General features: G+C 29.6%; 21 protein-coding genes across 29 annotated transcripts; 6 read left to right on the forward strand and 15 right to left on the reverse strand.

Annotated features, from left to right (window-relative positions):
- Positions 1–3,151: 3,151 nt before the first annotated feature.
- On the reverse strand, positions 3,152–9,203 carry LOC113857950. Of its 6 annotated transcripts, XM_027490295.1 has the most exons (5): positions 9,078–9,193; positions 8,857–8,988; positions 7,871–8,033; positions 4,083–7,749; positions 3,594–3,857 (listed from the first exon to the last, which is right to left on the reverse strand). In XM_027490295.1, exons 2-4 carry the CDS (start codon positions 8,968–8,970, stop codon positions 4,121–4,123), a joined length of 3,906 nt encoding a protein of 1,301 aa, XP_027346096.1. In that variant the 5' UTR covers positions 8,971–8,988; positions 9,078–9,193; the 3' UTR covers positions 3,594–3,857; positions 4,083–4,120. The 6 variants fall into 6 exon arrangements, with proteins under 6 accessions (XP_027346097.1, XP_027346095.1, XP_027346098.1 ...); XM_027490296.1 differs by having other exon boundaries at positions 3,152–7,749; positions 9,068–9,198; XM_027490294.1 differs by having other exon boundaries at positions 3,152–7,749.
- Positions 9,204–10,997: 1,794 nt separating this feature from the next.
- LOC113857896 lies at positions 10,998–16,223 on the reverse strand. Of its 2 annotated transcripts, none has more exons than XM_027490170.1 (6): positions 15,840–16,223; positions 14,561–15,551; positions 14,233–14,420; positions 12,272–12,308; positions 11,936–12,003; positions 10,998–11,839 (listed from the first exon to the last, which is right to left on the reverse strand). In XM_027490170.1, the coding sequence occupies exons 1-6, from the start codon at positions 15,935–15,937 to the stop codon at positions 11,365–11,367; spliced, it is 1,857 nt and encodes a 618-aa protein (XP_027345971.1). In that variant the 5' UTR covers positions 15,938–16,223; the 3' UTR covers positions 10,998–11,364. The 2 variants fall into 2 exon arrangements, with proteins under 2 accessions (XP_027345971.1, XP_027345972.1); XM_027490171.1 differs by having other exon boundaries at positions 11,132–11,839; positions 14,233–14,372.
- A 5,946-nt stretch (positions 16,224–22,169) lies between these two features.
- LOC113859149 (calcium/calmodulin-regulated receptor-like kinase 1) lies at positions 22,170–26,129 on the forward strand. The gene is made up of 7 exons (XM_027491965.1): positions 22,170–22,474; positions 23,018–23,171; positions 23,995–24,121; positions 24,630–24,715; positions 24,833–24,904; positions 25,300–25,503; positions 25,650–26,129. The coding sequence occupies exons 1-7, from the start codon at positions 22,170–22,172 to the stop codon at positions 25,968–25,970; spliced, it is 1,269 nt and encodes a 422-aa protein (XP_027347766.1). The 3' UTR covers positions 25,971–26,129.
- A 574-nt stretch (positions 26,130–26,703) lies between these two features.
- LOC113859920 (anthocyanidin reductase ((2S)-flavan-3-ol-forming)-like) lies at positions 26,704–30,393 on the reverse strand. Its single transcript, XM_027492579.1, has 6 exons — positions 30,219–30,393; positions 28,366–28,532; positions 28,041–28,241; positions 27,516–27,675; positions 27,189–27,402; positions 26,704–26,848 (listed from the first exon to the last, which is right to left on the reverse strand). Exons 1-6 carry the CDS (start codon positions 30,391–30,393, stop codon positions 26,704–26,706), a joined length of 1,062 nt encoding a protein of 353 aa, XP_027348380.1.
- A 966-nt stretch (positions 30,394–31,359) lies between these two features.
- On the reverse strand, positions 31,360–34,120 carry LOC113858180 (anthocyanidin reductase ((2S)-flavan-3-ol-forming)-like). The gene is made up of 6 exons (XM_027490691.1): positions 33,994–34,120; positions 33,070–33,236; positions 32,772–32,972; positions 32,155–32,314; positions 31,849–32,062; positions 31,360–31,504 (listed from the first exon to the last, which is right to left on the reverse strand). Exons 1-6 carry the CDS (start codon positions 34,118–34,120, stop codon positions 31,360–31,362), a joined length of 1,014 nt encoding a protein of 337 aa, XP_027346492.1.
- Positions 34,121–38,352: 4,232 nt separating this feature from the next.
- Positions 38,353–40,106, reverse strand: LOC113859225. Its single transcript, XM_027492037.1, has 3 exons — positions 39,949–40,106; positions 39,739–39,857; positions 38,353–38,635 (listed from the first exon to the last, which is right to left on the reverse strand). Exons 1-3 carry the CDS (start codon positions 40,034–40,036, stop codon positions 38,519–38,521), a joined length of 324 nt encoding a protein of 107 aa, XP_027347838.1. The 5' UTR covers positions 40,037–40,106; the 3' UTR covers positions 38,353–38,518.
- A 1,240-nt stretch (positions 40,107–41,346) lies between these two features.
- On the reverse strand, positions 41,347–43,032 carry LOC113859192. 2 transcript variants are annotated; one of them, XM_027492007.1, is made up of 2 exons: positions 42,921–43,032; positions 41,347–41,801 (listed from the first exon to the last, which is right to left on the reverse strand). In XM_027492007.1, exon 2 carries the CDS (start codon positions 41,766–41,768, stop codon positions 41,475–41,477), a length of 294 nt encoding a protein of 97 aa, XP_027347808.1. In that variant the 5' UTR covers positions 41,769–41,801; positions 42,921–43,032; the 3' UTR covers positions 41,347–41,474. The 2 variants fall into 2 exon arrangements, with proteins under 2 accessions (XP_027347808.1, XP_027347807.1); XM_027492006.1 differs by lacking the exon at positions 42,921–43,032 and adding an exon at positions 42,758–42,912.
- Positions 43,033–45,328: 2,296 nt separating this feature from the next.
- LOC113859258 (protein HEAT-STRESS-ASSOCIATED 32) lies at positions 45,329–48,141 on the reverse strand. The gene is made up of 5 exons (XM_027492070.1): positions 47,921–48,141; positions 47,623–47,814; positions 47,326–47,536; positions 45,557–45,780; positions 45,329–45,439 (listed from the first exon to the last, which is right to left on the reverse strand). Exons 1-5 carry the CDS (start codon positions 48,041–48,043, stop codon positions 45,329–45,331), a joined length of 861 nt encoding a protein of 286 aa, XP_027347871.1. The 5' UTR covers positions 48,044–48,141.
- A 2,946-nt stretch (positions 48,142–51,087) lies between these two features.
- LOC113859921 lies at positions 51,088–52,423 on the forward strand. Its single transcript, XM_027492580.1, has 3 exons — positions 51,088–51,186; positions 51,298–51,503; positions 52,219–52,423. Exons 1-3 carry the CDS (start codon positions 51,088–51,090, stop codon positions 52,421–52,423), a joined length of 510 nt encoding a protein of 169 aa, XP_027348381.1.
- A 2,013-nt stretch (positions 52,424–54,436) lies between these two features.
- On the reverse strand, positions 54,437–57,740 carry LOC113859922 (receptor-like protein EIX2). The gene is made up of 2 exons (XM_027492581.1): positions 57,606–57,740; positions 54,437–55,435 (listed from the first exon to the last, which is right to left on the reverse strand). The coding sequence occupies exons 1-2, from the start codon at positions 57,738–57,740 to the stop codon at positions 54,437–54,439; spliced, it is 1,134 nt and encodes a 377-aa protein (XP_027348382.1).
- A 5,852-nt stretch (positions 57,741–63,592) lies between these two features.
- On the forward strand, positions 63,593–69,914 carry LOC113858187 (kinesin-like protein KIN-14C). The gene is made up of 17 exons (XM_027490700.1): positions 63,593–63,746; positions 63,875–64,117; positions 64,221–64,365; positions 64,802–64,911; positions 65,000–65,119; positions 65,309–65,512; positions 65,949–66,158; positions 66,256–66,330; positions 66,484–66,630; positions 66,740–66,872; positions 66,985–67,097; positions 67,543–67,704; positions 67,789–68,009; positions 68,399–68,480; positions 68,573–68,677; positions 68,764–68,868; positions 69,729–69,914. The coding sequence occupies exons 1-17, from the start codon at positions 63,702–63,704 to the stop codon at positions 69,912–69,914; spliced, it is 2,406 nt and encodes an 801-aa protein (XP_027346501.1). The 5' UTR covers positions 63,593–63,701.
- Positions 69,915–71,421: 1,507 nt separating this feature from the next.
- On the reverse strand, positions 71,422–73,910 carry LOC113858188 (sulfite exporter TauE/SafE family protein 2-like). Of its 2 annotated transcripts, none has more exons than XM_027490701.1 (4): positions 72,913–73,910; positions 72,253–72,387; positions 72,031–72,177; positions 71,422–71,730 (listed from the first exon to the last, which is right to left on the reverse strand). In XM_027490701.1, exons 1-4 carry the CDS (start codon positions 73,738–73,740, stop codon positions 71,422–71,424), a joined length of 1,419 nt encoding a protein of 472 aa, XP_027346502.1. In that variant the 5' UTR covers positions 73,741–73,910. The 2 variants fall into 2 exon arrangements, with proteins under 2 accessions (XP_027346502.1, XP_027346503.1); XM_027490702.1 differs by having other exon boundaries at positions 72,031–72,163; positions 72,248–72,387.
- An 11,685-nt stretch (positions 73,911–85,595) lies between these two features.
- LOC113859924 (probably inactive leucine-rich repeat receptor-like protein kinase At5g48380) lies at positions 85,596–87,276 on the reverse strand. The gene is made up of 2 exons (XM_027492582.1): positions 86,992–87,276; positions 85,596–86,390 (listed from the first exon to the last, which is right to left on the reverse strand). The coding sequence occupies exons 1-2, from the start codon at positions 87,274–87,276 to the stop codon at positions 85,596–85,598; spliced, it is 1,080 nt and encodes a 359-aa protein (XP_027348383.1).
- Positions 87,277–90,164: 2,888 nt separating this feature from the next.
- LOC113859925 (probably inactive leucine-rich repeat receptor-like protein kinase At5g48380) lies at positions 90,165–92,054 on the reverse strand. The gene is made up of 2 exons (XM_027492583.1): positions 91,684–92,054; positions 90,165–91,100 (listed from the first exon to the last, which is right to left on the reverse strand). The coding sequence occupies exons 1-2, from the start codon at positions 91,822–91,824 to the stop codon at positions 90,165–90,167; spliced, it is 1,077 nt and encodes a 358-aa protein (XP_027348384.1). The 5' UTR covers positions 91,825–92,054.
- A 4,172-nt stretch (positions 92,055–96,226) lies between these two features.
- Positions 96,227–99,949, reverse strand: LOC113858585 (ribulose-phosphate 3-epimerase, cytoplasmic isoform-like). The gene is made up of 8 exons (XM_027491285.1): positions 99,686–99,949; positions 99,588–99,592; positions 98,064–98,126; positions 97,850–97,956; positions 97,640–97,737; positions 97,371–97,463; positions 97,221–97,262; positions 96,227–96,914 (listed from the first exon to the last, which is right to left on the reverse strand). Exons 1-8 carry the CDS (start codon positions 99,800–99,802, stop codon positions 96,759–96,761), a joined length of 681 nt encoding a protein of 226 aa, XP_027347086.1. The 5' UTR covers positions 99,803–99,949; the 3' UTR covers positions 96,227–96,758.
- A 1,571-nt stretch (positions 99,950–101,520) lies between these two features.
- LOC113858615 (pentatricopeptide repeat-containing protein At3g04130, mitochondrial) lies at positions 101,521–103,988 on the forward strand. The gene has a single exon (XM_027491327.1). It carries the CDS (start codon positions 101,972–101,974, stop codon positions 103,472–103,474), a length of 1,503 nt encoding a protein of 500 aa, XP_027347128.1. The 5' UTR covers positions 101,521–101,971; the 3' UTR covers positions 103,475–103,988.
- Positions 103,989–105,663: 1,675 nt separating this feature from the next.
- LOC113859926 (basic form of pathogenesis-related protein 1-like) lies at positions 105,664–106,137 on the reverse strand. Its single transcript, XM_027492584.1, has one exon. It carries the CDS (start codon positions 106,135–106,137, stop codon positions 105,664–105,666), a length of 474 nt encoding a protein of 157 aa, XP_027348385.1.
- Positions 106,138–109,951: 3,814 nt separating this feature from the next.
- Positions 109,952–110,440, reverse strand: LOC113858511 (pathogenesis-related protein 1-like). Its single transcript, XM_027491193.1, has one exon. It carries the CDS (start codon positions 110,438–110,440, stop codon positions 109,952–109,954), a length of 489 nt encoding a protein of 162 aa, XP_027346994.1.
- A 6,603-nt stretch (positions 110,441–117,043) lies between these two features.
- LOC113859927 (branched-chain amino acid aminotransferase 1, mitochondrial-like) lies at positions 117,044–119,552 on the forward strand. Its single transcript, XM_027492585.1, has 9 exons — positions 117,044–117,048; positions 117,147–117,336; positions 117,720–117,896; positions 117,985–118,116; positions 118,350–118,448; positions 118,588–118,704; positions 118,815–118,910; positions 119,236–119,348; positions 119,438–119,552. The coding sequence occupies exons 1-9, from the start codon at positions 117,044–117,046 to the stop codon at positions 119,550–119,552; spliced, it is 1,044 nt and encodes a 347-aa protein (XP_027348386.1).
- A 5,411-nt stretch (positions 119,553–124,963) lies between these two features.
- On the forward strand, positions 124,964–127,328 carry LOC113858581 (branched-chain-amino-acid aminotransferase 6-like). Its single transcript, XM_027491280.1, has 9 exons — positions 124,964–125,096; positions 125,207–125,384; positions 125,509–125,685; positions 125,775–125,906; positions 126,014–126,109; positions 126,415–126,531; positions 126,662–126,757; positions 126,947–127,059; positions 127,199–127,328. The coding sequence occupies exons 1-9, from the start codon at positions 125,005–125,007 to the stop codon at positions 127,311–127,313; spliced, it is 1,116 nt and encodes a 371-aa protein (XP_027347081.1). The 5' UTR covers positions 124,964–125,004; the 3' UTR covers positions 127,314–127,328.
- Positions 127,329–129,905: 2,577 nt separating this feature from the next.
- Positions 129,906–133,398, reverse strand: LOC113859156 (protein trichome birefringence-like 13). Its single transcript, XM_027491971.1, has 6 exons — positions 132,979–133,398; positions 132,717–132,897; positions 132,308–132,448; positions 131,652–131,772; positions 130,494–130,628; positions 129,906–130,320 (listed from the first exon to the last, which is right to left on the reverse strand). The coding sequence occupies exons 1-6, from the start codon at positions 133,370–133,372 to the stop codon at positions 130,057–130,059; spliced, it is 1,236 nt and encodes a 411-aa protein (XP_027347772.1). The 5' UTR covers positions 133,373–133,398; the 3' UTR covers positions 129,906–130,056.
- Between the last annotated feature and the right edge of the window lie 7,981 nt (positions 133,399–141,379).

Genomic DNA, 141,379 nt, shown 5'->3' on the forward strand with positions numbered 1-141,379 from the left:
AGAATGCAATAAACATGATAAACATATGTGGGTTAAAGACTACACCTTTTATACTTTGATGTTGATCTGAGATCAAACAAAGTCCTACCTTATTTGTCACATTTATACGAATCATGGCTAAGAACTATTCTCATGCAGATAAAGTTTCTCCTTCCACAATGGCAAACACAATGGAAAGCACACAGTTGTTTCCATCTTGAGTTGTAGCAATTAGCAAAGTTTGTCGGTACTTACCGTACAAAAATGTTCCATCAACCTGTATTATAGACTTACAAAAGTTGAAAGTTTCATGACATTGCTTGAACGACCAATACAACCGATGAAAAACTTGATATCTATTATCCACGATGTGACTTTCAACATAATCATTTGTTTCAATTTTGTATACAGATCCAGGAGTATGTAATTGCATGTACTCTAACCACCTTGGCAATGCAACATAAAATTCGTCCCAATCACCAAATACATTAACTATTGCTTTTTGTTTTGCTTTCCATGCCTTCTTGTACGAAATTGAATATCCAAATTGACCACTAATTCTCTCTTGAAGTAACGAAATAGGCACTGATGGTTTTTCTTTCACCATACCTACATGTACGATAATAATAAAGGAGTTTTTCAATTTGTTGAAATGTAATAGGATGAAAATTAGTATTTTTTTTCTATTTCAAAATATTAAAATTTAATATAAGATTTGACATACCAAGAATGCATGAGCAAATACATTTGGAATCCAACTTTTGGTGCTCTTGAGAGATTGAAGGATGTACACACGTACGGGCACCACCCCACTTTATAATTTTCCACTTGTCTGCATTTTTTGGCAACGATGCTCGAACTCTCCAAGGACATCCACTATTGTGATTGACACACTTCACAACATATGTTGTTGCTTTTGACTCCACCACAAAAAAAAGTTTGATGTTTCCTCATGGTATAATGTTTTATAGCCATTATTATATCTTCTTTAGTGTTGAATAGTTGTCCAACATATAATGCATCTCCTTCCTTCCATGATTGCACGTCATTCATACCAAGAAAATCTAATTCTTGATCAGGGTGTTCCTAATTAATATGACTGTAATGTGAGGTTATATTCCAAGAGGGCAATGTAGTTTCTACATTACAACAATTCATTCGTCAAATTTATACACTCATTAACAATTTATATATTACTACATATGTAAGTTATGAAAATCTATCTTTTAAATCACTATCTAAAATCATATCTCTATGTTGTTGTTGCTTTGAGCTAACTCTTACAATACCCTCCATATTGATCATTGAATCACAATCATCATCTGTCTTAGTGTCAAAAAAATTATTTAATAAAATATCTTCTTCATCTTCATATTCATCTGTAAATCGTACATTGTAAACTTATATTATTAATAGTATTTGCAGCATCAATTTTAAAAATTTTAAATTATCAACTTCATATTACCTTCTGTTGTTGCATAATCATCATTATCATCACTTCCATGATTGAGTGAGAGTGATAAATTCACTTCTACCGGACGTGCCACAACAAAATATGTTTCACCGACCGCAACATCCACATATATCTCAACTACATTCCTATGATGTGGTTGTTGACACGCACTTATCATGCAATCTATGTCTTCATCGTCACATACATCCAGAGTTGTATGATATTAACCATTTGTCCTAACTAAAATTCGTGAAATTAATCTAGAAATTAAGCGACAACTAGACAATTTCAATTTTGTGTGGATCTTCCTTTTAAACATCTCAAGTGTGATCTCTCTTCTATTTTAATCATCTTTTTCTTCCCTTAAAAAATTATACCCTCATTCCCTTCATATATTCTACCATTTGAATATAATATAACAACAATTTCATTCATCCTGCATTAAAAATAAGCCAAGCTTATTTAAAAATTATTTTATAATATAATAAAATTATATTTAAAAATTCATTTGTAATTACAAATATTTAAATATTTATTTTTTTAACATTATATTTTATCTGTTTTATTTTCAAACATAAAAAAAAATTAAATTACAACATTAACACTTAAAATATTATCTAAATATAAAATAAATATTATTATTCAAAATATAAATTTTTAATAGCCAATAAAAAAATTATATATTTATAATGCTTAAAATCTAACCTTATTACTCTGGTTGCTATTTCTTCTCCAGCTCCATTTGATTCCCACCTCCACAGTTATTGTGTGAAGGTTTAGTTGGACGACATTGGAGTCGTCTTTGTTGTGGACGCCACTAAAATCGTCCCAAAATGGACGACACAAGTTCCTGAAGTAACATGTATCGACATTTCATGAGCATCGGCTACTAATAGGACGACACTCTCACAGTTGGCCACGTTATCACATGTGTCGTCCCTGTTCCAGAAGATTTTGCTGCCACGTCACCCGTCCACCCCAAACCAAAAATTTGTTTGCATGCAACTCTATTTTGATAATTTATTTTCAGAATAACCCCAAAAGGGCAAAAAAACCTCCAACATTTATGGTGCAAAATCAAAGATACCAAACATTTGAGAAAAAGTTTGTTGTTTGCAATGAGTAAAAGGAAAGAACAAAATAGGAAGGTGATGGTCACCGTTGGGTTTTCGTTGGACGTCTAGCAAGGTGGGGTGATATATATGGAAATAAAAGGGAGATGTGATTTGGGAGATGTGTCAGTTGAGTCATTAGAACTCCATAGTGAAGCTTGATTAATGAAGGCCATGGCTTCACAACGGAGGTAAAGTGAAGATTACTATTTAGAGCTTATTTTTTATCACTTCTCCTGTTTCCTCTTTTTTTTTAATGTGCATTAAGTGCCTTACACATTGCATTGTATTTTACATTATGGGACTTTAAAATTTTGTGTTTGACATGCATTATGTTTTCATATTTTCAATCTATGTTAAAAAATGGTAAGAATATTCGAAACAAAATCCAAGCAATCTCAAACATTAACAAAAAAAAAAAATTAAACTCAATTTATACAACTCATAATAATAAACGAAAGAAATTACTTAATTTTTGTGTTTGATTCTTCCTTTCAAATTTTTCCTAGCCTTGCTTTCCCTATCTAAACTTTTTTCTTCTTTGATTATTAGTTCTTGTTGATTTTTTCCTTCTTTCAAAAATTCGTTATTTTTTTCTGTTCTATCTCTTAATTTTCTTTGGTACTCCCTCTCTCTCTCTCTTTTTCCTTTTCAACCAACCTCCCCCTAATGCACTTGCTCCCCTTTTTATATCTCTCTTACTTTACGCTTGGTTGCTTCTTTTTCTGATTCTTGCAATTTTATTTTTGATAGAATTTTTGCAAGTGACAGGAGCCATTTTTACAGGCAGCAAGAGCAGGTTGCTTGTTCCTCATTTCACGAAATCTCCTTTTCTTTTTTACATTATTTAATTAAAATAAAGAAAAAAATGTGTACTCAGTACAAATTAAAAAACAGTTTATACCCAAGTGTTAAAATAGCATTGTTGAAGTTGTAAATGTTTGAAGGAGGAAACTCCTTGTTAAGGAAACACCCCAAGTTTGGTGCAGAGACTAGATTATTTTCATGGTTGAATAGGAGTTCAATGTGTTTATTTCTTCAACTTAATAAAAGCATACGGTGCCACAGTGGGCATAGGGGATATAAATTGTATTAAACCTTTTGTTATAGAACAATAAACATAATACAACATTTTTTATCATTGTTCATTAAAACAAGAAATGAAATCAGAAAACGTTTCTCAAAACAAACTGGCCCATATTTCTCGATCCTGCATCGAACTCTTAGACGATGTTGTGAATCAGTTAATAGATCTTCAGACCTTATCTTGTTATCGAATGGAAGATGGCTAAAACACTGCCTATAACTTAGATCTGCGGCAAAGCAACGTGTCCAATTTTAAAACACTAAATGTAAACAAATTATATAAACTGATTCTATTAATCTTTAGAATCACATCTGAAAATTGTTAACTTTCGAATGATCATGTATATATTTATGAACACAAAGCAAACATGCATGTAATGGTAGCAAAAGTTCACAAATTAAAATAACATAAAAGTAACTAACAATTTGAACAAGGGTCGAGGACTTGCTACCTTGAAGTTGCAGTATTTACTTCATCATCACGCAGATGTTACTGAACTGAATTCAGCTTCTTTTCATACAGTTTGGCACGTCGAAGGGCATCTAAGGCTTCAGCTTGTTTTCCGGCACGTTTCAAACTAACTGCCTTCAATTTTTCTTCTTTGATTCTTTCTTCTAGCTGAATTTTCTCTTGGTTAGGGTTTTCAACTTTAGCACTGGATTTCACAGTCTCTTGTCTTTCTGTGCCTTTTGATACAGCACTTACATCTTCAAGTCCAACAGCTTTCAGTGCAGATAAGAGTTGAGGATCGAGAAAATCCTCAACAGTCACATCATCTACGGCATCTAACTTAGAATCATGATTAGCCAGCTCCTCCAACTGGGTTTCAATTGCCTTTGCTCGTTCAAACTCGGCTTCTGCTTCCTCTATCCGTCCATCCCTCCGTAGCTTTAGGGCCTGACGTTTGTGCCCCAGAGACTCCTGTTGCAATTTGAAACGATCGCGACTAGACAATGGTTTTGCACCAACATTTGGTGATTCTTGTTTCTTTTGCACAACATTTGATGCATGGGAAACATTGTTGGTAGGGGCAGGGTCTGGCTGCATACTTCCATCTTTCAAGTCCTTCTCCAACAGCTTCGCTCGTCGGAGTTCCTCCTTGGCTTCTGCTAGTTTCCCTTCTCTTTTCAAAGTAACTGCCTTCCTTTTGTGAGCCAAAATTTCTTGACGCAAGGAAAGGTGGCTCTGAGAAGCATAATTCTGAACAGCATTTGACTCGCTTATGTTTGACTTTTCAATTGTATCAGTCGCTGCTCTTCTCTTTTGAGTTGTATCTTCGCTGAAATTGACTGAAGGGTCCAAATGAAGAGCAGGACGAGCTAGAGATGAATTAGCCGAACCAAGTTTTTCTTCCTTTTGTTTTTGAGTCAATATTTCAGAACTGTTACAACCATCACCAGTTAGTAAATCTAGCGTGTGCATGTAGTGGCCACCTGAGGAGCTGTAACCCGTGGTCTTTTCAGCTTTTAGCTTTTTTGAAAGATGTTCACTTGAATCACTCACCTCAGCAGATAATGTATGTTTATCATCTGCAGATTGAGAGGTTGCACGCATTAAATTATCTGACTTCCTTAAGAAAGGAATATTTGTGTCGTTCATTCTTTCTAAATCAAATGTTGTTACGGTACTATTCTTACTTGACCCAACCACAGATGAGACTGAAGCATTATCAACTTCAATAGCAACACCCAAACTTCCATGCCTTTCCTGGAAGTCACAGGATTCAGACAGAACAGATTGTTCATCCTTGGAAACATTTAGTGGTGTGTCCTTTTTCTGGCTTCCAAAATCTTCTATATGGGCTTCCAAAATCTTGGCCTTTCTTAAAATTTCCTCAGCCTCTTCTCCTTCTCCCTTGCGCCTACAAGCAAGTGCCTTCCTTTTCAATGCTAAAAGTTCTCTTTGAATCTCTCCCTTACTCCTTGAAGCTGTAGCAGGAATGACTAGAGAGGAATCATGTACAGATAGGTCCATAGTATGTGTAAACCTATTAGTAGCTTCCCTAACTGGCGCTTCTTTTATGGTCACAGGTTCAGATTCATCATCCTTCCACCCTAGACTAGTCAGCATTGAATTCAATGCTGGGTCATGCATATCCTCTTCTGAAACAACCACGTCCTTTTCTTCATCAACTGGAGGATTGATGAGTTTGTCTTTCATCATAGGAGCCACAACCTGTGCTGTATTCTTTGCAGCTTCCATCTCTGTAATCTGGGTTTCCAATGCTTTGGCCATTTTAAGAATGTCATCTGCATCCTCGGCTTTCCCTTCACGCCTGAGAGCAAGGGCCTTTCTCTTTAAACCCAAGAGTTCCCTCTGAATTTCAACTTTACTTTTTCTTGGAGCTTCAACCAAGATATTTGTAGATTGTTTAGTTGGAGGAGTACCATTGACTGGAACAAAATGCTTATCATCTTCCCTCAAAGATTTGCTAGCAGAATTAGCAAGTTCATTATTTTCATCATTCCAACCCAAGTCCCTAAGGAGTGAAAGATATGTTGGATCAGACATATCTTGATCCGTTACATCATTATCACTTCCATCCTCAAGTGGTAGATTGCTATTGATATCAGTATGCTTGAGTGCTGTATGTGCGACATTATCAGTGGTATTCATCCGAGATGTTTTAGGATTTGAAGCCTTATCCATTTCCATCAGCTGACGTTCAAGAGCTTCACCCTTCCGCATTTCTTCTTCTGCTGCATTAATTTTCCCTTCTCTTCTCAATGTGAGAGCCTTCTTTTTCAAACTCAAAAGCTCTCTTTGAATCGTCAATCTGCTTTTAGGTGCCACTGTGGAAGCAACATTTTTAGTGGCATTAATGTTTCCCATATTTCTCTCATCCAATTGAATGGAGTTGGATCCATCACTAGCAATTTCAGAATTCAAACTTTTCCTTACAGCAGTTGATTTTTTTGAGATGGTATTATCGTCTTCAGGCCCAGAGCTGTTTAAGTGCCTTTCCAATAATTTTGCCTTTTTCAATAATGACATTGCTTCTTCAGTATTACCTGCCCGCTTTTGATTAAGAGCCTCTCTTTTAAGAGACTGAATTTCACCAACTAATGTTTCATTGTCAAAGGTTTGAGACATGGAAGATGTATTTTGAGGTTCAGTCCAACCTAATGATTCCAAAGCAACAGCTAATTCAGGGTCCATCATATCCTCATCTGTCACTTCAAAATTACCATCAAGATCATCAGAAATGGCCAATAGACGATTAAAATCAAAACCATTCTCATGATCATACACATTTGAAATTTCTTTATCATCATCCATGCCACGAATTAATGCTGATAGCTCATCATCAGAATCTTCAGCTTCAGCAAGGAGTTCCTGTTCTTCCAGTTCCTTTTCTAAAATTTTAGCTCTTTTCAGTTCCTCTTTGGCTTCTGCAAGTTTACCCTCACGCTTCAACATTAGAGCATTTTTTTTCAGAGCAACAACTTGGGTCTTGTCAATTCTACTTCCCTTTTTTTCACCTGTTTTTGCAAAGAGTTCTCCAATTATTGATGAGAGTTCACCCTCCAAACTCAAGTTTACTGACTTTCTATCTTCATTATTTAGATCCATATCAGACCATCCCAGCTCTCTAAGTTCAGAAGTAATATCATGCTTTTCTTTATCCTCATGAGGAAGTGACTTTGTTTTCCTGTCAGACTCCACAGGAATACCTCTATTGTGCATGTCTGACGAGTTTCCAGATGGCAAAGACTTCTTACGAGACTTCCTTAATTGAACTTCCAAAGCATCAGCCTGCCTCTCAAGCTCCTTCCCTCTTTTAAAAGCTCTCAATGCCTCCTCAGATTTCCCATCTCCTTTCAGAATTTTATACTTCTTTTTTTCCTCCAAAGCTTGCTGACGTAACTCATCAGGAGTGGTGGATCCCAAATCAATACCCAAAATATTGGGCTTTTCATTTGAGAGAATTTTTTGTATGTCTCCTCCATCATCAAAACTGGAAGTACTTGAAGAAGATGCCATGCCACCTGATCTCTGTCGGCTTGGAACTTTGTCACTAGTTGACTGCTTTCCTGATGAAAAGAGTTCCTCTTTATTTTGACCAAGAATCTGGCTCAAAACCTCATCTTCATCTTTAGGTGTTGATTTCAAGCTCCCTGAAGAAATTGAAACAAATATTCAAGAGAATGGAACTGTGTAGTAATAAAGAGAGTAAAATAAAGGAGTGCTATTCTAACATAAAATTGCACAGCTTGAAAGCCACGGGGGAAAGCATACCTCTCCCAGTTCTGCGTCCATGTCGCATCTCAAACCGTGCTGCCTCTTCTAGCTTCTTACAAGGCTCACAAATACGCACAGGTGAACCACCTTGTCCACGTAAAACCATTTTTTGTTGGGTACAACTGTTGCAAAACAAGCCCCCACACCTTCTACAGTGATGCTGAAACATAAAAGAAAATTGTCAAAATTTAAATTTTGGACAAAAAATCCAGTTTGAGTTCAATCAGATACGAATAAGCAAACATAGAAGATCATCTTCCAGTACTCAGCATCTCATTTTCCACTCAAAATTATGGAAATTAACAAGCATAACCAAGTACAAGTTTGATAAAAGACTACAACTGGATAACATACACATATAGTGAGTCATCCAATCTTAGGAAGTTACAGATGCACTGCACAATTAAACGAGAACCAACGCGCTGCCACATGATTTGACAACTTTACATGAATGAATAGCAGGCAAAAACATACATATATGCTCCTACGAGGAAAATGAGCAACAAATGAACTACCCTTAAACAAAGCTTTACAGAGCAAAAAGCCCAAGTAATATTTAGCAACAATCTATTCATCATTATACACAATATATCTCATAATCAACGCAATTACATACAATTAACTAATCTGATTAAACCAATCAACTACCATAACATGATTATCCCAAACAGACCCGCCACATACTGAACTGACTTTTAACCACTCTTCATCCAGAAAATAAATAAAATTGCAAAATTCATATGAAATTAATTATCCATGCCACACTAAAAAAAAATCATAAATACACACAAACTTCAAAATAGGGAAGCCAAAAACTAACTAGCAAAATGACATCAAACACAAAGTTTTTACCGTGCACGAATATTAAAAGAGAAAGGTTAACGACTTAAAGTTTTTTTGAAATACCCACATCAAACCTAACATTCTGGAGAGAATATAAATCATGGATTTTCTCTCAAATTGCAAAAGGTTTTTATATTTACCTTGCGATTGATGAAGGTGAACTGAGCGGAACATCCCTGGCAGTGTGAGGCATCGACCACCCAATTATTCTCTCTCAACGAAGGCTTCGGTGGCAACCCGATCTTCTCCAACATGTTGCTCCTTTTCGTCCTCTTTTTAAGATCAAAATACCCACAAATCAAAAAAAGCTACAAAAATCGTGTTTTTCACAGTGAGACTCTGAGGAATTACTTAGGATTACCGAAGAAGAAAAGCAATGATGGTCGTTGGTTATGGTGATGATGACGATGATCACAAAACCAGTTCACGACGCCGTTTCCGTTGGCCCATAACGTGTCAATTGTCTGGGGATATATACACCCCCCCCCCCCTCCCTTAGTAATATTAAATATATTAATATTTACATATTGCTTTAACAATTATATTTAATTTCTTTTCATTTAATAAAATGACTTCAATAACAGAAATAGTTGTAATTTACTCTTTTTTTTTCTTTATTATCGTAAGAAAAAATTAATTAAATTCATTTAAGTAAAACCTTTTTACATAGAAAATAATGTTAATCATAGTTGTAAAAAAATCTTATAAAAAAGACTAATAGATAATCTTTTTAGAAGGCTCTATAAAAAAAAAAAAAAGGACAGTATATAGAGCAATACAAGTATCTCGCTTTAGCTTTACTTTTGAATAATAAAAAGTTTTTATTATTCAAAATATTTTCTTAAAGAAATTTGTTGTTGTTGTTTATTTTTTTCAATAGGAAGAAGATTGTGGTTGGATGAACCCAAAATGATCAGGCCTCAAGTAAGAGGCTAAAGTTTATAGATTTTTGTTTTGAGCCAAACAATTCTTTTGGGTGTATCCAAAACTATCCCCTTACGATCTTGTTGACCAAAAGTATAACTGGTTTACGATCCTAAAAAGGGTATTATATACTTTTTTTTTAAATTAATGGTTGTAATTTTTTAATATTTAGAAATAAAAAAATATTTAAAATAAATCACTAATTTCACTATTTATTAATATAAAATTAATGATAATAATTTATAAAGTACTCGTAAAAATTATATATATAAACACCTGAACGATTGGCTTTTGTCTAACCTTATCATTGATAATAAGCAACTAGTATTTCCTGAATTCGAACCTTTATCCTTTACATGAGAGTATTTCACTTAAAAACATGCAGATAAATCGAATTATTTTTAGGCTAGAAATCTTTTATTTTACTTCATTTATGTACTTTCAATCTCCTTTTATTTGCATCACGAATTTGAAGCATTTTTTTTTACATATATTGTGTGTTTAAATTAGTTTATTTTAAATTTTGAAAAAAAATTATCAACTTTTGAATTAAAAATTTATTTTTGCTCATAGTTAAGTGTTTCGATATATGTAATTAAATTCAATGCTACAACCTTTTTCATAATTGAAATAGTTTGAACTAGTCAAAACCTAGGTTATAACACGAATTTTGTTGTGTGACGTTGATTAATGGATAAAAATTTCATATTTGACTGCGGTTATCTAAAGTAAAAATGGGATTAAACAATAACCTCTTAAGTGAATCGATAAAATTTAGACAAGTATACTCATATTATCATATATCTTAATCAACATCGGTATCCTAAGTATTAAGTTATTGAAGATGAGTAAATAAATAAATCCAAAATTGATTATACTAGTCTACTTAGAATGGATTGATTAACCTCATTTTTATTTCAGGTTTGGTAGACATCCCCTTAAATTTTTCAACGAGGAGTGTTCTATTCAACAAAATTAGATAGCACCATTTTTGTTTTTTAATTTTCTGAGTTGCGATGATTGGAAATCACATCCACCCATCAGTTACGTAAGAACACCTGTCAAGCAAATCAGTCCTCACAACTTATAGAGTCTTAACTAAAAACAGAAGCTGAAACTAACGACATCAGACAAATGCTAATTACACTCTTTAATTCTCTTCTTATAATTGATTTTAAAAGCATTAAAGCCCTTTCTTTAAAAATTGATCATTTTTTAAATATTATTTTAACTCTTCAAAAATTAGACCAGTCAAAAAAGTATATTAAAAAATTGTCTTCAAAAGAGTATTTTATTAACATTCTTAGTTGATTTATTGACAAAAATTACTGCTTGTGTTGATGCTTTACTCCAATGCAGATAGAACAGCAGTATGCTGAGTACTAAATAATTGTTTAGAAATTAGAAATCCTTAATCATGATCCATAAATTGTCCAAGATGGCTGCATGATGAGGAAACTAAATCGAACAATTATACGATGTTTTGGCAGTAAAAGGGGGAAGGAAAAAAAATAAAACATGGTGATTGTAAATTGGTATAGTCATAACTAATGCTATGTAAATCGTAACCGTTTTAATTTCTCACTCATGGTTATGAATGAGGAGAAAATAATGAAAGCTACATCCACTCCATGAGGTGCTCCGCAATGCCACAACTTGTATGAATCAAATGCTGTCTCCTAGAAATAGGTCTCTCTAATGAGTCCCAATTATCCACCAAAGATTTAATAACCATTGATTTGAGGCCTTGGTGTAGGACCAACAAGCCGTGAAAAAGGCATTTGTGTCCTGTTGCCAGTGTTCAGACCCCTTTGACCTGAAAACCTATCATTTACTTTTGGATCTGATACAGATCTTGAAAATGCTTGTGCAAGTTCAACTGCTGAAGCTGCTCTGCCATAGCGTATGCCAACAGCACCTGAAGATGATTTTGGCTGCTCCACAGGCTTACGCCATGTCTCGGGTGAAGGTGGCCTCTCAGAGGCCTGCTGCCTATCAGTTTCCCTCCCGTTTCTACGATTATCACCACGCCAATTCCTCCTCTGTGTATGAGCTCTTTCACCATCTACCCTTTGCTCCTTCCTTTCAGGCTTTCTGCCTGTTCTTGGATCAAGATGAGAGTCCTCAGTTTTTTCACCAAGTCGAGTCTGGATTGAATGTTCAGCGAGTTTCTCGGCCCTCAAAATATTGTTTTCAACCCTTCAAACAGCACAATTTATTGGCAAGCATTGAATCAGACTTGGATCGCCGTTTGAGTCAAATGGTAGTACACAGACAAACAAAACAAGTCTTTACCTATTTGAATGCTCTACCACATCATAGTTGTTGATTGCAACATCGTCAACCCCTCGTTCCTTCAATACCTGGGGGGAAATATTATCAACATTATTATCATGAAAAGAAGCCAAGCACAACAAAAAGGAAAGAAAGTGATGCCAGTTGCTGCAGTTGGCATTACATGACACATTTTAAGGCACATAAATTAGGAAATTAGAATATTCCACCCAAATTGGGAAGGGGGACACTTTAACAGGATATCCATACCATAATACCAAAGAAACAAAAAATAATAGTAAAAAATAAGCATAATTTAACTGGCATTCAGGACAATAGATAAAATGAAAAACTTACTAGTTCTCTTGGGCGTGCTCCACCAAATAAAGCATTCCTGAAACATTTGCATCATCAATTCCATTACTAAACACGAAGCATTGAATAATAATTCACCAAATGAACTTGCTGAAAGTAGCCCATGCTAGCTATATCATATTAAGCATGGACCAAAGACACAAGATGGAATTAAGATATTACAAAGTTCAACATAATATTTCATATGCACTTTGCTTTTAAGCAAAAGCAGAAATAAGAAACCTTAGTATAGGTAGGTGAAGAACATAACATGATTCAAGAATTCTAAGAGATACTATTTCGTTAAAGTAGGCCACGATTGAGAAACGGGAGTATTCAATGTCTGTATAATGCTTGGTAACAGTCCCAAAATATCACAAGTGCCACGAACACTGGGTGAAATTCTCTATGTTATGACACTCACTAACAACCATATCAATAATGACAATTCACAACAGCAGTCAAAAAGCATTCCTTATATGACAAGAATAAGTGCAAACATAAATAAAAAAATAATGAATTTGAAATTAAAAAGCAAACATAATAATCAATAATGACACTATTTAGTTGTTTTTGAATTCCTTGGTTTGTATTGTTGCTACTAATTATACTTCTAAAGGGCCCAGTTCCAAGCCCTATGTCTAATCTTCCAAAATGGTTCCAAAAGTTTACAATATAGTAAATACTAAATTTGAAAATGAGCCAAGAATACAAACACAGAGAAAGAAAACAATTATTACCCACAAAACGTTTCCATATGTGAGATGTATTAATGTAATTCCACAGTTTCTTTTTCAAATTTTGTTTAATAAAATAAAATATTTTATAAAAATGAAAAATAAGTGTATAAGCAAGGAGCAGAGTGGAGGCGACACAGAGGAAACTGGATGAGATGAGATCCATCAAGAAGGAGTTAATTAATGAGCAGCTAAATTTGAAAAATGCAGGGATAATGATTTTTTTCAGTATATACTGGGTAATGCAAACTAAACTTCCTCTTGAGTATATGCAAAACCTTCCATCATTTTAATTGGATAAAAATACCACTCTACTATTCCTTAAAGCAAATAAATCTTGTGGACATACAAGAAGTTTGCTAGGATCAAGTGCCAAATCTAATTGTCTTTTGAGACTTAAAACTGTTTTCCTCCCTTGCCTCACCTCCCTACTTCTCTCCATCACCTTTGGAATGTAGTAAGCACATAGTTGTTTCTCCAAATTATAGCCATTGGAAATTAACACAGTTACACTGAAACTTCTAAGATTTTCCAAATTTCCAATTAATAGACAACAAAAATGAAGGCATTAAGATTCCACATACACATGCATGCACAAGAGGCCTGAAATGCACACAATCCCCCTTTTGTTATTTTCATTAAAATTTTAAAACTGACTAGAAATTATAACAATTTTTTGCTTGTGTAATTTAGGACTAGCGTATTTGTACTGTGTTGTACGTGGGGAAATCACATCTTTTTCCTTTCTTCTTAATCATTCTAAACAGAAAATATTGGAGTTGTGGCTTGTAGGGAAGGACAATCTCTTTTCTCATAAAGAACACATGCAACTTATTACTAAAAAAAAAGTTAAAAAACATGAGTATTACTTTACTCTGCCAAAGACAACATATATCTCTAAAATATCTGATATAGGTAATGTAGTTAGTTTTGAACTTGAATTGACCTGATAAAAAATTTAGTTAGATTAAAACAAAATATTTTTCACCTTTCACAGTGCATGTTGGGAGTATTATAGTATTAGGATTAGAGTTTAGGTAATGAGCAGCCACTATTGTGATCTTCAAGCAACTACTGTGGAAGTGGGCCTCCGACTACAGTTTACTATAGGTTCAATCAAGTGGCAACGTTTCACCAAATAACAGATAAACACAACTGCCACAAAATAGATATATAATTATATACCATAGATAAAAACTCCCAAACTCACTGTCTCTTGAAACTAACCTGTCTCTTTCAGTGTTTCCGTCCAACTGTTCAAGTGGCTGCGACCGAGGCTTTAAATTCAGCTTCGGACGCTGTCCTACCTCCTTCCCAATTTCATTTTCAGTTGATAGAGGCTTCACAACATTGGCATGTCCATGCGCCTGGTAAACAGTTCCAACGTGGCCAGAATCATTAACCTGCCGATAACCCTATCATGGAGCAATTAAGAGAGCATCCATAAAGCACATATAGGAATAAATAAATACTAAAAACTGAAAGCTCCACCCTGTCTGCCAGAAGAAAAAAATCACTTGAGGAAGGGAATCTCAAAAGGTAAACATGTGAATACCTGTGCATATCCCATAACAGAAGGTTCTGAACTTTCCTGTGGCTTTGCCCTTGGTAGCAACTTCAGTTTAGGTCGCTCAGTTGGTTCAGAAGGCACAGGGTGTTGCAAATCAGACCCAACCATTACCCCGTCAGAATGATAAACACTTCTTGGCTGTGCTTCTGAATACTTGGAAACCCCAGACCTTTCATAATCCAGTAAGTCATTCCTACCATCTTGCATCTGATTATCAATACCTAAACCCCTTTCAGCATGTCTTGCTAGCATTGCATCATAATACTCCTTTTCACCTACCGCATCCATCCTATTGTAAGAACTATTGCCGTAAACATTGGCACGTGGTCTACTACTCTCAACCTCAGAAGATCTAACCACCTCAGCATCTGTCTGATAAGGGACTGCCTTTGACTGCCATCTACCAGAAGACACCTTCTCAAGAGCACTTGCATGAGCCAACTTTGAAGCAGCATTAGCACTAGACCAAGCAGATTGCTCTTGCTCAACAACACTTGCCACTTCTTTCCTCGTTGACCATACATTTGGATAATTACCACCACCACTACCGGAACTTCCCTGCTCCTTACTACCTCCTAAACTCTGAGGATTCATTGCCATGTGAACCGCTGCAGTGACCCTGGTCGAGAAAAAATTTCCAGTCCCAACAGAAATCTGAGACACTGGAGCCACTTGCCTGCCCAATGAACTCCCTCCCAGTCCATACTCAGGCTTCACCTCAACACGAGAAGGTGGAACGCGAATGCTCTCATCACTGATTGTTCTCCGCGGGGCAGAAATACCATCAAGGGGCTTCCTCTCATCCTCATCAAAATTCCTGCCAATGGGGGCAGTGTGTGACAGAAAAGGGGTTTTGTCATCATAATGCCTAGTTGCCGGTGACGTATGCGGCCGAGACCAATGATCCGAGCGGCCCATCGGGGTTCCCCATGTTGAAGGTCGATCATAACCAGAACGATCCGAAGTCCTCACAGTCCTGCGGAACACCCAAAACCGAAAAAAGTAGAACATTACTAGGGGCTGATACACAGATCCATCAATGAAAAAACCTCATCAAACCAATAGAAAACAAAAATCATGCACAATTAAAAGCCGCAGATCTAATTTCCCTATCTAATACCCTTTTTTTTTTTCAGAACCACAGCAACATTAGGGGTACCCATTTGCAAATAATCGAAGTCAAATCAAACTAAAGAAAAATATTAAAAATTTAAAATATTCGACTGAAAAAAAGAGAAAGAACAATGAAGGGGGTGGTACTTACACGCCGGGAGCAGAAGGTAGAGGGAGATCAGAGGGTATAGAACCGCCATGGAAATCCTTAAGCGTCATGGTGTTGCCACTAACTTTCTTCTTCGACATTCTCCCCCTTCTCCCTCACACCCTCTTCCTCACAAAAATTTAAAAAAAAAAATCAAGAAAAGAAAGAGAATCGTAATCCGAAAGCCAAATTCAGGGTTGTGTTGCTGGAAGCGAAGGGAGAGAGAAAGAGAGGGAAGAGTGAGGAGAGAAACCTCAACACAGAGAATAAGAGGAACAGGAACGCGATTACGATTGGTGATTGGTTTGGGGTGCGATAAATGGGAAAGAAAGTGAAGAAGATCGGTGAGTAGTAGTGTGTGAGAATGATTGTTAATGATATTTGATTGTGTGCAATTTTTTTTAATTTTTAATTTATTAGGATTGCTTTCGTGTTGTACGGTTTATTTTGATTGTCCATAGGATGTTGCCACGTAAAGGGACAAAATTTTCTCATCGTAGGATATAGAATCGAAAACCCTTTGATGAATGACGATGCATGAATTCATAACCCAACTCTTTAATCTTTGTTGGGAAGGGAAAGATTCGTGACTGCCAAGTATTGTCTTTGCCGTAGTTGTCACTTGTCAGCACGGACTTGGATCCATTTAAGGATTGGCCCAACCTACTCTTAGAGCACAAATCTTCAAAAAATAAAAAATATTACTAAATCCTTAACGTTGTTATATCAAAGGATATATAAACCTAAGAATTTGAAATCTATATCATCAAAATTTAGGCTGGTTGTTTGATGTATAGTTTGAATGGCTTAATTGGACTATTCCATGAACAAATTTACCAATCAAATAGATTGGTTCCATCCAGTTTTTTAAAATAGTAATTTCAATTTTAATTTATGATTGGTTCCTCAATTGTAACATTAAAACAAAAAGAAAATTGATATCTAAAAATAACAAAATAGCTAATTAAACAATTCATATTATAGTTTATTTACTTATTTCATGTTTTTCTTAAATAATTTATTTATTTTATTTTTCTATCAAATCAAATCAAGCTTAGTGATTCTTGCAACAGTAATACGTCTTATACTTACAGAAGTCATGTCAATGATAAAAATATTCTTTCGGAGGGTTTCTCTATTTATATCCGTAACATGTAGGAATACTTCAATTTATTACAGAAATTGGTCATTTGGTATGTTTGAAAAAACTTAAGAAAAATAGTTTGAGTTTTATAAGTTATTTTTAATTTATTTTAATAAAAAAATTAATTTATCTTAATAAATTTTATTGTTAAGTTTAAGATATAAGTCATAATTTAAAAATAATTTATTAAATAAAAAATTACATAAATTATGTATCTAAACGTCATGTTTATCTTATTTCAAATAAAGTGGATTAGGTTCATAGAAAAATTTTAGTAACGCATTTTTTAACATCCTTTCTATTATTAACTCAAATTTATTGAAATTATAATTATAAAAATATAAAAGAGAAATGTTAATTTATGAGTATAAAAGAGTGAAATTCGTATTATTTTTATAGTTTAAAATAAATTTTAGCTAATAATAAAAAAATATATGATAAAAAAAAGTATGTTACTAACTTTCTTCATATCTATATATTTTAGAATAAACTTTGCTTAAAAGGATATTATATGAGAAAATTTACAAAAGTTAATTAATTTGACCACATCCCTCCCTAGATCACAAGAGAGTTGAAATCCACTTCTAATATCTTGGCTCCTACTATGGATGAATTGTTGGATCTGGGATGAAAGTATAAATAGTATATCATGCCTCTTCAGGCTATGAGTATCTCCTCTCTAGTGATTATAATAGATCTTGGAAATGGTTGGGGAAGGTGAGAGTTGTAGAAAAAATTAGAGTACCTTTATTTTTGTTTTTAAAAACAGTTTATTTAAAAGTAAATAAAATAAAAGTTGTTTATAAATATAAGTTTTATTTTCATTTTATTTTTAAAACAGTTTTTAAATTAATTTTAAAATATAATTTTTAAAAATTAAAAATTAAAATAGAAACAAGCATACCTATTCTCTTACTTTGGCTTTTGCTCCATGATTCTCTCCCAACAAATTCACTTTGCTATTATTGCAATATGGCCATGATTCCAACTTGGGGAGATGCTCTCATGGACTAGATCAATATACTTTACACTGCCTTCATGGTTGTTTACATGTTAGAGAGGTGATTGGATGAAGAAGTTGAACACATCAATGATCAGATTCCTCTTCCTTTCTTTGGAGGTGGAGGAATAATTACATTTTTTATGAGCATAAATGGGAGGTTAAGAAGGTTATCAATAATATTATATATCTACTTCATGATGGTATTATACTTTCTCTAAGGAAAGATAAGAAGCATGTGGATATCCATTTGTTTTTGGGGAATCCTAGACCATGGTATCTTTAAACTATATGTGTTCATGAGACCTATTTGCCTAAAACTAATTAGATTGGTGCTGGCATGGTTATCGAAGACCATATGAAAAACTGGGTGCTTGATTTTTCCTCTCAAGATGGTGAAGGAGATCCTACGAAAGTTGAACTAATGACTATTTTTCATGGGTTAAACATTCTTTGGCAGCCAAGTTTTGGGATTGTTGTTGCCCCTACAATAATTATCGACATGTTGAATGAGGGTTCAGTTCATCAGGTGCATAAATATGCATCATTGTGAAGTCAATTTTATTTGTCAACCAAAAGCTATGCATATTTCTACTACTCCTTTTCTCTTCTTTAGAAACGTTATTTGTATAAGGACAACTTAGGCTAGTTTAGTTGTTTCCTTTCTTTTCCTTTTGTCTCTTTATCATATGTATGCAAAAAAATTATTTATTTAGAATTTTAAAACTATTTCATATTGATTTAATATTCAAAGGGATATAAAATATCTAAGAATAAGAAAAAAATTGAAAAATGAAAATGTAGAAGATTAAAAAATGTATAGATGAACTAAATAAAAATATTAAAATAATAAATTTTAAAAATATCATGTGACACTTTTAGTGAAAAGATCTTGAATGATACTTATAAATCATTCTACATTATTAATCATTTATATATTATTAGTAATATAAAATTTACTTAAAGATAGAAATATTAAATTATTTATTCCTTACCTATAAAGTCACTTGGTATTAATTTAATTATGAAAATATAATAATAATAAGAGAAAAACAAAAAAGGTTGAGAAACATAAAGATTAAAATAAATAAAAATTTAACAAAATTAAATGAATTAATAAATAAAAATATATTTAGAAAACAAAAATAAGAAGAAATATAATGTGACATTTTTAGTAAAAGTGATAAAAATAAGAAAAAATACTTTTAGTCGCAGAAGTTTAGTAATATATATAGATTATAATTATTCAATAATTTAGTGAAAATCGATTGATTTGATCATATTTATATTGATGATCATCGTTCCAAGCAAAAAAGAAATCTTATTGGTAATACTAGGAATTTTAAAAGTATTCGACTGTTTACTTAAATTCCACAATTTGTTTTATGGATGTACCAAAAAGGATACTACAATGTTTCAATAATAATAAATATTTTGTCATATACCAAAAGGCCGATTTAAAATTAAAGTTACATACTTCAATAAAGTTAAGTATATAAAATTAATTTTTTATAACAAAAAATTCTATATTCATTATTTAAATATTAATTAGAAAAACAAAATTTACACTCTTGTTTTGATGAAAAATCTATTTATTTAAAATTTTATCCCCTGTAACTTATACTTATCTTTGAGTTACTTGTTTTATATATATATAGACACATTTGTTCTTGAATAATACTAATCTAAGGTAGGTTTTCATTAAAAATAATATAAAATCTAAGAAAGTTTAAATTTTAATATATTAATAAAAATATATATAGCTTCTTTATAGATTTTATATTGTCATTTATTTCCAACTATGCACAATAAATATTTTTTTTAAATGATCTTAATTAAAATTTTGTATGATTTTTAAATTTTTTATATCCTTAACATAGTTTATTTAATATAATATAATATTTCTTGTTATTAAAATATACTTACTCCTTTTTATATTATAAAATTTATTAAATTTTAAAAATAATGAAATACATTTTTATTTTCTATTAATGAAATTATGAAATAGAGATCCTTTCAGCGGTATTTTATCTCAACTATTGTCTTCTTATAAGCCTATGAATTTGCGCAATTCTTATTTCAATTAAAGTTGTTAAAATGAGTTATTCGATCATATGAGGTAATTTGATTCAAACTTTCTTAGTAAAAAAAGCATATATTGTATTTTAATCTCAAAATAAACGTTTAAATTCAGTCCAAATTTGATTTAAAAAAAAAAGATCAATTGAATAAAAAAAAAATAAGAATTGATTAGTCCGACCTTTTTATCAGTTTTATTCTCAATGTATTCCTTCCATTAGTATATTTAAAATAATTTAAAATTCTTCTAATTGTATCCTTATAATTTTTTAAATTATTAAATGAAAAATTAATAAAATACTTTGTATATTTTAAAATAATAAATGTACATACTTTTTTTTATTTAATACTTATTCACTTTATTTAATGTGTGTTAAGTTCTCATAGTTGGAACCTATGCATTGCAATCTTTTATTAAAAATAACATAGTATTACAATATTGAATGTATGGATATTATTAAGTGTTATAATTTTTAACAAAAATTTATTATTTATTAATTTTTTAATCCTATAAGAAATAAATAACTAATTTATTAAAACTAACAAAAAGTAGTCACATGTATATTTTAAAAATTTGCTAATTGTTTGGCTAAATTAAGTTTTAAGTTTAGATTGTCTTTCACTGTTTTATAAAGTTTCCTTTTCTTTGGGCTGGACTCTTTTGGATTTTTAAAACCTATGTTCATAGCCTAGTTTTGTTTTGTTGGGCTTTCTGCTCCGTTTAATATAAAAAAATGTTTATAATATTAAATATATAAATAAATATATTCATTAATATATATATCATTAATTTTCTGCTGTGACTACACTACTGCATGAGATTTTCAGTTAAATAAAATGATTAAATGAATGAATGGTGAGATTTTAAAAAGTGAGATGATCGAGATGAGAGGATCCAGATCCTATGTCGAGATAGTTTTATTTTTGTTAACTATTTTCACTATATCAATAAAAATTGTTTAGCGAGATTCCATGGTGAAAAAACGGAGATTGATTTTGTCTTCAGGAGTAGCGTAGGGAATGCAAATTTTTACTTTGAAGGAAGAAAATCTAAACAAAAAAGGTAATTATTTGATGAAGCAATGGGAAAGACACGCGTCAAAGTTAAGTAATATTAAGAATAAAAAAGATGGCAGAGAATTCCAAAATTTGTAGCTTAGCTTCGAATGCGAAACGGCGCGTGACTTGGATCCGATTATTCATTCATACGTAAAAGCCAACGCCTTTTAACTTCGTTTTCCGTACAGTGTGCAATCGATGCTCTATCGCCACGCTTAAACAATGGAAGAATCTGCATTCCCTCATCATTACTCTCTCTCTCTTAAGAGATTCTGATGTAACGGTGTTGTTCCAGGGAATGTCTTGTTTACTGTGTACTGTTATTTCTGTTGGACGTTCTGTTTGTGTCACTGTTTCATTCACATCATCATGATCGTCGAGACCTAAAGGTAAAATGTTCCTTTTCTCCTTTCTAAGGAAACTCTATTTGTTTTTGTTTCTTCTTATTCTTTCTTTCTCTGTTTTTCTTTTTTCTCACTACTTGTTTCAATGATTGGTGCCAGATGTGTCAATTTTTTTGTCCTTTTGAGCTCAATTTGCTTGTTGTAAGTGTCAATTGGAGTATTTTTATTAAGTGGATCGTTCATTATTTTGAAATTCAACTTTCTTAAAGTCTTTTGCATTTTCAGGTTTTCTATGCTTCTTCCACTTTTGTTTTTAGAATAAGTTTATTGCTTGCAAAATCTTCGTTGATAGAAATCTGTTGGGAGCTGGGAAGCACATGATACATGTTGATGGCATTTTCTTTCTCCCGGAGAAATAATAAATCTGTTTAAAATTTGAAATAACTTAATCCAGAAATGCTAATTAAGAAAACTGATTTGTATAACTACCCTTAACCATGCCTGTTGATACAATTCTAATTAGCAGTGCCAAATAGTGTTCCATTGTTCTCTAATGATGGAAACTCAGTGTGCTGCGGATGATGTTTTCTCTGTTATTTATCATGCAACGTAGTTGGGTAGCTCTAATAAGTTTTGTGAAGATTTTGTCTGTTCATTTTTCAGGTACAAGTGCAGACATTGAGTAGCTAGAGTATAGTTTGCTTGAAATGAGCTGGACTACCTTGGTTTTGATAATAGGAATTTGCATAGGCTTTGTGGTTGGGGTGGGTTTTGCGTTTTCTCTGTTATTCTGCATCAGGTGTGGAAAGAAGCATAAAAATGTGAAGAGGGTCAGTTCTAAGAGAGGAGCGAGCATTCCTGTTCATGTCAATGGGGCTGAGTCCAGCTCAGCATTATCAGAAGGTCTGGAATCTCCCAGAACATCTGAGTGGAGTAATACGCCTTTCTGGTTGGAAGGACTTAGGAGGAAGAATGAAGCTTCAATATGTGGAATTCCCAAGTATTCTTACAAGTATGTTAACTTCTATTGCGCAGTTGTTTCAATGCTTTTCTGATCATAGCCTGTGTGTACGCTGTGCTGCAAGAAGCAAACAAGTCCAACAATTGCGTATGATATCTGGTAACCAAAACAGAGGAGGGAAAATAAATAGAAATGTCAGTTAAAATGCTGTGTTGGCGTTAATTGAGAGTAAGAGAGAGCATAGGAAAATTCTCTGTATACTAGAAGCAATGAGAATGTAACAATGCAAGTTCTCTGGCACAGGAGAGAGAAAATCTAACCAGAAAAAAGGACTAGGATATATGACATGACTGATAAGAAAATATTTAATTCGGTGGGGGATTGTGAAAGAATAGAACTGTGGGGGGTTGAAACCGACGCCTTCAGAATATTTTTTAGTTTGGCTTTTTGGATTGTATATACTTTTATCTTTGGCTTGGAGGCAGAGGTTGGGAAGGATCTCTCTATTTTCCTTTGGTTGTTGTTATTCGTGTTCTGTACTTGCTCATGTTTTATATCTCTCTTTCTTTGACCTTGTAACTCATCCTTTTTCAGGGATATACAAAAGGCTTCTTCAAATTTCACAATTATCATAGGCAATGGAGCATTTGGTCCTGTTTATAAAGCACAGATATCTACAGGTGAGGCAGTTGCAGTTAAAGTTCTTGGTGCTAATTCAAAACAAGGAGAACAGGAATTTTTAACCGAGGTAATAGTTGATGATATGCTTAGATTTCCTATTAACTTTTATGGAAGTATTGATTAAGTATATAGCCTTCCAATAGGATCCTCTTCAGGGTGAATGTTATTCTTTGCTCTAGAAAATATATTGGAGAAAAGAAAACTAAATATTACATTAAATATACACTCGTGATGTTACTGTATCTTTCTTTTCCCGTTCAAAGGAGGATCCTATTTTATTAATCTTTCACTCGTTATCCATATAATCCTATTTTACTAATCTTTCACTCATTATCCATAAATCATATATATGTACTGCATAATCCCAAACTATTTGATCCTTGAAGTTTCTAGGAATTTTACTTCAAATCTGTTGTAAAATGTGTGGGAGAATAACGAGTTTGTGCGGAGTATCTTAATCTTTTACAGTAAGGAGGTTACTGTACCTTTAAAAAAATGTCTCGACATAAATTTCTATGGTATTTCTTAGTATGTAGTTGTATTTATACTGTTATCTTCATTTTCTCTCCCTTTTATATCTTCTGAATTTTAAACTGGCAAAAGACATTCAAATCATTTCTGAGCTGCCATGAGATCTGTGTTAATGTAGGGGCTATGTACAGGACTACAATTTTTCACACATTAATGCAATACTATGTCCTGTATTAGTTCTTGTACTTATTTTCTTCTTGTACTAATGGTGGAAGCACACTTACTCTACCGATAACACCCTTTAATTTGGAAATAGATACTCTTAAACTGTTCTTTACACCTTCATAGATTTAAAATGATCTGACGAATTTGGATGGTAATACGATTTATACTCTCAAAGTTTGCTTTCTTGTTAGCAGGTTTTATTACTTGGAAGATTACATCACAAAAACCTTGTGGAATTGGTGGGCTATGCAATAGAAAGAGGACAGCATATGCTTCTTTACATTTACATGAGCAACGGCAGTCTAGCTTCCCATTTATATGGTTAGAAGGAGATCAACTCTTTTCTTGTCATTTTATAGTAGGCAAAATTAGTTAGAAACTGAAGAATGCAGCAGATGTTCTCCATGTCAATTTCTTCATTCTTTCTTCCATGAAAAAAAGTTTGACCTGAATATTTGTCAAAGTTCAGTGAAGCATATCAGTGAACTTACCTATCTCAATAACTTAAAAATCTGACTTGCTTTGATTTTTCTCTTTCAAAAAATTTAACATTTGAGTACCCTCTGACAGGAGTTTATTTTTACTTTCTTGAAAATACAATAGCATGCTATGTAGTACGTGATGTACTGCATATGCGAGGTGAAAAGATTAATCTGGTTATATATGGGCTTGTTTTCTGTCAACCTCATACAGTCAACTTACCATTATGTTTATTGAACCAAAGTTAATCCAAGGAAAAACAGTTTTCATATTTTCTTTTAGAGCTTATAAGAATTTTTGCTTGAACTCTTCTATTCTCAATTTACCTTTACTTGTGCTGATGATATAGGCAAAAATCACGTGCCATTGAACTGGGATTTGAGGCTTAGCATAGCACTAGATGTTGCAAGGGGACTGGAATATCTACATTATGGGGTATATAGTTTACTCAAATATTACTAATTTAGTAAGCTTACACGTGGAGAACATGGAATGGAACAGGAACAGGTTTACTTTTGGTTTCTTCTTATTTTTAAAAACAACTCATTGCAGGCTTCTCCACCTGTTGTGCACCGTGACATAAAATCTTCCAATATACTGCTGGACCAGTTTATGAGAGCAAAGGTAATCTTTGCACATTTAGTTCACACAAAGATGAAGAGGAATGCTGATGATACTTTAAAGCATTCATGGGTGCATTATTAGTACTTGTAAATCTTGGGGTGTTTTTTCTCGTTTTGTTTATGTATTGCATTCCCTACAGTCTCTTTTCTATACGTTTCGTCAAAATCATGTCATCTTACCTCTAATTTCTTGAAAATGTTGTCAGGGAGAACTAAACTGTCATAGTTTTCTTGACTCAGAGGAACCTTTTCTGAAATGATACCTTATATTTTTTGTAAAGATGCTCCTGCAGTTCTCCTTTTTAATATATCCCTTCAGTTGTTCTTTTTCCCCCAGATTGAAGCTTAAAACCTTTCTTTTCAATATACATATAACATTTATATTTTACTGAGCAGGTCACTGACTTTGGGCTTTCCAGACCAGATATAGCCAAACCTCGCATGTCAAACGTCAGAGGAACTTTCGGATATCTTGATCCTGAGTATTTGTCTACAAAAACCTTCACTAAGAAAAGTGATGTTTTTAGTTTTGGTGTGCTACTGTTTGAACTTATCACTGGCAGGAATCCACAGCTAGGGCTCATGGAATATGTAAAACTAGTAAGAACAGTATCTGCATGTGGGCTTCTATGAGTATGCTTGTGCTGCGTTGCATGCATACATTTTAATGCATTAGAAAATACATCTTGAGTATATAACCTTTTAATACTAAAGATTCACACAGTATTCTTTCTGGTTATGATTAGGCAGCCATGGAAGGTGAAAAAAATAAGGTTGGATGGGAAGAAATTGTGGATTCGCGACTGAATGGAAAATATGATGTGCATAAGCTTAATGACATGGCTTCACTTGCATTCAAATGTGTCAATGAAGTCTCCAAAAGCCGACCTCCAATGAAAGATGTTGTTCAAGCATTATCTCAGCTTTGTAAGAGGCGTAAGAAAAATCTTAGACGAAAATCTCCTGCTGCATTAAGGGAATTGTCCATTGAAGTGGGCCAACTAGAAACTCGTGACTTTTCATCAATAGAAAGTTCAAAGGTGCTGCGCAGATTGCATAGTCGTTAAGTTTTAGCAGAGTGCTAGTGTTTCTGGATGTATAAATATTTTGTTTACTTAGTTAACGATTTAACTTCTTCACCATGCTGGAAATATGAAATAGAAGGGGAATAACATCGTGACCGCATTAGGGCGATCCTACGCACAAGTTTAATGAATTAGGAGTATAGGAGGAGAGTGTAAGGATAAAAAAGGTATGCTCAGTAAACTTCATTGTCTTTGAAGATGAAAAGAAAATGCGACATAAATTGCACGGTTGATAATTTTTTTACCCCATTTCGTGTCTATCCCTGTGACAGACGGTATAGTCATTTGTAAGAAAGTTAATTGCTTAGAATGATTGCCAATATGGTAGTTATTATCAGATATAAAAACAGGCTTTAATTAAAACAATGACTAGTATTTTGTTTAACTTACCCTGCAAGTTTCCAGTTCAGATTAAAAGATCCCATGGTTTGACCTAGTTGGTGTCATGATTAGCAGGTTTGATTATTCAAGTACATATCTGTGCTTGTATTTAAAACATGGACAGAAATTTTGAACGGCAAACATAATAAAATCAAAACAATAAAGTGATTGAGATCTTTGCACTAAGTGGTAGCGTCATAGTCTGTAATTTAATGAAGTGGTAATACAGTAGAGAATTGACAAGGATGAACCTACTATTCCCCCGATTACTTATTAGCAAACTGCTATTACCTAACAGGCGGAGATTTTACCAGGGCATCAAAATATTCAAAATTTAGTTCTTCAGGGCCCCATTGGTCTTCAAGTACTCCACAGTCTGGTCATAAATTTCTTCAATCCCATACTTGAAACTAAATCCTTCTTTGAGGAGCTTTTCAGAAGAGATTGTTATCTTTGCCTTTGAGGGACAACCATCGAATCTGCAATCAGAAAGGCACAAACATAAGTGCAATATGAAGTGTTTTCAGGTCAAAACAACACAATGCAGATTCCTTAGGAAATAGAAAATGTATGCCCATATAGTGGCCTGCATAAAAGAACAGAAATTCTTTGACAGATAGATATTGTATACCCTAAATAACCACTTCAACACAATAGAAATCCGAATGCTTGAAATAATCACTTCTTATTTCTTTGACTGTCAGAAACACACAAGAATTTCTCTATGACTAAGGAAAGGGATTTCTTGAATATAAAAAATGAAAAAGGAAAGGGCCTTCAGTTAAACATTCCACGCCAAATGTATAATTAGAAGCTTACTCAGTTGGAATTTTATACTGAGGGTATCGTTTGCTAAGAAACTTTGCAAGCTCAGGAACACTAGTATTGTGAGCACAGCAAATGTATCTACCAGAAGCTGATTCTTTCTCCGCCACAAATATATGTGCTCGGCAAATATCTTCCACATGAGCGATGGATATTGATCCTGACAGAAACTGCATACCTTTCAAGGCGTTTATAAGGAAATCATCGCCTGCAAAGTATAAAGAAAAATGCCATTGAAACATTTATGGGTCATTCACTATGGTCCAAAAAATATAGAATTTTTTACATGTCCAAACAGTCCTTAAACCGGTATATTTAAACCTGTTATAAGGGACGTGGCCAAGCCAACGCTTGATGGGATGTCTGGAGTGAGAGAAGGACCAGTTGTGAGAGTAGGTATCACAGTAATGAGATCAATGTGATTTTCTTCAGCAAATTTCCATGCAGCCTTCTCTGCTAGTGTTTTGGAGGCAGGATACCCCTACACATTTGTATGAACTTCAGAATCTATCCAATGACTAACCATCCTATTAGGAATGGCAACAAGGCAACGCAAATCACTACTTCGACCCTTGAGATTTTGTAAGTGTTATTTATTTTAGTCCCTAACTAGAAAAAGTTTTACTTTTGTTCCAACTTCATAGAATGTTATAAATTCTTTTAACTTCTGTCTTAAATGACAGGTTGCTGACAAAAAGATACAGTAAAAAGGTTACTAAATTGAAAGAAATTTTATAATATTTTATGAAGTGAGTAAAATTTTTATAATGTGAGATACTAAAGTGAATAACGCTTACTCTCATTCCCCACTCCATCCTAAGTTCTAAATTAAGGTTGGATTTTTACCCAAGTAGGTGGCTTTGCAGTGTTGAGGTACTCAACATCAGTCCAGTTGCTTTCATCCACAACAAGACCAGTCTCCTTAAGTTGGTTTATAGTTACAGCAGCTGCTGAAGATGTTAAGATGACTCGTTTAACATCTTTTGATCGTGCACATGCTTTCAACACATTCAATACGCCTGTGATTGCAGGCTTGATCATGTCATTCTGAATAGTAATTGCAAAAGAATTTCCCATTAGTCTTTTTCTCCAACATGCACATGTACGTGTAAAAGCATTCAATTTGGTTGTAAAGTTCATAATGCAGTTTCTAGTTCAGTGTCCAATCTACCTCAGGATCTTCAGAAGCAAAGTTCACAGGTGTAGCAAGCTGGAAAACAAGTTCACAGCCTGCTATAGGGGCATCAAAATCTTTTTCAACTGTTAATTCTGCTCCAAATATATTCAATTCGCCCAAACTTCGTAGAGCCACAAGGTGAGATATTTTTTTAGGATTATCTGCACAAAACATCAATATAATAAAATCATATTTGGACTCTATTCTACAATACTACTTCTGAAGGGAGAGAGGCCAGGTACTTCTTGTTATGAGCTAACCAATAAAATTAGTGGAAACGAATTATAGTAGGTGCTTGTTTGATAAAAAAAAAAGTGTCTTTTTCTCTCCAAGATCTATATCATGATAGCCGACAACACGAAAAGATCTGAATTTATATTCAACCTTGATTAATCAAAACAATAAAATACAAGCGGAGAGAAAAAAAAGTAACTTTTCAGCCATTATATTATTTAATTTATACGATTGGAATCTTATTTATTTATATATATATATATATATATATATATATTTATTTATTTATTTATTTTTAATTTTTTTTAGGATATAGCAATTTTTTTTTAGTAGGTTTTGTTTTCTTTTCTTCGAAAGATAATATTTTTGGTGATTACAAAAAGAGCTATCCTAAAACTCAAGACTATATCAGACGTGACAAAAACAGAAGGCAATCGAAAAAAAAAACTTATGAACTTTCTTTCCCTTTTTTAAAAATGATACAAGAAAAATTTTACACTGATAAAAATATGTATTTCTTACCGATGAATTTGTAACTCATGTACTTAACTGTTAATGGACCCCAACACAAGTTTTTTATTCTTTTATCTTACAATAGGAGGAGTGAAGGAAGGAAAAAAATTTAAGTAAAATATCAAAGAAACACCTAGAGCCTATTTGAATAGGCTTTTTCAATGGAGAAACACGATTTTTGATATATTTTTCTCTAAAGCAAATTACTAGTGGTCGAAACTTTGTTTTAATGGGTTGCAATAGCAAATTAGTGCCTATTTGAAAATTTGTTTTCTCCAACCCTAAACTATAATTGATTTTCAATTAGGGTTGGCATTATGGTTTAACATATTGGGTTGACTCACTAAACCCAACAAAATTTACGAACCTGCTTAATCCCAATCTGCTTGATTCACATTTTAAAACAGGTTAAGTAGAGTGGATTACCCATTGAATAAATAAATAGATAAAATAAAATAATTTTTTTTATATATATTTATTTTTTACATATATAAATTTAATAAATATTAAAAGTTAAATCTTAATATTAATAAAATTATTTATTTATATTAGTTAAAATTTAATTATATTTTTATTTTTATTTTTAAAATTCATATAATTTTAATATTTAATATTTATATGGGTCAACCTGCTAATTTGTTAATAAAGCGGGGTGACAGAAAAAAAATTAATTTAAAAATAATCAATCCTGTGTACTTTTTAAATAGGTTCTTAAAAGTCTTTAGAGCCTGATGAGTATTTTCAACGAAGAAACATAATTTTTTTTAATATATTTTGTTTAAAACAAAAATATTTGTTGTAGTTTAAACTCCCTTTAAATGGATTATTTGTTTTTTTTTAAATAGAAAAAAAAAAATGAAGCTCGTACACAGTACACAATTTCTTACAATTTTCAGCCATCTAATGTGAACCCCAATATTGACACGTACAAATGAGAAGAAAAAAATATATATTTGAATTTCTTGTTTTTCCCTCGTTCTTTTTTTTTCATTGTCCTTTTTTTCCACACTTGATGCCCCTAAACAAACTTTATTCTAATATAAATAAACAATTTCAATATGACACATTCCAGAGAGAGAGAGAGGGAGAGAGAGAGAGACCTGGGTCTCTAACAGTGGTGTTGACAGCATATCCATGTTGGAGCAACTGCTTGATGAGCAAAGAGGCCACGAACCCACTTCCACCAATCACACAAGCCTTCTTCATTCCCATGTTTTCACTCTCACTCCAAATTAAGGACAGTTTTGAGGAGTGAAGCTTCTTCTTAAATAACATTTTAAGTCTTTCATGAGTTACTTTATTAAACACAGCGTTTGTTTCATCTTAACTTTAAGGTGAGCACGTGATGATGTTTGGTGGTGTAGCGTTTCGTCACCAACGACTCAACATCAACAAGTCACTCGTTAAAACATGCCAAACTCAATTTCAAGTCTACCCCACTCTATATCTATCTATCTATCTAACATTCAATCGTAACATACCAAACCACACATGCTAGGAAAATTAACCCAGACCATCTCTTCACACGCGTGCAAAAACAAAACCATAATCATTTTTTCTATCATATCAAATATTAGGATATGTAATTATATTATATATTTAGGATTTGAGACTTGATGTTAATACTAATAATTTTTAGATAAACATGCATTTATTATGGTTTATAAAAGTTTGATTTTATTTAATACTATTTAATTTTTGTAATTCGAATTTAAAAAAAAAAATATAAAAATCAATCTCACAATATATGATATGCCAGTTATTAACAAATTCCAACAAAGATACTAAAATAAATGAAAATTCACATCTTTTGAGATTATTTTTAATATTTTCTTTTTTAAGAATCAAAATGAAAGAGATTTTAGTCATTTCTAATTACTTCACAGGCAAAGATGAATCTTTCTTATCATGTAACACTCTGCACTCTATTTTTTGAAGCTATTCGCTTAATGTAACACACTCAACTTGATGAAGTAGATTGCAGTTAGATACTCTACTTAATTCTTTTTACAAGAACATTTTAAAGATTTTTGTTGGTCTTTAATATAAGATTTTTTTATAAAATTTTAAAAGTATTTATTTATTTATTATATATTTATCCTCCGTTATTCAACCTCATCATGAGTAAATAAATAAATAAAAACATATATAAATTAAAATATAAAGATGAAAAGTACAAATAAGTTTGTGTGAAAACCACGAAAGAGCATTAAATATAGTTCTTCAGAGCCCGCAAGAACATTAGTTCTTCAGCGCACCATTAGACTTCAAGTACTCAATAGTCTGGTCAAAAATTTCTTCAATCCCATACTTGTAACTGAATCCTTCTTTGATAAGCTTCTCGGAAGAGATGACTGACTTAGCCTTGGAGGGGATGTCATCGAATCTGCAATTACAAAGTGGCACTTATACTTGGCTTTAATAGATGGAAAGCCATCCCTTAAAAACACTCGAATTTTGCAAATTTGCAAGGTTGATAAAATTTAAAATTTTAAAATGCAATTTCATGAGTTTCTACGTTATTAAAGTTGTAGGCCTTGGCATGTGGGCATGGCTCACCGAAGAATTTCTCAGAAGGATGAAATTCCATGAAAAAAAATATATCCAAGACCAAAAGGCAAGGCTGTTTATTTATTAAAAGGGTTTCGCTAATGAATACTCCAAAAAAAAATTGGATAAGGAATTAAAAGTGAAGAATTTTCACACAAATATGCATGATTAGAAGCTTACTCAGGTTGAATTTTATACTGAGGGTATCGTTTGCTAAGAAACTCTGCAAGCTGAGGAACACTAGTATTGTGAGCACAGCAAATATATCGACCAGAAGCTGATTCTTTCTCTGCCACAAATAAATGTGCTCGGCAAACATCCTCCACATGAGTGATGGATATTGAACCTGACAGCAATTGCATTCCCCTCAAAGCCTTAAAGAAGAAATCATTGCCTGCAAGGTGTCAACAAATCAAAGTGCCATTAAAAATTCATGTGGCACGTGTAACATTCCCTAAACCAGTGGATAAATGGTAGTTTGTGAACCTGTTAGCAAGGACGTGGCTAACCCAACACTGATTGGGATGTCTGGAGTGAGAGAAGGACCAGCTGTGAGTGTCGGTATCACAGTGATGAGATCAATGTTATTCTCTTCAGCAAATTCCCATGCAGCCTTCTCTGCTAGTGCTTTAGAGGCAGGATATCCCTACACATTAAGATGAACTTTACTTTTCACAATCTATCCATGAATCAAGTCTGTGTTTGGAAACACACTGACAATACTATAAAGGTAAATTTAATGTATAAGTTATAATTAATAGTGTTTTAATAAACATGAGTTCACACGCTTTTGAATGGTGATCTGAACATGCTATATATCTAGTAATCATAAAGTTTTTTAATAAATAGTTACAAAAGATGATATCAAATAGATTAGATAAATTAAACTTTTTCTATAAATTAAAATCAATATGAAAAACCTTCTAAAAAAGTGGATATCCATAAATTAAAATAAAAATATTTAATTTTTTTTCCGACAAGGATTTAAACTTAGCCTTAATCAATTTTAGTTAGGAATGGTACTGATGTAGGGCATTGTGAAGAACCATTGCACATTTGTTTACATCCCAATGTTATTATCTGATTAAGGTTTGATTATTTACCCAACTATGAGGCTTTGCTGTGCTCAAGTACTCAACATCAGTCCAGTTGCTTTCATCCATAACAAGACCTGTCCCATTGAGTTGGTTTATTGTTACAGCAGCTGTTGAAGATGTTAAGATGACTCGTTTCACATCTTTTGTTCGTGCACATGATTTCAACACATTCAGTGTGCCTTTGATTGCTGGCTTGATCATGTCATTCTGAATAGTAGTTTGCACAACCATTAATTTTTTAACACACTACACATGTAAAAGCATCCAATTTGGTGGAAAAGTTTACTATGCGGTTTCAATGTACCTCAGGATCTTCAGAAGCAAAGTTAACGGGTGTAGCAAATTGGAATACAAGTTCACAGTCTGATATGGGGGCATCAAAATCTCCTTCAACTGTTAAATCTGCTTCAAATATTTTGAGTTGGCCCAAACTTTGCAGTGCCACAAGGTGAGATATTTTTTTGGGATTACCTGCAGGAAGTACATACATAAAATTTTTGTTCGTACCAAACTCTTATTTGGACTCTCACAGCAAAATATTGGTTGGACTCTACTCTGAAATTTGAGCCAACTAACGGGTAACTATCTTTTTCTTTTGAATTTTGTCTTTAATCTTCAGGGGACCCAAAAATTGAAAGAAATATTTACATTAGGTGAAAATTAAAAAAAAAAAAAAACTGGAGAAGATATTTACACCATACAAAAATAAAATAAAAACTAAGGATAATATGAGTGCATCTTTAAGAATAGTCCTAACAAGAACAAAAAGTTCCACACAGAAATGTAGTAAATTAATTCAACAGGAGCCCCTTGTACATGATTATGCAAATTAATGATATCATTTTACATTAAAAAAAGGTTCATAACTTGGTCATATAAGTTCTCAAATCCTACTTCATCCTAATTAATTGAGCTAAATACTTGTTACAAATACAGTTTCAAGTTACACGGCACGTGTAAAATAAATACAAAAATTTTGTGTATGAATTTAAATAAAGAATTGTTATCGAGTATAGTGATAAAATCTATACCAAGATAGCATAGACAAAGGATAATACTTAATTTATTAATTTATGTTTATTAGGAAGTAAAATATAACTTTTTTTTTCAAATAAATAGTAAAATAAAAATTGGGTGTCAAGGATAAAACTTTTAGTTTAACAAAGAATAAATAAACACTTTCATTATGACATCCTGAGAGAGAGAGAGAGAGAGAGAGAGGGCTAACCTGGGTCTCTAACAGTAGTGTTAACAGCATAACCCTTTCCAAGCAACTGCTTGATCAGCAAAGATGCCATATACCCACTGCCACCGATCACACAAGCCTTCTTTCCGACTTGCTTGACACTCGCCATGTTTCAACACTCTCTCCAAAGGGACAAATTTATTAATATAAGTGAGGTAAGATGCAGAGTTGTTTGCTTCTTAAATAGATTGGTTCCATTACTTCAACGCACTGTTTGGTTTGAATATTTTAAACTGAGGATGAGCACTGTATTTGTCCTGTTAGTGTTTTCTTTGGCTTGACGGTTCCATTTTGTATTAAAATATTCTTCATGTCACTTACCCACCATGACATTACTCTCTATCACTTAGTCATACGCCACCATTTTGGACTGTCTTTCACACTTCAGAGTGCCTGAGTCGTTGATTATGACAAATTAAAATTGTATAGCTAAGATTAAATATTGAAAATGTTAACAAATACATATAGAAGTTATTCACTCAATCAATCTAAATACAGTTTATGTCCAACATGAAAAAGGTTGTCGTGAGCAGACATAACCATCATTTGCTCTGTTATACTCAATAGATAAGGTAGTAGTAGATCCAATCATTGCTATCAAAGCTATTAGACATCAATAGTATTGGACTTATAAGTATTTAAACTATAACAGTTAGGATGAACAATCATTCACTTTTGACAGTTATACAATTCCAGAAGATGATCTAAAATTGGGTCAATTACTTTATTAGAAGTGGACAATAGAGTGGTTGTACCAGTCAAAACTCATTTACGTATTATTGTAACACTCAGCTAATGTACCTCGTAGTTGGGCTATACCTTCCTTAGGTGTCAAATGTGATGCTATATCTAGTCATTTAAATCAGATCTCTATTTTGGTACAACGAGAAGGGGTTTACTATGGTCAGTGCAGTGAGATTTGTGGAAATAATCATGCTTTTACGCGTAGAAGTTGTTCCTAGTTAAGATTATGGTTCTCAGGTATCTAATCAATTAATTTCACAAACAACAGAGAAAGCTGCAGTAGAAATAAAAAAGTTGGGTGAGGGATAAGGGGGAAGCCACTAAATGGTTTTAGCACACAACCGATACAAATAGAGTGCATGTGCAATATGTAAAAGGTGGTTGCCTAATGACATCAGTTTTACCACACAACCGATGCAAAAAGAGCTCGTGCATAAAATGTAGAAGGTAGTTGCCTAATGATATCAGTTTTGCCACATAACCGATGCAAATAAAGTCCATGCGCAAATGTAAAAGGTAGTCGCCTAATGATATTAGTTTTATCACACAACCGATGCAAAAGTCTGTTAAACATTTGTTACACAGTAACCACAATTTAACATCTCTTAAGTAGTGAACAATTGTAGAAACTATCTATATATCATTCTTTTTAAGTTAGTGACCTACACAAAAGCCAATTTATTCCTAGACTGATTAGGTATAATGGTGAATTCCAGTGTGTAGTGAATAAATAATGCAAAGTAAAAAAAATATCAATTTTATTTTAATACAATATGAATGTAAAATAATTATATAATATAATTTTTTAAAATCAAATATATACAGATATAATTTTATATTAATTATATCAAATTCAAATTTTTAAATATAATATATCAATAATAATATAATGGATTACAATTTTATTTTCGTCATATCAAATAAAAATTGAGAATAATAAATTATAACTGATATGATTTGAACTGAATACAAAATTCATGCATATAACTAATCGGTTCTATCACACAAAATAATATAATATAATATAATATATGATTGTGAGACAATGACATCAGTGAACTGGTTGAATCAATGTAGAATACACATCTAGCGTCAACATTGCAGATTGAGGTTAATATTTCAAAATCGGCTCTATAGCCTAACTACTGTAAAAGAGCCCATCCATAAGTAACTTGTATATTGGTTGAATTGGAGGACCAAAACAATAAATCTTTACAAAGTATATTAAAAAATAATAATAACTTCTACATGGGTTCTCTCATGTAAAGAATAGAGACATAAACCAAACAATTTTCTACATTAGTTTTTTTAGAGAACTAATGTAGAAAGTATATATACTTTTTTTTAAAAAAATACAACTTCTATGTAGATTTTCCTCATATAACTAATGTAGAAAGGAGCAACGTAAAGGGGCACATCTGAAGGCGTGGGAAGAGATGGTATTGTTGTATACTTTATCATACATAATAGAGAGGAGACAATGGTTAATCAGGTCACAAAATGAAGTCAAAAAAGGTCTATCCGTTAGTCCAGGATATAAAGTTGAGAATCTCAAGTCTGCTAAGAGTTGTGACTATGTGAAAGACTATGAGTTTGTTGTAATTTTTGACATAAATTTTCGACAAAAACTTGATTTTCTTAAGTAAAATATGCAGTATTTCAAGGATAGGAAGAGAACATATACATATTCAATAAAGATTCTTGGTAAATCCATGTTTATCATATTTTAACATATGTGTCCTTTTATTACAGAACATGAATAAGGATAAGAACTTGTTGACCACCTCCAGAATATTAATTTATGTTTCCAGTTTTTTTTAGTGTTTTTTCATATTTTTCCTGAGTTTGAGCTATGTTATTGATGCTGAAGAAGAAAAAAGGGAGAAGACAAAAAAGAGAAACAGAATGAAAGGGCACCAAAATTATTAATATATCCTTTCTAAATGTAACTTGTATAACCAGTTTCTTGTCTTTTATTTTTAACCATTCGATTTTAATCAACGGGCTACGATGTTTGAAAACTTTTGAAAAAGATAATTTTATCTTACTTCTTACAAAAGAATGAAGGATATTAGAATCACCCGAAAAGTGCATCTAAGACGCACCAAAAATGTAAAATACTGATAGATAGGAGTATATAGTTTTTGTAATACCATTTAGTATTATTTTTTTTAATTTATATCATGATTTCTCAAAATAAAATGTCTACAGAATTAAATAAGAAATGCACATTAGCTACTCTTTTATATATGTTTTATTCTGTCATAAATTTTTACTAATGCCTTTTTATTCTCGGTATAATATTGCAGCTGTTCTACGCATGGGGAGATTATAGAGCAAACTATATTTGGATCAGTGTGTTATGTGAAAATAATATTTCTTTTTTAATTTTTTGAAAAAATGGATTATTTCTTCTTAAAAATTGAATTAACCATTATGTAACATAAAGAAAAATTAATATTTTTGACGTTTTAAGTAAGAAATAATTATCTGAGCTTTTTGCTTTGCGTTTTTGTTTGGAATCGTTTCATCGTTTAAAAAAGATCCAAAGCATCCCCATAAATTAATAATACATAGGACATTAAAAGAAAGGAATTGAACAAATGAATTGAATGGAGAAAATTAATTCGTCTGTCTAGTTAGTCCTCGTCAATTTTTGGATACTCTTAAAAACCATATTTCTATGTCCTATTATTCCAACTTTTCTTTCTCCCACTATTCCTCGTCAATCTGTCGTGGTGTTGTTTTCTCATATCATGCAGCATTGTTGATAAATTTATCTTCCCTATTGCTGGCTGCTAAGGAAAATCAAACCAAGTAATAAACGTAAATAAGCCAAGTAACCATTTAAGAAACACAGTCAAAACACGGTACTAGGAAAATTACGATAGCGCCGCCCTTAAAAACCTCACGAGAATGATTTATTCATACCTCTTAAACGAGGTGAGGAATGAGTCGAAGAAAAAAGAATAAAAGATGTAATAAATAAAGTAATGGAGAAAGAAAAAAGAGATGGGAAAATAAGAGATCAAAAATTTTTAAAAGAAAAAGTAAATGTAGAAATATAGTTACTCATAAGTATTGGTTAATTTAATTTTGAAAATTATAAAATATCATTTTTGTTTTAAGTATTATTAAGCGACTGCCATTTTTACTCGTTAACATTATTAAACAACGGTCATCTAAATAAGAAACGTACAAAATATTAGTATATTTACAGCTCCAACTTTAGGGTGAAAACAAAATCGAAGTCAAATAAAGAATAGAAAACTGCATTTAAGCCACAATCATGTAGTGTACAGATTATCTAAGTATGATTTTAGTATGGGTTTTAAATCCGCATTGAATTCAACTGAGTATGCATACTAAAAGATACACGGATTTTAAATCCGCATTGAAAAATCCTGCAAGTGCAGTTAGATAGATTTCATAGGACTATGACTATCATCCAATGAGATAACTTATGTGGACAGCAAATTATGACATGATAATAGGAGGGCCATAAATCAAGTGCAAAAATTTTATAAGGAGAAAAAAATCCCGAAAACAAAGTCATTATACTTTTAAAAAGATTATTAAAAACTCAATATGCCAAGTCTTCTGAATACAAAATTCAATGTGACGACTGCACAAAAAATGGAATAAAAATCTCGCTCCCTGGCATCTTCAATTTGATATAAGCCTTCTTTGGTCTCTTCTCTTCCTCTCAATCACCAGCAAAATCAGAAGGCAATATACAATGTTCATTGGCACGAATTTATTTTCATAATTCAGGCTCATCTAAATGACCATAAAGCTCTTTCCAGTGGTATGAAGCTTCTTCTGGTGTCCGAAATGTCCAAATGTGTGTCTTTGATTTCTCTTTAGTTTCTAGAGCTTCCTGCACCCGGGTTACAGCATGTTACAAAGGAAAAGCCAGATGAACTGTTTGAGCCAGATTATTTAGATCATGCAAATGTAAAACAGCAGATGGTAAAATAATGATTTTTTAAAAGAAACATTTATAATTAAAAGCTCATGGTCATCTCGCGGGGCTGTGCTGTTTTTTCAGAGCAGCAAAATGTGCATCAAAGTAGAAATGCAAAACTTGCAATGAAGAGAAATAATTTTCTTTGATGGAACATGCATTAAATTTGAAAGACAAACTTGGTTGGGCTGGTTCCTTAGCCCTCTAAGAATTTTATTATTTGTACAACAAATTCTGACCATCGTATATGACTATTTGACACTACATACATTAATCCCCATCTCTCGCTAAACTTTTACTCTCTTTTTACACACACACTTCAAAAGTACTCTACAATATTGTCGCACAAAAAACATTATCTAGTCACAAATGTGAAATAAAATACAAAAAATCAACCAAATTTGAAATACAAATATACCAGTACAGCACTCTATCTCATGCACTGCCATCAAGAGTCAGTTACCGCACAAAATTCTATATCATCTCTCTTTTATTTCCTTTAATCCTTTCTAACTATATTTTTAACTGTCGTTAAGGACTAAGTGTGTGTTTAGAAACATGTTAAAAAACTTGTAAATGTGAATCCAAACATGTTATAAAGTGGTATTTACAAAATGAAGCATTAAGGTGTCAGTTCTCGTTAGTTAGGAACTAATATTGCCCATAAAATCTCATAAACCAACTTGGAGGTTTACTCCTCCAAACATTTTCGTATAGAGTTACCCTAAAATGATATGATCTCATTTTAAAAGGAGTGTTTTTCACTTCCATAAAATTATTAGAGTTGGAAAGTGAAAATAGCGAAAAAAAACACCCACCCTCTTCAAAATCCCCAAACACAGCAAAAAATAACATGAAAATAAGATGTTCTTCAATCAAAAGTGCAGCACAAACATAATGGAGCATGGCAAAAGAATATTAACCCAACATCTACAAATGCTTTTAACATATATAAACAACATCCAAGGAAACACAACTCTTGCACATCCATTAATGAGTAGGAATAAGGAAGCAACCTGGACTTGAGAAGCGTGTTTGGTCTTGAGCAATAAGCAATCAACCATCGCTCTCCATTTATCGGAACAATTGTCGAGAACCCCAAGCCTATAATACTGCTGCATTTGATGAACCGGGGCTGCACAAAATAAAGGCACAAACTTCAACATTACTTTGATGACCCAGTTGGAAAAGACAAGCTTTTTAGGTTTTAGGGAAATGGGTATTACAGTAGCAGAACCAGAGAGCATCGAAGCAAGTGGAGCACGATAACTTGCGATTTGTTGTGGATGTTGAAGCTTCTTTCTCCGACGACATAACTATCTGAAAATCGGAGCAATTTCTCTGACGACCCCAAATCCCGTCTTGCTGAATAGGAAAACAATGGATCATCACCATGGATTATGGATCGATGCTAAAAATTATTCGGTTACTTGATCCAATTTTGATTGTGGACCGGGTCGGATCATCAATATAGAACCCGAAAATACTATTTTTCTATGAGAAGAAAGAAAATAAAAATACAAATAAGTATACATTTTTTTCATTTGGTTAAAAAATAAAAACAAATAAAAAATATATTTATAAAACAATATATTTTTAATCTTTTTTATTAATTTATAATTAATTAATTTTATAAAATATTTTTAATTTAAATAAAAAGAGTAATAAGATTTTAAGGAGCATAGGTTAAAAAAATTGAATAAAAATTTTATAAAAAAATGCAACAATACTCATCTCATAATTTCTAACCATCCTTAACATGATTTTTTTTATGCAATTTCCTACTTAATATTCTTAAAATATTAAGTTAACAATAGATTTTTTTCATTTTTTTTACACACTTGCTTATTTTAAAAGACTTAAAAGATGTTTGTCACTTTTAATTAAAAAATAATATTTCATAAAAAACAAACAATTAAAAGTAAATTTTATTTTTCAGTATGACTATACAAATTGTTTTCTCAAAAATTTTCACCAATTTCAAATTAATCATAATTTGTGTTTAAATGAAGTGTTAATTTTAATTACAGAGAAAAAACAGAAAAATACAAAAAATGCTATTTAAATCCTTACAAGCTAATGAAAAACAATGAAAGAATCAAGATTTTCTTTCCAATCTAAAAAATGTTCTAAAACACTAAGTAGTAAAAATAATTTATAATTATACAATTATTGAAAATTTATTTTTAAATGTGATTACCTTTCCAACTTATTTCCAAAATTATTCAACTTCCGGGTTCGTAACAACTAACATATCATGATAATATTAAAAAAATGTTAACCTTAAGCAATTAATGATAATAAAATTTTATTAAAAAAATATTTATTATACTTTTATAGCATTAATAAAAAATACGTACTTTTTTTTATAATTTTTTTTATTTATAAATATTTAAATTCAGCTTAAAGTACTGAAGTTAACAAAACTTTAAAAAAAAATTTACATTTAAAAATAAACCAAATTACACAAATGATAAATCTGAAGTTTTGAATTAGCCATGGTAAAAACTCAAACTTGATTTATGCTGCTAGGATGCACAGCTATACTTATATTAGCCAAGAGAAAGCAATCCCAAAATTAACAATCAAGAAATTGCTTTCTACATGCTTTGTACATTCTCACAAATGCCAAGATAAACAGTTGGTATAAATAACACATAATACTACACTGCAGCCCGAGATCATATTTTGATTTCATCACCTAAAGTGAAAAAAGAACAAGAGAAAATCTCCACCGTAACTTGTATTAAAATCAGAAATGTCTGAGACTTTTGAGATTTCCCTTGGCTACAGAAGCCTTCACATGCTTCATATGACAGGAAGCTTTCTGAGGTCCACTCAACCCAGAGCAAGAGTCATTGGCTCCAAATGTAACAGCAAAATAAAGGTAAACGGTACAGAGGACAGTCAGTAGAGCAAGCGCAGATAAGAGGAAGCGGTGCCTCCCCACGAGTGTTGACCAACTCCCCAGTTCATACTTTGTATACTGCCTCTTGAAAGATGGTGACCTCATACTAGGAGAAGACAATATGGAGTCAAGAACCATGGCTTCCACACTTACCTACTTCACTGCCTGAATCTGTGCATCATGTCGAACATTATTAGCAAGAGTATCAAGAAATGCAATTACAATCACATATAATAGAATATGAAGTTTTAATGTCAATTAGTATTCTATTGGTATTTTTTGGGGAGCTAGAAATAGCAGATATATCAAGGGAAAAAGTACATAGGAATTCAGAATATAGCCTTAAACAAAAAACAGGTCTCACCCAAATCCTTAAATTGATTAAGGAGTTGCTAAATGCTAATAGATGAAAACATCTCAGCAGTAAATAAGCCACAATTTCACATGCATTTCATCAGATACAGAATGCAGGAAGATGGCAAAATTGCATAACATAACCTAGGAATTACAAAGTTTCTCTGCTGAATTTATATGTGATCCTCAATTAACTAATAAATATCAACATGGGTCAGCTAAGTGCAACATCGTATGCACAGCCATAGCTTTTGATAATCATATAAAGAATTAGAAAAATCCCACATATTGAATAAATGGAAAACTCCAACTAAATCGCAGCATTTCACAACACAAAACAAAGATGGTGAAAGCAATCTACTCAATCCCAAGCAAGACAAAGACAAACTCTGATTTGAAGGCATAAATTACCAAAGATTAAACAGCATTAGCAAAATGAGTCTGGCTATGAATAAAAACACAACCAAAAGAGAACAACTCAACATTAAACCATTGCAACCCCCCAAAGACAACAAAAACAAGCCTTTCAATGCAATGACCAATGAAAACATACCATTCTCCCCCCAAATCCACGATGAGAATCATTACATTAAACCAATTGATCCCATCTACAGAAACCCATATCCCCAAATTAAACAAGATAATTGCCAATTATGCAAAAAGAAACAACTTGATCAGAAAATTGAACCTGGTACGAGTAAACACCTGAATCAAATACTGGTTTTAGCACAAGTAATTGCTTCAATATCATTATACCCGTAGAAGAAAAGTACCTTTTTTTAAACTCTTCTTTCGACAATTTGCACACAGCTACACAACAAGATAGAAGCAGACTTAATAATCAGAGACAGTAAACGAAAATGCGCACATAAAAAGCAAAGAATGAGAAAAGCGAAGGTGATTGGATGGAAGAAGAGAGAGAAGGGGAAGCGTTACCCTTCACTCCGAAGGAAAAAGGAAAAGTGAGAGTGAAATGGCGCGTGTTTGGTGAAGAAGAGCGTTAAGGTTGCAATGTAACGACCACAGATGAAAAAGGAAAAGGGAAAATGCTATTGTTGTGCTGTGTGAGGAACCATCCGCGTCAAATAAAGTAAACGCTCTTTCTACCTTTACACCCCTCCTTTTATTAACATTTCTTCCTTTTTCTGCCCTTTTGCCTAAATCAAGTGCTTCTTCTGGTAACCCGAGAACACAGAGAGAAATAAATTGTAAAGTAAGTTCTAATTTAAAATCAACTAATTAAAGCTGCTTATCCAATTCTTTATACATAGATTTTAGTAGTGTCAAGCCATTTATTTTAGTCTTGTTACTGTTTCTTTTTTTTACTCTAATAATATGTTTAGACGAGGGATAAAATAACATGTTTAATTCTCTCCCCTTATTACTCTCGTCCATTACCCCATCTAAGCTAACGTAAAATGATGGATATAAAAAAATAATAATTACGAAGGAACGGTTGTGTAAAAGTAACCATTTTTCACGCCAAAATTTCTTTTCAGAAAAATAGGGCAAGTAGCCCTTATTATGGGCATGTTTGTTTCCATGTTTTCTGAGTGAAACTGCAAAGCTAACGTAATATGATATGCTTTCAATTATACTGGGTTTCTCTTTGCTTTTCCTTAATCTATTCAGACATCTCCTATGTATGCTTTCGCAAGTCACATTTTACTTTAAATTGAATTAATAATAAATATAATTTATAAATAAACAATTTTATGTTCAAGAAATTTTTTTTCGTAAAAGAACTTGTTTATATAAAACTAATTTATACACTTATCAAGGTACGAAATAAAAACACATTTTACCGTCAATTTTCTTTTAAACTTTATTTCTACGAAAATTCATGTAATTTTTATCGGACATAATTATGCTTAAATCAAGTAGGATCATTATTAGTAACAATGCTTCTAAGAAATCATTTCTTTTTAAGATTAAACAATTGAGTTCATTACTTTTCAGAAATAAAGGATTAAATTTCTTGTTTTTGAACTATACTCTTCCTATTGAAATTAGTTCAACATAAGGTAAACATAAAAATCTTGTATAATTTAATGGATTTAAGTTAGTGTATCAGGACTATACCTTATATAATATTAGTGTCTAATATTTAATTGCCATGATAAATTATTAAAAGTTACTAAAAATAATAGCGTCTTAATAATTTATATGACCTAGTACACCAACTTTAACCCAAAAGTTCTCATAATACTAAAACTTGTAATTTGTTATAGAGGAAGAGAACATCCATTCTATCAAAAGATTAAGAAAAATCAGTAGTATGAATCATTCGACACATTTTTTATTGCATGAATTTTATATTAATTTCACTATATAAAGAATAAGAGTAAATTATTTAATGTCTTAAATGAATTTCGTTTAATGATAGAAAATTTATTAAAAGGAACGTGAGAAAATTGTAACAAATGATTTTTAGAAACAGTTCTTGGACTCCTAGATTTTCGTCAAAATAATTGTTATTATGATATGGACAAAATTATTGAACCATATTTTTTATATTTGAACTATAATTTGTATAACCCAAACCATAGCTTCAAAAATACAATCTGAGTTGCATTTTAAGGCAATAAATTTGAAAATAACATGATTAAATTGTATCTGAACATAATTTTAAATCCTAAAAGCACACAATTAATGCCAAAATCATTTTATTAGTTATGAATGAATTAGTAAATCAATTCTTGAAATATGAATACAGGTTAATTTAATTTTTTAAATTACCAGTATATCATTTTATTTCTTAAAACTATATAAACAAAAAAAAGCAAGGGACAAAAAAAACCCGTGTAAGCATAACGAAGGAACTATCTGCCTAGGTCTTAAAATGGAGCTAAAGCCTTGAATCACCAAGATTGACAAGAAAATTATTAATACAAGTTTTAAAATTCTTAAAGCTGATTCTAACGGAGAATGGGTTACTCATCATCTCTTTCCACTTTCCAGAATCCATCCACCTCTCTTTAACCTCAGAAGGCATACAAGGTACCTTTTCCAGTGAAGCGGTCCTATATTAAAATTTTGCGTGCATGATGAGTTTATAATATGTACGTGTTTTCTTTTGTATTCTATTTTGATATTTTCAATAAAATCTTAATAGATATTTACTATTCCTTCTGTTTGATTAGGAGCTTTTCCTCTGAATAATCCAAGACAAATTTAATAAGGGAAATTCCATTAAAGATGTTACATTTATTTCAATCTCTCCATTTAAATTTTCTCAATTTTCAATCTATAAAGGAAATATGTAACACCCAATGCAACACACAACTCAAGACTTTCCCTTAACAAACTTATCCCACAGGTGCTATACATTAAATCCCATCACTTCAGAACAGGAAATATGAAGAACCGAGGACAGAAGCATGATTTTTACCCAAGTTTCGTCCCCTGAGACATTCCACATCCACCACATGCGAATGATCAATAAAGAGGTTCACCTGAACAAAGCATTATAATGTCAACAAAGCTGTAGGAAAGGTTTCTCATTCTTACTCAGATATTCTTACTTAGTAAAAAGGGAAACTATGACTATAATTATTTAGTAGAGCATTTACCTTTGGACCATATTGTTTGATAAACCATTCGGATGTTCTTTGGTTTGATGCTTCAAACATAGTCTTCTCAAGACCAAGCCGCCCAATGATCTTAGCAATAATATCGGCGCGCATATTATCTGCATGTTTGCTGACATCATCAGCATCAATCATTATCATGTCTGCACCCGCTTCTAAACATCTCTCAGCCCTTCTGATCAAGAGATCCACATCTTCTACAAATTCTGTGGAAAAAGTTTCAAAACAAGGTCAAACCAATATGTTGTGTTGGTTCTACATTTTTCATTGCCAATCAATCTCCAGTCCAAAGATTTGATATAATTACGTAGCAGTAATTGGTGCCTTGGAATTTCTTAAGCACCATTCAAAGCAGAAAAAAGTAGCATGTAAAAATAATATGTTCAATATCAATGTCTTAAACATCAAAGTCTTAGCAGATCAACGTGAAGGAATAGAGGTGAAGTGATCCATAATAAGCATATCTTCTACATTCATCCATCTGATTAAGCAATTCACCCAAGTTGAAACCAAAACCCTATTGAACTTACCAATTTAGGTATTTTAGTTTCTTATGAACTTTCTTTTGATAAAAGATTTCTTCAGAACTTTAAAACTTTATGCTTCTGCTCAAAATCAGGAAAGAAAAGATCAAACAGCAAAAAGATAGAAAGAGAGTTGCTAGATTTTATTTTTAAATCATATTTTCACAGTCACACCAGTAGGTAAAATATTAACCAATTGCATACTGTGTATTGAATATTCTATCAAAGTGAATTTAGCAACATGTTCATTAATTTTTTGTCTATAAGATGAGAAATAAAATCAAGTATACAAAAACAGCAAAACAGTTCTCTAGACAGATATTTGTTGCTAAAAAGATGGAATATGGGAAGTTAAACATACTTCTAAACAAGTTCACAAATTTGTTTCCATTATCTTGATTTCTGTTGACATTGCATGTAATTTGCTTGGATCCAAGCATCAAAAGTTATCATTTATTAATTGATCGAAATTATGCGTATTGCCCTTCCTTTAAAAAAGGGAAAACATTTCCATATTCCATTTATAGTACGTTATTAAAGCATATATCAGCCTTATCAACAAGTTTGTCAAGATTAGTGAAACCTCTTACTGCATTCATGAAAATTAGCAGCAAGTAGTATTGTCTGAAACAAAGAACATATTCATTAAGCTTATGTCCTGTACAAAAGGACTAAATTAACCATACATGTCTGTCTATTATTCGACCATACATTGCATGTCACTTGTTATATATTAATAGCATGTTTGGTTCGATGCCTACCCACCACGGACGTGCATTACTTCTAATGCTACTAAGTGCATGTTTAGTTTCACGTTTACTAGTTATAGATCTATGTTTATTTCAACATTATTTAGTTATAGCTTTTGCATTAAATCCGCGTTTACTGACTTTTAAACGGGAATCCAAAGACAAATTCAGAGTAGCTTGTACATCTCAGACATGCATACAATATCGCATTTTTTAACTGCCATCCTAAGGGCCCAGCTTAAGAAATAAAAAATGAATAGTTTTCATTAATAACTTTCTTTAATAGAAAAAATTATATTTTTTATTCATTAATCATTGTCCTTAGAGCAGTTAAAAAATTGTTCAATTGCAGAATATCAGACTCGTTAGCACAATCCAGATTCCAGAATATAGTATCTGTCCGAAAGCCTAAATAAATGTTCAATTGCAGCTCAAAAGAGAGATGGACAGATAAGCAGAGAAAGTTAGGTATCCTTACCAAATGATCTAGGCGCTGGGGGAATATAAGCCCCATAAGCTCTATCACCCCTTTGGGGAATATCAGACTCGTTAATCTTCACTTCAAAATGAGGCTTAGCTTTCAGACCACCACTTTTGACCAACCGAACAAATCTCAAAAGGGTTTCTTCAGGAATTCCAAGCGATCCCACATTCAGCTCAATTGTGTCAAACCCCAAATCCTTACATTCCTGTATTAAGATTAAAACAAATAATGTAACCAACCAAACCATTGCTCCAGAAATAAAAAACAAAATTTCATCAAATGCTCAGAGACCTGCACATATTCTTTGAAACCAGATGGGCCTTTGCGAATCATATGCTCGGCCCAATCACCGGTGCTAACATAAACATCATGCTGATGGGCCATGTCAATCACTTGTTTCATAGAAGCCTTCGGCATCAAGCTGTGAGACCCTCCAGAAAACTTCAACCCATCAACAAATTCTCCCATAGATTCAAATATATCCTGCACAAAACACTTTTTCATTAAACGACACCGCTCCATAACAAGAATAACCACTAGTCAAAAAAGCTCAAAGCTCAATTGAAAGCAGAGAGGAAAATGAGTTAACCTGAAGAACGTTGTGAGAGAAGAGACTGTAGTGGGGGCTTCGCATCTCGGTGACGCCAAAACGGCGAGGCTTCGAGGGCCGATCCTCGTTCTCCTCGAAGCTTTTCCATCGGTATGCTGACATTATTTTGTTTTCGGAGGAGAATTGAGAAGGAATCCAACTCCGTTTTCTTTAATACGTTTTGATTTTCCCTTCCTAATCCTTTCTTCCAAACGCGGCCTTTTCTGCATGATCTATTAGTTGTCTTACATAGCTAAGAAGAGAAGAATGAAGGTCTTTCTAGAACACACTGGTGGCGGTGGCTATTCCATTGTTCATCCAAGTGTGATGCCGCTGTTTGCACTCTAGCGGATAGCGTCATTGCAACACGTGTCGTTTATTAAATATTAGGCGCACTTATGATCAAATTAAATTTGAGTTTTGTTGATGTGTTTGAGTTATATTTAGAAATTTAAATTAAAAATTTATTTACTTAAAATTTAAAGAACTGTTTAAAATATATTTTTAAGAAAATAACGGGGGTAAAAAGTATTCTGTCTTTTAATGTGTCTAACACTTGATGTAATGATATATTGGGCCACTTTGAGTAATTTGTAGAAAAAATTAATATAAAAAGTAAATAATTTTTTAAAATAATTTATCTTTCTTAATTTTTTGAATTTTTTATTTAATTTTTCTAAAATTTAAAAAATAAATTATTTTTAACTTATAAAAATTTATTTATTTTTTATACTAATTTTTTCCTACAATAACATCTCTAAAAATTTATCTAAATTAAGTCATTAGAGCAATTTTTATTTAATATGGTTATGAATTAAAATATCCATCAGTAAGTTTCGCATATATTGTATAAGAGTTTTCAATTTTAAATAAAATTTATAAATAAAAAATTAAAAAATAGATATATTATCATAACGATTTATTTTATAGTATTAAATACAAATAAGTTAAAAAAATGGAATTTTTAATATTAAAAATTTATACAGATAAAATATTTAAACTAAGATATATCATCTTGGTTGATATAATATAATGAAATTTAGAATCTAAATTATAATTAATTAAAGCTAAAATAATCTTTAAATGTAATTTATTAAAGAAGAATATGTCTTTAATTGTACATAATGTACTAAAATTTATCTTAAATTAAGACTAAAAATAATTTTAATAATAATATTTGAAAGGTATAAATTTATAAATAAAAAATAAGTTATTAACACAAAAAAAAACACATAATATAATTAAGAATAAATTGATTTTTAATTCTTTTAAAACTAAGAGTGAAAAAGCATATTTATAATGCAAAAATAGATAATTATATATCATATTTTATTTTAATTCATTAATAGTCTAAATTTGATATATCATATATTATTATTGTTTTCATACCTTAGTTAATGAGTCCCTTCGGGGACATCCTATGCCAAATTTAATAAATTTTTGACTCTGTTAATTATTATATAAGATGTTAAATAATTAAAGAATGTGACAATATATTATTAAATAATAATATAATATTTAAATACGTTGAAGGAATATTGAAATTAAAGTTATATTAGCTATATTAGCATGTACGGAATAGTATTTTTCTTTATCTATTCATAAGAGATGTATGAAATGAAAGAATAAAAACAATAAATATTAATCTATAAATTTAATATGAATGATCAAATTTAAAATATATTAGTTTTATTATGTCATAAATGTCATTATAACATAACATTTACAAAGTATTTATTTATGGTTGACCAACTTTTTCACGTTATAAAAAACTTCACCTTTCAATCTGTGTTTTTGTTAAGTTCTTCACTTTTTCAAAAGTTTTTGTTAAAGATATTACTTAAGTAATAGTATTACTTACTTTGATAGTATTATAAAGATTGGAAAGTATATACAGATAAATTTCTTAATTACTTTATGGTGCATGTTAGGAGAAATACAATTTTAAATATTGATTATTTAGCAATTTTTGTATATTTCATGCTTTTAATTGAATTGATAATATTCTTTTTTCTATTATCTCTCTTTTCGCGGCATATGTAATAGCTTTAGTCAATTTTTCATCTTAATAATATTATATATGGACTTAGTTTTTTTTTATTGGGAAAGCACATTGTCTAAACAGAATAATGACCGATTAATGATGAACACAGATTATTATTTCATTTAAACTCACCATGTCATTCATTAGACATTTGTACATTATTATTTAGTGTAGAATGGTAAAAGCAATTTGATGGGGGGAATCAGATCCCCTGCAATTCAATTTTTAACTACGAGTGTGTAATTTCAAATCTAGTCATATGTAATCTTTAAATTATTCTTCATACAAGATTTTAACATGAAAAAATATTTTGATAGGTTGAGATCCCCTTTGATCCATGTAGAAAGCTAAGATACTGTTTGCATATTTTCCAAAGCGAGAATAATTAGACGATGTTAGATCTAGAAATAACTCAATGAAGTAGGGTCAGTAACAGTTTAGGGCCTTTGTGCAATCTTATTAGTTTAATTGTAATTATGGTTGTGTTTATACTGTAACAGCCGAAATTATGGGTAAATGCTACCAGTGCAACTGTAATTATGAAATAAATACGGTTGAAAGAGCCACAATTATAATAGTAGACCACAATATGATATTCTGGGCAATACTAGGTGAAGATGGCAGAGTATGCTTTCTTGATCTATGGTTTAGTAGAGATATGAGGTGAAGAATGATTTGTATCAATTCATTGTTATGAAGCAATATTTAGGAACATGTTCAGTTGCATGACTTGCATTCATCAACTTTTGGCTACAACCAAAAGAATGCATTAAAAATTATGAAATTAAAAGAAGGCACTTAAGCAATGTGTTGGTTCCATTTCACTCACATCTGCTCCCTATAATTCCAAACCAACGGATTTGAGCTTTCCGTGTCCCTCATGGAAGGAATATTAGAAAGGGAAAGACAAAGGGAGAATAAAGTTAACTATGAAGACGAAAGCAGCTTTTAGCCAAAAATCACAGCTAAGTTCTCTCATATATGATAACACCTATCAAACCTGTCCCAAGCTTTATTCTTATTCCTTCATTAGAGATGACAATGCCTCACTATTAAAGTTATGAGTTATGAACAAGTTAGCTAACATGCTAGCTTTACTCTATTGCCTCTGAGTTTGGTGAAAATGGCCAAAAACTATGGCTTCCTCGTATGCATTTTGGTCATGTTGTTCGATATTGTTGCTGGCATACTTGGAATTCAAGCAGAAATAGCTCAAAACAAGGTACTCTAATTAAGACCAAACATATCTCAATGAAGGATTCATTATTGTTGAGAACATTGATTAATGAGTTTTTTTTTTTTTTTTTGGGTTAATGTTTTGGTATGAAAACAGGTGAAGGATTTGAAGATGTGGGTATTGGAGTGTAAGGACCCAAGCTATGAAGCTTTCAAGCTAGGATTGGCTGCTTCCATTCTCTTGGCCTTAGCTCATGCAATTGCTCACATGCTTGGTGGATGCATTTGTATGCTATCCAAAGAAGAATGCCAAAGAGCCACGGCCAATAGGAAATTAGCAGTGACTTTTCTAATTTTCTCATGGTAAGTTTTTGACTTTGCTCTTACATCTGCATGTACGGAAATGTTCAATTCCATCCGTAGCTTGCACCCAAACATAAGAAAATAAACTCACGAATGATTCCTATATTGTCTTCTTGATATGTGTTTGTGTTCATTGTTGCTTCAAATTCGCACGTCATCAATATATTACAATTTACTAGCTGCTTTCTCATTAGAGGAATGCTAAGTGTGTCATGATTTTGGTTGGGTACCTGTTGCCATTTACTTTCGCCTAATTGGTTAAATAACATAATTAAAATAGATTAATTTCGATGCAATGATAGTGTAATTTTATATTGTTAATTAATTAAAATATATCGTAAACATGTTTTTATAATTAATCATTATGAACAGAGTAGGAAATTGACGGAAAATAAACCAAGTTTGTGAGTATAGTTGTAATCTACTTTCCTTATGTACAACTTTGAATTTTCCTTTTCAAATATACTCACAGTACTTATAACATTACATTTATCCAATAAATGTATCTACCTATGTTTTAATACAGCTTTGTGTTAATTTTACATGAATAGACTTTTCAATATATTTTCAAATACAAACCTAATTATTTGGATTAAGTTGAACTTAGGTACAGTCTGGTGAACTTTAAAGAAATTTATCAGGATTATTCTTTAGCAAAGCATGAACAAATAGATTGAATTTTGATGGCGTGTTGCGGAATTTGTGTTGGTTGCAGGATAGCATTAGCAGTTTCATTCTCAATGCTAATCATAGGCACATTAGCCAATTCAAAATCAAGAGAATCGTGTGGGATATCAAACAATAGGATTCTATCCATTGGAGGCATTTTATGTTTCATTCACGGGTTGTTCACCGTTGCCTATTATGTTTCTGTAACGGCAACAGCAAGGGAAGAAAAAAGCCAAGGAAACCCATTATAGGCCAAAATAGAACTTTCAATTTCAAGGCGAAGGATTTCAACCACCATTTCAATTAATTAGATAAGAAATGTACTGCTCCCTTCATTTTATTACTTTGATTTTTGAGATTATGTACACAAATTATAGAATCTTCAGCTTTTATATATTTTACTATATCTTAAGATACTTTTTATACTCAAACGGAGCTTAACAGTAAAAAAGACTACAAAATCATCTTAGAGAAATCAATTTCATAAGTACTCTCCTAAAATAGGAATAACATCAGGAGAAAAATTCACAGGTATTTTACATCTCTTAGACTGAGTCAAGTTAGATAGTATATCAACACACCTATTGCCTTCTCTGTACACTAGACGAAGACTAATAATTCTGTAAAATTGGAGAAGACTCCTTGTGACCCGAATCATAGATTTTAATTTATAACACCTCTTACAGTTAAGTACGTATTAACTAAATGAATAGCTAATTTTGAATTTGTTTTCACATAAACATTCTCAAAATGAAGTTTCCTAATCGAATACAAGATTTCATAATTCAGCTAAAGTAGTAGAGCAAGAACCTAACTTACAAAATCAATTATAAACTCTCTTTGGTCAATTACGAATTAAGCTCCCTTAAAACATTTTCCTCTTTTGCAAGCAAACCGATACTGTTGAGGTATCAATGCAATGCGGAATACTGGATCGAATTTAGTTGGAAATAAAGAGAAGAAAGAGAATAATGGAGACAGGATTTTAACGTGGAAAAAACTCCATATCAGAGAAAAACTCAAGGACAACTACGAGCAAAATAATTTTACTATATAAAAGGGAGAGTACAAGAAATAAATCTCTCTATTTTTTTTTCTCTTAATAAATACTCTCTCAAAATGAAATAAGAGTTACAAAATAACACTCACAATTTTCTCTCAGTAATTTTTTTCTCATTGATCCGTGAATAATATGCCTCACTTCCTTCGTTAATTCGTTGCTTTTTATAGACAAAAAACTGCTACAGTGATTTGTTAATTTTTTAATGTTGTTACAGTAACTTACTATAGTATTTTGACAAATCTAGAGGACAGTGCCAACTGAATTTGAAAACTGAGACACAAAAAAATGATGCCTACAAATTTTGATTAACACCATCCAATTTTGACTAACAAATACTTATATTTATATAAATTTAAATTTAATTTATTGTTAATACACTTTTTTATAATTATCGATCAATTAAAAATTATTGCAAAATAACCTTATAAAGAACTGTTATATAAGTTGATAATTCTTAATGAATAATTGAATGGTAGCATTAACAATTATTTACATTGTTAGTATATTTTAGTTAAGTTTTATATATGTACCACTGATTTTTTTTAACTTTCTACAAGTTCACACTATTTCATAGGTGAATAAAGAGGCAATATGCTGTTTAAAATTAATGCCATACACAAAATGTCTTAATAATGATGCATCTTATTGACCTTCAAATTAAGCAAACGATTCATGCATATCTTTACGATGCTAATAACATAATTGACCTTCAACGAAAACGATTCATCTTTACGATAATAAGAACATAAAGTTTATCCAGAATCCGAAAGTAAGCATGCCTCCATTTCCTGAAGAAGAGAAGAGTACCAAAAACACCCCAAAATGCAGAAGCAAATCCAACTCCCAAGCCGGTTTCGAAACTGGTTGAAAAATAATTGTCTTTCCCTTCCTTTGGTTTCTTCATGTCATTAGGTTTCTTTTCATCTTGTGAACAGTTCTTTGGAAGAGGAGGTCCACAAAGTCCAGAATTGCCAGCATAACTTGATGCTTCAAAACTTTGTAGCTGTGTCCCAAGTGGGATTCTTCCATGGAAATTATTGTTTGACACATTCAAGCGATTCAAGAAAGATAAATTTGACATGCTTTGAGGGATCTCACCTGAGAGATTGTTACCTGAAAGGTCTAGAGATTCTAGAAACCTCATGTGTCCAATGACACTTGGTATCTTTCCTTTTAAATGATTATGGGACAAGTTCAAAGACTAAACCGCAATGAGACTAAGCAGTTCTAGTGGGATTGATCCTGAAAGTTCATTACTCGAGAGGTTAACAAAGCGAACATCCCAAAAAGTCCTATCATATTCGAAGTATTGACCCTTAACATATAACAATAGATCCTCCAAGTAGGATTCACAAAAAACTTGTACCAAATACCCTACATCATAATCATAATAAAACTCATTTTGAGTATCATAAGTAACCATTGTTGTGAAGTTATTGAAACACTTTGGTATTGGTCCAGAAAGTCTATTATCTGCAAGGTACAGCATTAGAATATAGGAAAGTTGACATATCTGAGATGGAATGGTGCCATTGAATTTATCTGATCGCAGTAGAAGGGTCGTCCCCGGCAATGACCCAGTCCAACTAGGTACATTTCCTGTAAACTCATTGAATGCCAAATCAAGGAGAAACAATTGCTTGCAGCTTTTGAGTGAAGGTACATCACCAGACTGACCAAGTCTTAGGCCCAAAGGATTGGTCAACTTACCAAGAGAATCATAAATTTTACCACTTAGTTTGTTGCTCTCCAAGTTCAGAGCCAGCAAAGATTGCCAATGCATCCAACAATCAGGAAGTTCTCCTGATAAAAGATCATGTGACATATCCAAAAGTCTTAACTGTTGCATCCTTGCCTCGTTTTGGCACAAGAGAGGATAAATAGGTCCTGAGAACTTGTTGTTAGCTATGTGGAAGAATGTCACTTCAGAAGACAAACGTGGCAACAGGCCTGTGAAGTTATTAGAGTGTAAATCAATTGCTGCATTAGTAATAATTGTGGTAGATATATCCCCAGTGATTGAATTGTTGGCTAAAGAGAGACCATAAATTTGCGTTGCAAAGCTCCAAAACTTGTCATGGACATTGAATGAAAGTCCTGAACTTGAAACATCTAGAAAAGATAGGGACCTTTGTGTGTACAGCCATGAAGGTGTAAGTCCCAGATCGGTGGGAGTAAAGGGGATAGGACCCCTCCTTTGCTTATAAAAGGGCAAGGGGTCTTACAAATCATTCCATCCCAAAATCCTCTTTTTCCCTCTCATTTTGTATTACACCGAGCTTGTACTTGGTAGTAATAGTCTTCTATTTTGAGGAGTAAATTTTAGAGTGAGGAGTAGTGTAATTTTTCTTCTGTGATAATTTTATATTGTCTTTATTGGCTATTATTTTTTATCTCTTATTTTAGTTGTGTGTTATTATACTCATACTCTGGTCCTAACAGTGGTATCAGAACCATTAGGTTATTTATATTATTCCGCTGTAGTGTACATTGGTATAGTGCTAGAGAAAATTCTTAGTATGCTCTGTGGTTGCAGTATTATCTGATCTGCCACATCAGAAAAGAATTATTCTTGTTACTGGATATACAATTTTGGTAGTGTAAAAGTGCAAATATAGTGTGTACTCACAGTCTACCATTATTATTGTTCCAGTAGGTAGAAAATTACATAAGTCAGTATAATTAAGAGAGAAATTATGGCAGCAAAATATGAGATAGAGAAATTTCAGGGGAGTAATTTCTCCTTGTGGAAATTTGAAGATAAGAGCAATTTTGAGGAAAGACAATTGTCTTGATGCAATTGAAGGCAGACCTGAAAAATTACACTACTCCTCACTCTAAAATTTACTCCTCAAAATAGGAAACCATTACTACCAAGTACAAGCTCGGTGTAATACAAAATGAGAGAGAAAGAGAGGATTTTGGGATGGAATGATTAGTAAGACCCCTTGCCCTTTTATAAGCAAAGGAGGGGTCCTATCCCCTTTACTCCCACCAATGTGGGACTTACAATTCTCTCACTTGAAGATTATGATTGAAGTAGTAGAGGAAGGTAGAGTGGATATGCAAAAGATTCACACCAAAGACAACATAGCAGACATAATGACAAAGCCAATGAACAATGACAAGTTTACATGGTGTCGATCCTTGTATGGCCTATTAGGAATATAAGCAACATATAATTGTAATATATTAGGAATGTGTGAAGATATAATTAACTTAATCATAATCTTCAAGTGGGAGAATTGTAAGTCCCACATCGGTGGGAGTAAAGGGGATAGGACCCCTCCTTTGCTTATAAAAGGGCAAGGGGTCTTACTAATCATTCCATCCTAAAATCCTCTCTTTCCCTCTCATTTTGTATTACACCGAGCTTGTACTTGGTAGTAATAGTCTCCTATTTTGAAGAGTAAATTTTAGAGTGAGAAGTAGTGTAATTTTTCTTCTGTGATAATTTTATATTGTATTTATTGGCACTTATTTTTCATCTCTTATTTTAGTTGTGTGTTATTATACTGATACTCTGGTCCTAACAAGGAACTATGGTCAATGCTTAAAGTCTCCAATTTGGATAGTTGCCCAATAGTTCTTGGAAGACTATCGTTGATGAAATGATTGTAGCTTACTATTAAATGTATCAACGATGATAGATTTCCAACGGTTGCTGGAATGGGACCAGATAATAAGTTGTGAGAGAGATCAAGCTTCTCCAAATGTTTGAATTGTCCCAGCCATTCAGGAATCGATCCATTTAGATTACATTGCCTCAAAATTAAGGATTTCAAATGCTGAAAATTCATCATTGTTTCAGGTATTTGGCCTCTTAGATTGTTGAAACCAAAGTCCAAATAACAAATCCTACTGCTACAGTTAAACAACCATTTTTGTATCTCTATAAAATGGTTCTCAGAAAAATCAAGCACTGAAAGTGAAGTCAAATTGACATACCCAAAGGATGGATTGACACCACTTAGTTGACATCGTCTCAACCTTAACTCGGTAGTGAAGGGAGCATATGAAACCAAAGAGATTCAATATTGTTGAGATCTATTCCGCTCAAGTTCAGATATTTCAGAGAAGAAGAACGTGGGATCCCTCTAAGATAATCCACGTGGAGCTTAGTATTGCCCTATAAATCCAGGTAAAGAAGATTGGAAAAATTTGTTGCATTGTGAGTTGATTCAAAATGAATGGCCTCAAAGCCATTTCCACTCAAGTCCAATAAGCTGAGGAACTCAAGTTCCATTAAATTTAAAAAGTTGATTTCATCCCTTAGATTATAGTGTCATCAGTGAAATAAGACTCACCAAGAAATGGAGAAGAGAGGTTGAGCTCTATGACACTTCCCGTGATGTTGTTACAAACAACACCATCCCAATTGCAGCAACTTCTTCAATGGACCAAGAAGAGAGCCGATTTAAGGGATCCTTAATGCTGTGCTTAAGGATTGAAAGTACGTTTTGATCGTTTGCATTGCAACGAACATTCATGTTCCCATGGCCCATGCTTAACTTGAGCATCAGTACACAAAGGAAAATAATGAACACTCGTGATTTGATAGTGAAGGAAAACATGATTACATGTGAATACTAGAATAATGAAATTTTTTGTTTGCGGCTGAGTGCTCACCATCATGAGCTTTAATAAAACGCCAATGGTGAACTAATTAATGCATGTAACACGTTGGGTCTAAACTCCAAGAGACAATTACTGATGGCAGCATCAGTGGGAACGTAGGACGCAGTTTCAAACAAGGTATCATGCTTTGTTTTGAACTTCAATGGGAACACAAGTAGGGACAAAAAAATATAATTAAAAAGAAAAGAAACAGAAAAAGGTAAATAAAAGAAGATAAAATAGAAATAAAGTATTATTTAGAGAAATTAAAATATAAAAAGCAAAAATTCTTTATTTATTTTGACTGGAAAAAATAGATGATATAATTTTATATTAATTAAAAATTTAAATTTAAATTAAAATATAAATTTTTTATTATATCATTTAATTAATATAAAACTTTATTATTTTTTATATTACAAAAAAAATTTAAAAATGATACTATCTTTTTTATAACAGTTTCATTTCATTTTTTTGAGTTACTATTTAGTTTACATTTAAAAATAAATTAAAAGTCATATAATAATAAATAAAATTAAAAAAATAATTTTATAATAAATAAATTTTAAAAATAGTTATCCAAAAAAAAATTGATATTTTATATTTTTCAGTTTGATTTGGTTTTCAAATTATATTCAAACTGAATTGAATCAAATTGTATATTATTTTTTATGTAGTTCAAATGACTTTTGGTGTTATGAATAAAAACTGAATCAAATCGTAAATACTCCTAAACAAAAATGTTAATATGATATATTAGTGTCAAGTGGACTTATACATATGAGTTTAATGTTGAATGGCATAAAAAATTACATTTTTAAAATTATTAAATTAGTACTTGAAATACTAAATTTAAAATTTTTTATTAATTTGGTTGATGTCATTTTATCTCCTTCCAACTTTCTTCTTCATTGTTCCAACTTTCTTCTTCATTGTTCATGGTTCTTCCTTTGATGACTACTGTATTCTATGTGGTGAGACACTCCCTCTTTGTTACCTTCAACTACCTCATCAAAGCTTAAGTCAAAATCATTACTTGGAACACATCAAAACAATCATTGCAACCCACAAGATAGGTATTCCTTCTCAATTCTCTCAATCCTTAGTTTCATTTACCTTTCTTTCTTAAGTCATCGTATTGATTCTTGTGTCACCCCTTAATCTCTCCAAACCATACATCATTCTCCTTTCTATTGATAACATCCCTTGTCTCAACTTCCTCTTCATCTTCTGCATCTCCAACCTCATGATGAGACTTATCTCTTTGGCTATGGCCAAACCTATCAACCTTCTTTATTTCTATATCACTCACATCAACATCTCAAGAAACATACTCTTATTCTTGTCTTATCAGATTACTTCTCACACGCTTAATTTATCATTTTTAAAAATTTGGGTGTAGGAGTGTCAAAATGGGCTCACTTGTACTGCCAAAAATAAGCTAGTCTGTGCTCATCCTTTTTAAAAAAATAAGCTAAATTTTTTAGTTTGACTTGTTTAAGGATAGGCCATCAAGCCAGCCCACCAAAGACCCAAAAATGAAAAAAAGAAAGAAAAAAAGGGTTAATGGGCAAATGGATAAATGAGTTAGTCTATCCAAAATTAACAACAAAAAAATTATATTAATAAATATTTTTTAAAATTTTTAAAATAAAAAATAGGCTCAATGAGTCAGTTTGCTTTAATTGACCATTGATTTGCATTTTAGTGAACTAAAATAAGGCCAATTGAACAAGACTATAGGTCTAAAATATTTAGTCCAATCTGCCATTTTTAAAAGACTAGGCAGGTTGACTTACTAAGTTAAGTCTAATTTGATATTTCTCAATCATGTTAAATTTCTCTTGCATTGCAACAATCTACTTTAGATCATCTTATGCTTTGAAAAAATATGCAAGTTCTAACACAATAATGTTACATATTTTATAAAATATCATAAAGTAATATGGTTCTTTTAACATGTGGATATTCAACATATTTTTTTCATCTTTAAAAAAAAAAATAGAAATATACTTACATTCATCTTTCTCTCAGCTCCAGTGTTTATCTTTAGTAAAATTAACATATCTGTTTGTTAGAACCTTATCATACTATAGTTGAAAAACTCTATAAACTTTTGAAATTGTATTATATCTGATGAAAATTTTTGCTTTTACTTTTTTATAGGAAGATTTTTTAAATAAAAAATAAAAATATTGTTGTATTTATAACTTTAGCCCATGTTTAATATGTAATTTTATTTTTTTTTAGGCATAAAACCCCTTTTGTCTACAACAAAAAAAAAATCTCTTCTCTCATTATTGTAGTTAACAAATAATTAGCATGTGACAATTTCTTAATTAATCATCTCATTATTAATGATAAAAATATTAAATTAAAAAAGATTAGAGACAAAAAAAAATTATGAGATTAAAATAAAAATCTCACAAAAATATATGAATAGAAAATATATTAATTTAAGCCAATTATAAATTAAGTTTGTATCAAGTTTATATTTTTCTCTTTTTTTAATTATTAATTTTTTAAAAATTAAATATTTTACTTATTAAATTCTTAAGTTTTTATTTGAAAGTTTGGATGGAGAGAAAAATAATATTTAAAGAAAAATGGAGGATAAAGAAAGATTAATATAAAATCTTTCAAACTGAGAGAAACTTAAAAAAAATAAAATTAGAAGATTTTAAAAGGTTTATAAACTCTTCTATTCTTATCTAAAAACTCTCAAATAAGAATAATTTATAACTTTTTTTAAAAAATTATTTTAATATATGTTAAAGATAAATTATTACATTAACACTATTTTTTTTTTTAAAATCACATTAAAATTTAAAATATCAACAAATTTAGAATAAAAAAATATCATCAAATCACTTCATTCAGCAAATTAAAATAAACACTTCAAATATTTCAAAAAATATTCTAATTAGTCTCTCAATTATTTAACTTTTTTTAGAAAGCTTTGTATCCTCAATTGTAATAGTCACTCTCATTATCATCATCCTCGTTACTAAAACCTAAAATCAAACATGGATTTATTAAAAAGTTATAATATCAAATAAATTAACAATTTTATAAATAAAAATTTTAATTTAAAATAAATATTACCTAAAGAAAATATATATTCACTTATAAAAAAAAAAAAGAGTAAAAATTATAGGCTAGAGGTGACCCATGAACTAACTCATCTCAATCCCATTTAGGTTTAGATCTAATAAGGATAGATTGAAAATATTCGAATTTATTTTAAATCTTTAGTTCTAATGACCAGATTCTTCTTATGATTCTCATATTTTTAGAATATCCATTAAGTATACTTATTTTTCTAATTCTACATATATGTGGAGAGAAAAATAGAGTTTTAAGTGACAACTTCATTATAATGACAACTTTGTAAGAATATGATAGCAAATGCTTTCCAGGACCATACTATTTGATTTTCGCAATAATGCACATTTAATTACTTTGTGTAGATAATAACCGCAATAACTCATGATATGTATATTAGTGTTCATCAAAATACTATACACTCACTTGAGGACAACCACCACTCTAAGACATTTTTCATCACACACTTTCTACTATTAGCTAAAATTTATTAAAAATTACAAAAGAATAAGACCCATATAATTTTTTTAGTTGTCAATAAATTTTAACCAATAATAAAAAGTATGCTAGAAAAAGTGTTGCTATCATTCTTTCACTATTGATTAGAGTTTAAGACAATGCAGAAAAAATTAGAATTATACCTAAAAGTGACAAAAAAATATACAAAATAAACTTAATATGTATTGAATGTAAATTGAACACATAATCTATAACTACTAGCATTGAAGTAAATATGAATCTACAATAAAAAAATATAAAACTAAACATACACTTAATAGCAATCCACTATTTTAAATACCAAGTATAGCACCTCAATCATTAATTAAAAATGCAATATATCTAGTAGTTATAAGTGAGCGAAACATTAAAAATTCAATTATAAATAGATTACCGTATATAATTCCTTGTATTAGTAATAAAATAATTATTTGACGTATATTTTTTTGTATGCAACATTTCTTTTAGAAAAACAAATTCTTGCACATGAATATTCAAGGTATATAACTCAGTATATTATCTCATTTAAAGGTATGTTTAATGGTAAAGATACGAAGATAGAATATAATAATTTATCTTCTCAGAGTTTATGTTTTATATTTGTGGAATAATAAGATATAATAGTTTACTTTGTTAAGTTATTCCATTATATTTTTATAGTTTAAATTCTTATCCTAAATAAGATAATAAGTTAGAATACATTAAGATAAGATAGTTCGTTTTTAATTACCTTTTTACTCATACTTTATGTCCTTTTCAATATTTTATAAAAAATAATTATATATATAATTTTAATATTTTTATAAAAATATTATATAAACATTTTTAATATAATATATTTTAAAAAATTTATAATTATTTATGTTTTAATTATTTTTCTACCAAAAATAAATTTTAATTGTAAAATATTGAAGAAATTATTATAATTTAATATAAAAATTTTAATATATATATATATATAAATTTTTTAAATTAAACGAAAAATATATTTTTTTAAAATTATGCTAGTTGATAAAGACTAATTTAATCATTTAGATATAATGATATATTATTTTTTTATTTATATCAAATACTAAATGAAATGACAGTGTTATTAGTTGTACTGTGCTAACGTACAATAAACATAAAATCTACTAAGAATTTATTATTCTTTTATCTTATTTTGTTTTTATCCAATGTTCATACACATGAATGATATATCTATTCCATTGCGTTATAAAGTCACATAACTCAATTTTTACCATTTTTAAAAATATAAAAAATCTTGTTATTTATTTGATTCACATAATATAAAATATTTATACTTTATTTAAATATTTAACACAATTATATATTTAAAACTAACAATTAACTTAAAATAATTTTTAACTAATTAATTTATATATTTAATGATTTTATATAAAAAATTTGAATACTTTTACACTTAATTTGCAATATAACTTATTTGAATAATAAAAAAATTATTTTTTCTATGAATGATTAATATTAAATTTAAATACGATTAATTTTATTTGTATGAATAAGATAGTAAAATTTACTATACACTAATTTTTTGAGGAGACATACAATATTCTTTTTAAATTGTAACAAAATTTTTTTCTTTAATAAAAAATAAAAGTATTCATTATAATATTCGTAAACTTGAAGAAGTATTGAATATTTTCTGTATACTAAAAGTTGATATTCTTTTAATATCTTATAAATGAAAAAGTGTTTATATTTTTTAAAATAAACTACTAATTTTATTATTTATTAATATAAAATTAATAGTTATAATTATTTCATTGTAAAAAATATAAAATACTCTATTATAACTACCATGAAATTTACTAAAAATAAATTATCATAAAACTAAATTATAAATTAATTAAACCATCATATATAGTATCATGTATCCGTACGACGAGGGAGCACCTAATCACACTAAACACCGAGAAAGATTATGTTTTCGTGACGTAAAAATATTTAACTATAAATTATAAAATTATTTGAATAGATTACGTATTAGTGGGGTGATATTTTAATTTCCTTTTATTTTCACGTACAAATGGAGATGACCGTTAGTTTCAAAATTTTTTAATTTGAAAAACAAGGCACTACTTCCAGAACCAGAAGACGGAGTTCCTGAGCCGCCAGATCCAAATTCAAATTTCACGCTCTACTCACCTCACTCTCTTCTCTGTAAGTCCTAACTTCCCAAATCAGACCCAATTCACTGTACAAAAACCCCAATTTCGAAGCCACACATGGCTTCCCGGAACCAGAACAGACCTCCTCGCAGTCCATCCAACGTAAGCATTTCTCTGTCCTTTCGAATTTGAGCTTCTTGATACTTTTAATTTTCTCATCAGAGTTCTTACTTATATTTGGATCCAAAAATCGTTTATTACACGCTGAATGAGTTCGATTTTGATTTCAGAAAAAGGCGAGTGCCGAAGAAGTTTCTTTGGACAAGCGTCGAAGGGTTGGAGCTGAAAAGATGGATCGACAAGGAGGTGCTGGGAGAGCCAGAACGCCGTTTTCTTCGGTAAACAATAGGATACATAGTAGTGCGCCGAGTGACGCCGAGGGTCCCGAATGTAGCACAGTTGAATTCACAAAGGAGGAAGTGGAGGCATTGCTGAATGAGAAGATGAAAAAGGGGAATCCCTATGATAATAAGGTTTCGTAATTATTAATCAATTTAATTAATGACATTTCTTTTGGAAATGTTATGTGGGTGTTTCGTTGTTTTCATTTTTCACTACTTTTGTTTTGTTTTTCAGAAAAAAATGGAACAGATGGGGGATCTTATTAAGCGCCTTAAGCTTTGTGTTAGGTGGTTTAAGAAAGTTGAAGAAGGTTATGTCCAAGAAAAGGAAAAGCTTCAGTCTGAGCTAGAGTCTGCTGAGAAGAAGTGCAGGGATACTGGTATGTATGTTTTTGCTTTTTGGTGATTTTTTACAATAAGTTGATTGGATATGATATTGAAAATATCTTAAAATTGTCTTTAGAAAGCTTGCTTGCTTGATTACTGTGGAAGCCTTTATTTGTTTTTGTGAGGATAAGGTATTGTGATTAGGCTCTTATGATTTATGCATCGTTGTTGCTGTGTCGCTAATAGTTAGGACTTCAGGTGAAATAGTTTAGTATTGTAGAAAGCTTGTTGACATTTATTTATATATTTCTGTTAAGAGCTTTGTAGAAAAAAAATTATTTAAAAGAGCCAATAATTTTTATTTTAAATTATCTTGCTCGATGCTGTTGTCTCTAAGTCCACATTGTGGTTATTGTCTTTGGTTCTCAGTTCAAAAAAATCATGGCAAAAGAACAATTATTAAATCATCATATATTTCTGTTTTGTCAGAGACTGAGATGAAAAATAAGATTGAGGGGTTGGACGAGACTATATCTGATTTGAGGAAGACAATTTCTTCTTTACAAGAGAGAATTGTCAAGGAAGAATCGGATAAACTGGTAAGTTTCCTGCTAGCTTTGTGATTGACTATCTCAACCAATGTTCTCTACTACGTGATGGTCTCATTTTTTGTGGGTTGACAACTAGGAAGCAATTAAGTCTTACGGTAAAGAAAAGGAAGCCAGAAGTGCAGCTGAGAAAATTCGAGATGAGAAATCAGCTGAGCTTGAGAAAGTCCAGGATGAGAAATCAGCTGCTGAGCATAAGGTGATGCTATGTTATATTCTGTATTGGTTAGTTATTGGTTAAATGTTGAAGTTTACCACTGAGTTATACAAAACTATGGCCCTCTTGGGTTCATTCTGCGCTATGTTTTATGACGTTTATGTTTACTGTTATTTGATTCCTGCCGATTCTCTCATTGTTTTTTCCTTTTGAAACTGTTGATCTTTGCAGGCCATTTCAAATGAGGACTTGTACAAGCGATCACAAGAGTATAATATGAGCCTGCAGCAGTACAATAGTCGTCTTCAGTCAGATCTTGAAACAGCTAATGAGGCACATAAAAGACTTGAAACAGAGAAAGCAACCATTGTTGAGAGCCTTAGCAATGTAAGAGGCCACAATAAGGCATTGCAGGATCAGTTAGTATCTCTTAAAGTAAGTTGTTTCAGTATTTTTTTTTTCATGCTTCGAAGTGTTATATGATGATTTGTCAATGGAAAGTTTTGTTTCTTGAATTTTTCCTGATTTGAAAAAGATATTTAAAATAAAAATAAATTCATGTGAACATTTTGAAATTTTTAGAATAGCTTCAAATTGCTAGCTTATCTTGCAGTCTTGTTGATGCCAATGTGCTGACATTCTTCGTCAAGCAAGCACTTGAAATTAACATGTTTATGATTCTTAATTCTTAATTCTTAAAATGTCATAAGTAACTGAACCCTGTTGTGAAGAGGGAATAATTCAGATTTGGAGTGTATTTTGTTTTTATTAATATCATTTGCATTAACTCTATGTTGTCATTGTAAGTATCTTTATAATCTCTCTCCTTATTGTCATGTGTTGTTCCCTCTCTATTTTTACCTGTTTTCAGGTTTCACAGGATGAGGCCATAAAGCAGAAAGAAATGTTAGCAAATGAACTCAAATGCCTTCGCGAAGAGTTAAAACAAATTAGAGATGATCGTGATCGCCAACTGGGGCAAGTAAATGCTTTAACCGGAGAAGTAGCAAAGTACAAAGAATATACAGGGAAAACATGTGCACAATTGGATACCATAATGATTAAAACAAATGCTCTTGAGGTTTTTGTCTTCACCTTCTGTAATTTTTATCTTTCACTTCATTAATTGTGCATTTCTGTGCTCAGTGGACTTCTGTAATGGTGGGTTTTCTTTATAGGAGACTTGTTCATCTCAAAAGGAGCAAATATATATACTGCAGCAGCAGTTGTTTGCTGAAAAGGAGAAACTAAAGGTAATGCAGTTGGCTTTTTTTTTTGCAAGAGCAGTTGCATACCAAACTAAAATTTTCATAGAAATAAATGACAGCATGATATTTGGTGTTTTTCTCTTGTACTGTTAATGTTTCTGACTACTAGCTGACAACTTTTTTTCTTCTTTATGTTAGATGGCTGATTTATCTGTTTCAGAAACAAGAACAGTGTTTGAAGAGAAGAATATAATTATACGCGAACTACAGGATCGACTAGCAGATAAAGAATTTCAAGTAGTTGAAGGAGAGAAGCTAAGGAAAAAACTCCACAACACTATCCTGGTAATGCTTGCTTTACATATTTTTATTTTGTTTGTTAATCTAAATCTCTGCTTACACTATAATATAATGCATTATAGTTCAACCGTATCCAATTAATTTTTGTTTCTAGGAATTAAAAGGAAATATACGTGTGTTCTGTCGTGTGCGACCACTCCTACCAGAGGATGGTACAGGAGCCGATATGGTTGTTTCTTACCCTACATCAACAGAAGCGCTTGGCCGGGGCATTGAATTGGTACAAAGTGGTATGTAGATAAACTTCTTTGTCCCTTTGTCTGCTGCTGTTGTATCTTATGAGTTTCATATAGTATAAATGCTTTGTCGAGTATCATAATCCCATCCTTTAATGGTCAGCTGGGCAGAAGTACAATTTCACATTTGACAAGGTGTTTAATCACGACGCTTCTCAGCAGGATGTTTTCATCGAGATATCACAGCTGGTACAAAGTGCTCTTGATGGCTACAAGGTAATTTCTAGTTTGCCTCATTATAGTTCATTATGTTTCTAGTTGTCTGCTTTTGGTGGCAACACATGCCAACGTTGTTTGGGACATTGAATTTCATTTTTCAAATACCATGACAATTCTTGCATTCACAATGCTACAAAATTTCTGATTTAAATGTATGCAGTGTGTAATTGTTGATATAGCCTTTCATTGTAGGGAGTTTCCTCATGTTTGATATCTTGAATGTTTTTGTGGCTGAAGACAACTCCGTTGGTTTTATTTCTCAAAAAGTAGTTTTTCAGTTTTGATTCTTAAGATGCAGAACAGAAGTGGAATGGATTATACTATTATAGAAATGACATACCCGGGCTTATCTTTTCTTTCATATTTTCTCTTTATTTTTATTTTTTTGTGTTGATTTGGTCTTAACTGCGTCTTGACTGGGCGCCATGGTTTGTTATGGCAGGTGTGCATCTTTGCATATGGGCAGACAGGTTCAGGCAAAACCCATACTATGATGGGTAGGCCTGATGCCCCTGATCTGAAAGGATTGATACCACGTTCTTTAGAACAGATATTCCAGACCAGTCAGTCCCTAAAAGAGCATGGTTGGAATTACAAAATGCAGGTTCGTATACTTAATCCTAATTTTCAAGTTTTACGTGGTCATATCTACAAATGGAAACTGAAAATTTTCATTAAATATTTCTAGGCATCAATTCTGGAAATATATAATGAGACCATCAGGGATTTGTTATCTTCAAACCGGTCAAGTGGGATTGACCAAACACGAACAGAAAATAGTGTTCCTGGAAAGCAGTACACTATTAAACATGATGCAAATGGAAACACACATGTTTCAGATCTCACCATTGTGGACGTTTGTAGTGTGAATGAGATTTCCTCCCTCCTGCAACAGGCTGCGCAGAGCAGGTATGGTCTTTGGTATTTGAATCCTACAAATTCTTTCTTTGTTTTGTGAAGTTAATGCAGTGAATGAACTTTTGGGTGAATATATGCAAGAAAGCATGTTTTTTTCCACATGAATTTTAGATGAGTTATTATTTCTTTTCAACTAATAAGTTATTGAAATTGCCGAGTTTCTGTCTATGATATAGCTTTGGAATTTTATTTTATTTTATTTTATTTTTGAAGATTGCTTTGGAATAAATTTTAGTGTGCTTGATTGATTATGTTAGAAAATTTAACTTTTAATATATAATATACAATATGCTCTTGTTGGTCTACAATCAACCTATAACTGGATCAATTCATAAATAAACAAAGAAAATAATAAATTGAGGCACCATTTTTATTTTCAGGTCAGTGGGAAGGACACAAATGAATGAACAGTCATCAAGAAGCCACTTTGTCTTTACTTTGCGTATATGTGGGATAAATGAGGTACATACTTTGGTAATACATTGGCATATATCTTGTTACTGTTCTTTCGTCTTGACATTATATTTCCTGATGCACTTTTCTCTATTTTGTAGAACACTGAACAACAAGTGCAAGGTGTCTTAAACCTGATTGATCTGGCTGGAAGTGAAAGACTGTCTAGGAGTGGGGCAACTGGGGATCGGTTAAAGGAAACTCAGGTATTTATTTGATTTACAGTGTTATGAACTTGGGCACTTGGTCAATTATTCACTTTTTAATAAAGTAGTAATTTTAACTAACTCAGGCTATCAACAAAAGTCTCTCGTCTTTGAGCGATGTCATATTTGCTTTGGCAAAGAAAGAGGAGCATGTTCCTTTTAGGAATTCAAAGCTAACATACCTTCTCCAGGTACGTTGAACTATACATTACTGAATACTGTGATGGGCATGTCTTGATCTGGTGGCGTTAATATGCTTGTTCCCAGGGATTTGTTTTCTATCAGTTGAGTAGCATTGAAGGGAAACATGAAATTATCTTTTCGTTGTGGGGAGGATCACGGCTTATTTTCAAGTATCAAAACTGCAGTTAGATTTTATACCGGTTTTATCTGTTCAAAGTGACTTAGACATGGTTTGGCCTGACTTTTTGAATACTTTATAGTTAATTTTAAAAGTAAGAGTTTTAAAATTTAAGTTGAAGTTTTCTGATCATTTATAATTTTTTAATACTAAAAGTTATTAAATTAGAATTTTTTGGATAGTATTCAAGTCTTGAGATTTGAGTTGGAGAAGAAAAAGGGAGAAGCTTCTAAAATTGGCTTATTTAAAGCCCTTTTTTTTTATTGAAAATAGCTCCTTGAATTTTTCTAGAGCTTTTGTAATATTGTGTTCGGCACAGCGTTAGTTTTCAAGGAGAGGTTCAAAATAAGTCAAGGGATGTATGTCTATAACCGGAGTTGGTTAACGTCTTAGTTCTTACTTCATAGGGTGTAAACCATTTGACTCTCGTACCAGACATGCTGCATATGTGAATTATGTTGAAAGTTTAAGCCGGGCCAAATTTGGGTATCATCTCCTGTACTTTAGGAATCATTTTATCCACTACATAGAACACGAGGACGAAAATAATCATTTTATAACGTAACCAACGATGGGGAATGTGGATACCGACCGTATTCTACTCAACTTTGTGGGTTCTTCTATGGCTTTATAGACTCTGACTTGTTCTTCTAATGCTCCTTAACATATTTTATTTCGTATGAATGGCAGCCATGTCTTGGCGGGGACTCCAAAACGTTAATGTTTGTCAACATTTCACCTGATCAATCTTCAACTAGCGAGTCACTTTGCTCTCTCCGTTTTGCGGCCAGAGTCAATGCCTGTGAAATTGGGATTCCACGGCGTCAGACTCAGACATCCACACGGTCCTTCGATTCCCGTTTGAGCTACGGTTAAAAGAGATGTTTACCTGGCCACACGCTTCATCCATGACCAAAAGTAATTGTTTATTTGTTCCACTTTAGCGACGGGAAAATGTATTCTTTATGCTGCCGTCATAATTGTAGCAGTGTAAAATTTTAGAGAATGGAGCTTGTGTAAATTGGTTGTAGAGGCTTTGCCTTAAGCCTCCGAAGGGTCATCCCAATAATTTGTACCATTTAGATGTGACATGATAATATTTAATTTATTTAGCAGCTTGTTGATTCCGAATTAAACTTCACCGTTTGGTGAATTCGTCCTCAGAGAGCTCTGCCCATAATGTTAACAAAATCCTGGTCCTTTTCTTTCTCCATTTTTTTTGTGTGAAGCTTCGTTTTCAGCATCATTTACAAAAGAGAGCAGCAAAAAGGATAACAAAGGAAACTAGAAGAAAGCCGGCGGCAGATTGGCTATGTTGGAAATTTCAATAATGATAAATGCTTTGCCTAAATTTTGGCTAATTTTCTTGTAAAACACCTCGAAATCTGACCTGTAATTAGGTCTCTTGTTGACGGATTATTTATTTGATATAAATGATTGTCTCGAACCTGCTTAAGGGTGTACGGATAATTTATGTTGTTCAGGACATGTTCAATAACTCTTTTTTTGGGTAAAAAAATAGCCATATCATTTTGAACCTCTCTACACCGTATACTACGGCCCCCAGTTGTACTTGTAGGATCCCATATTTTCTGGACAAAAAAGAAAAATGGAAAAGATTTCATTGTTTGTTTTACAGGGTTTTTCTTTTCTTTTGCGTTTGCTTGTACATCTGTCATCTATGACTTGAGAGAAGTAAAGGATCAAGTGATTGAAAAAAAATCCCATCAACTGTAGAAGCCTTGCCTTGGAAAGAGTATTTTACATTTCCGCAATGCTAGACACAAAAACTTTAGTGTATCGAAAACACAATTTGAATTCTCACAGTTTGGTTAGGATGCTGGTTCATTCATAACCTCTTCAATTTGCTCATTGTTTTTTCTTTGCAGGGAGTGAGAGTAATCTTCATAGGAACAGTCACGCACAAAAATGAGACTCTTTCCATTAGTTTTTTTTTCTCTAGACACGAAACTCAATCAAACCAAAGCGATACGAATCCCTTTCAATTGAACTAACACGTTAGGTTACATTTCCTGTCATTTTGATAAAGAATTAACAATTTTGTTAATTTTTTAAGACTAATTTTAAGTACTTAAAAATGATTAGTTTTTATTGTTTAAAATCGGGATTGAAGTTAATATTTCTAGGAATTTAACCTTCTTCAAATGAGAATTTTTGTCAACAGCCATTACAAGTTTTATTATTTGATTTTCCGGAATATAGCAACAGCCAAAAATGCTTGGCTTCCTAATCACGAGTTTGTGTTAAATGCAAAAGATATAAAATTTTAGGGATTGATAACAATATACTCTTATATGATGGAAGAATCTAGTGAGATGAAACAATAGCATTCAATCAGTTACCGATTGAACAAAATTGATATTCAACATGGTAGTTTGAAGCCCATGTATCTCCCTGATATGTAGTCTTTCCAAATTTCAATGGCTCCGAAGCTAGTCATTAGAACAATACTCAAAGTCATCACTATGCTAACAGAAAATACTATTAAGGATGGTCTTCCATAGCTTTGAATTGCTCTCTGCACCACTAATAACCCAAGAAGTGATGCAACAAAACATATTATCGCCAAAATGAGGGCAGTCTCTATGTGCTCCATGCCCAATAATACATATTGCAAGGCTGACATGGAAGAAGAAAAGAAAACCATGAAAGAACATGTTGCTGCTGTCACCTACAACAACCAAATAATTTGGTTGCTTAGTCAACACCAGTTTGAGAGCCACAGCCACTATAATCATTAGTGAGTTGATTGATTGGATTAGCCAGTAATGCCTGTTGTTATTGTATATGGTATTTACATACCAAATAATTCAATCATTTTATTGTAACTATTTGATAAATTTCTTAATTTATTCTTAATTAGTGAATCTTTCTTTGTCTTTTGAATTACTCAACTAGCATAAATGCTTTATTAATTGCACTTACAATATGTATATGGGCAAATTAGTGTAAAAATAATAATGGAACTTACTTCAGGAGCTATTCCAACTTGTAGAAGAAGTGGACTTATCAGCATTCCACCTCCAATTCCAAAGACACCACCCAGTATCCCTGCTAGCAGTGCCATCATTGGAAAAATGAGCTTATTTGATGGTCCATTAGTGGACAGGCATGGGTCCTGCATTACATTTGATTGAATGAGGTTCTAAGCAACATTCTAGAAGTAGTTTACAGAGTGTGATGCTTTACCTACCTCTTGCTTAAGATTTTGGTCTTGATGGTGGTCTTTTCTAAATACAATCCAAGCAGTAAAAACTAAAGCAAGAGGAACTTGAACTGATGAAAGAATCCAGTATCCCACACCACAAGGCTCCATTGGAATAATACTCTGTACAATTTTAACAGTTGCATTACAGGGTCATTTATCAAATGCATTACTTTACAAGACCATCAACAGCAACAGCCAAAGCCTTTTCTCATTGGGTGATATCAGCTACATGAATTACATAATACCACTGGACTCAATTTTTCGCAATGATGATTTAATATCAGGAACCTTACAGAAACTATATACAGCTGCTACAAGAAAACAACGGTCCAACCACTTCCTACCATCAGATTTTCTGCTACTAGTGTTCCACTAGATTTTACCACAATGAAAGGGACTTAAAATTAAAATAAAAAAGATAGTCTCACACTAACAATTTGGTCAATTCAGGGACGCTAATCTTTTACTCCTGCACTTGTTGTTCATGCCTATCAATAACTTGACACGTTTCATGTTTTTATAAGTTCAATTCTAATATCAGTATCACAAATCATGATATACCTAGTGAATAGCATCCGAATTAATAAATCTGTAAAGCATTAAGTCACTAAATATCCATATAAATAAGAAAGAGCAAATTCTAACCTGTCCATATTTGTTGCCACGAAGAAGATAAAGAAGGAAGAAAGAGAACCACACCAAGATTAAGACCACCAATTTCAACCAAGGGATTCTCAATTTAGTATTTTCTTCATGAGCCAAAAGCTTTTCTTCAATACTTTTCATCCCTTCCTTTTCTTTCTTCACCTGAACTTCCCCTTCCCTTTCTTCAGCTGTTCCATTTTCTAGTAGTCCTTTTTCAAGTCCCTCAAATATATTTTTCTTTCTCTCTTCTGATTCAATCTTCCAAAACAGCAATCCACTGTTGCAGGTCTTTGAGGTAGACCAAGTGAGAAAAAGAGCAAACAGTATAGTAATCAACCATTCAGGGAACACAAGATTGCATACAACTCCAATACTAACTCCTAGTAACATGCATGGTTCTGATAAAAGTGCTATGTCATAGTCAATCAAAGACTTGCCACCAAATTTAGAACTTGTGGCACACAGATTGCACATAACATTTGCAATTGATCCTCCTGTGACCATGAAAGCTGACAAACTTGAAGCTGTTTTGAGGTCTAGACCAGCCACAATAGTTAATATTGGTATAAAAAGGCCACCACCACCAATACCACCAGCACTAGATATAGAAGAAGCTATGAAACAGAATACTCCTGCCAGCACCATAGAACCTGAAAAATGAAGTTGGGTTTCTTGGAATCCTTGTGCTCCATTACCCCATTCATATATTTTCTCTAGGAAAAGGTCAATGCTGAGGCTATTTACAATAGGGTGTGTTTGTTTTGCATTAGAAGGAATGATGGTGATGAAGGTTAGAAAGAAAAAAGTGAGGCTGTGAATAGTCCTCATTTGCTTCTGAGAGTTTGAAGCAATTGTAATTGTGTATGTGTGAATAGCTGAATGGTTTTATGGCTTTATATAGGGTAAGGAGGGAATGATAACACAGCCTCTTTTTGAGTAAAACAAACAGGACCACGTGCACAAGGAAGACAATGGTAGGAAAAAAGTTGAACAAAAGAAAATTCAGATGCTTTAGGGATATCCTACTCCCACTATTCTGTCTTTCATGGGATGAATAACAATGACATGTTTAGGGTAGGCAAGGGAGTGTCGCCTTTTTTTTTTTTCTGGTGTAATTTCTATGATGATCTTTATATATTTATTTATTATTAAAGCAATAACTTATTCGAAAATGTAAGAGCAAGAAGCAGAATAAAGTGAAAGCAGTGTTTTTTATGCCTTCTATTAGTGTGACATCCTTGTAATTAAGTTCTTTTAAAAAAAAATTGTAATGAATAATTTAGTAATAAGAAACTTCTTTTTTTCATATATATTCGAACTTGTGGGTGCTCTGAAAAGAGACTTTACACTTGCATGAGTTTGAAGCTGTGATTAGTGCAAAATACTTGTTACATTATTTTGAAAATCGGATTTAACCATTGGTTGATCATTTTGATTAAACTTAAAAAATCCGTAGATCTCAAGATCATAGACACTCAATCCAGAATCAAACTAAAATCAGCGGAAAACCATTGAAAAAAAAATTATGATGAATACGTTTGAGCTATAAAGACTTGCATACATGAATTTCTATTATTTATAATTTTTAACTTAAATATATATTTTCAATTGAATAAAAGTCTAATAATAAGTTATAAAGACTTGCATACATGAATTTCTATTATTTATAATTTTTTATTAGAATATATAATTTATAAAAAAAGAATTAAATGAAATAATAGAATAGTTTATGTTTTAGAAATGTAAAGAACATTCAATGCATTTCTTCATCTAGCGGGTAGAAAAATTGACGGAACATGTTGGAGAATTCAAATTTGACAACAGTTAGATATTGATTTAAAATCAAAAGTGAATTTTTTTATTAAATAAGATTATTAATATACTTTTACTAAGATTGTTCATGCATTCTCAATTTGATTTTTTAAAATTATTATTACTTAACTCCTTATGACATTTATAGTAATTTTTTAAATTATTCTTTAAAATATGCAAAAAAAAATACGATACAGTATTTTTAGTATTTTTTTAATTAAATAAGAATTTTATCTTAATAAACAATGTTCATTTTTATTTGTGTTACCGTACATACATTCTATGTTCTTTTTAATGATAATATCTAGTACAACTTTTGAAAATATTAAGCATATATTTTAAACAAAATTAGTGTTTTCATCGTTTAACTTTAAAGTAAATTTTAATTAAATGTCATTTTTTTTAATTGTGTTCTTCAATCTCTTTGATATACTTCTTCTTTCACTTTCTACTGCCCTTCATATTTCTCTTTTTTGGTCATTTTTATAAGCATAACCACTCCATTAGCCATCAAAGCCTTACAAGAAGATCTAAACCCTTCATTTTATAGCACTTCCACGAATGCTCTCATCAAATTTGATAATCTAAACACACCCTTCTAACTATTCACCGTGTAACCTTTCCAATACACTTACCATGACTAAATCCCTCTACTTCCGCTTGATAATGTTTTTCTAATTGATGTATCAACATTCCTTTTCACTAGTGCAACAACTACTTGAATTTCTACCGATATAGTAAATACTACTCTAGAATCCTCCAATTTTACCTTAAAAAATGACTTGTTTAAGTACCTCAATTTGTTACCAGCATAATTTTTTCTTGATTTATTAGAAAATTGTTAAGTCCAAAGAAAATTTAAAAGAAAACCTTAACTATATTAACAGTGGATTACATGGTGATAATTGTACCATATTGTCATTTTACTGTATTAATTCATATTGATAGCTTTTATCTCTCAAATTTGAGTTCTTTACATTATTTTTCTAGTAGGGTAAAATAACAAATGCTAATTAATTGATAAGTAAACCTCTAAACTAATTATATTTGGATTTTCATCTTATTAAAAACTAGTTCCTTACGTTCATGCAAGCTAAGAAATGGCAATATGTGGTAACGAGAGCTTGAAAAAAATATGGGTACATTTTTTGTGAAAAGTTGAGAAAGTTTTATAATTTATGTAAGAGAAACAGGAGACAAAGATTATGAAGAAGACGATAATATCTACACAGTACACGTAGTAAAACAAACAATAATATCTTTTAATAAAGTTAGCATTTTTAACAAAAAAAAACTATTTAAGATATTTTTATAAATTAAATAACTAAAATGAAAAGAAAAATTAAAAAATAAAATTAAAGTGTACATTAAAATTTAAAAACAAAATCACTAATTTTGTTGATATTTTATTTTATCTTATATTCGTATTAAGTGTAAATGTCAAGTATGAAACAATTTTTATATTTCTTGTATAATACTTTTAAAATAAACAACTGTTTTTTCCTTCCGCTAACCTATACACTTAATGTATTAGGCAGAGAAAGCAGTGTAATATTTATAAACTTTAATTTAAATAAAAATATTATTATAATGGTTATTAATTAATTAAATAATAATAATTTATCATAGATTCGGTTTAGATACTGTATGAGTGGGATGGAAAGAGAAAGATATGAAGATAAGATTTGAAGTGTCTGTTATAGCAATGGCATGCTTTCTATTATCTTAATTTGTTTACTTTTCTCCGCTTCTATTGCTAGGAGAGATTACTTTTAGTTATGTTTCATAGAATAAAAATATTATAAAAAATAAAATAAAAATAATTTTAATTAATTTTATAAAATTATTTAAAATAAAATATTATAGATGCAATATATTTTGTTTTATTTTATTTAATATCTATATTTTCTTTTAGTTTAAGTTAAAAATATGAAATAAAATAAAACTAATTTATTACTCACTATTTTTTATTCTTTAATTAATAGAATAAAAATTTGATTGAGTTAAATATATTTTTAGTCTCTTTAATTTGAAAGGATGTCTAATTTGTTACTTAATCTTTTTAGCTAATTAAGTCTCTCTATTGTTAAGATTATGCAAATTTAATCCTGATATTGTCTTTGATGTATTTAAAATTATTTGTTCTATCAAAATATTTGATGAATTTATGATAAATTCATTATATAAATAAATTTTAAATGTTTAAAAGTGAAAATTTGACAAGATTTATTATTTTTTTAAATATAAGATTGAGATTTGAAAAAAATAATCAATTCAATTTAGTGTTTGGATCGATGAATTTTGAAAAAAAAAAATTATTGAAATTTTAATAAAAAATTGAGTACTTTAGATAAAACTAAAATAGTATAATATTAAAAGTATAAAAGCTTAATTAGCTAAAAGATTAAGTGAACTAATATCGTACATTTATCAAACTAAAGAAATAAAAAATATAATTAAGGCCAACATTACTCTGTTACATTATAAAACATCTAAATGATGGTTATTGTAATTTTATTCTATTTTACTTTGTACTAGAGTTGAAACATAAGCAAGGTCAGAATGTGTATCCTGTGAGCAACTTTACGATAGCTTTTTGAATTTTCCACTTGATGTAAAGAACCAGAAGATGGCCAAAACTAACAAAAAGAACAAAGTCGACATGTTAAATATACCCATTTGCATACATCATTTTGTGTCCTATTTAAGGAGACTCCCTGTAATTAGGTACGATATGCATGAAATGTGGCTGCACACTAACTAGTTATTTTCACGATTATATAAGCTCCTAATGCTGACAACATAAGAATCACTCATAATTAGGTTTAAACTTTCACCTCTTGCATTTGTCTATCATTTCCTTCCCCATTTCAGATATTTGATTTGTCTTCTTAGGGTTTTATCTGATGTAATTTTTATTTTTATTTTATCTTGATTATTATTTTAGATTTTGCATAATTTTGCTGTTTTACCTTTTTCGTATTTCATTTCGATTTTTAGGCGTATTATTTCAAGGGGATTTTGGAAAAGAAAAATCCAACTTCAAAGCCTTTATGGTGGACAGAATTAAGCAAAGTTTTATTCTTATCATCAATAAGGTAACAGAAATCCAAAAGGAGAGAAAATTAACAATATGGACTTTGTTTATTTCTATTTAATTTTTAATTTTTAAAAAATTATATTTTAAAACAATTTTAAAAAAATAATTTTAAGAAGTTAAAAAAACTGAATTTATGTTAAAAAAAATTATTTCTTTTATTTTAAAAAATATTTTCAAAAATAGAAAACAAACAAACTCCATTTTTCCATGTAATCTTCAAGAGTGGATACTGCTTCATTGTCATTGATCTTTTCTTATAATGTGTTTTAGTTAAACTGTGTGAAATGTAAGCAATTATTTATTCAATTTAAGATCGGCTAAAATAACTTATATATAAAGTATTTTATATTATTGGTTTAAATTTGAACTGATATAAAATTTATAACTTTTTAAGTAAATTAATTTTTTAATAATAAAAAATTAATTAATTATTCTTTAAAATCAGTTAGTTTATTAATGATGTAAAAAATGAATTTTTTTTATTACTTATTATAATGGATGTAAAAAGTCTTAACTTATTATATCAATTGCATATATATCATTTTTAATTGATGTTAAAAATAATTTTTGTAACAATAAATTGAAATATAGAAACTACTTATTAATTATAACACTGTTATAATAAATTGAAACAACAAAAAATTAACTAAAAACAATTTAAAAAAACACATTATTAACAATATATTACCCTGATTTTAACGTGTTTTGAATTTGAGAAAGGAGTTATTACTACTTTAGTATAAAATAAATTATTGACATTGCTGCTAGTTGATGCAGCGAAGCTTGATAAAATATATTCAACATTTCATAAATGTCTATTAACAAATTAGATTAGTGTCTATTAATTTATGTTGCAGTCAACTCGCCACTTAAATTATATAACTTTAACTTTCAACGTTTATTTTACTTTAATTCGACATTTGACTTATCATTATATAGCTTTTAACAATTTGCACTTGCGAAAATTATTACACGATATTATAACTTAAAAGATAATATTAGCCCTAAAATAATTAATGTGTTGCCATCTCTCTCACTTGTATTATGCTCACTTGATCTTTTTCTTATATTAACGTGAGACTCTTACTAATACTTGAAATTTCCATTAGAAATACCCTTCTTTTGAAGATGAAATGTAGATTATTTATTATTCATCAGAAATTCACATGCTAATTTCCGACGGCTCAAAAAGAATCAAAACTTCAATCTTATCCGATAATAGCATCAAATAAAGTGATGTATTGATTACAATGAGAATTAGGGAATAGGAAGATCGAAAGTAATATTAGCTCTATTATTTATATAATACTTTAATCACGCAATGTTAGAAAAAGGGGGAAAATGGTATTATTAAACTAAAGGTACTTATATTCTTCTTGACCATTTATTTGTACGTACCACCTGACTCATATATACGACAGAAGCATTAGTGGGCAAAGCGATAACATCTATGGAGGAGGCAACTTCCCAGAGATTTCATGTACCACGCGGTGGCTGAATGGCTCCTTCTGCTTCATGATAAAGACAAATCTTAAATGTCTTGAAAGTGCTATTTTTCCAATTATTCAAAAGCTAAAGTGATAATGGAGCCAAAAGTACGAAACATAACCCTCCACTATTATGCATGCTTGTGGATCATTTGCGAAATTGAGCATTAGACTACTTTGCAGTTGCACTTAGCCTCTTTTTTCAACGTACCTTTCTAATTGTAATGAATAAGTCCTATGCGCTCTATATTAATTTGAAAGAGTTGTGAAAATATGTGTGTGGGATTAATTAAGAAGTTTAATAATTTTAACTTTTCGTTCGTTAGTGATTAAACTTGTGTTATTTAATGAAGATATAATCGTATATACGTCGTATTTCATTTACAATTAAATTATTAAAATTAATAGTGCATGTAATATTTTGTGTGTATATATATAATTATATCTTTTTTTTATGTATATGCGTTTTAAATAAACACATAAAAAAGTCAATAAAAGTTATTGTTTACTTTATGAGTGGAAGAAACCGAATTTTAGAAGTTTTCCTCCAAAAACGTCGATTTCAGCACATTCATACACTGTTCATTCGTGTGATCATGTATCATTCGATTTCAGCACATGAAAATAAAAAATATTTGTTAAAAAAGTTAAACCCAAGGTATAGTAAATGTTTTCGATTCAAAACAAAATTATCTCAAATTTAACTTATTTACTCAGCAAATTATGTTTAACGGATTAGATAAAAAATTGTCTAATAAATTTAGAATTAGTTCAGTGTGTCTCCTACATAGCAAGTGAGAAAGAGACACATAAACACCTAGAAGGGGTAGGGTTCATCAATTTTGAGGATCTAGCTAGACAAGTTTCTCCGAATGACCCAAAAGAAAAGAGATTCCTAGAAGTCCAAGCACCACATCCCTAAGGGGTTGGGTACTTGTAATAACTGGTGGGGCATGTGAGAAACATACATTTCCTAGCTGAAAACACAGTGAGAATATGTTAGTGAATGCAAAATTCCATTAAGTGATTGCCACCAACCAAGTGAGGCAACACTTTGAAGTTGGAACAATGTGGACTAGCACCGAGAACCGACAAGCAAACGACAGAATGTTCCTACACTATCCAGTTATCAACTTATCATTGTTGTTAAATGGAGATAAGCTTTGCCAGAGCTAAGAGGATGGAAATTGGAAGTATTGTCTTATTTTAGATGTTATTATAATAACCTAGTGTTACTTTAGAGATATTTCTTATTCATTAATTATTGTAATAAATCTAACACTTGTAATAAAGGTTTTTTTTTAAAAATATATATACATTAATATTAGATAATATTTTAAATGGGAAAAAAGAAACTTCAATATCTTTTTTTGTCATAACGAAATTCTAAACTCAAAATAAACGAGAGTTGATTAAATAATTTGACCCTTAGGTTTTAATTAGCCTAATAACTCTGAATTGGCGTAATTAATTAGTTTATTTATGACTTCTACAAATTTGTTGTGATGTTGCCTATGGAATTTTTATGGGTCCAATAGATATATTTATAAGAATGTTTATTAATAATTTTTTATATATTTATTGTGTCTTTTTGTTTAATATTTTTTATTTAGATATATTCATTATTAATTTAATAAAAATTTAAAATTATTTAAAGAAGAGTAGTAGTAGACAATTTGAAGTGTGACTAATTTTTCACTTTTTAAAATCATTTAAAATACTTTGTTAGTATTTAATCTCTAATAAGGACTAATTTTTCACTTTTTAAAAATATTAGGAATAAATATAAATGATATTCTTATAGAGACAATTAAAATGTTATTTATAAGGACTAAAATTTTATTTAGGCTGAGTTTTTATTTTATGTGGTTATTATAGCTTGACTCCATATTTTGTTTGCATTTTTTTGCATGTTATCCAGAATTAATGACGACTTTCTTCGTTATCTAAAATGATAACTTTTCTTTTGTTAGCCAGTCTAAAGGTTTTTCTTAATGGTCACTTGCTGCTTTTGAATAATGAAGACGCTGTTTGTCTTGAGTACATAAGCTTAGGCTCTGCTAGCCCCATTCTTACAAACCAGTTCAAGGTTCATTTGATGAAGCCCAATTCGTTTTACACAAGAATCGCAAGCACAAAAACTTGTGTATCTATTCTTCAATATCACTGATATTGTTAATAATTTGGATAATAAAAATTATCATATTAAAGATTAACATATATTATTGAAAAATTTTCAAATTTTGAAGTTTCAACTGTTTTATCTTTCTTTTTATTTTATATATATATATATATATATATATATATATATATATTATTTAAAGAGATATATAACTGGTTGAGAAATTTGAATCAAGTCTTGATATTTACTTTTAATAAATTTATTCGAAGTTCTATATGACATTAATCTTTTAAATCGTGTTAATTAAGTTTCTGATTAAAAAACAAAAGCAAATTTAAGCATTGTACGTATTTTTACTTTAGACAAAAAAAATTATTTTCTTTTATCTAAATATTTTGAGATTTATGAAGAATTTAATATACAAAATAAGTCTATTCATTTGATAGTAAATTTAATTCTTTTTTGATAAAAAAAATTGTAGAATGTGAGATTATAATTTAAAAAGGGATAATTTTAATTTTTTTTATTTTGGATGAAATTTAATGTTTTGATTGATGTATTTTGAGAAGAAAAGATTTAAAACAATTGAAGTGATTCAATTAATGAAAATGTTGAATATAAAATGAGAATTTTAATATTTTATGTAAAATAATTGATTAGCGAGACCAAACTTGTTTAATTTTAAAATAGATGGACACAATTAATTAAAAAATTCAGAAACCAAAATCATATAGTCTAAATCAAAAGAATTAAACTATAAAATGAGTAATGTTATTTACGTTATATTTTCTTATTATTATATTATTGATTAGCATATTTAATTATTAAAATAATTTTCAATTATTATATAATATTAATTATAGAACTTAGTATTATGATGGTACTTAATCACAATAGATTAGGTCATTCACTTGTACTCGACGAAGAGTTTTAATTTGCTCTCTTATCTATACAAATTATTTTTCATTAGACAACTTGTGTGTGCATTGTGTGATTGAACACGTTATATTAATTCTGTAGTTTATACAATAATATACTCTTACGAATAATTTTATAACAATTTTTTTATCTCTAGTTTATGCATATTTAATCGCGTAAAGCATATAATTAAATTTTTAGATTGGTAAAAAAATATTTTAAAAATATTGATCATATAAAAAAATAAGTATAGTATATACTAGCATATATAAATTGATTTATCCCAGTATGTGTAACATATGATTTATATTTTTGTATTTAGACCATAAATATTCTTTACAAAAGACAATTAATCTTTCTCAAGCCAAAAATATTTTATATCATCTTATAATATTTTGTAATAACTTCATAATATTTATAGTATTTTATACTTTTTAATAATTTAGGCAAAGAAGTATTGCAGATAAGGAGTGCACCTTGTGAAAAACAGAGAGAAAGCAAAACAATGTTATTATGTAATTCTAGTGTTGGAAAATAAAAGATAGTAAAAGTTATTATTGTCAACTTAGAGATGAAAAAAATAATTTTTATTTTAAATAAAAATATTTATAATAAAAGATATAGAATAATAAATTAACATAAATTTGATATATTAATAGTTTGTTCATTATTATAAATAATATATGATTCACTTAATTTAAATTAAAAAATACTTTTTTCTCTAAAATCACTTCTTAAACAACTCTTTAAACGCCTCCATTGGTACGAGTCGTACTTTTTCCTCAATGATTTTAGATGTTGAAATTTCTTAGTTATTTCGCGTAGCATATAAATCAAAGACTACATCACAATCACTGTCATTGGCCGTAGACTCCCCGGTGATATGTCAGATAATATAAGCAAACATTCAGGGAATCAAATCCATTGTTTTCTATAAATCGATTAAATGTCAATTTGCAGTTATTGTTTTATTTCAATGTGCTTAATTTGAATAAATGTTTTAATAAATAATTATAAAAAAGAAACAAACAATTCAAATAAATGTTTTATTCCTATTGTAAAGAATAAAATTAAATGTTGAAAATTCAGTTTGGTACCCACACATTCCGACTTTCCAACGTCAATCTTAAGATTTTATTTTATTTTAACATTGAAAAGTTAGTTAAAAAAAGAGTTCTTATAGCACTAAAACAACTGAGTTCTTAATGTTATTTTACTATTCGAAACACAGTTTGGAATTTGATGTTTACTAAGCCAATATCATATATGTTTCTTTTTTATTTTTTTTTATTTTTTATCATGTATCTAAGCTTTAACGAGACCTATTGATAAGTCTATAATTAAGCTTTATTTTATTGTCCATATATTCATATTTGACCGTTATTTTATTTAAATTTTACACTAATTTATATATTAATTATGTAATTTAGTATAAAGATACCACAAGTAGACTTTGGGTACATTTTGGACCAAAATTAATAAAAAAAAAATTAGAGTTTTGCAACTGTCAGCACTCCCAGACCCTTTCAACAAGCACAAGGTGCTTCGAGCCCATGCTCGTGCTTAAGGTTTTGCACGACCATACTTATATGCGAGAAGTCCAATTATGATGAGTCTTTAGGGTTTCCAAACCTTATTAAGAGGGAGATCTCATGTATCGTAGGGAAGACATTTTTTACATTTTGGCTTTTGCTCTTTAATACACCCTTTTACCCTGTCTCTCTTTGAAGGAATCTTTGGCATATTCTTGGTGAGATTTAGAGTTTCGAACGACCGTACTTGAAGACTGGGAACTCATCTCATTCTAGTCTGTTTTTCTCTATAGATTTGTTTATGATTGTTTTAGTTCTTTCCTTTAACATAAGTAACTAAGTCCATAGCTAGGGCTATGAGAATCATTGTTTATGAATTTATGAAATTTTGATATTTGAATCTAAATTTGATTTTCGTTTTGTAATTAGAGTTTATCCTATTGCCTTTCTGTCTTAATCCTAATTAATTATATCGTCAGACAATCGTACCTCAGTTAATTAATAGGTTTATAGGGTAAAATGAGACAAAAAAATTAGGTAGACCAAATTAATCTTTCTCTTCTAATCATTATTAAATTAATAAGTTCATAAGTTCCTTAAACTTTCTTAAATTGATGTCTTGCATGACCATTAGAGATGTTAATTTAGAGAAAAGAATAGTAATATTGCATGACCATTGAGTATTAATAATATTCGTATGAATTATTAGTAATTACAAATAAATCAAATTTAGAGTTAAACAGAAAAATAACATAAATGATTGAATGAGAAAACTCATGTCCTAGATTTTTCTCTGATAAATTTAACTAAGACGTGCATTATATTTTTTACTTTTACTTTTATAATTGATTTTATAAATTTTTATTTTAATTAATCTCGTATCTTTGAATCTTAAACAATTAAATTAGAAAATTCTTAATAATTGAAAATTAATTTTTGTGAGTCAATATTTTGAAAACTTAATTTAAGAAATTTTTTATTACTACTCGATAGGTACACTTGCCCTCCAAACACTATTGATCAGAAATTTAAAAAAAATATTATCTTAAAATTATAAAATAAATTTAATGCATATTTTTAGTAATCGTTTAAAGTATTTAATGAGATGTATTTAATAATTCTTCATATTTACTTTTGATACTAAAAAATTATTATTCTTTTGATTAATTTTTTTAGACGAGTGTATATAGAAAAAATAAATAATATATGTGTTATTACTTTAACTTTTATTTATAAGAAAAAAATTATCAATAATGTTTTTGAAATATAAAAAATAAAATCTTTTTTTATACATTAGTTACTGATGTATTCATTTATTTAATATATAATATACTAATTTAACTATTTAATATTATAAATATTTATTAAATAGAATATAAATATATGATATATAATATTTTTATTTATTTTAATAAATTAAGTAATTTGTTTCTTATAAACCGAATATAACGTTAAAATAATTTTTAATAATTTAAATAACAGAATAAAAAAAATAACAGAACTGGTCGTAGTATTGGATATTGATTTAGTAGTAAAATATACAACTATTCGAAATTGGGCCTACGCACATCACTGCTTTAGATATTTTGAAGATACATTTTGTATGTGCCGCATCCACCATCCTATATTCCTTTTTAGATTATAGAAAGATGAATTTCTCTGCTCTCTCTATCGACACATTGCTTAATTTGGCGATGTGAGGCAACACCAAATCAATCATCACTTCCATATCCTTCCCATAACCTTTTTATATTTTTATACACATCAAGCATAGTTGGCCTCATCTGTGGAGACATCTGTATGCAGTCAATTGCAATCTTGACTAGACAAGAGATTTCTTCGTCGAATCCTTTTCCTAATAGAGATTCATCAATGACGTTACAAAATCCATTCATTTGAATACACTTGTTTCCCGTGATCAGTTGCAAAAGAACAATTCCGAAATCATAGACGTCCTTCTTTGCTAGCTTATTATTGTTTCCTTTGATGAATTTAGCATTTGTAAAATTCGATAATTTGGGCTCAAAATTCTGATCCAGCAAAACATGCTCTGAGCTTATACCTTGATGGAGTATCTGCCAATTGCAGCTATGGTGGAGACCAGATAAAACCCTTGACAACCCAAGTGCTATTTTAAGCCTTATTGGCCATTCCAATGGAAAGGCTTCATTTTGCAAAGGATACAAGCAATCAGATAGTTTACCATTTGTCATGAACTCATACACTAGGATCCTTTGCTTTCTTTCTGTGCAAAACCCAAGAAGACCTACTATGTTTCTATGTTTGAATCTCCCAAGAATCATGATTTCTTTAGCAAACTTTGTTTCAAATAGTTGAGAATCGTATAGTCTCTTCACTGCCACTAGGGGGGCATTAACAAGCTTGGCCTTATACATCATCCCTGTCTTTCCCATCCCAATAACATTGATCATGTTGAAGTAATCAGTTGCCTCACACAGTTCGGTGAAGCTCACACTAGATATTAACTTGTCCAGTGCTCTAGAAACCTGTTTATGCATAAAAGTTAAAACATTATGTTATACCAAATCATTTGCACTATGTTTGTTTCAAACATAAAAATAAATAAAATGCCCCGTTTCCTCAGAAATTTGGTTGAAATGGCGTAAATGTGCTTCAAATGAATAGTTATTTGTTTACAAATCTACGTTAAATTCTCTTTAATTCTGCATTTAAAATGTTTTGAGGCATGTGCTTATGTATATCAATATATCTAACATACTCATTAGTACTTGATTAAATTATTTCTGAATTCTAAACTTAAATCGATTGGTTTACAGTTTCTTTCCCCCAAATATAATCCTTCTGTTAAACTCCTGTCAAGCATGAATGTTATTTTCCCTCGTGGTAGCTACGCAATTCCATGAAATCACCTGAAGAAAGATTTTCTGTTGGTCTTATCTTTGGTCAGTTATCTCGGTTGGTCAGGGTTAAATGCCTAGAAGTTTCATCTCTAATAAAAACCTTCCATTTCTAATTCCTTATTTTAATAACCAACATCACCTTTTTAATTTTGATAATAAAAAGAAACACATAATGTAATGCATTTAAGGCTTCTTCAAAAGAAAAGGGCAATTATCTTCAATTTACCAACACAGGGTTTCCTTTCCTGAGCAACGACAAAGGGAGCAGGTTGGGCACTTGATTGGCGTCATGGATCTTCTTACTCCTACCCGCGTTGGAAGATGTGAAACTTGCGTTGCTCTTCTTCTGTTGTGCCCAAGGCACACAGAAATACATAAGAGCAATTGTGACCCATGTTGCTGAAAACACATAACCAAAGGCAAAAGTGTACCAAAATGATCGATCAAATAAACTGTTATCAGCAGTTTCTTGTGTTCCTCCATAGAGTTCAATGCTACCAGCGTTGCTCATCCTCGAGCCGGTGAGCATTGACCACAAGATGTGTAGAAAAACGCTGAAAACTCTTGTTCTAAAAAGTACTTCCATAGTGAAATTTTCGTTATGTAGGGTCAAGGGAAAATGAACAATAGAAACGTAGTTCATTTTGCAAATCTTCAATAGATATTATATTTTTAAAATATAAATAAATATCAAAATTTTAATAATATGTCTAAAAGTATTAAAATTATATAAAATTTAATATGCATAATTATCATAATAATATAAAATAATTGAATTAATTAATCTTATATTTTATAAAAAATTATTAAGAAATATATTCGATTATGTTGGGTTTTACTAACAAGCTCACCACCCGTAAAAATTTATTTAATTAGAAATAACATAAAAGTTAAAGATTTAAATATATTTAAAATCTATTATATTTCAATTTTGATAAAAAAAATTTAATTTTATATTTATATTTTAAAAATTATTAATTTTATTTCTACTCACTATTAGAAGATAACATTATTTTAATTTAAATGTTAATATATATTAATTTTTGTACAACATATTACTTTTAGCAGAATTACATCACTGAAAGAAATTGAAATTGATAATTAAAAAAAAGACTAAAATAAAAAGTTTTAAAATATAATGTATTTTTTAGAAAATAACAAATATATTTAACCCAAAATAAAAGCAATAGGACTACACCTCAGTCTAATAACGTGTGCACGTGATTGATATTCACGTAATGGGACCCTTACTGCAAAACGCAAATACGCGTAAGTCTGAGACCAAGTCATGAGTCACAAAATTAAAACGACAAATTGAAGGCCAACCAGTGAAGCAATCAGTTTCGCGTAGAAGTTTTAATGTTTTATATTACTTTTTAATCATCTCTCTAATAATTAGTATATAAATAAATATTGAATATTTTGCTTCATATAATTTAATATAGATATTTTTATAATTTTAATCATCGTGTTTTTTTTTCTTTAAAATATTTTTTATAATTTATTTTTATTTCCTGAAACATAGAAAATCACCTATAATTAAGAGTTTAATAAAAACTCAAAATTTATATACGCAGAGAAAAAAAATTAATATTTATTCAAAAAAATAAAAATATACTTATATAAAATTAAAATAAATATAATTTTATAAATTTAAATATTATTTTATTAATAAAATAATTTTTTCTTTACTTATAAATAATAATTATTTTTAAAATCTCAGAATAATAGAATTTAGAAGTTAATATTTCATTAAGTGCATCATATCTACTACTACCATTGCATATTAGAAAATGTTATATTTGTTATTAGGAAGAGATATTTTTAAGTTTTTTTTTTTTAAATGTTTTAGAGTATATTTTAGATAATAGTACAAATAAAGAAGTAATACTGTAAGGAGTAAGTGCCTTGTAGAAAAAGCAAGCAGAGAATCCTACCACAAGGTGTTATGTCATTCCAGTGTTGGATACTTCAAAGACTCGAGTCTTGCCAATTTTTACACTCAAATTTGTTCAATTTACAGATGAAAAAATAATAATTTTATTTTAGTAATCTTTATAATAAAAGGTATATAATATTATATTAATATAAATTTAAAATATTAATAATTTATTAATCATTATAAATAATATATAATTGATTTAAATATAAAAAATTAATTTCCTCTAAACTGACCTATCAAACAACACTTCTCCATTGACGAGTGAGTCGTAGTTTCTCCTCATCATTTATTTTGATATTGAAATTTCTTAGTTGCTTCGTGTAGACTCCTTCCCCCGGGGATCCAGATTCTCAGTACTTATAATTGTTAATATTTTAGCTTTCAATATATTCAGTTATTAATATTTTATTCTTACCATTACTTAAATGTTGATTGCCTTAACAAATAAATTGACTAGCATGTTAAGTATCGTTGAACATAATACCTAATAGTTAATATTGACGTAAAAAATCTCTAATCAATAAATTTAGTCTTCACAAAATTTTAAATCTAAAGATTATTTGAGAACCAATTTGATTAACTTTTAAAAAAATAAATTTCGAACTACATCACTTTGTCATATGACAAGTAAGCTTATTTATTAAAACCTATAATGTCTAAGTGACAACATGAATTAAAATGATTAATAATTGTATATGTTTTTGATAGATTATAAAAAAAATAGTATACACTAAAAGTATTGATGATTGCTTTAGGAACTATAATGATGTTTTATTTAATTTAATGACTATTTTACTAAATATAATAGATATCAAAATATAATTTACTCATTGGTTGAATCCACCGGAGATTCACACCCAACAATATAAGAAGTAAACTTTATTGCTGTAATTCAATGGAATTTAACAGCGATAAAGACATGAAGAAAGTAAGATCCATAAAACCATTTTATCCTCCCCTCATGTTTTTTTATTTGTTACTCTAAGATTTTTAATAAGAATTAATAAATAGATTTAAATGTTTTTATTAAAATTATTATATAATTTCTTGTTATATCCCTTTATTTTTTATTAATTAATCATTCACTTGCTTTATGATAAATTAATAAAAAATAATTAATATTATTTTAAACTTTCAAACTTAACAGATCAATAAAAAAATTCTTAAACTATGACAAATAAAAAGAAATATAGACTCTCCCCTCCATTCTTTTTATAACGGAAAGTTATGAAGTGTTTAAATTTAATATATGATATTAATAAATTTTGATCTTTTTTATTTTAAATACGTTAAAAGATACTGAAGCTTAGGACCTAGAATCTAGCAACGAAGACGTGTATATACAACACTTGTGTCTTCATTTCACAAATATAACACTACCTTTGTTAGTAATAGAAAGATACAAGTAGAAGTACTTTATTTTCTGATGTAGCAAAGGGTAGCTATTTCCTAATCTTTTATAACTCGATAATTTCGACTCTACTGGTAATAGAAACAATTTCTGATCTTCTGGGTGGGTCAGAATCATCACTGGATCCACGTTGTCCCTTCCTCATATTGCTCACATTGTTGTAAACTTCAAGCATAGTTGGCCTTTGATCTGGTAAAGCCTGAACACACTCACAAGCAACTTTGAGGAGGGCACACACTTGATTTTCAAATCCTTCCCCAATCAGAGATTTATCAATAGCATCATAAAAATTTGAAGGGTTACCAGAGAGGTTAGCAATGCTGGATGAAAGAGACAGTTCATTATATGATTTCCCTGTAATAAGCTCAAAAAGAACACTTCCGAAGTCATAGACATCCTTCTTCCCATCACTTACTTTAAACACCATGCCAACATCATTCTCTGTGTTGGGATTCATGAATTTGGCTTCTCCAAAATTAGATATTTTGGGTTCAAAATTATCATCTAGTAATATGCACTGAGAGCATAGATTAAGATGCACTATGTGTAAGTCACAGCAATGATGGAGCCATGCTAACCCTCTTGCCATCCCAAGTGCAATGTTGAACCTTTGTGGCCATTTCAACCTCACAACTTCACTTTCTAAAGGATCCAACCACTTGGAAAGTCTTCCATTTGACATGTATTGGTATACCAAAATCTTTTCCTTTCCTTCGTTGCAGAAGCCAAACAGGGGCACTATATTTGTGTGTGTGTACTTACTCAGAACCATTATTTCTGAAAGGAACTGCCTCTTAAACAGTTGAGAATAGAAAGGTCTCTTAATAGCTAGTAATTGACCATTAGGGAGCCTTCCCTCGTACATTATTCCCATCTTCCCCATTCCAATGACATTGTCTATAGCAAAACAGTCTGTAGCATCATGGAGCTCTTCCAAGCTCAATGTGGAAGTCAATCTTTCCAATAACTTAGTGATCTGCGGCTGTAAATCACCATTATCAGTATTTGCTATGACTTATAATAACAGTAAAGCCACTTAATGTGGTCGCAACTCGGTGAGGAAAAGTTTAATTTTGATTAAAAATGACAAAAAATTGTAGCTAAATTGTCTTTTACACTAAATAAATTATATAATTGAACTAAGGTAAAATTCAGAGAAATGTTAAGATGTCTAAGTTTGGCTTTCTTTCGTTTCTGTGCATGGATATGCCACGATAGATTATCAATAATGAAAGCAAAGTCTTTTCAATAATATAGTTATTTCATAAACATTTTTTAATGAAATCTAATAGCTTAAGCTTCAAGGCGAACATTTACAACTTTTTAAACTTTTGCTTAACATTAGAGTCAACATCTATATTATTATTATATATTAAGTAGTGATGCTCATCGCTTTCTCAATCAAATTACAAGCAAATTAACATTTCTATATGCTATTTGCAATCCAATTTAATAAGAAAAATGTGTGGATAAAGAGATAGAAAGGGATAGACAACCTTTTCGGTTTTTTCTTTCAACTCCTGCTGTAGCGACTGATGTTTCAGTCTCTCTCTCTTATTTTCCACCGTCATGCTTTTCCTCCTCTTGACAAGTTGTGAAGGTAGACAATAGGACATATAAAAGACTATGACAAAAGTTGCAGAAAAAAGATATCCAACTATAAGACCTTGCCTAAATGATTCATGGAACTGGTTAGAAGATTCCATCAAATTAATTACGGAAAATCAAAAGCCCACCAGAGTCCTCTTCCTGTTATCTGCATTGCTCACCATAACATTAACATTAAAAAATTGTCAGCTATGCTAAATTCCATTAAATGAAGCTGGAATTTCGACAGAGAATACCTTACTTGAATGATCGCGTGGCTTGAAACGCAGCGTGTTGAATATGTCAGAGAATAAGACACTATGCAATGGAAAATTGAAAATACTTGTTAGTGATTAGTCCCGGTTATGATGAGATGAGTTAGGACTTTGAATCATTCCAGTGACAGTAACAGAGAAGCAAACGTGGCTGACAAGGGCTAGTTTTTGTTTGTTTTGGGTCTTTAGACCCCTTCTATCCTCCAAAAACATGAATGATTGGTAGAAAACATGTTATAAATATATTTAAAATTAAATTTTTTTAAATAAAATATATAAACTAATATATTCATTATATATTTATAAAAACTAAAACTAAATAATATACAAAATTATACGAAATCAAATTGAGTAGCTCTTGCAAAGAAAACTCTCTTATTTTTCTTGGATACTGTCTGTTTTTCTCTTACTACGCGTTGCCTGCATCAAATCAAAGACTCTACAACAATCATTGTGGTCGGTTTTTTACTCGGAACATAGAAATTTTCGAATTATTAAATAATCAAAATTGTTTTCATGACAATTTAAAATGGGGTGTATTTTGAGAAAGAAAAAAAAAGAATATAATATTTTAAAAAGGAAGAGAGAGAAAGTAAAAGATGTTATTGAAAAAAATGGAAAATGGATATAAGAGAAAGTGGATGTAGAGATATAATAATTCTTAAATAATTTAGGTTTATTTTAGTAAAATTAACTAAAAGTATATAATTTGTAGTTTAATTGATAAGTTAGCTTAAAGTGTATAATTATAGTTAATTACGAATTATAATTTTTTTTTGTGTAAAATTAGATATACAAGTAATTGAAATGTAAGGGTTATTTTGTTTTGTTTAATGATAAAATTTAAATGTGATTTCTTATATATTATTGTTATTGTTTACAAATTAAAATTAGAGTTTTATCCACCAAGTTAGTTTGAGTGGTAAGTAACTTTGTCGTACTTAATCAAAGTTTTTGTTTGAGTACTTATTTATGTAAAAAAAAATTCAGTATTAGACTCACCTACTATATTTAAATGCGTGACCAGATAGGATTTAAATTAAACTAGATAGAAAACAAACAAAAAAATAGAATTTTATCCTTTAAAATATGCAATTGAATTATAAAAATTATTTATTAAAATTAAACTTTTATAAGTTTATTTTATCCAATACACTTATAATATTCTCATCTTATATATATATATATATATATATATATATATATATATATTTATCAAAGAAAAATTTATCATCATTAATCATATTTTCTCACTAATTATATTTAATAACCATCATGTTTTTAAATCTTCAACGAATCAATATCACACAACGTAACTATTTCACAGGATTCAAATCATGTGATGCAGTTTATTAGTATATATATGTGCTCAAACATTGCTATCATGATCATGATCACATTGGGATGACAAAAAATATTTAAAAAGATTTTTGTTTGAAAATGGTATCGCTACAAATTTTATTAAACTATAAAAATCGAAAAGCTCTTTTATTTTAGAAAGAAACAATCTACAAAAATTAAGGTCAGTTTGTGAGTCGATTTATGCATAGAAAATGCTAGAATTTTACTTAAAAATGTAAAACACTGCTAACACATATACTCTAAAGTAGTTACTTTAAATCAAATATGCAAGATTATAACAACGTGAAAAAAAAAAAAAACTTCATTTAAATCTCTACATATCTTTTATTGCATTAAGAAAGTTGAAGTCACATAATTCTCTAAAAAAAATAGTATGAGTTTCTTAATTTTAATTAAAGAAAAAGCTCACACAAATTATCACAAGGTTAAGCGATTAACAAAGCATTTAGCCTAAATTAAGTTTTTTCCATTATAAAAATAATCATTTACAAAAAATATTTAATTTAAAAATAAATCAAGATTATTAAGTTATTACACCTCAAAATTTCCCAAAGCAAAAACGAAAACATCTCATCTAAATTAAATATCTTAATGTAAAATAATGAGGTATTTAAAAAAAGGATTTAAAAGAAAATGATATCGACACGTTGTGACAATTTAGGTGTTTCAATTAAATATTAAATTAATAAAGTGCTTTGCTTAATCTTATCCGTTAATAACTTTATAAAAAAACATTTAATTTTAAATAATATAAGATTATTAAGCTATCACAAACTCAAGGGCCCTTCTAAGTATTTGAGCTAATGTGGTTGTAGTAGTTGATTTTCCCCTCAATCTATGAAAAGATAAAAACAAATTATAAGAGTGAATTAAGATTTTTAGAGAATGTTGGGAAATTTAGAAAAAAAATCATTTTTAATTAAATCTAAGTTTGTAAATAATGATTATTCTAAATTATGTAATAATTAAGTTCTATTTTTTAAAAGAAAAAAATAAGTTTTAAAATAATCCAGGTTGATGGATTTTGATCCATGTTTCTACATATTTTTTTATATAATGAGAAAATTAAGACTACCTAATTCTAAATAGAAATTTTTTTTGAAAAGTATTAGTTTGAGAAAATAAAAATGAAAACCTTGTTAAAATGTATTGTAAGGAAATTAAAAATGAAAGTGGACCATTTGAAGGTGTTAAAATATTCAATAAAAATTTTTTTTTATCTTTTTCTAACAAATAGGATAAAAATTTAATTTTACGATTATATAATATATTAATAATAGAATCATTTATATATAATTATTAGCAATCTCTATATGGATTAAAAAAATTCAATTTTAAAATTGAAACATTGAGAAAATATTTAATTTTTAGAAGTTAAAATATAACATTATACAGATTACTAGATAATATAAGTAAAATAGTAGTTTGCGATTTTATAACGTATGAATGAAAGAGTAATTTATATATAGTTATTATCTTATTTAAATAACTAAATATATTTTTTTCATGAGCTGATCCTCTTTATTTATGGTAATTATTTTTGTAATCCTGACACCACTAATAAAATGACTAAGTGTGAGCTATGAAACAATATTTTTTATTTCTTAACTCAATAGTATACTCTATAACTCATTAGTTCTTGAATTATGAAAAATTGCACCCATTAATATTGCTCCTGAATATACATTTAGTTGGTCAATTAGTCCTTAAATGTGTATTTCTTCATTTACTTGAAATTACTAATGTGGAGACTAATTTCAGTTACGAAATCACATTTAGATATATGGCACTCAGTTTTCATAATTCAATGACTAATATATAATCGAAATTACATCTTTTTAAACGCTAATTTGATTATTTACGTTTTTTTTATATATAAAATTGGAATTAGCTTGATTTAAAGCAATAATTTTAAAATATGATTTGTTCTTAAAATTATGATGTATACTTCTTGGATGTGAAGTATGGCAATTGACAAGGATACAAAATTTGTTACAATATTTAGTGTGTTTTGTTATGATTTAAAACGTCGCACTGTGTTTAATTCAAGTATTTAATACGTATGTCATTTCTCTTGTTTTGAAATATCTTTCTACTTCAGGACTAAGAGGATGATAAAATAGTGTAATACTTACCGACAGATGTACAAACTTTTCCCACAGCTTCAATTTCTATCAATCAATCAACTATTTACTTAGCTCAGAATCCAACGTTTTATGAGGGCACAAAACATATACAAATTGACTTGCTATGTCATTCGAGAGAAGATTAACTTCAACTTTATTCATTGGCATCCTGTTCCTTCTTTTGCCTAATTGGCAAGCTGAAGGACTTTTAGATATACATACTTGAGGGGGTATTACAAATTAATAATCATCTTTGATTGAGCTTTTTGTATTTAATCATTCATTTTGATTCACTCAAGTTAGTTATTCCTCAATCTTTCAGGCAATTTGTATGGGTGATTCTGAATACTTGTATAAAGCAACACCATTATAATGCATTTTTCACTGAATCAATGAAAAATATTCTTCTAAGAAAATCTTTATTTCATCTTTTAAATCCTAAAATTTATCGTAGGTATTCAAAACTAATTGATAATGCTACAAAATCACTCCATTCATGAACACGAATCCTGGGACAGAATTAGCAGCTAAATATAACTTTTGTCAAATAACATTTAATGAATTTGGAAACTTCAAATAATTTTCAATTTATTCTCTTAGAAACTAATTTTTCTATTTTGGGTAGAAAGTTTGGGACCCAAATAAGCATCCATCTAATCAAGAGATGCACATATATCATGGTACCTGTGCCGAAATGTGCTAATAAAACAAGTGTAATTGGTGCTTCAAATCCGAAACAAGTACAAACACTTGTATGGAAAAATTGTCAATTAACTGATATTAATGTATACAGCACATAACTGGGGCAAGAATCCACTTTCATAATTAGTCAAATATATTTAACCGAAAAAGGGTCTAACATATGAACTTTAACCAAGAAACGTTGAATTGACACACAAGCGTCTACCATGATACTTACTATGGATTCAATTTTGGTATTACTGATTTCATACTATCAGTAAACCATATAGCGTCACTTGATGAATAAGAAACTATTGAAATGATTTTGTGCAAGTGTAAAAGCTTAGTTACTACGACCATACGTTGCACTCTTGTATACACATGTAAAAATTAAAACAGTGGTTCAAAATTTAAAAATATTTATATGTTCTTCGGCAAAGGAGTAAGGTGATGGCAGCATGCGTCATCCCCTTTTCGTACCTACAAATATTTATCAAGTGCACACTTGATCTGGACATGTATTAACCATTATTTAATCACCTGATCTTTTATTCGACTTATCAAAACGTTAGCAGAATAAGCGTATTGACGGATCTATACTGTATCAAGTCAATATGTTTGCTGGGCTTTCTCAACAGAATTCCTCAGTAAGGATATTACTTGAGCTGGCTCAGGAGCTCCGAACACTGAACTTCCAGCAACAATGCAGTTTGCCCCTGCTGATGCAGCCATGTCAATGGTTGAAGGCCCCAAACCACCATCAACCTGCAATTGATGTTGAGCATGTTTTGATCATTGCAAAACAATATTATTACCAGTGTGCATGAGCTATAACACAAGCATTTCAATATCTTCAATCTTCATGGATACAATAATTGAGCACTTGGATATAACATCAAAACGAAAGTAATGGTGAGAAATAACTGTTGCTGCCTTTGTCATTAAACAAGTGGTGAGAACATAAAAATCAATCAAGTAAAGAATCACAATAATCTATATGAAGAAAATTCTGAAAATATGCATCTAACTTGAGAGGAAAGAAGTTACAGACAAGAAAATAAGCTGAGATACCTCTATGTCAAGTGATGGATACTTCTTCCTCAGTATGCTTACCTGATTTGCAAATTCAAATGCAAAGAAAAATTAACCAAAAAATAGATACAACTTGCATAGTCGATAAGAGTTGTCAGCCACAAATGATAAAAGAAAGAGTGATGATACCTTATCCATCATCTCTGGCATAAATTTTTGTCCTCCAAATCCAGGTTCTACAGTCATTACAAGAACCAATTCCACAGGATTTTCAGCTTCTACCTGTGAAAACACATAAAAAGACAAAAGAAACACAAAACCCTCTTAAGACTTAGCTTCCAGCCAGAGATATTGTATCTGTTCTCTAGTCTACACACAGAAACTTACAATAGCCACAAGTTAAAAAAATCCAGCTATGCAGGTATGATCACATGAGAAACAGAGGGGGAAATGCATACCAAAGGATAAACCTCGCCTATGGGTGTCCCAGGCTTTAATGCTACACCAGGCGTCATGCCCTGTGACTTAATTCTGTGGATAAGTTCTTTCCAATCATCTATTCACAAAAACCATTTTTAAGAAGGCTGAAAATGAAATATTATATAAAGTAGACAGAAGAAACAGTATATGAGCAAGGCAAACCAAAAGAAAGAAGTATAAGGACCAACTTTTTGATGTCTCTATATGAAATGTAAAACCAGAAGCACCAGCTTTTGCCAAAGGTTCAACATAATCAAGAGGATTTGTAACCATAAGGTGACAATCCAGATATGCCCTGCAAGGTTTAATGATTTATGACTAATATGCACCATAGATCATGCAAATAGGAAAAACAAATTCTGCATAAAATCGTCTAGATCAGTGAAAAAGGAAGTTTGTTACTTTGTGTGTTTTCTCAAACTTTCAATGACTGGAGCGCCAATAGTTAAATTGGGGACAAAATGCCTGCACAAAATAGAGGGAAAGGGGGGAAAGGAAACGTGTTCAGTAATTTAATGGCCAAACACACACATACACACAGAGGTAGTGAAGTTTAACAATAGACAAAATTAAGCACCATGATGCGACTCTAAGTCATCCATAGCAAGACCAAGTAAAGTTGATGAACTCATGAACAAAATACCCTTCCCATTATTATGACATAGATTGTTAATGCTGGACAGTACTAGCACCCAAACACAAGCTTTAACCTTTAGCTTTATGCTTCACATCTATGCAAGCAGAAGTTTGAGAGATAAATATTGCCAAGCTCTGATGGGGTTTCTCTTATTTTCCTTCCATTAGATGATCGTCCAACTTGATACATGCATAGTTAATTGCCCAAATTGCAGCCCCATTCCATGTCACTTATAATAAAGGCATTCTGCCTAATGTCATTGTCGATGCAGTACAAAATAATTTATTTATTTCAAAAACAATGAATTAGATGACAGGTACAAAATTATGATTCAACCAGAAATCCGTCATCAGAAAGTAGCCTTAGGATTGAAGAGTTTAGGGATTCCTGCATGTTTATATGATTACCAGCCATAAACAGTTACTATATACAAGCAAATATGAACAGAGGAATGTGGCATAGATCAAATACTTAGCTGGATGCATTAAAAATACCATAAACACCAGGATGAGGTGGGAAAAAAATATGGCCTCAGTCACACTAATGCAGTATCGGTGAAAGCTGTGATGAAAATTGGGGCAGCTAAGAAAGCAATAACAGTGAAAAACCAAAACCTACAACACCATGCTATACAAGTAGTTGATATTGGGGAAATTTATAGTAGACAATGTAGAAGAGATTAGAAATGAATACCCTAGCAGAACCAGAGAACCTAGACTGAGAACACGAGGTTGCTTTGATCCGGTTATTGTTGTTATTGAACATGACTGAAGACTCACATCCTCTATCTGCCGATAGAACAGCCTTAATGACAAACATGATTTTGAAAGCAGCTAGCAACACTCTTTCAAATACAATCTTTATTATTGGCTAAAATTTATTGAAAAACACAAAAATCATGTTGATCTCACTCTTAATTCAATGATTATCACTTACACTTCTGTAGATTTCATAAATTTCAGCCAATAAGAGAGAGTACATTCCTATAACTCCTTTATTCAAGAATAATAACTATACAATATCCGAACACACACAACGAGATCAATCACCATTGAACAAGAATTTTTATCCGATAAAACTAATATGCAAGAATAATTACTTTGAAGAAACTAAAGAGTATACTATTCACAGTTAACCAAAACTATTTACATCTAAAGGCAAGGGAAAAAAACACTAAAATCCATTATACTATACATGCTGGACCTCAAAACAAGAAAAGCACAAGGGAATAACGAGAACATCAACTTAGAACCCAGTCAATAGGATAAACAAACGAATAGACTCCTCACCCGTCCTGCAAATGAACAAAAAAAGAGAGAGATCAGAAAATTCAATTGATTGATAACAGTAACATTTTAGAAATAGGGAGAAGAAGAATGAAAAATACCATGATGTCCATGTGGAGCCAATCGGCGCCGCACTTGAGCATGCGATGAGCCTCCGAAGCCAAATTGGCGAAATCCGATGAGAGCATCGAAGGAGCGATTTTGGGTTTCACTTCCATCGCTTTCTTTTGCCTTCAACTTCAAAAAACAAGTCCTCGTTTGGGTTCGGGGGTTGGTGGCGAGGGGTGACGGAGTAACGCAAAACAAAACAGCTTATTCTCTTATTCGCAATTCGAGTCTCGTCGTCCTTACTGGTTGGTATCTCTACTTCATTACTGCTCTGACTTTTACTTTTTAGGTCGTCAATTATGACTTAACAAAAATTAAATAATTTATTTTTAACCCTTTATTTTAATATATTTTTAATCATTAATTCTAATTTATTTCAAATTATATGATTTTGTTTTTTATTTTTAATTTTATAATTTTTTTCTCGTACTTTATACTTTTATAATTAGTAAATATATTTATAAATTTGTATCAACATATTTATATTTTTTATTAATTAATTTAATTTAAAAATAATTAAAAAATAAAAAATTATTTAAATTTTAAAATAAATTATATATATAAAATAAATATAACAGTAACTTAATTTAAATATTATAATTTATTTATTTATTTATTATGATGTAAAAATATTGAGTACGTCAATAAAATAATTATTATTATAATATTTAATAACAAATAAAATATTACATAAAATCATCAAATACAAATTATTATTAGTTATATTTTATTTAAAAATTTTAAATTTATTATCATAATTAAAATATTAAATAATTAAAAAAATTAAATAAAAATTAAGTAAAAACTAAAAAAAATATTTTTATTTGTCATAAAAATTTATTTTTTATATCAATTAAAATTACAATATATTAATACGTAGAAAATATTCACATATGATAAAATAAAAATAATATATATAATAATATAATTAAATGAATTGATAAACATGAAAATGTTAGTTATATTTTATGTATAAACAAATCCTACTCCATTGACCGTCTTATTATGTGAATTGATTTTCTTTTGAAATGTTTTCAGACATAATATTATAAAAGTTATTGATTCTATATTTCTGTCATGGAACAAGACTACAGTATTTTAAATTTCTCTTTGAAAATAAATTATTTTATTAAGAATGTGATAATTGTATAGTTTTATTAATTAATAATTATCGTTTATATAATTCATAAATAAACGTGATTTAGATATTTTATTTTTTAATAAAATTTTCATTTCATTTGATGCAAATATTTATCATATTATTTAAATATCATTACTATTTAATCTGAAATTTTTATTCTCATTTTAAAAATAAACATATTTTAAATAAATAATAAAATAAATTGAAATTTTAATTAATAACAAAGTAATAATAATGTATCATATAGTAAACTTATCTATATTTTAGTAATAAAAATTAGAATAACATATAAAAAATAGAAAATTTTATTGTAAAAAATACTCTTTTAAAAATATCATTTAAACAAATATTATATAAATTATATTAAACATATCAATAATTTGTGTCTCTCTTTTATAATTTTTTTTATGCTAAACAATAAAATGAAGGAGAAATAATAAGTAACAATCCTGTACACATAGTTATCTGAAGATCTAATTTGCTAATTCAGAGTCCCTGGAGGTAATTGGGGTTTAAAAATAGATTTAGATTTATTTAAAATTAAATTTTCCATGTAAAAAAAATAGTTTGAAAACTGATTTTTAATCATTTGCATAAAATAAACCAAACCGATTTAAATTATTTAATTTTTAAAAAAATGGTTGGGTTTAGAATAAATTTTGGTTTTGTTTAATTGATTTTGTTGCAGACGCTTTCGAAATTGGACCTAATTAGTGCTACGATTTGTGAGGGTGACGAACCAGGCCCTGCCACTGCAAGCCCTTACCCATTCAACTTATCCCAAAGCGGTGGAAGGAGGTTCAGAGACCCATTTTGGTGGCAAGTCTCTATCCTTGTTTAACTTTGAATGCTTTTGTTATGTGCTTTGGGTGATGCTTTTGGATTCGAATAAACCATAGTTGCTCTGTTATTTTTGCCTATTCTCAACTCATATATCCTTTCGGCTTGCATATCTGTATTTTGCTTCTTGTTGGGAATGATTGCTGCAACAGTTTTTAATTTTGTTTCATTCATGCTCCCAAAATGATGGAAAAGCTGTACTAATGTTCACTGAAACCTAATTTTCTATCTGATTATATTGTGAAGCGCAATTAGGTTCCTAATTGGATGTTTTTGAATTTCTTAAAAAACCACCCCCATGCACTCCATATTGTATCGCATTGTTCTTCGTGATTCCTCTTACATATGTGGTGCCTCTACAAATCTGTGTTCTTCTTTAGCTTTTTGTTACACTCTAGGAACTAGATACTTTTCCCATAAAGAACAACCTCAAGAAGACCTTACTAGATATGTGGATTTTCTCGCTGCGAAAATTGGAAAAGGAATCAGTGAGGAACAAATCCTTCATTCCCTATGCAATGATCAAGCTTGTGAAGCCATACCCCTTTCCCAAAACCTTGTTCACGTGTTGCTCCGTCGATACAAGGATGATTGGAAGTCTGCACTAGGGGTATTTAAGTGGGCAGGTTCGCGTTCTAGCTTCAAACATTTGCCAGAATCGTATGATATGATGGTAGACATACTGGGTAGAATGAAGGTTATGGAAAAGTTGAGAGATTTCTTGGAAGAAATGCGTGAGGGCAGTCTCGTCACTCTCAATACTGTTGCTAAGGTAATGAGAAGGTTTGTTGGGGCAGGGCAGTGGGAAGATGCTGTGAGGTTATTTGATGACTTGCAAACTCTTGGGTTGGAGAAGAACACGGAATCCATGAACTTGTTGCTTGATGCCCTGTGCAAAGAGAAGTTTGTGGAGCAAGCTCGCGAAATTTTCTTGGAGCTGAAGCATCACATTGCTCCAAATGCCCACACGTTCAATATATTCATTCATGGATGGTGCAAAGTTGGTCGTGTAGAAGAGGCACATTGGACAATCCAGGAGATGAAAGGATATGGTTGTCGCCCTTGTGTTATAAGTTATTCTACCATCATTCAATGTTACTGTCAAGAAGAGAATTTTAGCAGGATGTATGAGATTCTTGATGAAATGCAGGCTCAAGGTTGCTCCCCTAATGTCGTCACTTATACTACTATCATGTGTGCGCTGGCAAAGGCAGAAAAATTTGAGGAAGCTTTGGAAGTAGTTGAGAGAATGAAGTCTGCTGGATGTAGGCCTGATACACTTTTCTACAATTCATACATCTACATGTTGGGGAGAGCAAGCAGAGTAGATAAGGCTACCTATGTGTTCAAAGTAGCAATGCCTGAGGCTGGTGTTGTCCCAAATACGTCCACCTATAATTCGATGATTTCTATATTTTGTCATTATGCCCAAGAAAACAAATCTTTTGAAATATTGAAGGAGATGGAGAATTCTGGCATTTGTAAGCCTGATGTTCAGACATACCACCCCTTGATCAAGGCATGCTTTAGGACTGGAAAAATAGATAGTTTGTTGAGTAACATATTAAATGACATGATCAATAAACACCATCTTGGTCTTGATCTTTCAACCTATACACTGCTCATTCATGGACTATGTAGAGCAGGTAGATGCGAGTGGGCATTCTCTTTGTTTGAGGAGATGATTGATCAAGGTATATTACCTAGATACAGAACTTGTCGTCTGCTGTTGGATGCAGTCAAGCAAAAATGTATGTATCAAGCTACTGAGAAAATTGAGGGTCTTATGAAGAAACTGTAAATGCATTAGTCTCGTATTTGTGCGCCCACGCCTATTACACCCTTCTAAATATTTCAATGCCTTTCCCCTTTCATAGTTTCAAATCAAATGGCACTGCTTGAAAATACTCAAGCGCTTATATGTGGAGCTTTCTAGTTGCTACCTTTGATTAATGCAAGATTTTGAGATCTATCTATGAGCATGTACCATACAATCACACAAGTAAGAGAGATCAGTTCTGTACAATTTTTTCGGCATATAAATATCGGTGGAGGGGAAAAGGAGACCGGCTAAGAATGCAGATAAGTAAGGCAGCTCAAGTCAAGGCCAAGCATTGAATTTCTTTCCTTTTCCGATCAAAAAATAAAATGATCCCATCTTCATTTGCTTAAAAAGGGGTTCTGCAAATTCTTTCACTTTGTTATTATTAACAAATAAAATATGGATAGTTTGTAAATGAAATTAAGAAATTGCCTTTTTCCAACAAATTTCCTTGGGGTTAAAGACACCTATTCACACGCACATCCCTTAAACCCCTAAAACTTCTTATGTAATGTATTTGATGATCAAACTATTATGTTATAATTATTTATCTTATTAATCATTGTTCCGTTCTTTTTTATATTGGTCTAAAAAATGAATAATTTTTTATATGTTAAAAATAACTTATTTTTTTAATTTTTTTCATTTTACTTCTTTAAAATTTAAAACGTTATTTTTAACTAAAATTTATTTATTCTTTTGGTAAAAACTTCTCTAAAAGTTTACTTAAAGTGGACCGTAATCCATCCATTTCATCCCATTATCATCAAATTATACACTAAAAGTTATGATTATTTTTCAATTTTCGTAATCGAAGTTACAAACTTCAACAATACGCATGATTGAGAGACGAAGTTTAAAGAGCATTAATGACAAAGATTTTTAACCTTTTCCCATGATCGAATCAAAAGTAGTAAATATTAAGACAAGGTATTTCTCAGCTACTCTTACAATAAGGGGTTAAGATACTTTCTCTATGTGGTTAAATATATTAGTGTCAAGTGTATTAGTGATGCCATGTAATTGTTAGTTTTTTTAAGATTTTGCAATTAGTCCTCAATCAAATTTTGTCATTTATGGCAGTTGATAGTTGTTTTGCAGCATGGTGATTTGTGGTTAATGATGTAAGTAGTAATTAATTTCTTCTCCTGTGGATGATGGAAAAGCCACACGTGTTAAGAGCAAAGAAGAACCTTCTCTCAAAACAGTTCCACTCTATGAAGGATTCTACAGAGGTAGATAAGGTCACAATTGAAGTAGGAAAATATATTAAAGAACTATATTATAAAATTTAATAAAAAATTTAAAATGTAAAAAGTTATTAATTAAAAATTTAAATAATTACTTTATATTAATAACTTAAGAGAGACAAATCATATTATTCCTCGGATATTAAAACCCTCCAAATTTGATAGGTACAAGAGCAATGTCCTTAACACAAACAAGCTTTAATCCGATGTAAGAGTTTTCTATTTTCTGAACTCAATTCCTTTAAGAGAGAGGGGGGAGGAAGAGAATCATTCTACATGCACCTGATAATGAATAGGCACAAGTTTTCTTCTAATCATTTTTTCAACACCTTCCTAGCACCTCCCAAGCCACCCAAAAACCTAAAGTATAATTATATAGGAAATCTTATTGCATGATTGGGTATTACTCAAAGCTTAATTTCAAGATTTTGGCATGCTATCTGGGGCATGACTTCATCATTCTCTACTTGTTCTTGTTACTCTATTTATCATTCCATTGCCTTGGTTTTAATCATTCCAACCCCTGAATGTGAAGTGAAGAGATAACACCTACAATGGACCATACAAAAATTGTGTTGTGCACTTAAAGAACAACAACAACGTCTTGGTCAACTTTGACAAAAAATTAATTATAAGTATTAAAAGTTTAAATTATTTGCAAGAATTAAAACACAAGAACATATAAAAATAAATATTAACTCTCTATTTAATTACATTAAAAAAGGTACCTTAACTCTCTAAATGATGAGGTTATCACAGCAATGCCTATAATACAAATGGCATACCATATATATACATAATATTACACTTTAATCTTTAATCAATCACCAATGGAAGAAAATTACGTGGACAATCTGGGTTCTAGAATCTAGATCCCACACCCAACATAAAGTAAAATAATAATAAAAAGAGTTAAAATTAATAAGGTTTTTGGCCAACAAAATTGCCGGGAGGGTCGTAACTGCAAACGACATACGTCCAACCATTGTCACACTTTGCCTTACCACAGCCAAGATCGAAGGTCTCGTTCCAAACGACTTGCGTATAATGCAAGCACTCACCGTTGTTAACACAGGAGTTGGAGTTAGGGTCATAATTCGCCTTCTCCTCTACCCACAATTTGACTGCACCTGGAGCCGTAATGTCGCCGGAACTCCCCGCAAGGTTCTCCCCATAAGGGCCACCGGAGTGCACCATATTGCAATCCTTCACCATCTTGTTCGCATAGTTTTGAGCATAGCTTTCAAGGGTCTTGCTCCATGACAGTGGACCAACCCCAACCTCTGCACGCGCTTTGTTGTGCGCGTCAATGTAATCTTTTGGGGAATCTTGTGCCAAGCAAATGCAGCACGTGGAGAATATGGTTATTAGCACAATGCTCACCAACCTCATTTTCGCTTGCTAGATAATTGCGTCACAAATCACACTTCATGAGCCTTATTAATAGGGAGATGCAATGGTTGAAATTAAACCATTACTCAAGTAAAAATAGTTCCAATCTTGTGGTTATCCAAGTTTTGACTCTAAATGGGGTAATAGCATGCAATAACCATTATTAATATTCACATACATTCAAGAGAAGAGAACACGTTACGTCTCCAATTTTGTATGAGAATAATCAAAATCTAGTTATTAAATAGATTTCACAACAAATCAAGGAAAAAAAAACTACGTATTAATTTCATTAAAAATCAAGATTTTCAAAGTAACTTGAGTTTGGTAGTAGATTTAGCCTGTATATCTGAACCTAGTCCTAGTTACTCATAGATTAACTTCTGATCATTTGACGGCAAACATTTAAAGGATGTCAGATCAGTCAAATCAAGTACTAATTTTGTGCATTCTAATCAAATAACGATAAAAAAAATTAATAATATATTTTCTCAATTTCCTTACTTAACATCTTATTAGTCACACCAAAGCTACGATATCACTAAATAACAAATAATTAATAGCGAAGATTAGTTTTGTATGTATTGAATTAACTAAAGGTTAAATTTAGGTAGTGAAAATTTTATTATATACTAAAACGCCTAACATGTTATTATGAAATTGATGGTAGAGATTATTTTCAAAGGGAAAAAAATGATTAATTCGAATGCATTAGTACAAAACTAAACGATTGCATGAGAATGGATCTTATTGGAAAATAATTTTTAATTATAATCCACCTTGTACAGCTATTAAGCTTAATTGATCAAACACCTATTTCTGACTTTCGATTGGAATTTCTTCTGCACTGCATATATTGCGCTGCTCTGATTTTTAAAACTTTCTTCTTCATTGTAACTGTGTTAAGACAGATTTTTTTTAATAAAAGATAAAGACTAAATTAAAAATGTATGAATTATAAAAATTATATATACATGCGAATTTTTCAGAATACATTTTAATTAATGAATTATTTAATACATTCTTTTATATAAATTTGATTATAATTTTTTAAAATAAATTTAAAAGATTTCATTCTTAAGATTATATTAAAATGAATAAAAATTAACTTAAAAAAAGTTCTATAAATTCTTCCTAAACTCACCCAAACACTTTGCTTGGAAAAGAAAAAAAAAACCAAGCTCAATTGTACTCTTGATTTTTATACTTAAACATATCAATTATTTTAGTATTTAATTTTAAAGCTTTATTTAGAAATTAGGAAGAAGAGTAAAGAATATTTTTTAAAAAAAAATAAAAAAGAAAAGAAAATTAATATAAAATTTCATGTATTAATCTGGTTATAGAGAGTTTATAAATAATTTATTTCTTATCCAAAAACTCTTAATGAAATATAACTATTATAACTCTTTCTTTTCTCTTCCTTTTCTACTAAAAATTAACTTTCAAACAAATATAAATGTTCACATTTCATATTTAGAAAATATTTAAAAAAAAACAATTTATTTTATTTTAAACAATTAAAAACTAATTTTAAATAAGAAGATAAAATTAAACCTTAAATTCTATATTTTTATTTAAAAAGAATCTTAGCTATTAATTTTTTTATTGAAGTGCTATAATATCAAAATTTTTATGGGCTTGAGCTTCGGACATTAAAAAACATCTTCTGCTATATGTTTAGATATACAGTAAGTCATAAAGGTTTACTCATACATAAATTTTAAAAGCACAAAATTATTTTAAAAAAATAAACATACGTTTAATTACTTAATTTTTTAAAGATGTAATCTTTTTCCCCTTAGTATTAGTTGTTCATATTTAATCTTTTTAAATTTGTATACATGAAAATTTGGTTCTTTAAATTTTTAATGTGATCTTTTTTTTTCCCTTAAAATTAATTGTTCACATTTAATCCTTTTAAATTTTCATACAGGGATTTTATTCTTTTAATTTTTAATTACTCATATTCAATCCTTCTAACTTTTTAAATGTGTGATATTGGACTCTAGTTTTAATTACATTTTTTGTCATTGCATATTAACATTTATACAAGTTTGGTCTTTCTAATTTAATTTTTCATGTTTAATTTTAAAAAAAAAATTAAAATACTCCAATTAAGCTTTACATCCTAAAATTTTATCTAATAATTAATAAAATATAACAAAAATAATGACATTTTATTAATTTATACAAATAAAAGTATATAAATTTAACTATAATATAATATAATAAAAATATTTTTAGGGTGGAAGACTTAATTTGAACATTCTGTTTTGCTATTTAAACGGGGCCCAAAGGGCCAAACAAATACAAACTAGATTACAAATCTAAGAGACCCAATACCAAGAGTCTATCTTTAAGAAGGAAACTAAGGAAAGGGGAGGTTCCTCAAAATCAAGGGACTCTAAACCATACTCTGGACTAATTTTAGCCATCTAAACCATACCTTGATTGGCCTGTCTCAAAATATGATTAAACTTAATAAATCTAATCTTTTTCAGGATCTTTCTAATTTCACTAATAACATAAAAAAAAAAAAAAAAAGAGTGATTACAACTTTGAGGGTTCACAACTAAAGAGATAGCCTCATTCTTCTAATTTCACTAATAACATAAAAAAAAAAAAAGAGTAATTGCAACTTTGAGGATTCACAATTAAAGAGAAAGCCTCATTAGAATCACAATCAATTCAAATTAGTTAGATCTTCTTGAAGATAACTGAAGACCTCATAGCTCAGTAGCTAAGGACGAGCAACACTCTAGGGCCTTCTGAAAACCGGCAATAAATCTACCATTAAAATTAAAAAGAGCAAAATCTTATATACATTAAAGTACATAAATAAAAAATATAATTAAGCTTATAATGATGTAAATAAATTATAAATAAATTCAATTACAAGAATATTATTTAGTCGTGTATTATAACGTCAATAAAAATTATTAATTTTTATAATAATTATTATTATTATATATATATATATATATTATTTAGTTAAGAAACACATATAGTATATTTGAATTCAACTTATTATAAATTTCATTGAAGATTCGATTTCTTAAAATGGATTTTTTTAATTCTTTGAGATTTTATAAAGTTTTAATGGTAAACATTGACCAAATTATTTTTGTTTATTTATATTTAATTCATTATTATGCAAGTTAATTTGACTTTTTATTTTAAAAAACATATAATTATGTGCTTCCTATTTCTATTGTTTTATTATCTAATATTAAATTTAAAGTTTTGTTAACCTTAGTTAAAAATAAACAACTAATAATAGTAAAATTTTATTAAAAAAATATTTATTATAATTTTAATATAATAATTATGTATTTTTATCTTAAATTTTTTTATTTATTGATGCTTAAATTCAGTTCTAAAAACTAAAGTTAACAAAATTTTTAAATTTATCTTTAATTATTATAATTTATGAATTGTTTTAGTGTACGAATTATGCTATCAATAAATTACTGTGTCTCAATATATATAATCAATAATTATTATTATCCTGCAATCAAACATCTTACTTATTTATTAATCATAAATTATATATATATAATCATAGCTCATAATCTAATGAGATAAAACGTGTAGAAGCCACCGTTTTATTTAGCATCGTGGCTTCATTGACTTCACAAGGAGAAAGAGAAAGTGGAGATAAAACACAAACTTGCATATACCTCCATTTGAGAAACAAGATGAACGTCATAACTCATAGCCTCATTTCTATTTATTCTTCTTCTCACACCGTTTAATCTTAACATCATTCCATGGAAACATAAGCTAGACACAACTGATACCCAGGAAACACTTAATAAGGTCTTTCCCCAATATAGTTGCCACGGGGATCATAGTTGCAAATAACAAATGTGCCACCATTATCACAACGTACTTTGGCACATCCAAGGTGGATTGAATTTCTCCAAACCACCTGTGTATAGTGCCCACACTCTCCACCAACACAAGAATTAGATTCGTAATCATAGTATGATTTCTCATCAACCCACAGTTTCACTGCATCAACACCACTTACGTCACCTGTGCTTCCTGCTAGGTTCTCCCCATAAGGTCCATTTGAGTGGATGAGTTGGCAATCACTTTTACGTTTATTAGCATAATTTTGTGCGTACTGAGCTACAGTGTCATTCCAAGACAAACCTTGAACACCCACCTCTGACCTTGCATCGTTATGGGCACTCACATAGTCTTTTTGTGAATCTTGGGCATGAGCAACATGATGAGATATGATGGCTAAGACCAAGAAACACAGAACAGAAAATGAAACTTTGTATGTCCCCATTTTGGTTTCTGAAGGGTGATGATGATTGTTGGGGTTTGATGGGAAAAATTGGAAGCTCTTGCATGATATTTATAGGGAGTTTTACTTTGAGTTTTGTTGTTAGAATAATGTTAGGTGAAGTTACAGAGGACACTGGATGTATTTAAGGTTAAAGCGAATTTTAATGTGTTTAATATAATAAAATTAATAAATAATACTTATACATAAAAAAAATATCATTTAATGTTATTAATTCATTCAAATCACATGATTTTAAAAAATTAATTAAAAAATATTAAAAACTGTTTAAAATATAGAAATATATATGTTAAAATATTAAAGTTTTATTAATTTATATTAAATGATTTATCATAAAAATATTAATCGCGAGTACCTATCAAAAAAGTACGTAGATTTTTCAGTCAAATTAATAACATGAATTATCAATTAATTGTCTTAGTAAGATTATGATGAAAAAATTATTTCTCAGTAACTATATTGAGCTTGTTCATTAAATATTTTATATAAAATATTTTTAATGTAATTTATCTATTTTCCGTCTAAGATCAAATTTATTAAATCTTTTAATGATGTAACTCGTAATATTGTAATACATTATTAATTAACGTGAAATGCAAGTAATATTATTTCTTATTTTGAAATATTTCAATTATGTTAATAATAATTTATCTAATCAATAATGTCATTTATAAAATACTGAGTATAATTACTTTTCCTCTTGTATAATTTTTATATCATATTTGTACATGTGCTATAAAAGATCCTATGATCAGTTCTAGACTAAATTGATTTATTGTATATAAAAGTTCTTGTAAATTTTATAAAATTTACGGTTTTATTATTTTTATTTAGTTATTTGTAGTAATTAAAACTTCATTCACTATAACTACATGCACAAAATAAAAGTGTAATTAAAAGTTTATTTAGATTAACTTGTCAAGATATAAAAAATCTGGCTTATTACACTATTTATTTTGATTAAAAATTGATATTTTGGTTTATTAATTTGAATAAAAAATAATGTAATCAATTTATTATAAATATTTTGAATAAAAATTATTTTTTATATTATTATATATTTAAATTTATTATTCTAAAATACGTTTATAAATTAAATTTGTTCAAAATGATTACAAAAATAATAACTTTTAGTATTTATTTGTTATATACTCTTAAATATTAAATTTGTGATGATTACCTGTTTTGTTTTTTTCAGTGACAACTTGTTCTAATTAAATTATACTAATATAGAAATCAGAAATTTATCAAATATATTATAAATCATAAACAGAGTATTTACTAATAATAATATTTGTTATTTTGTATTATATTAAATATTTGTCGCATATAATATATAAGTACACACGCATTTACTTATATGTAGAGATTTCTACATATTTTATATTCTTTTATTTCCTATTATTGTAAACAAAGTAAAAAAAAATTACTTGTTTGTTTTAGTTTCATTTAAAAGTAACTATTGATATTTTTTAAGAAACGCACAAAGAAAAAATATTATCTTTTAAAAAAATTGTTCATATTAAAATAAATAAAAATATAATGTATAATAATCTCTCAAACTGAGAAGAATATAGCGTTTCAAAATAAATTGGAGGACATGATAATTATAATGCATTCATTTAAATTATGGAAACACTGATGCCGTATTATTTTATAGTGTTTTTTTTTTTTTTTGGTAGAAGCTAATATTTTAGTTTATAAGTAAAGCACTGTAACGATTTAATTTTCATATATATATATATATATATATATATATAATTATTGAAAACATTTTTATATATATCTTTTAGTTAAAAATTAATTTCTTAAGCATTTAAGGAATATAATCTATCAATTAAATAAGTTGGTGGCGTGTTAGTTAAAGTCTACCTGCGGTCCTGCATTTGTAAAATATAGGGAACGGCTCCAAACCAAATAGACAGCCAGTATAGATAATTAAGCATTTGTTTTATATTTTAGTAAAATAAAATCTAAAAGTTTGAACTATTAAATGCATTTAAATGTATGGTCATATTAATTTTAATCACATGTTTTATATTAGAATATTTATTACAGCATGTAAAGTTGAATTCACTTGTATTAGCAAAAAAAACAAAAGTTGAATTAATTTACTCGTAGCTAGACCAAGCATTTGTTAATTTATAAGGTAATTTTGGGGGTTTTTTTTTTTTTACACGATTAATGTAATTTTACATTTGAAATTATGCATCTAGTATCCCCTAGAGCATGCTTGTTTCTTTTTTAAAAAATATAATTTTTTATTTTTAAAAATAACATATAATATAAATTGCTCTTAATATTTTAATATTTTGTTTTCTTTAGTTTAGTTTTATTTATTTGTAACAATTTTTTACTATAAAAAAATTATTGATTTTGCGTCAACTATAATAGTATTCTGTCATCTTAATTGACAAATAAAATCAAATTAAAAACAAAAAAGAGAAAAACATTATTACTGAAACTAAAAAAATTATTAGAGAATCAACTAAAATGAAAAAAAAAATAGAGAATTAAAATATTAATTTTACCCTGATCATTAGTTCTTATTTCTGAATCCTTCAAATATATTATGAAATAAATGAAAAACAAAAAAAGAGGAGACATAATGAGAGAGCACAAACAATCTAACATATCCTAAACACGGCCTCGAAAGAATGAATTCACTTATATATATTTTATATAAATAATACTGAATATTTTTTAATATATTGTATAGTAAATTTATAAAAAATAATGATTAATATATTTACAAATATATTTTTATAATTAAAAAATTATTATTATTATTTTATAATAAGACAAACAATAGAAAGAAAGAGAAAATGCAATAGAAGTCTTAGTTAAAATAGATATTTAATAGGGCTTGTCCTACTTCCCAAACGGACAGGTTAGAAAAGTAGATTGTATAATAAAAATCATATATATAGAATTTTATATAATTTACGCATTTATATATGTAATTTAATAATAATTGTTTTTATATTTTTTAAATAATATTTAAAGGGAGTAAGGATTTGTAAATAAATTTATTTAATTAAAAAATTAAATTAAACGATAAGATTGATAACATTACTTTCAACAAAAATTATTATTTTATTAAATATACGGAGAAACGGGAGTTCTAGACTAGTTAGGTTAGACCTGAAACTTAATAGGCTTTATAATTTCATCAAGACAAAAGTTGTAAGAAAAATATTAGTAATATATTTTTAATAAATGTTCTTATAATTCATTTTCGCACACAAATATAATTTTACGTTTCTCACGTTTGGGAGAGCTTAGACCTGGACTTGTACAAATTAGCAGGGACCTTGATATTAATTAACTTTAAAGTGTTTGGTTACCTTTGGAGTCACATTGACTTTAATAGGCGGTGACCATTTTACGGTTTAATTTTTTTATAAATAATATTTAAAAATTATATATATTAAAATACAGTATTTTAAATATTTATAAAATTTAAAATTAGTCAATAATAATTTTTAATGTAAGTGTAGAAACTTTAAAATAAAATAACAAAAAGTTACAAAATTTTAAAAATCATTAATAATATTTTTAAAAATATTTAAAAATCAAAATTTATTAATAGTACATTTTTTAAAAGAAAATAAAAGTTAAAATTCATTTATGACCGAGTTACAAAATTATTTGTGTCAATTTTGTACTTTATAAAAAATTAGTAAATATGTATTCAAGTTTAACACCTAATATTAATAAATCATAACTTATAATAATTAATAGTAATAATAGACGATTTGAGATGAGCTGATAGGTATTAAAAAAAATTCAAAAAAAATAATTATTTTCATGAGAAGTGGATTTACAATAACAGTTGTGATAGACTTTAGAAAATAAAATGTCATAGAAAAAATGTGAATGACATGTTAATGTGAAAATGTAATGATAATAAAGATTACATTGTTGTATTATTATTTATATAACGTCTATTGATTAATAGAGTTCTAATACAAAAGAATTTAACTAAACACAGATTAACGATTCTATCATAAGTTTATAAATTTTGTGATACTAAAGATGATAATTTATTGTATTTTTTTTACATTGCAATATTTTTTCTATAATAACATGGTATATGGTGTTTAAATAGTTTGGTACCAACTTATCTAAAAATTTGTATGAAACATTACTTAGCATATGTGGAATTGTAATGATGTAATTTGTGATAATATAAACAATTTGACTTTAATATAATAATATTTTTTTAAATAATAATATACTAAATGTTAGTAAAATATTTAATTATATTAAATATCGTCAATAGAAATGACTTATGACAAGACTTTTAATTTAGAAGCTCGACTATGTATGAAAATAGAACATGTATTATTAATTCTTTTAAAGATATAATAAGTTAAAGTTTCTCTTATACTATAATTTTATCTTTAATAAAATGTTTATGTTTAAAAAATTATAATATTTATAATAAAAAGTTTATGAATATCTAATTTGATTAAAATTTTAATAAAAAGTTATATATTCACATCTGCCCTTTGCTCTTGATGTTACTACAAATTGCAAGTGTTGTAAATGAAATGAATATTCTATTTCGGTCGCATAGGATTAGCATTCAAAGTTTATCAATAAAGAAAAGAAATATAAGGATATATACCGAGACTTTGTAATTTTCACTAAGATGTGTAAAAATAGGTAGAAATATCATAACTTTCTTTCATCACAAAATATTAATACCTAAGTTTTGTAGAAACTCATATATGAAGCATAGGGATCTTTCTATGCTGCTCCTTTCTTTTTCATGCTCTATGTATATAATATAAATCAAGAGACATATAAGTAAAGACAAGGATTGTTTTATCCCATGATAATATATATAATTAATTATCTATGTTAAGCAATTACGACAAAAAAAAAACTTTTGGAAAGTTGTGTTCTACATCTTTCCTTTCTTTATTGTACATGGCTCAATATTTGATGAAAATCAAGAGACATATTTTAATAATTACTTCCAAAATAGAAACAAAGATTGTTTTATTTTCCTTTTTGATATATATATATATATATATATATACTTCCATCAAATAATTAAAATTGGAGAGCTTCAAATTTTTTTAAAATCACGTTCATCCGTTGAATTGTTAAAGTTACGTTCCTTTGTTTAATTATTGAATCGTATTTATTTACAATACACACGAGATAGGGGTGTTCATTACTCATATATTATCAGTTTTTATGAAAAAGTTATCTAATCAAGACATAACAATTAAATGTCATTTAGTTTATATTAATTTGAATACGATATTAAATTTAATGTAAATTAATTCAAGTAAAATAATTTAATTATTTTTAAAAATTTGATAATATTATTTAAAATACTATATTAACACAAAGGAATCCGCTTTTTAAATTTCGTTTTATTTCATTAGGAAACAGTAAATAAAGCTTGAAGTGTATATAATAACAATTAATTATTTATTATAATATATCTTAGATATCTTATCTTATTGTGCTAGAGAAAAGCTTAGGCACAAAAACATAAAGAATAAAATAAAATAATATCAAAATCACAAAATAAGTGGTTCAACTTTTAGGGAAATATGTTTGAATTATAATATAATTTTTAGTTTAACTTTCAGTAAATATAATTATATTAAATATAATTTTTTGTTGCATAATAATTTTATCTGATTCAAATAAGCTTGTCACTAGTTAAAATTATTTTTAGTCTAACAAAAAATAAAAATAAAGTCAAAGAGTCAAATTAAAATCTAAATTAAACTTATAAGATAAAATTATAATTTATCCACTAATTAAATTTTATTTGTGTCTCATGTTTTGCTTTATTATATACTATCAAGCAAAATTTATTTTATTTTCATTTTATCTTTTTAAATATGGTTCGCGCGGGAAGCATGCAAAACTTGGTGTTACTTGACACGCGGTAACAGTAGACAAAACTTGTTTTAATTTTATTTTTTTCTATTCTTTTTACAAGTTTTGCTCTTGAAATATGCAAAACTTATCTGTTAAAAAAATATAAAAATATGTATATTGCTTAAAATTTTCCTTATCATCTATCTTTATAAATTTTCCCTACATTAAAAAAAATCATTGTACACTGAATACGTGTTAATTTTGCACAAATAAAAATCGAATGATCAAATATCTACACAATTTAAAATTAAATTAATTCAATAATATTCAGAATATATATATCAAAAGATTGGTTCATTAGCTAAGAAACAAAAATTGAAAACAAAATTAAAGGTTTTGATGGGGTGAAATACATTACAATATAAAAGAACTTTTCAACAGAAGTGATGAGTGGTCGAGACAAAACGCAAAAAAGAGAAGGACTATAATTTCTTTGGGTCAACAGAAAAGGACTATAATTGACAGAGAGAGATTGCTAATCTTCTGGACCTTCAAACGTTAACTGTAATCCCTAAAGTGGGGTGTGAATATTTAGGTTCCTCGTACCTATAAATATAAGCACACATGTCCTTAACAATTGGGTGGGCCGGGCTAAATCCCCAACCTTCAGCTCAGATTATTATCTGACCTTGGTTGGTCTGATGACGACAACATCCGTTCAAATAATCAGCAATGGCGTATCTGTGATCAGGTTCTTCATCCACAACTATTTTTTATTCATTTTACACAAACATTTCTGCAGGAATAGTTAATGTGCCTTGCGGTATGGTTGTAGGGAACCTGAAACTGAACAGAGATACGAATGGATAAAGAGCGAATGGGAAAACATTGGATATCAAGTGATTCCAACTGATTTTATGTACATTATGAAATCCAATGCTGATGGGACCTTTTCAAACGGAGCCCTCCTACCTTTTGGAAACCTTCAGATCGACCCATATTCTTCTGTTTTAAATTACGGACAGGTGAACTGTTGCATTTACAATCGCATATTTTATCTTTGGTGAAAATGAACGGAAAGGATAGAGAGTCAAAGAAGAGACGGAGGAAAGAGGGTTTCTATAGTAATACTCTTGTTTATTAAAAATAATTTTTGCCAACTAACTACCAATATAGCTCTAAGATTAGTTATCATTTAACTAAAACAATAACTTCAATAGTTTTAATAGAAATATTTTAGAAAAATTCATTTATTATGTCATAATAATTAATAAAATTAATCATATTTTTAAGCGTGTGTATTAAGACCAAGTGATATTTAATATAAAATAGAACGAGTATATATCCATGAAAGGCAAAGTGTTTTGACAAAGTGGAAACATGTATGATACATGCATGAAAATAATAGGGACTATTTGAGGGGATGAAGGCATACAGAAGACCAGACGGTAAGGTGCAAATATTCAGACCAGAGGAGAATGCACTGCGTATGCAGAAGGGAGCAGAGAGGCTTCTAATGGATACACCTTCTGTTGAGCAATATGTTGATGCAGTCAAACAAGTTGTCCTGGCAAATATGCGTTGGGTATGTGTTACTCTTATCCCTTTGATTTTTCTTTTAATTTCTTGGCCTTATTTTTTCTTTATCTTGACTTTTGTAATTGGAACCGCAGGTGCCTCCTCATGGAAAGGGATCACTTTACATTAGGCCTTTACTATTTGGAAGTGGACCCGTTATGGGTATTTCGCCTGCACCACAATGCACCTTCTTAATATACACCAATCCTGTTTCCAACTCTTACAAGGTGAACTTTGAACCAAAACTGTGCTAGTCTTGTTGTTTTGAACAAATGAACCACGATGACTATGAAAAGAGGAATTGATTGCCAACATATTCATTAAAATTTCAGAATACAAGGTTTCTAATCTAGGGTGCTTTTATGATTTTTTTTAATTTATAAAATAGTTTATGATTTGCATAATTTTTTAAACTTATTTCAATGTTGTCTTATATATATCTACACGGTAATTTGGACAGGGACGAACTTCATCCTTGAACCTGTTGGTCGATGATAAACTTCCTCGCGCGTTTCCTGGTGGGACTGGTGGAGTGAAAAATATAAGCAATTATTCACCTGTAAGTATATATAAATATGCGTGATAAAATAATAGACAAACTCTTCCACATGTTTTTCTGCTTTTACTATAAACCATAAAATCAATTACATGATGAAATGGAGTGACATTTTAACGAAAGTACTATGATCTAAATGTAGGTTTTCCAAGTAGTGAAAGAAGCAAAGGCCAAAGGATATTCCGATGTCCTCTTCCTAGATGCTGAAGAACATAAATATGTGGAGGAGGTGTCATCATGCAATGCTTTCATTGTCAAGGTAATGTTGCATCATGCATTCTTTTGTGTTTTCGATCTTCATGCATGTTGTTAATCTTGGCACCTCCTCCATATTTCGATCCCCCAATTCGTGCATGCATAATTTTTTAGGGTAATGTGATTTCAACTTCACCTACACTCGGAACCATTCTTCCTGGAGTTACGAGGAAAAGTATCATCGAACTTGCTCGCCAATTCGGTTACCAGGTGATATTTTATTGATCATTTTTAATATATAATTGTGAAAATAATATTAATTTCAGTCTGTGGTTTTAAATATCTAAAACAAGTATTGAGAATTGATAAAAATTCTATAAAATAGAAATCTATTTAATTAAATATCTGATTAAAATGAGAAAAATATATGATTATTTATATGGGAATAAAAAATGTATAAAAATATCTCACTCTCAGAATGAGTAGTTGAAATAGTTACATAGGGATGGATTAATTAACTTAATTTAGTTTGTAGTTATAATTATAATATTAATATTGTAACAAAATTATAATATTTTCCATTAATTTTGCTCAGGCCGAGGAACGCAAATTTTCGGTGGATGAATTGCTCGAAGCTGATGAGGTTTTTTGCAGCGGAACTGCTGTTGGGATCTCCGAGGTTGGTAGTGTTACCTACAAGGATAAAAGGTAAAACATATTTCAAATTCTTGTTTGTTTTCGTAGCTTTGTAAGATTAATAATAATAATTAGAAACAAAAATGATGTTGGTTGTACAGGGTTGAGTTTAAAACAGGAGCAGACACTCTGAGCCAGAAGTTGTATGATATGATGAAGGGAATCCAAACTGGTACTTTGGATGATAAGAACGGATGGGTGGTCAATATTGACTGAGCTATTATTTATTTTAGAAAAATAGTTTTTAATAGATTTTTTAATTATTGGCTAAAATTTATTTAAAATATAAAAATACGAAATTTTAGCTAATATATTAAATAAATTTTAGAAGAAAGAATATTTCTAACTTTTTCTTTTCTATATATATGTAATATGGAGTTGGTGTTGGTTACACCTCTGAGATACTTTATAATAATGATATTATTACTATAAACAAAATTCAGGTTCCACTCTGAGTAATTTTATTATTATTACGTTTTTTTTTGTTTTTGTTTTTTGCGTTAAGTCAGTTACCACAATGCTATGCATAATAAATAAATACTTCTTATCTGATAAAGTATAATTAAGATTATATATTAAAAATACATTATTATTATAGATCTTTTACTTTTTTTATGTTATCATTATGATAACGATGAATTCAAATAATTATTTGTAAAAATATATTTTATTGGTCTATAATTACCAAATATTTTTAACAGAAAGTAATATTATTCAAATTGAAAAGATTTATATTATGGTAGGGTTAATGAAATAATTAAACCCACAAATATTGTACATGCTCTTAATTAGAATATAAGTTTAAATATTATTTTATTTTTATACAAAATCTTCTTTTATTTAATTTTTATAAAAAATTGTAAGTAAATATTTAAATAAAAATTATTTTTGAAATAATTTTAGATGTTAACTTCCGTTATAAAATTGTTATATGATGTTTATATATATTTTTTAATTTCTATACATAATATCTTTTGTTATTGTAATTTTTAATGCATAACATATTTTTTATTTTAATATTTATAAATAATTAATAAATAAAATTAAAAGAAATGTGTTTCATTAAAGGACTAAAAAAATATTTTGTATAGAGGTAAAAAAATACTGTCAAACACAAACTAAAAAATGTTATTATGAGAATTTAATGATTTTAAATAATATTATTGTAAATTAATGTGATTATGAAGATTATTATAAAAATATAGTGTTTGAGATTTAGATAAAAAAATATTTTATTTGTATTCATTATAAAAGATTATAATAAAAAAATATGAATTAATTTTCAAATGATAAAGCATTCTTTTTCTTACTTAAGAAAAATAGTAACGATTAACTTTATTTTTAATTTTGTTTCTTCATTAAATTCTATAATTGAATTTGTTCATAATTTTAAATACAATTATAATGTATTATTTATTTATAAATAAAATTTAAATACAATTTTTTACGAATTGGCCTCCAATTAAAATTAAAACTTTACCTTAATAATTTTTTAATAAACATCGAAAATGAAGATTGATTTTAAGAACAGTTACAACGGATTATTTATTTTATTAACAAAACTTAAATTCAATCTTTTAAATGTTAAGCTCTAATTAAAATTAAAATTTTACTTTAATAGGAGCTCATATTTTAGACCAAGTTGAATAATATGCTGGAAATACAATGTAAAGGTTAGAAAGTACAAGTTGAATTGTTATCCTATGCCTTGTGTACTAGGGGAATGTGTGAGGGGATGATTGTTCAAAGAAAGATAATAACAAAGATAATGACCTCTACTTTTGGAATTGATATTCAAAGATAAAGAATTTCAGAGAAAACATGTAATCCAAAGCAGTGTTTTATGTCCCCATCATATGTTGTTTATATATAGGGACCATTAGGAATTATGTTTGACACACAGTGTGGTACATGCTTATATAATAACACTTCTTAGAAGTCAAAATGAATTATTTTTTTTCATATACCACAATTTTATAAACTTTTTTTTATATAAAGAAAACAATTAAAATTAGCGTTACTTACGAGTACTACAAATATATTTAAATCAAAATAAAATTTATATTTAGGTATCTTAAGGCTTTGAGAGTAAATTTCAAGAGAAGGAAGGAAGAAAAAAATTATTTTTTTATTATAACTTTTACTTGTAAATTTTTGAATGTGAGAGTTTTTATAAATTTTTAAAATATCCTTAAATTCATATTTTTAAGTTATTATTTTTGAACTCTTATTTTTTTTTTTCTCACTTCAAACTGTCCTATAAAACGTAAATGAAAAGTGATTTAAAGATCATCTATTTTGTTTGAAACATTTTTAAAATATATTTTTTGGTAAATTAAAAATTATAATTATTTGTCTATGATAAAATAAAAAATTAGCTTAAAAATAATATAAATATTTTAATTTTATATTCAAAATAGTACTTTTTACTATGAGAAAAACGCTTAAATAATGAAAAGCAGAAACGATTTTTAATTCTTCATCACTTTTATAATTATTTTACGAAACATACCAATTCTTCATCACAACTTAAAATCTTTTTCAAATGCAAACTCTTCTTCAATTGATTTAATTTGTAAACCAACTCTTTTTCAATCGTTACTTTGTCACTTAACAAATTGTATTTCTGCAACATCTCTGACTTCTGAAAGAATCAAATAACGTGGATGAACCCTAAATTCGTTTAAAACGAGGACACCGAATTAATGACTTTCGTCATGAAAAGAAGTCAACAGGGGCGGCTTAAGGTTCAGGATGATAAGGCAAGTGTTTTAGGCCTCAATTTTTGTTTCTAGTTTTAATATACTTTTAAAAATTAAATAAAATTAAATTTAAAAATAATTTTTAATTTAAATATTTAATTTAATTATTAAAGTTTTATTGATATTACAAATAATATTTAATGAGCTGCAATTTTTAATTAATAATAATAAATTATTTTATTAATAAAAAAAGTTTTATTTTTAAATTTATTTTAGACCCTAAAAACTCTTTAGCCTTACTGAAAGTCAATCACACTTTAATTTAATCTCAACAAATATGGCACCAATTATAAGTGAGATTTGCATATTAACACTAACAACACGTTATTTATAACACATCATTTACAAAAATAATTTGAGTTTATTTTTTACTTTTAAAATAATATTTTTCTTTCATAATTTTTTATTTTTAATAAATTTTAATTAATGATAAAAAAATTATGTTAAAAAATTTCTCTCCATGATATTAGCTTTCATATATGTCATGTTTAATTTGAAGAAGAAAAATGATTAATAGCGTGAATATGAATTTCATACAATGTATCTTCTAGAATGTCATTGGTGAATAAATATTCTCCCATGTTGCTGAATAAATTAAATATCCTCCCAATTAACATATTAAAATATGTATTATTAAAAATAAATTATTTATTTTTTCAAAAATAAATAAATTAAAAATAGTCATGTGGTATATTTAAAATTTTTATTTAAAAAATTATTAAATTTATTTTTTTAGAAAAGAAAGAGATAAGAATAAAGTCTTAAATGAGTAACAATAGTAAATTACTAAACAAAAAAATAACCGCAAAAGAAAAATCATTAAAAAAAGTGAATAGAGTAATGTGATTTGTTATTTTGACAAGATCATTACTTCATTAGTACAATACAAATGAGATTGAGTTTTATTGTTATTTACTACATATAATTTCAATATCTACATTATCAAACCTAACATTCAGATTTTTTTTTTAATTTGATAATATGGATGAAAGTCCACTGATATGTAATCTTAGATATATTATAGATGATGATAATTTCTTAAAAATTAGAATAAAAATAATATTCATATAATTTCTTATGTAATATTTATAGAAAAAAATTGTTTTATAATTAATTTTAGAAAATATTTTTTTAATTTCTATTTTTAACAAAGTTATAAACAAGATTTTATTAATATGCAATGTGTAGACCAATAATTTTTGCGTATTGACCTCTCAAATTTTTACGTATTTATTTTTTATACCTTTTAATAGTTGCTAAATATTAGTTATAATGTAATTTATAAAAAATAATTTAATAAAAATTTTATGCTACCACCTCTCATAACTTTTCGTTTATGTAGTTAACAAAAAAAAGTATTGGGTTTGTGTTTTGGATTTAAATTTTTCGTGCTCACATTTCAAATATTTTATCCATATTAATAGTAAGGTGTTACTAATTTTTCATTATCAATTGATTTTAAAATAAGTGTATTCTCTTGGATACGTTTATCTTTATCTTTTATTTTAACAAATTTTCTATTCTTTTAACTTAAATTATAATATAATATTTCTATTTAAAAGTTTTTATTTATTTAATTTATTATGATTTAATATAATAAAAGTTAATTATTTTTATTTAGTTAGTCTTTTAAGGTTAAGAGATGTCACAAGGTTTTTTCATTTTCTCACACGGCTAAAAATGATACTGTGTTATTCAACGAGGAAGTTCTTTAACACTTTTAAGATAAAAATTTAATTTTAACTTAAATTTAATTTCTAATTTTAACATATCACATTAATACAAATTAACATATCTTGATTCTAATTTGTTAAATCAAATACAGGGTTATCTTAATATATGATATCCATGCATGATGCAAGTTATTAACTAATTTTAATTTATGGTTGTTAAATAATATTATCCATTTTTATTTATCTACTGTATAGAAAGAAAAGAAATTATACATATAAAAAAATTTAAGAACTTTATTAAATTAATTATTAAACTAATTAATAATTTTGTACTATTAAATTATTTAATAGTATGTATAAATAAATGTTAATAAAATAATAATTAATATTATCTTGAAATTTGTTTATAAACGAATAAATAAAAATAGTTTTTATTAAACAGTGTATTAACATTGGAGAGTGAGTCACGGGATTGTTATTTTGTCCGGTGGTTCCAGAATTGCATTATAAAAGGCGTGAGCAGTATGGTTTTTTCATCAGATCCTCAGTGATCACTTTGTGACCTAACTTCTTATTTCTCTTCTCTTTTCCATCCAAACATTGAGGTGTTGCCTATAAACTTGGCTGCACCTTTTAAACTTGTCTCAGGTACAAATGTTTTCATTCCTTTTTCTCTATTTTCTATTTCATGCGTATGAATAGAGATATTACTTGCAAAATAAGGTTGAATGTGAACAACTGAGTGACAATAAGGCAATCAAATTGATATTAATTAATAAAACGGTTATATTTACATTTACATTGTCTTCATTGGATTCGATTTTTACTTTTAGCAATTATGTAAGGCTTCATTAAAATTTGTCACATATACTGCTAACCTTTTACGTCCTTGTGGCCTTTAGTAGCACCCCATTCTAATTACACACACAAAACAAAACACAGAAAAAACAGAATGTGTTTTTATCTATCATTAAAAAAAATATTCAAACGAACTACACAACACAAGACCGTAAATATAAGGTTTTAGCTATTTTCAGGGGAAAATGTCAATCTCAGCTAAAAGATTGATGTGCAGGTTTTATAGAATATTTATTACTTTTTTATAACTTCAATATAATAAATATATTTTTTATATATAAAATTATTACTCTTGAGTAATAAATCCTGAAAAAATCGCTTGCTGGTGCCTTGTCATATTTATACGCCTGAAAGCTTGCATTGCATTTAACTGACATGGATTTGAAATGCAGACAAATTTCCGACTTTCCAACTATGCCTCCCCTTCCCCCTTCTATTTTAGGGAACTGCGAAGACGGTTCTGAAAGGTACAATATGACAATTTAAATTCTATGAGCTAGAAAATGTTGTAGATACATGAACATGGTTTTATTGAAGTTTTGAATAATAAGATTGGTGATTTTGATCCCTTCATCAGTGTTGCTGGTGAAAACTACGCTGATGTTAATTGGGAGGAGCTTGGATTTAGTCTAGTTCCCACAGATTACATGTATGTCATGAAATGCGCAAAAGGAGAAAAGTTTTCACAAGGATCCCTCATTCGCTATGGAAACATAGAGATTAGCCCTTCTGCTGGCATCTTAAATTATGGACAGGTTGAAAGAACACTGTATTTCCTAATTGTGTTTCATCCATTATTATAATCATACAAGGGTACACCGCACACCCAAAAGATGATTTCATTAGCTACTTCACATATACAAACATTGTTATCTTCAGGGAATCTTTGAGGGGCTAAAGGCATATAGGACTGAAGATGGGCGCATACAACTGTTTAGACCCGAAGAGAATGCTCAACGCATGAAGACAGGCGCAGACAGATTGTGTATGCCATCACCATCTATTGAACAATTTGTTGATGCTGTAAAGCAGACAGTTCTTGCCAACAAACGTTGGGTATATATCTCGTCCTATTCATTTCTCTAGTTTGTTTTCTCTCTAAGAAGTTGAAAAACAAATTGAATTGAGCTTCAAATTTGAAACAGGTACCTCCTCCAGGTAAAGGGTCACTATATATGAGGCCACTGCTAATGGGAACAGGAGCTTTGCTAGGTGTGGCACCAGCACCTGAGTACACTTTTCTTATTTATTGTTCTCCTGTTGGTTGCTACCACAAGGTCAGCTAAGGTCTTCGACTTGGTTATAATCTTTGATTATTATAGAAAAGATTTGACTTACAACTTGTGAAATTTCATGTTCTAGACTAATTTAATTTCTATTACAGGGTCTACTAAACATAAAAGTGGAAGATAGACTATACCGAGCAATATCAGGCTGTGGCGGAACCGGAGGGATCAAGAGTGTCACCAACTATGCACCTGTAAGCACACACAACCTATATATTACCAATAAATATGTTTTCTCCAGCTTGGATATATACGTCTGTTTTCCATGGCAGTGACATTTATGATGCTTATCCTGAAGTTAGAAGAAATCGGATTGAAGGATACTCTTTCTTGTTAATCAAATCTTGAAACTCTATATTGCTGATAGTAATACAACAGTAACAACACCAGACACGATTACCAAACTGCTAAGTAAAATCATAGAACATATTATAAGCTACCCAAAATTAATTTGGCTCTTCATTGAGTGCACTATCCCTATATAATTTCGATGCCGTAGGTTTATACTGCAATCACTGAAGCAAAGGCCAATGGATTCTCCGATGTGTTGTTCTTGGACTCGGCAACTGGAAAATACATAGAGGAGGCCTCTGCATGCAACGTATTTGTTGTGAAGGTACACCAACAACCTTAATATCATATACACGTATAGTGTAATAGTAGGAGTATTAACAAATTTATGTGTCCAAACCATGTGGAAATTTTATTATGTCTGAACAAAATTTGTTTGATTTGATATTGTGAAGGACAACGTCATCTTCACTCCTGAAATAGATGGAACCATCCTGCCTGGGATCACACGAAAATCCATCATTGAAATTGCCACTGATTTGGGTTATCAGGTATTTAATTTTTCTTCAATTATTGGCATGTAAATTGATTATTCTTGATGGGTTTTTTTTATTTTATCTAAATTTGGTTTTCCAAACTAAGCAACTTTACTATGTTACGAATCAGAGCTTTGCTATTTTCCTTCCCTTTTGTTTAGATTGTATATTTACTAAGGAAGCGGTTAATTGAACTATGTTCAGGTCAAGGAACGTGCCGTATCAGTGGAGGAAATGCTAAGTGCTGATGAAATGTTCTGCACAGGAACTGCAGTGGTTGTGAACTCTGTTGCATCTGTAACCTATAAGAAAACAAGGTAAACTACGCTTATGATTCATTATTTTCACCTTGTTTTCAATGTTTTTTGTACCCTTTTATTTTAAAGTTATGTTAATTGTTTCTTCTCTTGCACCAAATGATAATGCTAAATTGAATTTAAAATATTGGCAATGCAGAGCGGAATACAAAACGGGACCAGAAACTGTGTCTGAAAAACTACGCAAAACACTGGTTAGAATTCAAACAGGGTGCGTTGAGGACAAAAAGTCATGGACAGTCCAAATTGATTGAGCAATGAGTACGGCCTCTTTGTTGAACGATAAATGATTTATTTTTTCAATTTTAAATCAATGATAGATTATTTGTACTTTTTGACGGTAGAAAATAAGGATTCATTGCTAAACAAAAGAGAGGCAGAGACCAATACATCTGATGACAACAAATTTTGAATGACAGCATGAATCCAAGTTCTGTTACTAAAGGACAAAGTTAGCTGTTATTATATCAGCTATTTTATTTGCATTTGTCACGAGCTATGTTTTCTGCGGCCTTAATGATTATTCCAACGTGTGAAGGGTCATTTCGCTTGTTGTCCACGCATGCAGCAGATATATCAGATATGCAATCGGTTTCCATGACTATGTGAGAAAGATTCAAACTCCTAATCCTTATCCATGGCTCACCTAAGGCACAGAGCTTCAGCCAAAGTTGGCTCATATTTGGATGGAAATAGCCCTATCCATTTCTATTTTTAGCTCTCCATTGTGGTCCCTAAACACCACCCAAACTTGTTCATTCATTTTAAAATGTAGCAGCATCAAAATTACCCTTCACATGCCTCAACACTAAATTGGACTCCAACTGACTCAGGTTAAACTAATGAATATCAGAGTGAATACGCAAACTGATAATTAAAATTTTTTTTATAGACCAATTTAGTCATTATAAAGGTTAAAGTCAACTAATTAGTTTTTGAAAAGTTTTTTCATCGGACATGCTTGTCCAATGTTAAATACTCTTATTTAACTTTAAAATTTTTTATGTAATCCATAAAATAAGTGAGATGACATCATTAATTTTTATTAATAAAATAATTTTTTTAAAACTTATTTAATAGTCAAATTAGTTTGTAAAAATGGCTCTAGTGTTTAGAAATATGTAAATTGACTAATAAATTTTTTTAAGGACAAAAAATTTATTTTTTTATATTTTATAGGATGTAAATTTCATGTCTTCTCAACTAATTAATAGTTTATAGAAGCAATTTGTTAAGTTAAATATGACTCATAATAGAGAGGCTAATTTGTCTCATGAAAAATAAAATAAAATTCAAGGACTATTTAATAATTGTATTTTTTAAGAGACTAAATTGGGCCTAGTAAAATCTTTTAAAGACTAATTTGAGTGTGTACTCAAACTTCTAATGAAGGTTCAATGTCCCAATCTCACTAACGTTCAAATTCTTGATATATCATTGCTTTTCTGCTATACATAGCTCATCAATTTCTTGATTAAACTATTACTAGCCAGAGGATGATTAACTATGAAATTGTTCAGCAACATAAAAAAATGTAACTCATCCTTAGATTTTAATTAATCAAGATGATAAATCATGTATTTTTTTAATTAAGAGAATGAAATAAATCAAACTATGAATGACTAATTAGCATTGAGAATAATATAAATTACTCAATGAAGGAACAAATCTGAGAGATTGACCTACAAGTAGTAGAAATGAACACAAAAAGAAAAGAAAAAAGGAATGGATTCACATTTGATTAAAAAGGAGGTTGCTTCTTTTTCAGTTGATTGTTCTTCAATTAAACCCAAGCCAATGGTCACGGATCCACGCTTATTTGACTGCTGTTAACTTTAACTTCTTAGATTTATGTTTATACAATTTTTAACGTGTTTCCAAAAATGCAATAATTATGTTGTATAATTGCTTTGAAAACTGAAATCGGAGTTTATTTTAGTTATATCGTAATTGTAATAAATAAATACCAAAAAAAATCAAACAGTCTATTGATTTGAAAATTGCATTAATCAGCACAATTGATTTAAAAATTTACACAAAATAGCTCAATTTACTTGCCAAAAGGGTGTATTGTGCATAAACGCAAGATGTAATAAAGGCACATTTTGAGATTTAAACAGGGTGCAGTGAGGGCAAAAGAGCTGCTGAAATGATGATAATTTTTCATTCCATTGCTCTAATATTCAATTTTCATTCCCCCTTTCTTATCTTTCTTCCTTTAATATTGCAACACCTATTATATTTATCTTTCTGTTTCTCCCTCTTTTTTTTCTTTTCTTTCTATCTCTTTTTCTCAAACTCAAATCAGATTGATAAAAGAAAACCCAGTAATATTCATATGCTGGGGAGGACGTGGTTACGGTTTTGTAATTAGAAGAATCTAATCTGATTTGGCAATCAAAAATGAACAATTTCTGCTGGGCCCTCGTCGTTCATTAAGGTTAATTAGTCGTCATTGGCAAGAAATTTCAGTTATCTTGTTAGGAATTTGTTTATCTTTTTAATCTTTTTTATTCTGTTCCGTCTAAGCTAATGTTTTTTTTTATTAAGCAATGAGGATCCACCTTTCTCATTTCTTCTAAATAGACTATTTGATAATATTCCTGATAGCGTGAACTTCCATAGAGACGAAACAATCGCTGCCACGTTCGTGCCTATATATAAGATAATACTCTGTGTGTTTGCATTGGAGTATGGATACTCTAAGAATAATTTTATTGGAATTGAAAATTTCCTTAGTTATGCTAAATGTTAAACAATTTAAATATAAATGATAGTTTTATTGCCTTTTTCCCTTGTGTAACAGTAGAAACTAGAAAGAGATGTCGGGATTGAAACCTGACTTGGCAGCAAAGTGATTCATCTCATTAATCATCAAAAAGAAAATGATAGAACCTACTCACAAAATCAATCTCATCACAACTAACCAAAGACGAAGTTCAAGAAATTGTAGTGCCCTTTTTTTCGCTTTTCTATCGAATATAGATACCTACATTATCAACTTCTACCCTGGATGCTATTAAGATGCTGTATGAACAAGTCATTCCAGGTATCTGTAAGTCCAGGTAAGCACCAGTGCATGCAATCATGATGTTTTTTCCCTCCAGCTTTTGCTGGGTGAGCATCAGCCCTGAACTCACTCAAGTGTGTGATGTTCAAAATAATGAAGCTAGAACCCTTAAGAGCCTTATAGAGGTGTTGGTTCACCAGTCGAGCCTCCACATTTGTCCCATTATTCTTCACAGAGAATAGTTCTTCTACCTGAAAGGCCAACAAGACTTCCAAGGTCAGCGTGCTCATAATTTAGCAAAAAGAAGAGTGACACTGAAGGTAGCATGCAACATCCACACTGTCGAGAGGAATTACATGTGTCTCTCACTGGATGACAGTTTAGTTAAAACAATGATAAGAAAATTAACTAAATGGACACACACCTGCTCTATTGATAAAGGTTGATCCCTTTGACAGGTACCGCCCTGATCCCAGTCACCCCCTTCAAAATGTCGGGGTGATTGAGTACGAAAAAATTTGACTGCCCCTGGTCTAGCTTTCTCCTCCACATATGGGATCTGCAAAAAAACCACTCTATCATATTAAAACATACAGGTTAATCACATAAATTTAAACTAGTTGAGGTTTCAGCTGGCATTTGTAAAAGTATTATGGGGATCAGAGCAATGCAGAAAATTCTTTTAGAAGTATCTTATCTCGTACAAACTTAGACCCCTGACATGAGCCGTTTCTTTTCATACCTTACTGGGAACAAGCATTCCAAAACTAAATGTACAAAATTCCGCAGAAGCAAAAAGCTACAGGGTCAATTAACACAAAACCTTATACATGGTCAAGGTAGTTAAAATCCCGATTTAAATTGTAAAATCTTAACGATTTTGGAAGTCTCACCGATTTAAATTGTGGATAAAATCTTGGTTGAGTAAAATCGTTATAAAATCTCAATTTAAATTGTAAAATCCCTCAAATCGTGGGATTTCACGATTTCACTTTGATTTTGAAAATTCCTTGCAAAGCCTCTTTTGTTGAACCTTATCATAGTTGACGCCTCTTTCATATATCTCCTTTTTATGGAATCCAATTTGCCTCTAGCAGCTTTGAACCCTAACATCGTTGTCAACATTCAACAGTCCTCCTAGTGCATGCAGCCTGGTCTGCAACTAAACCCAGCAGTGTGCTACTGCTCTGAGTTCAAGTCTAGTGCTGCTGTTCTTCCATCTTTTCTATTCTGGTCTATTTTTTACTCACGGCAATGCATTACATTCTTATGGAATAAATTATGATTTGTAAGTGCTACTTTGTTTAAGTGTTTTTACTGATTTGAAGGTTTTTTTCCCTTAATTTATGATATTTTATATGAATAATATGAATTTATATCATATATATGAATTTTATAAAATCTTACAATTCGATTTACGATTTTACAATTTACGGTTTTCACTCTCCTTTATGATTTAAATTTAACTACCTTGTACATGATAAGTGTTTCATACTCCATAGGCTAACCTCAGAGCTACAGGTTATATTACATAATTTTTTATTTCCTACCATTAAAGAGGAATAGAAAGAAAAGACATTACCATGTGCTTCAAAACCATATCCAGGCCTTGATCTGGACGTAATGGAGGGATTACTGGTTCACCATTCTTGAAGAAAAGCATAGGTGACTTCCCAGGGTCAAATTTTGAAGGTGCCCACCACCTATTTATACAACAAACCCAGTAACCACAGTAAACCAAATTAAAATCCTCTCATACTTTCTCAAAATTTTGCAAAGAAAAGCTACAAAATCAGCTTATACAAAGGGAAATGAACTAGGAGTAAAAGACATTATCAATATGCTTAAACCAAATAACAAAACTCAACAGTTTTCTCCAATTGTCCAATAACCAGTAACAACTCTAGCATCAACTGAACTCAAACAAACGAAAATAACAAGCAAGTAGATAAGCAAAAGGAATTAATTGTATTGATTTAAACAAATAAAGTCAAGGATACTAATGAAACCAGATCAGAAAACTGACTAAAATACAACTGAAGCCTGGCAACCCTTTGAGGAAATTGAAATCTCAACTCTCAAGTAAATGCACCAACAAGAAGACATTCCAATCAATCAAAATCCTAGGATACAAAGATAGGTCCCGCTCATAATTTCCAATATCAACAACTAAAAAGGAAAGCCGCGAGAATGCATGATCCACTGACAGAACAAAGAAACATCAACTCATATAATTACCAGTGCCCGGTGTTAAAAATTAGAATATCATGGAAACTTGGAGCTCGTGCCCATGTGCTTTCTGGAACATCAACATCAACTCTAAAGCCCTCTCTGAATCCAAAAGTTCCTAAGGCACCCCCATTATCACCAGCTGACCATCTGCATCAAACAGAATAGCAAAAATTGTTAACAATGTGTAACAAACAACACCATATAGTCTAATTACAACAGCAAATAAGAAAAACCATGACATTCCAACAAATAATAACAAACTGAAAAAGCTAGAATACGTGCTTATACACTTGTACATACATAAAAACTCTGCAATCAATGTACTCATATAGAGTAACAACAGGTCATTTGAAACAAAACCCACAAGAGAATTTGCACGAAGACAATCATAAGAATAAGAAAACCGCAAGCTTACCTACCATAACGAGCGAGAAGATTTGTACGGTGATAGGCAATGGTGAGATTGTAAGCAAGAAAGGTGAATCCACGATCAGCACCAGCGGGTCGCCACTTCTTCACTTGTCCATTGGAAACGCTCTTAAGAGTACAGAAAAGAGACACAAACATGTTTCTGTTCAACGAATCCCCAACAAACCCTGCACTGCTGAACACCCATTATTAAGAATCCCAAAAAGCACACAACTTTGAAGGCCAAATCAAAATGAAAGAGAGAGTACCAATGCTGGTGTGCGCGTAAGTGCGAAGGAACTTAACGGGATCGAAGTGAGGGAGATCGCAGTTGTGGGGGTTCCATCGCCACGTGGCGAGTTGTGGGGCATTGGATTTGTTGGCGGAGATGCAATTCCAGCCCTTGAAGATCTCCTTGCAGGTGTTGTCGTATCTGGGAGTAGTGGTGGGGTCGTAGATCCATGTTCCGTGGGAATAGTCGCAGGAAGCGCCGGCGTTGATTTGGAAGGTGCGAAGGGAGTGTGAGGAAGAAGGGGTTGAAGTGTTTTTGAACAGAGAGAGAATGATGAAGATGGAAGTGAAGCAGAGAAGAGAGAGAAGGGGAAAGAGAGGAACTTTCTTCTTTGCGCTTTGCAGGTTCGCTTCTCTTGAGGTTGTGGCCATGCCAGATGAGACTGCTCCTCCTATTCTCTTCTATTTTCCTTGATTTTAATCTATGACCTCTGCATGTTCAATTTCTTCCCTGTTTATAACTTCTTTTTCTCCAACTGTTATATTTGTCCACTTTTTATATATTTTTACACATTATCAATTAATTTTTTCTTCCACTTATTTGATATCAAAATGAAATATCAAAAAATAACTTCCCATTTTTGTGAATAGTTCTCTCTTTCTCATGCCATTAATGTGTGTAAAATAGAGATATACAGATAACAACAATTTTAAAAGTCGAAAATTTTTGAAATATAATAAATGATAGGATATACAGTAGAATTTAATTGGAATATATTAAATGGACAATTTTTTTATAGTTATTACTTTATAAGTAATATGTATGATAGTTTTTAATTAGTTAATAATATAAAAAGAATTCATTCATAATATATTAAAATTAAATTTTATAAAGTAAAAAAAAATAAAGAAATGAACAAATGTAAATAAAATATATAGAAAAGAGATGCAAATAAAAATAGAAGGTTAAATTATCTTATAAATCCTTGAAGTTTTCAAAATTATATAAATAAGTTAATATACTTCATTTAAAATGTTTAAATTTTTAGTCTCGGCTACATTTTTGTTACTGTTCCCCTATGTATAAGAATCTAGTGATAGATTTTCACGCAGTTCAATAATTTATTGAATAATTAAACCCTTGACTTGGTCTCTAGATAGTTAAAAATTTGTAATTAGTTCTTTGTACTTAATAGAGCTTTAACAAAGATGTAAACAAAAATCTAATTAAAAATGATTTAAAATTTTATAAACTTTTAAAGTAAAAAGACTTATTTATAACTTTCAAAGAGCTCAGAACTAACAAAATAATTAAACCAAAATATAATTATTTTTTGTTACATAATTTGCTGGTAACATTTTTTATTTATCTTAAGATTTCTTTTTTGGTGTCGAGATTAATGAACAAGCAACCCATCGGAACCATCAATGGTGTTGGAGATGTCGGGAAGATAGAGAAAAGGCTCCACAAGTTTATTTCATTGATACGTAAAAGTCTTATAAACATTTCACTTTTAAATAATTATGAATTGAAGTTGATTCTGATGCTATTAGTTGTAGCATCTATTTAAATATATTTCAAATATAAACTAAACGCACATATGATCATAAATGGGCTCATGGAGGATGAATTTCAAGGATGGCCCTTTCAATTTCTATGCTCTTATAAAAATTATGTCAGCACACACTCTATAAAAGTTGTTTTGGGACATTTTCAAACAAATTCAAGAGAATAAGATAAAGCAAATGAATGAATAAGAAATCACCTCCTAGATCTGGTGAATTTAGCAATCTGGTGCCACAAGGTTTGAACAGAAAGGAAAAAAATAACAATTGTTTTTTCATATGAAGGTCTCTTTAAAGAAGCATTCAAATTGAATTAGATCAATCATGTATGCCCACGATAATAGAGTAAATTAACCTAATCAGAAAGATAAAGCATGATTGGTCTCTATTTAGGCACGCATCAATTATTAAAATGCTTTTTTCATCAATAGTCAGCAGGTCCAATTTTTCTTTACCTTTTTCTGTAACCCTCTCCTTCCTAGTTTATTTTTTCATTTAAAATTTAAAACCATGACAATGGAAGTCACCATGCATACAATAAACGATTTATATCCTTATCAGGTTGAGAAGCAGACCTCAATTCTGGGGATTTGAGTTTTGACCATTACCCACAAAAACAAAAGAAAGGAATAAAGAATCCACCAACGCCATGTTATAATGTGTTGACATCTTCATAAATTATTGAAAAAGTTTAATTAATTTTTATGATAACTACGTGAAATGTCAAAATTCTTCTATTGTACGTAAACCTGCATATATATTTAAATGATGATATATAGTTATTTAATTTTTGGATAAACAAATAAATTTAAGAATAATTTAGTATTAAATTTTATATCTTCTTAAACAGTTATTTAAAGTATGTTGTTAAGCAAAATTAATTAACAACATCGCAGAAAAAAAAAGGTAAAATAAAAATAGAAAGAGAAAAAAGAGAATCTCATAGAAATAAGAAAAGTAAAACCATAATAAAGTAAGTAAAAGCAATGAAAAATTAAAGAAAACAATTGCATTGAAAGTAAATTGTAATTAAAATAAATGTAAAACTTTTAACAATCATTAACACTGAACTATTTCCTTTTCTGTCATATGTATGTAACGTATAAAATTTTGAATATGACTGTACGAATGTTTAAGTAAAATAATTGTAATTCTTAAACTAGGATTTGAAATCTTATTTAAAGATAAATATAACATAATAAATATATTTTATTATATAATTGCCTACAAGGTTTATTATAACTACTATTGTGTATTTCCCATTATTCATGTCGTGCTTGCTTTTATATATAGTTTTTTATAATTGTTTTTAATGCATTTGATATTTTGATATAAATCTTTTTATTTTTTTTTTAAGTTTTTGTATTTGAGATTTTTTATTTAAAAAATTTGATTCAATTTTTTTAAATAAAATAGTCTCGACCAATTATTAACTTTAATAAATAATAAATAATAAATATTTTTAAGAAACATCTCGAAACATATTTTTTTTATTAAATTGTGACATTTATGTATATTATAATTTTATCTGCAAATTATCCATAAATCTGCTAAAAACTTATTAAAACCTCACTTTTGACTAAAAATCATATTTCTTATCACAAATTTACTGTAAAAACTAGTCAAAAACATCATTTCTCAACTGAAATTTCATTTATCCTTACTTTAATTAAAATTTTATGTTTTTTTAATCATCATCTTGTATGAAAAATTGTTGAAAATAGTTGAAAAACGTCACTTCCTTTTTCTATTAAAAACAGTGTTTCTTTAACTATCATAATTTTCTGAAAACTTTTCAAAAAGTAAAAATCTTTCTAAAGGCGTTATTATACAAAATCTAGTCAAAATTAAACATAAATGTTTGTTTCCAATCAAAATAATTCAAACAAACTTGAATCAGAGAGTCTCCAGGAAAAAAAATATTATAATTTAGAGAAATTTTATTTCTTCCAGCACAAAAAATTACGATGAAACTTAATCACAAGTAAGTTCGAACGTAAAATGAATAAACTTTGCATTGTTTAAACACGGAAATAGGTAGAAAGATGCGGAAACATGGAAATGGGCATCACATCAGTGCTCTTAATCACTGTTTCAATGATCATAATCAATTATTTATAAGCTTCTCTGTGGGGTTACTTTGTTTGTTGGGTTATATAAATCTAAAGCCTTGTTGGATATACATTGATTTTTATTTCTGTTACGTTTGTATGCTATTGAATTGCATTTTATACAGAGTTCAAGATTTTGCCCGAACTGAGCTTAATTGGACTGAAAGTGCCACCGATTTGCTTCTCTACTAAAAAATATCCAAATCCAATTAATTAAAATAGTTTTTCTGGTTCCATAACGTCGAATCTCAAATATTAAAAATGTTAAATTTTTCGTGATGTAATATTTACATTTAAAAATTGATGCCATGATAAACGTGTAAAGATATGCATCATTTTGATCTCTTTAGGATAACAATCATCCTCTGTTATAAAAATAATGCAGCCATCTAATGAATTTATGGAATTTGATATTGAATATTTATAGCGTGTTTGATTTTAAAAAAATTGTTTTTAGAAAAGAAATTAAGCATGTTCTTATTGTTTCACTAACACATTATTTAATTTAGCAAGAATTATAGTAACTAATCTTTAAAAAAATAGAAAAATTTAAAAAGGAAAGAATATATTATAAAAGATTAAATTTATACGTTTAGTATTCATATTTCACAGCTTATTCAATTAAATTTATCCATGGACATCTCATGAAGACTTTATTCTATGTGAAATTATTTAGAGTGATTTTTGAAGATATATGCATCTCAATAGCAACGTAGATAAAGATATTCTATAGTTTTGACATAATCTGTAATTTATTTTTACTTGAGTGAATTATGTAAAAATAATGTAAAAAACAGACAAATTTTGGAGTACTCTTCTTTCTTCTTCTTTCTTTTTGATAGCTTCATTCCACCGCTACCTCATCTTTTTCAAATGATCTTTCATCTTTCCAAGCCTCTACAAGCACATCCCACAAAGAAACAAAACCCATCATTCCAAACCCAAAAAAGATTCAAACTTTAACTCCTTTGCATATTGTTAATCATGGTCTGAGGCTCAAAAGGATGAAGGATTGTTTGAAAGAGATGAGACATTGGTTGGATGAAGTTATCAAAGAACTCGCAGATTTACTTAAATAAATTTTACATTTTTTTCTATAATTTGCTTTTACTTAATTGAAAATAGACTGTAAATTACATTTTGTGTATTAAAAAATATATATTAATTAAAAAATAATTGTATTAACTTCAATCTTTAAAGTTAAGTTTAAGCATTCACAAATTAAAATTTTTTATAAAAAAATACATAGTTATTATATTAAAGTTATAAAAATATTATAAATATTTATTTTTTTAATAAAATTTTATTATTAGTTTTTTATCTTCAATATTATTAAAATTTATTAAAAGAATTAATTACTATTTGCTGATATTTACGTGAAAGTAATATAAATTCTATAACATAAAATGATTTAAGTGACATTTCATTTTTATCCATCCATTTATATTTTTTTTATGGTTTGAGTAATATTTGCAACATACTCTTTATAATATACACTTTAATATTAATTAAAATTTATTAAAAATTACACAAATTATGTTACTCTCATTTTTTTTACTTTTAAATTAATATTTTTTATATTTTTTAATAAAATGCAGTCAATAATAAAAAATTGCTAAAGAGTGTATTATTAGCTTTCTCCTTGTGATTTTCCACTTTTCTTGGTTCTTTTCATTGCTCTCCCCAAGATACCTTGCTGAATTAAAATCCTCGAATCATAATGTAATTGTTTAAGATGGATTTGTTTAGGGAGCTCTAAGGAAGAGTCAAGTGAGCAAAGGCAAAAATGACTCTCGAGTAGTTTGAAAGGCTCACTACCAAATACACCATTCATTTCTAACTCCTATTAAATGCATCATCATCTATGGCCATGGGAAGTGAAAGGCCATATTATTATGACCCAATATACAAATATGTTGCCTAGTGACGTTAGCCAATACTGCTATGCAAATGCAACACCTCACAATTGAGAAATAATATTCCAAAACATCCATTTTTGTTCAGCCAAGCATGCTATGTCTTTTTTCGTGATGTGCCAAAAATGGAGGCGATTAATGATAAATTAAATACGACTTTCCTTTTCTAAACCTTGTACATGTCACGTAGTAATTTTATACAATAATGAATCGTTAGCACCCTAAGCCACTAACTATTATATAGTTTATATATATATCTTCTTTGGAAGGTAGCAGAGGAAAAGCAAAGTTTGTTTTTGTTTCTTATAAATCGTAAGCTTTTTAATCACCTATTTTTTTAAATATCAAACACGTAAGCAAAAAGTTAAGTAGTTAAGACAACGTATTTCAACATCGACGGAAGAAAAATCAAGGTATAATAAAATTGAAGCATTTTAATCAAATATATAACATTATATCCATGTACTAAACATAAATGTTTTATTCGAACATTTAAAATATTAGTGCACTTCTAAATATACATGTCTATAAGCTAAATCAATATATTTTTTAATTTGATTATATATATACATATATATATATATATATATATTATGACAAATTACTATAATAAAAAGTTATAATTACTTTTGTTGTTAACTTATTTCCCTGTCTCAGATTAAAAGTCTTCAAGAGAAATATGAGTTTTTTCCAACAATTTTTATATAGAAATCAAATTATTGATAAGTTCCTCTTTTATAAGTCATATTCGCCGCTCTTTTTTTTTTTTTTGAAATATAATTTTAAAATTTTTATTTTATGTTTAATTTTTCAGGGTCCCTATCAAATTTGAGTATTCACGTCACTATTTAATTGTATGACCTTGTTGTTAGACTCTCTTAAGACAAAATAAATGCCACATTTTAATAATTTTCATAAATACTTATGAAAATATTATAAGAGAGTTTCTCTAAAAAGTTGAGATGAAAAAGTAACTTTAATATACAAAAAAAAATTATTCATTTTATTTTTTCTTATCTTACAAGTATTTGTTGAAATGTTTGCTTAAACTGATTCTAAGTTATGTCAACCGAAGTGTGATTTAAATCAGTATAAGTTTTAAAACTTAGATTTAGTTAAGAAGTTATAGCTTGGGTGAAGTCAAAATGTGTTAAAAGATCAATACTCAATTAATCAAAGGTAGAATATTCAACTTCAAAAAATCCTTGACCACAAACAACTTACCTAACTTGTTGGTATTAATTTAGAACAAGGATCCAATAGTCTTGAATATGACCTAACTTACATTAAAAGTTCACGTAAATTTATTCAAAAAGTCATTATATAAGTGATAAATCACATTAATTAATCAACTTTTAACCAAAGCCAAGTAAAATTTCTGCATGCAATTGAATCCAAATATATTATCACTATAAAGTTTTCGTTCAATCTGCGTACACACAACATAAACTAGAATTCAGACTGCTGTAATTTTTCGATAATAGCGACACTAAAACTACCCTTTAGTCTTATACAAATTTATATGCATATTATGACCAAATTTAATTTTAATATTTTAAAGAGTATTAATTTTGATCTTTATAAATTTTCAAAATTAATTATTTTTACTATTTATTAATAAAACCACATATATTCAAGAAATTTATGTCATTTATCACTTTAAAGCATTAACAAATCATTACAAAATAATAACATAGAACATTTTAAAATTTTGCTTTAATTATATTATTTTTCTTTATAAAAGTAACACGACTTACTCTTAACATTTTTACAGTGTAAAAAATTTAGTTCCTATTGTTAATTATATTTTATTACGTAATAAGTTAAATAACAAAAATTTAGTTATTATTATTACATCATTTAATTATTTAAAATATTTTTATTTAAAATTAATACCTACAAATTAAATTTTAAACATATTTTAAATATTTACAAATAAATTTTGAATAAAGTTTATTTTTTTTATAAATATTTAAAATATATTTAAAAATTTATTACAAATATTAATTTTAAACAATAAAATATTAAATAATGTGACAATGATAAAATAAATTTTAATTATCTAATTTATTATTTAATTAAAAAACATAATTAACTTTAGAGATTAAATTCTTATTTAGTAAAAATATAATTGCTAAATTTTGACAATTATTTTAAAAATTTATAAAAAAATGTTATGATTATAGGAAGTAATTTAAGTTTGATAATTTTTAAAAACAAAGCTAGTACAAATATTTTTATAAAACTAAACTAATTAATCATATTTATAAACTTAAAATATGTTTAAACCTAAAATTGCCGTTGGTCCCCTCTTATTCAAGTAAACCCACCACCCACTTGCAGTTGCATGGGATGTCCTATTATCAAATCAATTTTGTCTTTTATCCGCGAAACCCCTTTCGCTTTTGAGTCTAACTGCTGTGTTTTGGGCATATTCTTACTAAGAGTATATTGCCTCAGTACCCAACAAACAACAGCGTATAATCATACATGTCAACGAATTAAGATAAAATATGAATGGATAGTTAATCCAAATAATATATATTTCATTTTTCTTAAATATCATTTAAATTTTAAATTTTATATATTAAAAAATATTAAAAGAATTAATTTTATCATATATAAATACTTATAGTTCAAACGAAATTGTTTTTATAAATTAAAGTTTCGGTGCATTAAAATCGATGCTCTATGAAAATTGAAAAAAAAAATTATTAAACACGTCTAATAATTTATATCCATTGTTTAATTCTTATCAGCTCCGTTTTGCTCAACAGACGAAAATACAAGCGACACGTTGACTGATTTTGCAGTTACCGAAAGAATTGGCTTTATGTTAATTTTTA

The sequence above is a fragment of the Abrus precatorius genome, unplaced genomic scaffold (assembly GCF_003935025.1).
Source record: "Abrus precatorius isolate BTA unplaced genomic scaffold, Abrus_2018 Scaffold2, whole genome shotgun sequence".
Taxonomy (NCBI): domain Eukaryota; kingdom Viridiplantae; phylum Streptophyta; class Magnoliopsida; order Fabales; family Fabaceae; genus Abrus; species Abrus precatorius.

Coding starts and splice junctions, on each gene's coding strand:
- LOC113857950 (XM_027490293.1), bottom strand. CDS start 8,970: ATGTTGGAGAAGATCGGGTTGCCACCGAAGCCTTCGTTGAGAGAGAAT. Junction 8,034..8,856: donor TCACCTTCATCAATCGCAAG/GTAAATATAAAA, acceptor TTTATGTTTCAG/CATCACTGTAGAAGGTGTGG. Junction 7,750..7,870: donor TGGACGCAGAACTGGGAGAG/GTATGCTTTCCC, acceptor CAATTTCTTCAG/GGAGCTTGAAATCAACACCT.
- LOC113857896 (XM_027490170.1), bottom strand. CDS start 15,937: ATGTCGAAGAAGAAAGTTAGTGGCAACACCATGACGCTTAAGGATTTC. Junction 12,309..14,232: donor GGAAACACTGAAAGAGACAG/GTTAGTTTCAAG, acceptor CAAATGTTTCAG/GAATGCTTTATTTGGTGGAG. Junction 11,840..11,935: donor GTGGTAGAGCATTCAAATAG/GTAAAGACTTGT, acceptor TGCTGTTTGAAG/GGTTGAAAACAATATTTTGA.
- LOC113859149 (XM_027491965.1), top strand. CDS start 22,170: ATGAGCTGGACTACCTTGGTTTTGATAATAGGAATTTGCATAGGCTTT. Junction 24,122..24,629: donor TCTAGCTTCCCATTTATATG/GTTAGAAGGAGA, acceptor CTGATGATATAG/GCAAAAATCACGTGCCATTG. Junction 24,716..24,832: donor TGGAATATCTACATTATGGG/GTATATAGTTTA, acceptor AACTCATTGCAG/GCTTCTCCACCTGTTGTGCA.
- LOC113859920 (XM_027492579.1), bottom strand. CDS start 30,393: ATGTTATTTAAGAAGAAGCTTCACTCCTCAAAACTGTCCTTAATTTGG. Junction 28,533..30,218: donor CACCACTGTTAGAGACCCAG/GTCTCTCTCTCT, acceptor TGTTTTGTGCAG/ATAATCCTAAAAAAATATCT. Junction 28,242..28,365: donor TTGCTTCTGAAGATCCTGAG/GTAGATTGGACA, acceptor ATTACTATTCAG/AATGACATGATCAAGCCTGC.
- LOC113858180 (XM_027490691.1), bottom strand. CDS start 34,120: ATGGCGAGTGTCAAGCAAGTCGGAAAGAAGGCTTGTGTGATCGGTGGC. Junction 32,973..33,069: donor TTGCTTCTGAAGATCCTGAG/GTACATTGAAAC, acceptor ACTACTATTCAG/AATGACATGATCAAGCCAGC. Junction 32,063..32,154: donor AGCCACGTCCTTGCTAACAG/GTTCACAAACTA, acceptor GACACCTTGCAG/GCAATGATTTCTTCTTTAAG.
- LOC113859225 (XM_027492037.1), bottom strand. CDS start 40,036: ATGTCGTCGGAGAAAGAAGCTTCAACATCCACAACAAATCGCAAGTTA. Junction 39,858..39,948: donor TGCTCTCTGGTTCTGCTACT/GTAATACCCATT, acceptor TATTTTGTGCAG/CCCCGGTTCATCAAATGCAG. Junction 38,636..39,738: donor AACACGCTTCTCAAGTCCAG/GTTGCTTCCTTA, acceptor ACCCGGGTGCAG/GAAGCTCTAGAAACTAAAGA.
- LOC113859192 (XM_027492007.1), bottom strand. CDS start 41,768: ATGGTTCTTGACTCCATATTGTCTTCTCCTAGTATGAGGTCACCATCT.
- LOC113859258 (XM_027492070.1), bottom strand. CDS start 48,043: ATGTCAGCATACCGATGGAAAAGCTTCGAGGAGAACGAGGATCGGCCC. Junction 47,815..47,920: donor TCTCTCACAACGTTCTTCAG/GTTAACTCATTT, acceptor TGTTTTGTGCAG/GATATATTTGAATCTATGGG. Junction 45,440..45,556: donor TCAAACAATATGGTCCAAAG/GTAAATGCTCTA, acceptor TGCTTTGTTCAG/GTGAACCTCTTTATTGATCA.
- LOC113859921 (XM_027492580.1), top strand. CDS start 51,088: ATGGCCAAAAACTATGGCTTCCTCGTATGCATTTTGGTCATGTTGTTC. Junction 51,187..51,297: donor CAGAAATAGCTCAAAACAAG/GTACTCTAATTA, acceptor GTATGAAAACAG/GTGAAGGATTTGAAGATGTG. Junction 51,504..52,218: donor ACTTTTCTAATTTTCTCATG/GTAAGTTTTTGA, acceptor TGTTGGTTGCAG/GATAGCATTAGCAGTTTCAT.
- LOC113859922 (XM_027492581.1), bottom strand. CDS start 57,740: ATGGGCCATGGGAACATGAATGTTCGTTGCAATGCAAACGATCAAAAC. Junction 55,436..57,605: donor AAGTTGCTGCAATTGGGATG/GTGTTGTTTGTA, acceptor CCCTTTTATAAG/CAAAGGAGGGGTCCTATCCC.
- LOC113858187 (XM_027490700.1), top strand. CDS start 63,702: ATGGCTTCCCGGAACCAGAACAGACCTCCTCGCAGTCCATCCAAC. Junction 65,120..65,308: donor AATCAGCTGCTGAGCATAAG/GTGATGCTATGT, acceptor TGATCTTTGCAG/GCCATTTCAAATGAGGACTT. Junction 67,705..67,788: donor GTTGGAATTACAAAATGCAG/GTTCGTATACTT, acceptor AAATATTTCTAG/GCATCAATTCTGGAAATATA.
- LOC113858188 (XM_027490701.1), bottom strand. CDS start 73,740: ATGAGGACTATTCACAGCCTCACTTTTTTCTTTCTAACCTTCATCACC. Junction 72,388..72,912: donor GTGGCAACAAATATGGACAG/GTTAGAATTTGC, acceptor AAAATTGTACAG/AGTATTATTCCAATGGAGCC. Junction 71,731..72,030: donor AAGTTGGAATAGCTCCTGAA/GTAAGTTCCATT, acceptor TGGTTGTTGTAG/GTGACAGCAGCAACATGTTC.
- LOC113859924 (XM_027492582.1), bottom strand. CDS start 87,276: ATGAGCAACGCTGGTAGCATTGAACTCTATGGAGGAACACAAGAAACT. Junction 86,391..86,991: donor GGAAAGGAAACCCTGTGTTG/GTAAATTGAAGA, acceptor ATGCATAAACAG/GTTTCTAGAGCACTGGACAA.
- LOC113859925 (XM_027492583.1), bottom strand. CDS start 91,824: ATGGAATCTTCTAACCAGTTCCATGAATCATTTAGGCAAGGTCTTATA. Junction 91,101..91,683: donor AGAGGAGGAAAAGCATGACG/GTGGAAAATAAG, acceptor GGTGATTTACAG/CCGCAGATCACTAAGTTATT.
- LOC113858585 (XM_027491285.1), bottom strand. CDS start 99,802: ATGGAAGTGAAACCCAAAATCGCTCCTTCGATGCTCTCATCGGATTTC. Junction 97,957..98,063: donor AGTTTGAGAAAACACACAAA/GTAACAAACTTC, acceptor TAAACCTTGCAG/GGCATATCTGGATTGTCACC. Junction 97,464..97,639: donor TAGGCGAGGTTTATCCTTTG/GTATGCATTTCC, acceptor GTGTTTTCACAG/GTAGAAGCTGAAAATCCTGT.
- LOC113858615 (XM_027491327.1), top strand. CDS start 101,972: ATGCACTCCATATTGTATCGCATTGTTCTTCGTGATTCCTCTTACATA.
- LOC113859926 (XM_027492584.1), bottom strand. CDS start 106,137: ATGAGGTTGGTGAGCATTGTGCTAATAACCATATTCTCCACGTGCTGC.
- LOC113858511 (XM_027491193.1), bottom strand. CDS start 110,440: ATGGGGACATACAAAGTTTCATTTTCTGTTCTGTGTTTCTTGGTCTTA.
- LOC113859927 (XM_027492585.1), top strand. Junction 118,449..118,587: donor ATATAAGCAATTATTCACCT/GTAAGTATATAT, acceptor ATCTAAATGTAG/GTTTTCCAAGTAGTGAAAGA. Junction 119,349..119,437: donor GTTACCTACAAGGATAAAAG/GTAAAACATATT, acceptor TTGGTTGTACAG/GGTTGAGTTTAAAACAGGAG.
- LOC113858581 (XM_027491280.1), top strand. CDS start 125,005: ATGGATTTGAAATGCAGACAAATTTCCGACTTTCCAACTATGCCTCCC. Junction 125,097..125,206: donor TGCGAAGACGGTTCTGAAAG/GTACAATATGAC, acceptor TCCCTTCATCAG/TGTTGCTGGTGAAAACTACG. Junction 125,686..125,774: donor TTCTTGCCAACAAACGTTGG/GTATATATCTCG, acceptor AATTTGAAACAG/GTACCTCCTCCAGGTAAAGG.
- LOC113859156 (XM_027491971.1), bottom strand. CDS start 133,372: ATGGCCACAACCTCAAGAGAAGCGAACCTGCAAAGCGCAAAGAAGAAA. Junction 130,629..131,651: donor ATATGGTTTTGAAGCACATG/GTAATGTCTTTT, acceptor GTTTTTTTGCAG/ATCCCATATGTGGAGGAGAA. Junction 130,321..130,493: donor AACCTTTATCAATAGAGCAG/GTGTGTGTCCAT, acceptor TTGGCCTTTCAG/GTAGAAGAACTATTCTCTGT.